The sequence below is a fragment of the Balaenoptera musculus genome, chromosome 1 (assembly GCF_009873245.2).
Source record: "Balaenoptera musculus isolate JJ_BM4_2016_0621 chromosome 1, mBalMus1.pri.v3, whole genome shotgun sequence".
Taxonomy (NCBI): domain Eukaryota; kingdom Metazoa; phylum Chordata; class Mammalia; order Artiodactyla; family Balaenopteridae; genus Balaenoptera; species Balaenoptera musculus.
In genome coordinates, this window is record NC_045785.1 from 144,758,408 (window position 1) to 144,902,586 (window position 144,179).

At 43.8% G+C, this 144,179-nt stretch overlaps 2 protein-coding genes across 4 annotated transcripts; both read right to left on the reverse strand.

Moving 5' to 3' along the window:
* Positions 1 to 11,785: 11,785 nt before the first annotated feature.
* On the reverse strand, positions 11,786 to 16,447 carry FAM71A (family with sequence similarity 71 member A). Its single transcript, XM_036855826.1, has one exon. The coding sequence runs from the start codon at positions 14,735 to 14,737 to the stop codon at positions 12,869 to 12,871; it is 1,869 nt and encodes a 622-aa protein (XP_036711721.1). The 5' UTR covers positions 14,738 to 16,447; the 3' UTR covers positions 11,786 to 12,868.
* A 1,195-nt stretch (positions 16,448 to 17,642) lies between these two features.
* On the reverse strand, positions 17,643 to 73,000 carry ATF3 (activating transcription factor 3). Of its 3 annotated transcripts, none has more exons than XM_036855840.1 (4): positions 31,333 to 31,429; positions 25,745 to 25,988; positions 21,784 to 21,891; positions 17,643 to 17,868 (listed from the first exon to the last, which is right to left on the reverse strand). In XM_036855840.1, exons 2-4 carry the CDS (start codon positions 25,982 to 25,984, stop codon positions 17,764 to 17,766), a joined length of 453 nt encoding a protein of 150 aa, XP_036711735.1. In that variant the 5' UTR covers positions 25,985 to 25,988; positions 31,333 to 31,429; the 3' UTR covers positions 17,643 to 17,763. The 3 variants fall into 3 exon arrangements, with proteins under 3 accessions (XP_036711735.1, XP_036711755.1, XP_036711745.1); XM_036855860.1 differs by lacking the exons at positions 17,643 to 17,868; positions 31,333 to 31,429 and adding exons at positions 19,114 to 20,574; positions 72,924 to 73,000; XM_036855850.1 differs by lacking the exons at positions 17,643 to 17,868; positions 31,333 to 31,429 and adding exons at positions 19,114 to 20,574; positions 31,934 to 32,121.
* Positions 73,001 to 144,179: the final 71,179 nt, after the last annotated feature.

The window sequence follows — 144,179 nt, forward strand, 5'->3', positions numbered from 1 at the left end:
TAGTTTCTGCTTTATAACAAAGTGAATCAGTTATACATATACATATGTTCCCATATCTCTTCCCTCTTGCATCTCCCTCCCTCCCACCCTCCCTATCCCACCCCTCTAGGTGGTCACAAAGCATAGAGCTGATCTCCCTGTGCTATGCGGCTGCTTCCCACTAGCTATCTATTTTACATTTGGTAGTGTATATATGTCCATGCCACTCTCTCACCCTGTCACATCTTACCCCTCCCCCTCCCCATATCCTCAAGTCCATTCTCTAGTAGGTCTGTGTCTTTATTCCCTTCTTGCCACTATGTTCTTCATGACCTTTTTTTTTTTTTTCTTAGATTCCATATATATGTGTTAGCATACTGTATTTGTTTTTCTCTTTCTGACTTACTTCACTCTGTATGACAGACTCTAACTCCATCCACCTCACTACAAATACCGCCATTTCATTTCTTTTTACGGTTGAGTAATATTCCATTGTATATATGTGCCACATCTTCTTTATCCATTCATCTGATGATGGACACTTAGGTTGCTTCCATGTCCTGGCTATTGTAAGTAGAGGTGCAATGAACATTGTGGTACATGACTCTTTTTGAATTATGGTTTTCTCAGGGTATATGCCCAGTAGTGGGATTGCTGGGTCGTATGGTAGTTCTATTTTTAGTTTTTTAAGGAACCTCCAGACTGTTCTCCATAGTGGTTGTATCAATTTACATTCCCACCAACAGTGCAAAAGTGTTCCCTTTTCTCCACACCCTCTCCAGCATTTATTGTTTCTAGATTTTTTGATGATGGCCATTCTGACCGGTGTGAGATGATATCTCATTGTAGTTTTGATTTGCATTTCTCTAATGATTAATGATGTTGAGCATTCTTTCATGTGTCTGTTGGCAATCTGTATATCTTCTTTGGAGAAATGTCTATTTAGGTCTTCTGCCCATTTTTGGATTGGGTTGTTCGTTTTTTTGTTATTGAGCTGCATGAGCTGCTTGTAAATCTTGGAGATTAATCTTTTGTCAGTTGCTTCATTTGCAAATGTATTTTAAATTTAAAAAGTGTTTTTCAGATCGAAAGTCTATTCTTCTTCTCAAACGTAAAGTCAGACACCCCCCAGGTAGCTCATTAACACACTGGGAGAACCAAGGAGAATCTCATTGCTGAAAAGAACAGGCATAGACTTACCTCCCACCTTGTCCTCTGCTCCCCTCCCATCCGGGAGAGCAAAGGGCAGAGTTCATGACCTCAAGGTGACAACAAAAGTAGATTTGTCTATGCTTGGCAGGTAGTGTGCAGTCAACAAATATTTGTCAATTGCTTGCTTGATTTTATGTTTTTGTTTACCCAACTTCCTCTGAAATCTTCAGGAATCTAATTCTTATTTGTGGGAGAGGCATGGTGGGAGAGAGGTGAACTGTGGGATTAGATAATATTTTATAGATGGGCTTTTATATTTCTGCTGTATTTGTGGCAGTATGTCTTAATGAGAGAGGATGGTCTTTAGAGTCTGGTGGATTTGGTTTCAGATCTTGCCTTCACCATGCTGTCAGGACAAACTAAACTCTTAGTGGATTAACACGGTGAAGGTTTGCCTCATCCAAGTCACAGTCCAGTGCAGGTAGCGGAGGACAAGGTGACGGGTGCTCTGTTCCATGTAGTCACTCAGGGAGCAAGCTCCTCCCATCTTTATGGCTTCCTGGTGCTCTGGGTCATCCAGATAGTGATGGGAAAGGGCACGATGGACCAAGGTTTTTATGGACTAGGGCCGGAAGTGGCAAAATCACTTCTGTCCCTGTTTCACTGGCAGAATTCAGTAATGCCGTCAGCCTAATAGCAAGAGGACCAGGAAATATAGTTTAAGACGTGCCTGGAAAGAAAAGGAGAAAATGGATACTAATGAGCAGTAGAAGGTTCTGCCAGAACCATTCATCAGCTCTGTGACCTTGGGCAAATGCCTTTAACTCTTAGCCTTAGTTTCCTATCTGTACAATGGGAATGATACACATCTATTGGGATAGTTGTAAGACTTAAAAGATATAATATATATAACATGCTTGATACACAGTGTGCCCTTCCCTTTTAAATATATGGAAGAGCATGTTTTCTTTCCTCTGAGTAGCCCCAAATACTGACTAGTTGAAAGTTTTGGCCTTCAATAAACTTTCTACCAAGTTAGGGGAACACAGATGAGAACACAGCTCCTGTTCCCTGGAGTGGAGGGTTCAGTGTGGATCATCTCCTTTCAGTGAAGCAGTGAGGCGGTCCCTGAATCTTGGGGGAGTTTGTCTTAAGGTCTTTTCATGACATGTGTTAAGGGTTTGCTGGAGTATTACCTTAAAAACCAGAAGCATCCGTACTCTAGTTACCTGGAGGAAAGAACCAGAAGAAAATGACTGCCATGGCAGCACCAAGCAATTATGTTAATATAAGTAAAAACATTCTGATGACGCTTAGTAGTCTGTTGGAAAGATTTTGGAAAAAATACTTCCTTCTGTTGAAATCTTTAAGAAAAGGTGAGTTCCTACCTTTTGGAGTTACTCAGCACCTCCCAGCCTAGGGGCAGAAGAGCGGAAGCTGTTGCTTCTGGGGCCACCTTCTTCTCTCCTGTCCTTTCCTGGAGTGGTCCTCCTGCAAATGAGGTGCCTAAGGCTTCGTGCCTGAGTTGACCTACCCCAGAGCTATCCTCTGAGGTCTTCTTTGTTGGAACATGCAGACTGCTGCCTAACCCCTCTGGCCAGGTTGCAGAACATTCTGTTCACTTGACCAGCCATACCCAATAAGGACAAGTAGAAGGGGGTCAATGTAGGAGATGCAAGAAGAGAGGAGAATAGCAGAGTGTTGTCATGGGGAGTGGGACCTAAATAATGCCTTGTTTCAGAGATGCAGTAATGCCTTGGGTGCTCTGCCGTCCACTGTGTACCCCGTTGGGAGGTTTTGGTAGGGCGTGGGGCTGAACCAGAGCTCAGAGCCGGGAGAGGAGAAGGGGGGAAGGCTTGGCAGCCAGATGCTTTCTCTTCCTCTGACTTTTGCTGGGTCACTTACTAATGACAGGGAACCCAGACTGTGCTTCTTTCTCCGAATGACTTCCAGCCACATCCCTCCCCAAACCCCAACTGGAGGCCACTCTATTTTTAAATTTCTCTTGGGAAGTAGATTCCAGAATTTCCCTAAGTCTTCCCGTCAGGGGAGCTGCTGATTTCCAGTAAATCCAGGGTCACATAGCTTTCTATACTCATTTGCCTTCAGTTTGCATAAATTAGCATGCCACTGAAAGCAACCCAGGGAATTTAAGCAAAAGGACTCAGCTTTTGTGCCCCAGGGAGGTGATGAGGGAGGCGGCGTCATCCCCAGAGAGAGTGCAGCAGCCCTGACTTGTAGGCAGGAGGTTCCGTCGTCCCCTTGGCCTGCAGGTCCTCAGCGTGGGCCGGTGGGAGGAGGCATCCTCAGATCTGAGTAAAGGTCAGGAGGGAGCGAAGCTGGGGGCAGGGGTGGGAGCAGATGTGGAAGGTCCCAGTGAGACAGAGCGTTTCAGTGGAGACAGAGACAGCCCATGGGGCGGGGACAAAGGGAAGAGGGAAGAAGGAGCAAGAGTGGGTGGGTAAGTAGAGGCAAGTTGGTGGCGAGCACTGCATGGCCAGTTAGGATGGCACACGGTGGACATCTGCTAGCTAGCAAGCTAACGGTCCTAGAGAGCGTGTGGCCAGGCGGGTTTCCCAGGAGCCATTTCCATCTTCTCTCGCCAGGTGGGTGTTAGACTGGGGTTTCTTGCTGGGGTCTGGAAAGTCATCCCTTGGGTCTCTGAGGTGTCACAGCCTGAAAGTGCAGATGACAGATGTTAAAGTGGTTCCAGGTGAGACAGATGACAGCAGGACAGGACTTTGGGTTGTTTTTCCAGAAGGAGCAAGCTACCCCGTCCACAAATACCACTCATTTCCCCAGTGGCCACGACACTCTTGAACCTGAGTGAAGGGTGCTGCCTGGCAGAGGAGCAGAGGGAGGTGGAGTGGCCCTCACAGCCGGGGAGGCTGGCACCTGGTGCAGTACCCACTGTCCTAAGTACCACACGTGTCTCTAAGCCACGGAGTTGATTGACTGCTGGCTGTAGGCTGGCTACTCTCCATAGTGTAGGGTCTGATACCTTCTAAGGCCATGCAGTCCGTGGAGTCAGCCCATGGTGGGGTCAGGAGTGTGGACTTCGGTGTCAGACCCCTTGGGATTTGATCCTGGCTCCACCACTGGGGATCTTGGGTAAGGTATGTGAACTCATCTGTGCCTCAGCTTCTTCATCTGTAAAATGGGAATAACATTGCCTACTTCATAGAGCTGTGGAGAAAGAACTAAACACAATAATCCCTATAGAGGTCTTAGAACAGCAGCTGTCTGAGAGGAAGGACTCAATCGATACAAACATTATCGTATGCGGCAGCCCCAAATAAGATGCAGTGAAAAAGATTGCAGAACTTGGAGAGAAACACGGGGTGGCCTGCTAATTTCTTGGCCCTGTGCCCAGTGTGGCAGCTGCTCATACAATTTCTACTCAAGCTGATGCAGCCACAGCAGCAGACCGTGTGGGCAAGGGCCAGGCATGGGCTCTGGCCAACCACAGGCTAGGAAATAACACTGTTAGCTGATGATGGTTCCCTTTTTTTCCCCCTCCCTCCAGCAGGGGAGTATGAAGGAAAAGAAATGGCTCCTGTGTTCGTTTGGGTGGAGAAAGGGACCCCAACAAGAAAGAAAGGCATGGGACCCTTCGTGACTTGTTTCTATCACTCCCAATAGAGGGCCCCTGGGGAGGGCCTGGCATCGCGGGCAAGAAGGGACTGAACATTATTAATGGTCTCTCCCCATGTCCTGGGCCTCCCGTCACTTAGAGCTGGCAGAGGGCTCTGGAAGGAGGGGAGCAGGGACTGTGGAAGGTCACCGTTGTGCCTGGATGCAGGAGAATGACGGTGGACTGGGGGCTGGGGGTCTTTATAACGAACGTTTATGGAGCCTCTAATATGTGTGCTGCACCTGGGGACTCAGAAACAGTAAGACATGGCCACTCCCCTAAAGGAGGTTACAGGCTGTACCAACTGAAAAGAATTACTTCAATCCCTTCTTCTCAACAGAGTCCTCCACAGATGCCACTTCTCCCTCTGTCCCGGGCACTCAGACAGCCTTGGGGACTCTCACTGTTGGCCTAAGGTGACTTCCCTGGCAGCACACCTGTGTCCCACTCTCAGCTTATCACCGACTTGCAGAACTGCTCTCTGGGGCCGAAAGCACTGGGCTGGTGGATTACAGAGAGTTCTGAGAGGCTTCTTAGCAGACTGTTCTCCACATCATCACCACTCAGATCCCAGAGCAACGTGCCAGCCGCCTGCTTTTTCTCCAGCCCTTGCTCTTCCCTCAAGATCAAGCTGCTGGGAACTCCCTGGCGGTCCAGTGGTTGGGACTCCGTGCTTCCACTGCAGGGGGCAAGGGTTCAGTCCCTGGTTGGGGAACTAGGATCCCACATGCCTCGAGGCACAGCCGAAAAAAAAAAAGATCCAGCTGCTGATGCTATGGGATGTCTGATAGCCCAGCCTGGGATCCCTGCTCTGGGCCCCATAGTCCGCTTGTTTGAAGTGAACGGAGGAAATAGACTTTAATGTAACAGAGTTGTTGTCTCTTGGACCTGGCCTTAAGAGTTGTGTCTTCTTGTTTTACATCCCCTCCAATTTATCCTCAGCCTGACTTCAGTCATCACCAGCCTAAGTTAAATCCTGGATGCCCAGAAAATTTCAAAACTGGCTGCTAGTTGATTCTTGAATTCAGGGAATTCTTGGACTTCGGGATCAAAAGAAGCTACTTGTGTCTGGGGTACAAGGAGGTGGTTGGAGGGGGGCTGGTTATATGGATCCCAACTTGCTGTATCTGTGTTCCCCCCTCCCTCCATCCATCTCTGAAGGCTGACACCCAGGCCAGGGCTGGGACAGGCCTCTCTGGGCACAGAAGCCTGCCAGCATTGATTTCACTCCTGAACCAAGAGGCCAAAAGGCCATTGTGATGGTGAGGCAATGAACATGAAACAGAAACGAGTAGCTTTAGTTTCAGGAAGTCCAAAGTGGAAAGCAAGTGTTGACATTCTTTAAGACCCATTGTAGGCTGTGTTTTGTGCTGGGCTAGCCAGAACTCTGCTACTTACTTGAAGCAGGACCTTGGGAAAGTCCCTTTCCTCTCGAGGCCTCGACTTCCTCATCTGTAAAGTGCCCGTGGGATTAGTCAAGATACTTCTGGGCCTGACCTCATATGGTTGTAGGTGTTCCAGTAATCTATCACTCAGAGGACAAAGAGCCTGAAGGTATGTGGGGAGAGATGGGGAGGAAGGGACTACGAAAGGTTCAGTGGGAGTCCTTGTGAGTTTAGCTAACTGATAGGGGAGAGGAAGGGAGGGGAGTAAAAAAATAAAGTGAAAATGAGGAAGAGGGAAGAGCATAAGAGTGGGGGCTAAGGGGGCCACCACAGCTACCTCAGGGCTCCTTGGGCACATCCGGGCCAGGTTTACTTTGTTAGGATGGGGGTAGGGGTGGGAAGTGGCAAACTGTATTTTCCACAGAGGGCCACAATGATATTGCCACCCCCCATGTTCTTTCACATTGTGATCTTGCCGTTTCCCTGTCAAGAGTCGGAGTCTAGTTCCTCTCCCTTCAAATCTGGCCTGGCCTTATGACTTGCTTGTAACCACAGAATGTGGTAGAAGTTACGCTGGGTGACTTCTGAGGCTCAGTCAGAAGCAGCTTCCACTTGGTTATCTTGGGTCACTCCATCTGAGGGAAGCCATCTGACTACCTGAGACCATCATGCTGGAGAGGCCACATGTAGGCATTCCCGTTGACAGTCACAGCTGAGGCCCACCTTCCTTCCAGCCGTTTCCCTCAAGGCACCAGATACATGGATGAAGCTACTTTTGACTCTCCAGGCCAGACTACTGACCAACCTCGCTTGATACCACGAAGAACAGAAGATTTGCCCCACTGAGTCCTACCCAGATCTCTCATGTAGAAGGATCTATAAAATGTAAGAAAATGACTGTTGTTTTAAGCCTCAAAGCTTTGGGGTAGTTTGTTATAAAGCAAAACGTACTGGCACAGGATGGTAGGAGATGTTTAAAAATATAAGCTCCCTTGCAATGAAAAATCCTTAAAAATGTATAAACAAGACTTTAAAGATTTCAGAGATGTGTGAAATTTCAAAATTAATTTGGAAACCAACTTTAAATTTTGCCTATTAAGGACATTACAACAAAACTACCATTTTCTGTAGGTCACCATATTATATATTTTTAAGTATATTTTTATCATGAAAAAGGGAGAAAAGTCACTCTACCCCACCTGAATGGCTAAAAGGAAAGAGGTAAACAGTATCAAATGTTGGCAAGGATGTGGAACAACCAGGACTTTCATACATTCCTGGTGGGAATTATTATTTCCACAGTCATTTTGGAAGGAAAATAGCTTGGCAGTATAATCAGAAGCTGAACATATGCATATATTCAATTCCATTCCTATGTATATGCCGAACAGAAGTTTATGTATATTTTTACCAACAGATCTGTATATAAATGTTCATAATAGCACTATTTTTAATAGCCCAAAACTGATAATAACTTAAATCAATAACAGAATAAGTTGTAGTATCATCACACAATGGAATACTGTATAGCAGTGAAAATAAATGGACGATCGCCAGGAAAGTCATGCACAAACCTCATAAATATGATGTTAAGGGAAAGAAACCAGAGTCAAAGAGTACATTCTCTGTGATTCCACTACATAAAGTTGAAAAGCAAACAACATTCATCTATGCTGTTGGAAGCTAGGGTAGTGGTTACCCTTGAGTGACTGCAAGGGGGCACTTCCAGAGTCGCAGTGATGTTCTGATTCTTCGCCAGGTGCTAGTTTTGTGGGGTTGCTTATCTTGTGAAATGTCATCGAGTGGTATGCTTACGATGTCACACTTTCCTGCATGAATGTTATAAATTGACCATTGAACAACATAGGGGTTAGGAACCTCCCCGCCCCCAGGTGAAAATCCGTATATAACTTTACAGTTGGCCCTCTGAATCCGCGGTTCCACATCTGCGGGTGCAACCAACCATGGATTGTGTAGTACTGTAGTATATATTTAGTAAAAAAAAATCCAAGTTTAAGTGGACCCGAGCAGTTCAAACTCGTGTTGTTTAAGGGTCAACTGCACTTCAGAATAAAATGTTAAGAAACAAGGAGGCAGGACATGATCTCAAAGCCAAGGATAGATCTTTAAAAAACTAATTTAGTTTTATGAAAAGCAATAGATTTGTTCTTGTTTTTCCCTTGAACCAGTGTATATTGCATTATGGCAGGGTCCCGGCAGGGACTGTGAAAGTGTCAGTGGGAAAAGAAAAGAGGGGTGACGTGGTGAGCGTCAGCGGAAGCTGTGGGGAGCAGGCTGGCTCTCCAGGGAAGGAACTTCTCAGCAGCTCCTTGCTGCTGCGCTCACAGTTCACCTGCAGACTGTACCACGTGCATGCATGTGCATATCTAGAAAGATGTTTCCCAACCTTTCACAGGCCGTGGCACATGCAGAAAATGACGACATTGGAATGGCACACACTGGGGTATCAGATGGGGCTCCTGGCAGCCAAAGCCAAGTGGCCTGGTCCTCCAGGTGCTCCCGGGATGAGGGGTATCAACCTCAGCACACCTGTGGGATAATGTCCTCTTAGAGAGAGTGTGGGAAGCCATGGGCCTCCACTCTCCATTTCACGTTCTCTGAGCTGGCAAAGGGGAAGAGTCTAGGCTTCCCTTGCCCTTCTGCTCTTGGAGAAACCAACTCTGCACACCCCTCACCCCTGGGTTACAGGTCCCATTTGCAGTAATGAAGATCATGGGGTTCAGGGGAATTGTGCAGCATTCTGGGTCTCTCCTCTATGCTGTGGCCTTACTTCTATTTCTAGCCTCATTTCCCACCGAACACCCCACTCTCTCTCCTGATCACATTACACCCTGGGCACACTGTACTTGTCTGTCATCTATGAACATCTCCCAAGCCCTTCTCTCTCTCCATCACACCATTCCCTCTGCCAGAGCGCTCAGCCTGCCATCCCTGTGCTAAGCCCTCCACTTCTCTGTGAAGCCTCTTTCTATACACTGAGGCCACTACCACACTGTGATTTGTGTTACAAGCGTGTGTGTGTGTGTGTGTGTGAACATCCTCATGGTCCCTGATTTCCTATCTTGCCCACAGTAGGTGCTCAACAGTTATTTCTCAGATGACTTCCATACTGCAGAGGGACCCTAGCACTAACTCCACCCCTGTTCTTGGTGGTCACTCATTGTCCCCTTGGGTCCGGATCCCCAGCCTCTCAGGGACCTTTCAGCCGTTTCAGACTCTGCCACTCCACTGCCAGGGGCCTGGAGCCATGCTGCCTGGATGAGACACGTCCTCATTGCCCAGATCCCCTCACCTCCCCTAGCTCACACCTGTGGGGTTGGCATTAGACTAATTGTGGTGTGACAAAGGGAAAGGGTCACAATGACTCAGCCTCAGTGCTGACTCCCCTCATTCAAGCGCCAACCTGCAGTACCAGCATGTGGCCACAAGGGGCTCTCTGGGGGCGACTCTTGGCCCAGGGGAGGAGGGCTCTGTGGGAAGAACTGCCCAGATAAACAAGGAACTGCTCAGGGGCTCTGCCCCTCTCCAAGTGCTGAAGCCCCACTGCCGCCTTGGCTGCCTTATCCTGATGTTTTACCCTTGGCTGTCTAGCAGCTGTTGTTTTCTATCTTAACACGTTACTCCTTGCTTTCCCGTGAGCCTCTCTTCTGGCCACCCACTCTACTGACCAATAGCCGCCACAGGGGCAAGTCACCTCCACTTTTGTCAGTTCCACTTCCTTTAGATGAGGGCCAGACTTACACCATGAGCTCCCCATCTTTCAGGATGTGGGCTGGAAAATTGTCCTGTTCCATCTCTTCAACACCTCTCGACTCTGACCCCTTCTGTCTCCCCAGTGCCACCCAGGTTCGGGGCTCCCCGCCTCTGCCAGGATTAATGCAGTGGCTTCCTGGAGGATCCCGTGTCTCCAGACAGCCCCCTGCCCATCAACTCTCCACCCTGGAGCCAGAGAGATCTTACTCCCATCAGACGCTGGCCTTCAGTGGTTCCCCAAGTCCCAGACACTCAAATAGTACCCCAGGCCCCAAGACCCAGCTGCCTGATTCTCCAGCCTCACATCCCTCCTCTCTTGCCCTCCAACCAGTAGTACTGAAATACTTGTAGTTGCTCAACACACCGTGATGTTTCAAGCCTTTGTACTTTGCGCACGCTCTTTCCTGTGGCCTGATCATCTCCCACCCCTCCCCCACCTTTTCCCTTGCTGCTCATACTTCCTTCACCTGGCTGAGCCCTATTCATCCTTAAAAGTGCCAATTCCCCTGTGAAGCCTTCACTAACGCACAACTCCTTCCCATGTCCCAGAACCCCTCCTCTGAATAGATCCTGTCCCCAAACACACGTCTCTCATTGTATTTGTCACTCAGAGTTGTGATAATTACTCGTGCTGTCCTGTCTCCTCCACCATCTGTGTACCTCTGTGCGGGACCGGGGTGGCACACTGTCTGAAAGTTGTTGCACTGAGGTAGCTCCCTCTCTGTACCATCACCTCCCACCTTGAGCAAGTCCTTTAAATGCTCTGAACTTCCGTTTGCTTATCTGCAAAATGGAAAGATGTGAGAATCGGAAGGGGGCACATACATTCAATAACTCTATAAACGGCTAAGGGCTATGCACGTGTTTTTAATGCATTTTCTTCCTTCAGACTAGTGTTTACCTGCACTTGCCTGTGTGGAAATCATAAGATCAAAGGAATGTGATGTGATCTTTTTGTAATTTCTCCACCTTGGGTCCAAGGAAAAGCTGGTGGAGAGTAAACCATTAATTGTGTCTCCCTGCAGCTCCTAGTCTTCTCGGAAGCTCTGGGTTAATCCTGGGGTCAGGAACCTTGTTTGGCCAGGGGAAACAGTGCATATGTGTAGGTCTCAGGCTGTCTCCCTTTCTCTTCAGTGCTCCCCACCAAGTGCCCACCTTTCCCTCCAACAGAAGAGACCTCTCCCCACCCTCCCGTGATGAGGTCTGTGGAAGTCACAAACTGAAGGTCCAATCAACAAGGATGCTCTGACCTAACAAATAATCTCCCTCATGTGAGGTTTAAGGATTTGGTTTTGGAGCCCCAAGAAGAAAAATGTTCCTGAAGATTTGGTATGGAGAAACCCTTCTGAGCAGGGCATTCAAAAGTTTAATTAATGGCTGGAGGAGGACTGGACGCTGGACGTTCCAGGAGTGAACGCTGCAATTCCAGCCTGTTTATGGCTGCAGCGCGGGTCATGCCAGAGGCTAGATGTAGAAGCCTGGGAGCCAGACACAGCGGAAGGGTGGTCTGGATGCTCTCGAGATAAGGCCAGCTAAGAGCTGTGAGCTCACTGAAGTTCGAAAACCGACTCCCAGCCCCCACCTCTCCCTCCCCTCAATCTAGTAAAATTGATGCTCATCTCTGTAGTTTTGGAACATGATGGTAAGAATGCTGGTGCCTCGGGTTCTTGTGCTGGTCCTATCTCAGGCTTGTTTGCTTGCCTCCTTCCCGTACTACAGACAGGGCTTTGTGTAAAGAAGTGGGCTGGTGGATCACTGTTCTGCAAAGATCCCATTGTGCGACTGGAGCAGGTTACCTTCTCTGAGCCTCAGTGTTCTCATCTGTAAAATAGGCATATCGTTCCTTCTTTTCCTAATAACCAAAAACAAGTGTTCTTGTACTTTACCTTAAATAAATGTAATTTAAAGATGCCGAGCCTTTCTGACATCACTTTTGTGCATACATAAAAGTGAAAAAAAAAAGTGAAAAAAAGAGAAAGGCATTGGCAATAACTTCATCACAACTGCCACGGCGATTGTAGGACCATCCTCATTTCAGAGTTAGTAAAATGTGAAAAATACAACACCTGTGTACCTACCATCTTGCTTAAGAGACAGAACAATTCCCAGCAGCACTAACAGCCTTGTGTCAACCTCCTTGACCTAGCCTTTCCACCCTAGAGAAAACTGTCCTGAATTTTGTGTTTACTCTTCCCTCATTTTTAGCTACAGTTTTTTTTAAACATATACCCTATGCAATACATTGTTTGAGCTTGTTTCAGAATGGTTCCGTGAGTGGAATTGTATCCCATTCTTTTGATGTTTTTAAAAGTCATGAGAAGTCGATCTATACTAATGTGTGTAGCTCATTTATCTTTCACTATTGAGTATTCCACTCTCTTCATATCCTGCTGTATTAATTCTGTTGATGGACATTTGGGCTGTTTCCAGCATTCTGCTGTTAAGTTATTTTTGCTATAAACATTCTCATAGTTGTTTCTTAGAACATGTGTGTTTCTCCAGGGTATATACCTGGGAAGGGGACGGCTAAGTCTAGATGAGAGCGCCTGCTGTTCTGATTGCTAGCCAGTACTGCTGCCCGTGTTTCTGTCCACTGAATAGCCCGAGGGGACAGGGTCCTGCTCTTGCTTTGTTTACAGACCTTCAGGGGGAATAAGCGTTTATAAAAAGAATAGGGGGATAGTGAAGGAGAGCTTCCTAGGCCATAGTCTGACTTCCAGCCATGGCCCCGGGGGGCAAAGCCAGAAAGGAGTGGAGGCCAGGTGGAGCACTGCTGTTGGCGCTGAGCATGTGTGTGAGGTGGGGCTGCCCTTGACTGGACACTGGGTCTCAGACTGTGGCACAGCTGACATCACAGAATCCACTGTGAGGCTACGGCTGGGCTTCAGGACCTAGAAATTCAGAGAGAACACTGCATGCATTCTCAGATTGTATGGTTCTTTATTTAAATTGCAGTAAGGAAGCTGAAATGGGCTCTCCAGGGGTATTTCGCTGAGCCCTGGTCCCCTTTGCAGCTTCCAGCTCTAGGTCCTGTTGATGGGTGGGCTTCAATGGTCACTGGCTCCATGGCCTCAGATGTCACACCACCAGTGATTTCCAGCCCCTGGCCACTCTCTGCTGTCTCTATGATGGCCTCCATTCGGGTCCCTTCCACTGCCTTCGCCAGGATGTTCACACCTTTATCGCGTGATGAGCCCGCTGTCTTTCTAGTAAGATTGGCTCTGATATTCCTGAAGAAGGAGCTGATCCTGCTGAATCTCTTGGTGGCGGAACCTGAACTCGCTGTAGATAAGCTCCTGCCCGGTTTGTGCGAGGTCCTGGGCTCGTTGGTGATGGGAGCACGGCTGACGCCTTTGTGACCAGTGCCCTGCTCGCTGCCCCCCGGGCTGCCGTGGCCTTTCTCCTTCTGGTCGTCTCTACTGGCTCTACGGCCGCCTGAGCACCGGCCAGCTGCTTTTTGGATTATCTTGTTCCCCGCTGCCTTGTGGTGGCTTTCCACTGAACTGCAGAGCGAGGGGCTCCTAAGAGCTCTCTCCTCTTCCCACTGCTCCCTGCTCTCCCTTCTTCCCTTGCGGGCCTGGGACACCCTCTGTGAGCTGCCATCCTGTTCACTCACTTGGCCTTCCTGTGGCAAGGTTGAGATGAGGGTCCCCTCGTCCTCCTTGTCGGCTCTTCCTCTGACAGTCTCGCTGGTAGGTTCTGCTCCGACCGCAGTCCTGCCGGCCTCTGGGGAGAGGCTGGTGGACGTGCTGGAAGCGTACTGTGAATTGTCCGCAGCACCTGCCAGGGCCGTTTTCCTGCTCCTCAGGGATGTTCCGGCAGTGCCCCCAGTGGCTATATTGGTTTTGCTTCCTCCTGGACCGTCGCTGGCTGTGGCCGCCGTGGCGGTGCTCTGCTCTTCATGGGCAGGAGACTTGATCACTGCCACGCTCAAAGCACCCGCTGCGGTGCCTCCTGCCACCCATGCTGTCTCCACCTTTGTCGTTGCCCCCAATGCTGACTCTTTGTCAAGCACCGTAGGCTTTGCTTTTGCAGTGGCCACATCGGGCACGGTACCGGGCTTGTGGGAGTCCAGTTGGATCCCCTCCCCCCCAGCAAACGCTGCAGACGTGGCCCCGGCCACCTCAGAGCGCATGTGGAGGCTCCTGATGCTGACCTGGTCCTGATCCCACTCTCCTTGGAAATCCTCCCCTGCCAGGCTCCGCCCGTCCTCCTCCTCGAACACAGGCATGCCGATCATGTCCCCGGCTGGAATGGCATAGGTGCTGCTGTGACTGTCCACTGGTGGTCGCAGGAGGTAAATCAGCTTTTCCCAGTAGGCAAAGAGGTCTTCCTGCGCGTCCAGAGGGGGACACAGCTGCAGGTAGCAGGAGCGGCCAGTGGCAAACTTCACGCGCAGCTGTTGTTTCTCACGATCGTGAGTGGAGATCCTCACGAACTTCAAGGGAAGGAGCCTGGTGAGCTCTAAGGTCTTTGCAGCCTTGTGGCTCTTCCCCTTGGTGGCCTGGGTGCGCTCAGCGTGCTCTTCACAGCCGGTGGCCCATCGGGCCAGCAGCATGATGTCTGGGAGCGGGAGGACGGGGCTGCTGGATGCGATGCCCACGGTCACCATGCAGACACAGTTGTGCACGTCGATCACGTCTCCCCTCTTCGTGATCTGGATAAAGTCGCTCTCGAATATCGGTGCGTACCTGAATATGTCGTATTCGCCCTTGTGCAGTTGCTGCTGCAGCTTCCCCATGGTGGTGTTGAACAGGCCCACCCCGGTGCTGCTCTGGGCCGTGTGATACGGGAGCAGAGAGTCCCCAGTCATGGCTGTCTTTGATCACGACAGGCAGCGCGGTTAAGGCAGGCCCCTGGCTCTTCCCTCCCTCGGCTTCGTTGGCAGAAGAGCGAGCTGCGGTGCTCCTGCGTCACACAAGCAGCCCTACGGCAGGTCTTCCAAGCCCACCCCACCGGCCCCCACCTTTGCCTCAGGGTCTCCCAGAGGCAGGGGTGTGGGGAGGGGCACAGATGACCACAGCGGGGACGCTGTAGGGCGCCTGGACCCCAGGCTAAATCTCTTCAAGTTGTAGAGAGGTATGGTAGGCTCCCCGTCTGCCTCACCTCACTTCTGCTTCTGGGTTTTTATCTCCCCAAGAGGCTGTGAACTTCAGTCCTAGTGAGAGAAGTAACCACTTTCTCAGCCTAACCCCCTGGCACAGCCTATTTATCCTCTGATGCCCATTGTGACCTATCACTGTCACACAGCCCTTTGCCTCATCCCCCAGCTGCCCCCTCAGGGCAGGGCCCCCATCCTCTCCCAAACACCCCATTGCCCCCGCGGAGGACAGGCCCATCCTGCCAGGGACTCAGGTGGGTACCAAAATAAAAATGTCTTCAACTGGGAAAATTTTCTGTGGGTCCTTTTTCTTTTCCTCCCCCAAATTCAGCTACTGGATGAAATCTATAGGAATGTAAGATGATGGGATAAATTTGAACCATTTAAGCTCATGGTTTAATTGTATCGAATAACGTAGAGTTGGCAGTTGCGACCCTTAGTCTGTCCTTTCATAAAATCCCAGTAAACGTTGACGATGGTGATTTTTAATAATAACATTAAAAATTGCTTCTCCTAGGCACCATGCTGCGTTCTTCACGTATGTTTGTAAGAATCCACTGAGTTTGGTACTGTTAACTACTGTTCCCAGTTTACAGGTGAAGAAATTGAGGTTGTATCTCCTGTTTAAATTCCCAGAGCTAATGGTAGCAGAGGCACTATTTGAATGTAGGTCTACCTGATTCTAAAGCCTTTGTTCTGAACCACTACAGTACTTAGCCTCACAAAGAAAGCTTGGCCCAGCCAAATGTTTTCAAACTGGACTGATTTAACTACCTTTAAGAAGACCTATTTGGTGCATTATTAAAAGTTGCATAATTAATTCTATGTGTGTATATATGTTATGGAGAGAACCCAAGACAGCAATTGGGCTGATGTGGGGATTAAATTATCCAGGGGATCACTCAGATCCTCCCTTCCTTTATGCTTGTGCAAACAGCCCGTGTGTGGAAACCTAGTTATTCTTATGACATGTCCTCCCCCAGTGAAACGGGGGGTGAGTAGCCTGAGATGTAAGCTTTGATTCCAAGAGCCTGCCAGATGCTGTCCTGTAGTAACCTCCCTACCAGGCAGAAGTGGTTTGGAAGCCTTGACACCTGTGGGGAGCATGTACCATTAGACATCCTGCCTCATTGCCACTCCCACAGAGCTAGTCACAGAATAAGTGATTTCTAAATTGTGACTTGAAACTTCTGAGAAAGGCCCTTGCTCCCAACTCTCTTATCTCCAGTTTGATGTTATGCTTGAAATCCCACCATAGAGATTCATTCCTTGAGGATAAAGGCTATCTTTCTGTTAAAATACACACACCTGTCCCTCAACAGATGACTGGGTAAGCAAAATATGGTCTCTCCATACAGTGGAATATTATTCAACCATAAAAAGGAATGAAGTACTGATATATGTTACAACATGGATGAACTTTGAAAACATTATACTCAGTGAAAGAAGCCACATATTGTATGATTCTATTTATAGGAAATACCCAGAAGAGGCAAATCCATAGAGACAGATATTAGATTAGTGGTTGCCTAGGGCTGGAGGGAGCAGAGAATGGGGAGTACAGGATTTCCTTTTGTGGTGATGAAAAATTCTGGAACTAGATAGTGGTGATGGTTACACAGTATTGTGAATGTACTGAATGCTACTGAATTGTACACTCTAAAATTACAGTGGTGAATTTTATCACAGTCATACACACACACACACACACACACACACACACACTCCTGCTCAGAACCTTTATAGTTAAAAAACATAGCTTTCAGCTTTAGAGAGGTCACCTGTGTGACCCTGGGCATGCTACCTAGCTCTCCACTTCGTCTGTAAAATGGGGATAATAACAGTTGCTGTTGAGGATTAAATGAGATAATGCATGTAAAGTATTGAGCATATTGTCTCACTCAATAAATGTCAGCTATTATTGGTATTAGTTTCAACTGGCCCTTTAAGCTTCAGTGTGAATTCCTTCCTGACAGCAGTTTTCTGTAAGACAAATAGAGAAGCTTCTGGGGTTAGAGCCACCATGAGAACTCAGAAGGATCCTCATTGGACAGACCTGGCCTCCTCTGAGGTTTTTTCTCAGGCAAATCCATGAAAACGCTTTACTCCACGGAGAAACTGCTTGAACACAACCAAAGAGTATGGGATGCGGAAGAGAGGAAAAGCTTGGTGTGGGTTTGGGTTTCAGGGTTTCTTCAAAGCCCGTGGGAGAAATTTGGATAAAGATGGAAAATAGCATTTTAGCTCCTGGCAGAAAGTGGAAGTTTCAACTCCAGAACCCCTGTCCTGGGCCAGAACCCTTTACAGCTCTTTATTCTGAAGTAGGTGTCAGGCCAGATCTCAGGGAAAGGCCAGGGGACAGGATGAGGGCAGGAGACAGGAGGGAGGGTGGGCTGTCCATACCCTGCCAGTGTGACATCACAACCCCAGCAGGTGGTGGCCCAAGGAAAGGACCTTGTCAAACCAGGTGTCTGACTCTGGCAGAGATCCCATCCAAGTTTATTCTTTCACAGCCCCCGGTTTCCCTCTCTGTCGAACGTGAAACTAGATGAACTAAGCAAATTGATGGTAAGTACTTATTAATCCTTTTTTTTAAAGTATGGAGACATAAACTTGGTTACAGAAAACAAAACTATTTTTAATGCATTTGTTAAGAGAACTTACAGTTCCACTGATGATTTACATGCGTTTCTCAGATCAATTTTTCTTGCCATTGCCACTTCCCCCTTCCTTCCTCTCTAATTCGTTGTTGTCCATGGCAGCTTTAAAACTGTCTTAAGTTTCATAACAGCTGATTGGTGGCTCATCCAGAAGGTAAATGCAAGGAAATTCATCCCCCTCCACTAAGACAAGGAAAATAGATTATCTCCTGAAAGAAGTGGTAAATGGTACTTCCCCCAGATGCTCTGTGCAGATTAGGAACTGCCCCTGATATGTAGTTAAAGCAGCAAAATTAGGATGCCTGTGTCACAGGTGATAGTTTAAAGGAACTATACATGAGTTCAAAGGAGCAGGCATGCTTCATGTGCATGAACATTCAAGGAAGCAAGGACCTCTCTGAAAAATGGCATTGGTGGCAGAGTAGCCAAATTTTATTCCCAGCCTGTGAGTGTTACATATGTGCACAGGGAAAGAGCAAGAGACCCTGGTTCTGTTCCAGACCTAAGGAATCATATGCTCTGGAGATTCCAGAAAATTAGGTGGACTATTTTCTTTGAATTATCACACCTATCCCGTCTAAAGTTATACTCTCTCTTCCTCCCCATCCTCACTGCCATTCTTTTCCAAATTTGAAATACCTATTTGCAACAATGAGACACAAACTTGGATGTTATAAGAGATGTAATTCAAGTGAACACGAGGAGTTCTGTGACAGATTGTAAGGTTCAAGTTGAGCAACAGGTGTACATTTTAGGCTTTTGTATATTCAGAGAAACTGGTAGTTGAGGTATTCAGATTTTATATCAAAATTCTATCTTTTTTTAATAAATTTATTTTATTTTTTTTTTGGCTGTGTTGGGTCTTTGTTGCTCTGCACAGGCTTTCTCTAGTTGCGGCGAGCGGGGGCTACTCTTCATTGTGGTGCGCGGGCTTCTCATTGCGGTGGCTTCTCTTGTTGTGGACCACGGGCTCTAGGCACATGGGCTTCAGTAGTTGTGGCTCTCAGGCTCTAGAGCGCAGGCTCAGTAGTTGTGGCGCACAGGCTTAGTTGTTCCGCGGCATGTGGGATCTTCCTGGACCAGGGATTGAACCCGTGTCCCCTGCGTTGGCAGGCGGATTCTTAACCACTGCGCCACCAGGGAAGCCCCCAAAATTCTATCTTAATACCAAACAATCTAAAAGATATGCTTGCTGCTGTGCCCTAGGGTTTGTCAATGAGAAATTGAGCGTCAGAAACCACAGACTGAGGAACAGGATTGAAAGTCAAAAATCCCACCTAGTGGCACCCCAGAGAACAAAGAACAACACCTGAAGAATATTTAAAGCTCGAGACCACCCCCTACACCACTGTCTCCAAAGGAGAGGGGAGGGGAATGGTTAGATCTCAACAAACAACCAATTTAAAAGAACACAAACCAGCACAGCACTTAAGTTCACCACGTCTTGGTTCCATTATTTATTATATTGACAGGTTAGGAATACTAGGATAAATAAGTAATATCTTCTTTTACAGAAAATTGTAATGATACTACTGAGTAGGATTAAACACTCTGAGGATTTCACAGAAACGTCAGAATTTAAACAGACAGTTGCCAGAGTCCTCATGGCCAGTGTGAGTGACTGTCTCACAGCTATAAATGCTCTGGGCCCGATTTCTACAAACATCTGCATGACAGAAACAATGCCGTTAACATCTAATAATGCTAAAGCCTAGGCATCACCTGGCTTCAAACGCATCTCCGCTGATTGTGGTTTTCAACCGCAAGAAAAGGAAAATGGAATATTCTTTGGCTCTTCCGGCCTAGAAAAAATTCCTGACCTAAGTCACTGAGCAGAGAATCCTAACCCTTTGGAAGCTGGACTCTGTTTCTGCTTTCTTCCTATGACATTATAACTGAGTTTGCAACAGAGGACCTGTGTTAATGCTTGGGTGCCAAGGGGGAGAGGCCTTCTCTGTTGGCACAAAACTGCACTCAGTCCAGGCTGGCACAATTCTGTTCTCCCGGGGCTGACAAGCTCCTCTGGCCACTTGAATACTTTGCAAGACACTGCACGTGCTGATAGCCCCCCCAAATTCTCAGAAACCAGATCTGAGGAAAGTCACGAGAAAGTCACAGTGGTGGTGTACTGCGCAAACATCAGAAGAGCACAACGCCTAGTTTTGAAACGAACGCCTTGCACACGGTAATTCCTGTACAGAACAGCATATTTGCTAGAAAGCACAACCCTGGCCATCGCACAACTTCACAAAATGCCATTCTCACTCCACGTCCCCTACAAGTGACAGTGGCAGCGGCAGCAGAGGAGGTGGCCCCACCCCACCCACCCGAGGTACAGATGCTTCTTCTGCATGAATCCTAATGGTGGGAGGCCTGGTTTTTGCAGAATCCAGATGAAAGGCAGGTAGGACCCTAACCAGGGGCCATCTGGAGAATCCAAGGATGGCCAAGATGTTAAGGCCTAAATTCTGGAGTTGAGGAAAAAGATGCCCTTGTTGCCCTGGTCCAAAGTCCACTTTGGGGTAGAGTGGAAAGGCCCGGCTGAGTCACCGAGGGCCCTCCCGCCTTGATGGTTCTTTGCTGCTGGGATTCAAGAGGTGCACAGGAAGTCAGATCTCCAATGGCTTCAGGGTTTCGGATGTAAAAGGAGGATTCGATGAGGACTCCGCAGTTGCCCCATACCACGGCTGCTTAGCTCTGCAGTGTTCCCTCTTTTATCTGTTGGATAAAAAGGTTTCTCTCATCTTCTGGAGTCCTCCCGTTCTGAGCCCGGACAATGCATGTGGGCCGGTGCAGGTTGAGCATGTATATCAAATGCTGCTTCTCATTCTTGAGCTCCTCAATTTGGGCCTTCAGTTCGGCATTCACGCTCTCCAGCTTCTCTGACTCCTGGGGGGCAAGCAGCAGAGGGATTAGGAAGGGAAGCCACGGGCCAGTGAGGAACGGGGTGGCCTGCTGGTGGCCCCTGGGTGGCGAGGGGTAACAGCTGGGATGCGTCGGGGCTCATCAAGCTGGGAATGGCCGCTGGCTCCCTGCTACAGTGCCCCACAAAGCCGGGACAGCAGCATTAGGTTTGGGAGAATCCAGAGCCTGGAGAAGCCTTTGAACTTGGAGGCTCCTTCAGAGATGCCTTGAGTTTCCACTCAAGGTTGAGGCAGGTTGTGACCCTGATAGTAACGAAACAGCAATAGAAGCAACGGCAAAGAGATCTCCTTTGCACAAGTACAACAGCCCATGGGCAGGTCTTCTGGACCCGAAAGGGACCTGGGGACTGGAAGGCAATCCAGACTCATGGTGCTTAGTCTTCTGTGAGTCACTGATTTCACTGAGAAGCTCATCTCCCCAGAAAGAATGTACATAGCGATAAACAAAATGTCTTAATTTTCACTGACCCCCTGAAGCAATTGACAGAACCCTTGGGGACCTGTGGAACCTGGGTGAAGACTCTGCCCAGGCCTTTCTACACTCGGGAGAGGGGACACAGCCACTGGAAAGACCGCATCACGGCCTGCTCCACCTGCCCACAGATGCCGTTGCCACTGGTGCTTCTCCCTTCTGGAAGGGGAGCCGGCTGAATGCAGCTGGGAGCACAGACTATTGGATGCACCAAGGAGAAGGGCTGCAGAGTTAAGACCGAGAGAGGAATGCAAAGAAAGTGTAACCTCTGCCTGTAGATTAAGGAAATAGCTTGTTTGAAGAGATTAATTAAAGGCTTTTCACAGTGAGCCAAATGAGAGGTGGCAGCTTCCTTTTCTGAGGAAAATGGGCAAGTGAAGCCTCTTTCACTGGACTGACATATCCTGTCGCCCGGAGGCTTCTGGACGTGTGTGGACCGGCCGAGGGGGAATATGGGCACCAGATGATCGTGTGGTCTTTAATTCACACACCTGTTTCTTACACATCCAGAGTCACATTCATTGTGCTAACAGCTTTGCTACTTCGTCGTTCTGCAACTGGCATTTCTGCTACCAGCTACAATGCCCTTCCTGGGAAAGCACTTCCGGGCGGGGGCTTTCAAACTCCCCTTCCTCACGTGACATGAGGTTGGCGGGGAACAGGCGTGAGCAAGAGGAAGGAGCAAGGCACACAGGCACTCACTTTCTGCAGGCACTCTGTCTTCTCCTTCTTCTTGTTTCGGCACTTGGCAGCTGCAATCTTATTTCTTTCCCGTCGCCTCTTTTTCCTTTCATCTTCTTCAGGGGCTACCTGTAAAATTCAAGAGGCACAAGCTTAATGGGAGGCTAGAAATTCAATCCACCTCAAATACACTGCCTTTTATTTCCAGCTAAAACTGGCAAACCAGGGCAGCCCTAAAGAATTCGGGAGAAGTAAAGCCCTAGACTTTTGCATGAAACCTCTACATACACACACACACACACACACACACTCAAGAATGAATAATGAAAAATCAAAGAACAGTTAAAATTATATTGGCAATATTAGTAAATTAAATTTATTTTACTTTTAAAAAGCATTTGGATTTTAAAATAGGAGTTTGATATTCAAAGTGATAACTATTGGTTATCAACTAGAGCAAGAAACAGATTTTGTTCAGTAAATATGTCCTTTCCCCTAGAACCAGGAATGACCTCAGGAATATCACCTTGCCACCCACTCCCCCTGCCTCTTCTTCGATTCATCTCTGTCTTCACCTGGAACATCATCATAGCACCTCCTTCCTAAATTCAGGAGAAGCCCGTGCAGCTCCTGGAGAAGAGGAACCCAAGCCTATTCCCCAACCAGAGTGGCGTTATCAGCCCATGGCTTGGTGCTACCTGTGGGTGGAGAACTAGAACCGTCCATTGATTCATCCAAGAAGTTGATATTGATCTCTTCCTCTGTGCCCCACCCTGAGCCAGCCCTGCGATCCTCAGAGAACAAAACCCTGTCCTGCCTTACCATCTGGTCCTCTGTGAAGTTCACTCTGATCCTGACTTTGCCTAAGGACTGGGGGGGAACCAGCAAAGTCTGGCTTCTGGACTTGGCTCAGAGACCAGAGTCCAGCGGGAGTGAAGCACTCACAGTGAGCAGAGTGGGTGATGGTTTAGGCCACTAATGTCAGAACTTTGTCATGTCACTTGTCACTGCTCCAGACAGCAGGAAAGGCCATGGGAGCCTCACTGCAAATCCAAGAGATCCTGGGACGCCACGATCACCTCACCTCTGACTTTGGATTAGATGACACTGACTTAAGGTTGTTGGGCTGAGATGGAGGCTTTACAACATAGGGAAACAAAGCCCAAGGGGGAAATACAATGAGAGGCATTTCTACCTTTTATGTCTTGGATCCCAGAACCACACAGGCAGACATTGGGTTTAGACTAAACTACCTTTGAATCTCAGCTTCACTGCCTATTAGCTGTGAGACCTCGTGCAAGTTACTGTGCTCTTTGGAGCCTCAGTTTCCTCATTTGTAAAATGGGATCAATAATCTTACCTACCCAATAGGGTTGTGATGAGGGTCAAATTAGTTAATCTATGTACAGCCCTCTGCACAGGGTTTAGGTGCTATGGAAACTTTAGTTATTATCATCATTAACCTCATCATCAATGTCTTCATTAAGAATTCCGCAAGTCTAGAATTTCCTTTGCAACTAACTCTACAGATATTTTTGGATGGGGGGAGGATTCAAAGTATTCTCATAAGAGGAAGTCCTTGAAAGTAGAGCAAATCTCAGAGTCACAAACTGTCAGACATGGAAAAGCCTTTCTAAAGGCCATTTAGATCAATCCCCTCACTTTACTGATGTGCAAATGAGGCACAGAGTGGCCAAAAGTAATGTGCCGAGGGAGGCCCAGGAATCACCAGCTCATGGTCAGCAGACCAGTAGGCTACAACACTGGATGTAAAACCCAGGCCTGTGGCTCCCAGTCCTGTGTCCTCTCTTGGCCACAGCTGCCTCATTCCACCATGCTGCATTCCCAGAGGTGCCTGGGATCTGGGGAGGGGGCTCACGCTGCCCAGACACACAGGATGCCCGTGGGTTTCACAGGCTCAGCGCCTTAAGTTGAGAATTACAGCCACCAAGGAGACCAGAACATTCAGCTAGGTCATTTGGTGCATTCTCTTCCCAGGAGAAAAATCTACTTGTTAAACTGACCTAAGATCAGAAGGTCACTTGATGAACAAAAAATCACAGTACATGAGTTGGATGACTTTAAGGAGTGCTTCCATGAAGCTGGCTGCCTGCTTCTTCCTCTGGAGAACCCTCCAAATATCCCTCCCAAATGCTTTCCTTCCTTCCACGGCACCCCACTACTTCCACTGCATCCTGTAATTTCAAGATTTAATTAGAAAAAATTAAAAAAAATTTTTTCCTTGAGTGTCCCATGTTCCACCCTGCACTTTCCAATGTTGGACTGGGCACCAGTGACTTGCCCTGAGGTTAACTGGGGTACAGCCAATGCCCCTAATGCTGTCTTAAGGATATAGCATCATATAGTAGTCCTGCCTACCATTCACTGAATGCTAACACTCAGCCAGGCCCTCTGCTAGACCTTTAACAAATACCATCTCATTTAACCCTTAGATCAGTTCTATACAGGAGTCATTATTTACCCACCCACCCACTCACTCCCTCCCTTTTATAGAATCATAAAGATTCCTAACCAACTTCCTTTAAAACTCAGTTCTCTTCTGGCCAGGTCCACTACCTCTTGCCTAAAGGCAGTGATCATGCCGGTTAAGTGAGCTTGAAACACTCCCATCTTTCATCCGTGAGGGGGAGGCGACAAAACAGCTGAGACCTCAGCTCTGAAGTCCTCGAACCACCACAGCATTGCCAGCAACCACCTCCCAGACTTCTCACCATGCCTGTTACTCTGGGTGTCTTACAAAAGGTTGCCGAGTAGAGAACAGCACAAGCGTCAGAGACAGAAGTGAACTTGGAGCAGAACCTGTACCGAGGCTGTGAGCACGGCCGACTGGTCCTTGCTCCACAGCCTGGCCACCTGGGTTCTCGTAGTGATGAAAACAATCACCACACTCTCTGCTTCTTCAGAACAACTGGACACAGAAGGTGATCTCATACAGACAGACTCATGGCTTTCAATACCATCCATATGCTGATGGCTTCCAACTCTGTATCTCTGGCCCCGACTCTCCTCTCAGCTGCAGACCCACGTATCCAACTGCCTCCTTCACACCTCCACTGGGGCATTGAACAGGATGGACGCCTGCTCTTGTCCCACCCAATGTCCTGCAGTCCCAACCTCAGCAGCAAATAGGCTCTCCATCCTTACTGCTGGTCAGGCCAGAAATTTTGGGGTCACCATTGACTCCTATTTGGAGTCATACCCGATGTATGACTCCGGGAAATCAGCTGTACCATCAAGACAGATCCAGAGGCTGACAACTTCTCAGCCCCTCACTGCCCTCATCCCGATGCAGACCCTCTGGTGTCAGTACCCTGCTTCTGCCCTCACTCCTACTGCCCATTCTCGACACGACAGCCAGGGTAATCATTTAAGAATATTAGGTTAGATCATGTTGCTCCTCTGCTCAGAAACCATCCCAGGGGCTCCCCACCTCACTCTGAGTACACGGCGTATCTTTACAATACCCTACAAGACCCAACATGATCTGGCCCCCACCCGTGAGCTCAGCGCCTGCCTCACTCCCCACCCCACACGCCACCCCAGCCCCTTGGCCCTCCTTGCTCCTGGCCCTGTGTACTCACCACACCCCTCCCTCAGTGCCCTTATTCTTGATCTTTTGCCAGATACCCATATGGCCCTTATCCGCTCCTCCTTCGAGGCTCTGCTCAAAGGCCATTCTATCAGCGAAGCCTCCCCTGAACTCCTGGTTTAAAACAGCAACTCCACTCCTACCCCACTCCCCTGTCCCCCTTTGCTGCTTTATTTTTCTCCTTTGCCTGTCTCTCTTTTATGTATTTACTTATCTTGTGTGTTGTCTGTCTCCTCCCAGTGGAAGGTAAGCTCCCTGTGAGGGCAGTGATTTTGTTCTATTCATGGCTGAAGCCCCCTGCCTAGAGCATGCCTGGCGCATGGTAGGTGTGCAATAAGTAAGTGCAGAAAGGGCGCCCCCGGGAGAACCTACCTCGGCTTTGGTGACCGACATCTCGAGGGGTCTGCCGCTGATGGTGACTGACTCCAGCGCTGAGGACATCCGGTGGCAGAGGTGCTTGCTCTGGATGGCGAACCTCAGCTCTTCCTTGACAAAGGGTGTCAGGTTAGCAAAATCCTCAAACACCAGTGACCCAGGAGGGGACAGGCAGGGGACGATGGCAGAGGCACTGACTTCCGAGGCAGAGACCTGGCCTGGGTGTTGAAGCATCATTTTGCTGAAAGACACATCAAAACCCAAACTACTTCAGGGATTTGGGGGCATGGGATCAAGGACCCCCCGCACCTGTGACCTCCAATACCTGAGCCCCACCCCCAGAAGAAGGTCCCATTAGCCCTCGGCCTTCTGCTTTGTTTTTATTTCACACCATCCTCATCTTGAGTAAAACAGGTTCTTAAAGTACACAGCTCAGTGATGTGGATAAAATGCCTAGTTGAAGTTTATAAGGGGTGGCGTTTCAGGCTATTCTGAATTCACAAGAGTTATTAGTATTGGCTGGTGTGCATATATGCAAATGTAGCCTCAAACAGTCCTGAAAGAGGAAGAGCGTTAAAAAAAAAATCAGTGAGACTATTATGTAACCCCATTTGCAGTCTCCTTTTCAAAAAAAAAAAAAAAAAAAACTTGGAAGGTATCTGAAATCAAGTTAAATCTATCAGTGAGTGGAAGTAAAAGCAAGGAGTGGGGGACCCTTGAATTTAGCAAATATATCTCTGAAGCTTCCCCCTCGGGATGTTGGATCCAAGTCATTGAGAATGAGGACAGTAACGTCGCCCCAGTTTGGCTGGGGTGTGGGAATTCAGGTCACGAGGGACTAGAGTAGCCCTTTCTTAAGGTAAAGGTTGGGGAAGCAAAAGACCTCAGAGTAAAGAAGAGTGAGGAGCTCAGAACTTGGACCTCTTCTGGGGAGTGTTGTTCAGCCCTGTGATGTTTGGAAGGGCCTGGGCTGGGCTCAGAGGGGGCCTGGGACTGGCTCTGGCACTAAGGAGTGGTGTGACCCGAGCTCTCGGAGTCTCAGCCTTTATGTGACAAATGTCTGGGAGCTTCCTACAGCACCGGGATGGAGTCTTCACTGTTGCTCTTTCCAGAGCCTGACCCAGCCCCTGGCACCGGCTTCTCCCAATGCCTGCTGACTGCTGGAGACTCTCCGACTGAATACATGAAATGAGGAAGGGGCGGTTAAATCAAATGGCCTCTGAGGTCCCATCTACCCCCTATCATTCTACAGCCCAGGGAAGACAAAGGGACAAAAAAAAAAAAAAAAAAGAAAAAGAAAAAGCAAGCAAGAAAGGGCAGAAATAGTAATGGTTCCATGGTTCCGGTTTGGAATAGCCCTCCATAAATCTCTTCCTGCTGTATACTCCCTCCAGCAGTGGCATCCCCCCTCATCCCTGCTTTCAGTTCTCCAGGGGCGATGAGTGTGGGGATTCTCAGGGCAGGCGATCCCCTTGGAGCATCCCTCTCAATCTGGGGACCTGAGGTCATTAGCTAAATCCAGACAGACAAGAAGCCCTTTGGCAAGTCGCTAACATTTCACAAGTGCCTCCTTCATTCCAGAAACCTTATGTGCCTTATCTCACTTAATCTTCATGAGAACCCAGTTAGGTCCTAGTCCCATTTTATGGATGAAGTAACTAAAATTTAGACAAGCTAAATAATTTGTCCAAAGTCATAGAGTTAGTATGAGGCAGCGTCAGGATTTGAAATTAAGTTTGACTCCAGAACTCATGCCCTTAATTTACAGAACATAGAATATTATTCTAAATTGTAAAAGCAAACAAAAAGCCAGAGCAAACTTTTCTTGAGGGTTGGGAGTAGGCATGGGGATGGGTGAGGGTCCTGGAACTGAAGTGATGGAGGTGAGACTAAGCAAAGAGCCATGGGGAAAATGTGAACTCTGTATTGAATTCCTGAGCTTTCTCTGCCTGGGTGCACACTCAGACTGCTGCCTGCATTCAGGGAGTATGTGTTACTGAATCTTTTATCCAGGAATTCCCAGTCTGGGGTCAGAACATCACGATTTGAGGCTCACTTCCTTATGCGTCATCATCTTACCTCCCAGAGCCTTCTCTTTCCTCTGTAAAAGAAGTCTAAAAACAACCACCCTATTTTCCCAGAGTTGTGCAAGGCATTGAAAAAATAACACCTGAATATGCCCTGGAAAATATAATGCAACTAGGAAATATGTTATTATTGGGCCTCCCAGGGATCTGTCCAGCCCAGGGCTGGCTCTCCAACAGATGCTCTGTGGGGTTCAGGTGGGTGGGTGGGTGGTCACTGTCTTTGATCCCAAACGCTTCTGAATACAACACCCTGACCTCTACATCCCCCTTAAGATCCAAGATACACTGATGGTGGCAAGAATTCCAGGCCAATGAACGCCACCATTGTTGACTATTCAGAGAAACCCAGGAAATGTATGTGATTCTCTTCCCAAAGCCCTATGTCATGAGTCAGAACTGATATTCTTCTATCAGTTGAATCCTATAATCTTAGGATGCAGGGAGAAGACTTTTCTGATAAACTCTGAGAAACCAGCTTTCCAAAGCCAGAGGCTTAAGATTCTCCCATGCAATTGTGTTTTCCCTCCCTTTCCAACATTATTAAAAACCCAGTAGTTCAGGGATGGAATTCAGAGCTACCACTGGGCTGGCCTTTGTCTGAAGGACTGCATGGCTCCCTTCTACACAGGCAGTTTGAATTCCACCACAGTTGAGCGTAGTTCCATTTCACCTCCCAAGTTTATTAATGAGCTTTCAGGGCTTGGGGTCTGCTGTGTGGGATTTTTTTCCCCCTTCTTAGTGTAAAGTCAGCAGTCCTGATGAAAGAAACTGAAGAATGCCAGTGGTATGGAATGTTTTTAAGAAAAGCATTGGGTGGGCTTACTTGAGGATGGAAACAGGTTGTAAAAATGTTTAAAAGCCCTTCAGAAAGTAAAGCAGTTGTAGCTGTAACGATTTGGGTTTTTCCTGCACTCAGCTAAAGTTCAGTTTCTTGAGATACTTTCTAGTTATTTGTTGCCTCATTTTCTTAAAATGTGATCAGCCTAGACTCAGGCTGTGCCCCTGCAAGAAAAATGAAGTTAAACTTTCAGTTTTTCAGAAAGTTGAGACCCTTGAACATCCCCCTTTGAAGAAAAAATTTTAGAGGATTTTCTGAGCTGACTTTCTATACTGACCTTAAAATTGTCCAGACTTATTACAAAGAACCTGCATTTTGCTTCTGCTTCATTATCTCTAATCAGAAATCGTGTCATATAATCGGTAGTTTCATCATTTTCAAGAAAGTGAAACTTTACTCATGTATTTCTTTAACTGGAAATTCAGCTCCCAGATTTTATTTCCTAGTAGCTGCTACTACCTTGAATTTTCACTTTTAATTTTCATTTCTTTCCACTAAGCACTGCTCATAAAACATCTTATAGTAAGTAGCCAGTTCTTTCACTAACTTCCTGTCTTGGTCTTTCTCCTAGCCCGCTGGAAGTGAGTATATAGACACTGCAGTTGTAGGTGTAAGGCTAGACATCAGGACAGAGATGACACTTGCAGGCCTATCACTACCACTCACACGCTGAGCACCCGCTGACATGCTTTCTGGACCTCAGTCACCTCATGTGTAAAATGAGACCAATACCGCCTGCCCCAGTTCCCTCCCAGGGCTGTCAGGAAGATCATATGAGATATGTGAAGGTGGATTTACACACATCCTGGGTAGCCATTATTACTGTGATTCCACTTTCCCCATTTCAGGGGGGACTCATAATGTTGCTGTCAATGAAGTTGAGCCCCATTAATCATGAATTAACCTGGAACCCTCAAGAAATTCAGGTCAGTTACAGCTTCTTTTGCACTTTGACCTCTGGGCTCTTGGTGCACCAAACCAATTCCACCCCACTATGTGCTGGCCCCAGCTTGTCTCCACTGGTCTTAAGTACTTGAGAAATGACCAGGTCTCACACATGAAACCATTTCCGGTTCCTGTCGTGTCCTGGCTGTGTACTTCCTCCTCCCCAGGCCGAGTAACACTTGGAACCACTGACCCTGTCCCATACCCAGCCCATTTGAAAAGGGAAGAAATCATGAGCTCTATCCAATGGGATAGAACACCCAATATTGGAGTCGTCTAGGTCAGATCTTCATTTTGTAATTGAGTAATATGGGGTCCAGGAAGGTAAAGTGACTTGCCCAAGGCCATAAAGCTGGTGAGTGGCCCAGCCCAGGCCAAGCTGTTGACCATCCACCTGCTGCTCATTTTGCTTCATCACCAACAGAGATTCAATGCCACGAGGATCAACCAACGAGGCAAATGGAGAACAGAGCCATTGGTCAGGTAGATGAAGGGTCAATAGTCCTAGGAACCTGTACCCACCACAGAGGAGGCTTTGATAGGACTAAGACAGGGAGGGAGTATAGAAGAAAGAGGACAATGGGGAAAAAAGACCAAGAGGGGGAGAGAGAATGGTGGGGTTAAGATAGGAAGGATCTGGAGGCTCCAACAGCTGCCACAGGTGCTGGGTACTGTATATTATTCACACTGTGTGCCTCGAGTGCTGCCTGTGGTGTTACCTCAGAAACCACCCAGACAATAATAACTGCAAAACCCACCCCCACCCCAGTCTTCATCCAGGATATCCTCAAAGCAGTAGCATTATTCTACAAATGCTACATGCAAAACAAGGGGACAGTCATACCAATTTCTCCTTCATTTAAAGTTAAGAGACAGAGGCCCCAAACATGTGACTGTCACCCACACTGAAACAGGTGCATTAAGAGAGCACCCAGATTTTCTAGCACCCAATTTTTTTTTTTTTTTTTTGGCTCCATCAAGGGATTAGCAACTCCTTTATTTGTAAGGAAGCATGTGCGATTTGGAAATGAAATTAGGGAAAACAAAATGGTTAGAAGGAAAGGAAGTGATTCGATCAGATGAAAAGAGGGTGGGGGGGAGCAGAGAAGGAGAACCATTCCAGTGGAAAGAACGTGGGGAAGGGAAGAGATGCCCCACAGACAAGTCCCTTTTCCCCCACTGCCTCGGAGGCCGGCCAGTGACGTCCAAGCCCCTTCATTCAAGTCACTCAAGTCCCCTCATCGGTCCCTTGTCTTTCAATTACACCCCCCTAGAATCTGAAAACCTTCGCCCAGACAGGACCGTAATGGTTGTCCAGTCCGACCACCACCTCGTGCCCGCAAACAGGCAGAGGGGCCAGGAGTGTCTATATGCCCACATTTCCCAGCTGGGGATATTGAGTGAGGCCCAGGACATCAAGTGCAGTATAAGCTCTCAGGGTCCTGGCCCCAAGACCACAGAGACAGTCTCTCAATTAAATGAACTGGCTTCGCACTCTCGCTTCCCCCCACGGTGGGTCTCCCCGGATGGAAAGCAGAGAAATCCGCGAAACGCCAGAGGAAGAGCCAGAGCTTGTCACAGGTACGAGAGAAAAGCGTGTGAGAAACTTGGGACAGGAAGTCTCCGGCCCAGAAACTCGGCATCTGTGCCGGGAGCCCTCTCCGCCTTCTGCCCTAGCGCAGCCACATGAGCGCGCGCCACCTCTATAAACTTACCCAACTAACTTTCGCTCCGGGCTACCGGCGCTGTCCTGCCGCCCGGCGCTCCGGGGCGGGCAGGGCGACCCCCAGCGGCGGCGCGCGCGACCCCGGCTCGCCCGTTCTTTCCCCATTCATTCCGTTCCGCCCCTGGGGCACCCCTTCCGCGAGCCCCGGCCTCCGCGCCTCTCAGGAAGGCTGGGCTCGCGAGTGGCAGTGCCCGCGCACCGAGCGAGGGATGGAGCCAGTCGGCGAGCCCGATAGGCTCGGACACCCTGAGCACCCACCACCCGTCGACCGCTCCCAGGGGGTAAGTAAACGCGAAGGCGGAGAGGAGCTGTGCTCCGACGCCAGTCGAGGAGCGGGAGCCCGACCTCTCGGTTGCCAGGAACATTTCGCGCCCCAGGTCAAAAGAGAAAGTTAGTTCTTTGCGATAAAGTTTCTAAAGCGCCGAGAAGCAGTGGTGGCTGGGAGAAGTTCAGCCAGAGTTCTTTCGAAGCCAGAGGCTGGGGGCAAGTGTCGGGGGTGCGCGCAGGGGTCGGCGACTGGTTACTAGAGGGGCGCAAAGAGAAGGAAAGCGAGCCACCCTTGCCGCGCTCACTCGGCTACCAACGCTCACCTCCTGGCTCCACTCGGGGCGCCCAGGGTCCGGAGGGCGGGCGGGCTGGGTCGGGGTGGGGTCGGGCTGTTTGTCTGCGGGGCCGACGGGCGAGCACAGAGGGCGCACAGCCGGCGCGCGGGCTGGCGGGTCCGCTGGAGCGGCGGCGCGGGAAGAGCGCTGGGCAGTGCGCGCCTCGCTGCGTGCGACTGTGGTTGGGAGCGCGTTGCATCACCCCTTTTATAGCCCTCGGGCTGGCGGCGCGCCCTTCTCCGGGTTACCAGTCCCAGGCTGACGTAATGCTATTAATAGCTTCCCCCGAGAACCAGCCGAACTAGGCTGGGCGAAAGCCGGGGTGGGGTGGGGGCCGGGGAGGAGGGGCCAAAGAGGAGGAGGGGAAAAGAGGGACCGGTGATGCAAGCTCGGGGAGGAGCCGGCCGGGGAGCGTTCTCCCGGCCTCGCACGCCGGGACACACGCACCCGCCCGCCCTCTCTCTCCATATCAGGACCGGAGCCGTCCGGGCTGGCCGCCAGATGTGCGTACTCGCCGCTGCGTGTTCCAGGCATGAGCCAATGGTGCCCAAGCCAGCGGCATGACTCCACCGCGCTGGCATCTCTCCCTCCGCTAAGTTGGGGAGGGGGGAGTTTGGAGAGGCGGGTCCTGGCCGCTGCCCAGACTAGGTGAGGCTGGAAGCGAGCAGCGACCTTTCTCTAAAATGCGTGGTCATTTTCTGGCGCTTCGGAAAAATACTCCCTTCACAGTCAAAAGCCTCCTTCTCAAGTAGGGGACGGGATAGGAACAGAAGGATTATTCCCCAGTGTGGGAGAAGTGCTCAAAGGCACCCCTGCGGTGAACCCACACCGTTACCCGCCGGGGGTGACCTCTGTGGCGGGGACCGTGAGAAGTCTGAGTTAACCCAAGCGCGGAGAGCTCCGCGGGCGCTGTGCGCCCACGCCCGTAGCCCCGGCACACCCCACACGGGCGCACATGCGGAACCGTCTCCCGGCAGGTTGGGAACCCGACTGTGAGGCCAGGCCTAGTGGTAGGACCCTAGGGGGTTAGGATTTTTTTTAACAACCCCAAAGCGTTTGAAATTGACAGCGAAACGAACAAGCCCGTGAAAAGATGAGCGACCTGGAAAAATCAGAGGCAACTCAGAGAGGGGCTAAGAGTAAGGCTGAAGCCTAGAGGCCAGAGAGAGGAGTAGAGAGAAGGTGCTTTAGTCTCCGCAGGCGGGGCGGGGCGGGGCGGGGGTCTTCTCTCTCTCTGGCAATGTTGAGGGAAAACCCATCTTCGGCTTTTCCTGTGTTTTTCTGCGCCCAGAGAGGATTGGGCTGGGACCGGACGGCCTGGACTGGGGACGCACTAACTGCAGCGGAAATAAGGCCCCGCAGCAGAAATCCTTTTCGCCCTAAAGCCGGTGGCGGGAAGGGCGGGGTCTCGTGGCCCAGATTCGAGCCGAGGCTTCAGCAGAACTGGATTTGAACCTTAAAATCGATTTCCCAGTTCCGATTCCCCGACCTCAGCTGTCTAGTCTTCGAGAGCGGCAGAACCAGAGACCTTGTCAACTGCTCATGGACTAATACAGGTGAACGCGAGTGTGGCCGCCTGGGAGGGAGACCCGTGCGCGCCCGTGGAGTGTAGGGGCACCTGCTTCCACCTGCCTTTAGGGAGGGAGACGGCCCAAGGCCATAGTTTGGTAATTTGGGAAAGGAACTAGAAGGCTCTCAGAGCCCAGATCTCTCCCGCAGCCCCACCCCACCTGCAGCCCTCGGCTGTACATAACAGTCGTGAAGGAGGGGGGTTGTCTGTCTCTGTCTCTGTCTCTTGTCTCTCTCTGCCTTACACACACACAGAGTCCCGCACCCTCGGGGAACCTGTCCCTCTCCCCAGCCTCTCCGATTGCCCAGCAGCCTGGCATTAGATACCCTCAGAGTTACAGGTAAAACTGAGTCCCCCGCACCCAGGTTCCTCTCACCCGAATCCGAGCCTCACCGGGACACCCCCCCCCCCAAGCTTCGGGGCCCAGGACAACGCGGAGAGCCGCCTTGAAAGTCCCCCCGCCCCCGGCCCGTCCGGGAGCGCAGAGGTTCCACGTAGGATCCCGGGATGTTGCCCGGGACCTCACCGGGTTTCCAGCGAAGTCACACGGCCAGAGTGGGGCCGTTGTTTTTGCTTTACTTTTCACCCTGGTAACGGACCTCCTGGCCTCAGCCCACGCTCCTACACTCCGCCCTCCTAACCACGCACCTGCAGGTAAACCCCGGGCTGGCACGTAAACCCCGGGGCGTGTCGGCACAACCCCTAGAACACCGCGAGAGCAGAAGGAAAGGCGTTTGTAAATTTACATGAAAGTTATTTGGGGTTATCTACATATCTTTCCTATCTACTTGTCCGCTGCCCTCGAAAAAATTGCACCATTACAAAGCGAAACATGGAGATGGGGGAGAACACTTGAAAGCTACCCCCGCCCCCCCCCCTTTTTTTCCTTTGTGAAATGCCTACAGGAATCTTTAACCAGTTTACATTTTAAACTAGGATTCCGTTAATAAACCCAAGCCAGATTTGTGGAGGTTTTGGTCCTGTAGTTAAGGGGAAATTCGGCTTCGGGCGTAGGTAAACAAACAGTCAGACCATCCTCCACAAAACAATGCACGAGAAGGGTAATTGAGACAGAGAAGTTCACAACCGCTGGTATTACCGTGGTACCTCCCGTTCCTCTTATTAAATCTGCTTCATTCTAATAATTCTTGGTTTTGAATCCCCAAGTCACACCTGGATAGAAATGCTGTCAGCTGTTCGCAGAAGTCTGAGCCTCGCTCTCCCACTGAAACTCTAAAAGCGATAAGAATCTTGACAGAGAAGTTAAGTCCACTCCCTTGTGAATGAGACTCTTATCCAAGGAAAACAAAAACGACCGCTGCCTGCCTCCCTGCCTGCAGCCCCCAGGAGAGCTGTGAAATCTGCCTAATCGAAGAGAGACTGGGAAAGAGCAGGGGAAGGGAACAGCCCCAAGGTGTGTGCCCCCGAGGCGTGATCAGTATGAGTTCTGTGCGTCCTCATTTTACCCTGACTTTGGACCCACCGTTGTCCAGCCTGCACACTCGGTATCATCTAGAGGAGGGGCAAGAAAAGCTTCCAAGACCAAACTGCTTCTCTACACAAAGGCAAAGAATGCCTCTCCCCTCCCTGAGAAGCAAGCCCTGGGTAGGGTTATTTCAGGGGTTAATCCTCAGTGAAAGAGGGTTAAGCAGAGACTTGAATATTGCTGAGGTTTTACTCTGGAGAACTGCCTGGGGAATCTACATTCAGACCAGCCCCAGTATGTTTTGCTGAGTGAGATAAGAATTGGAAACTGCATGTTGGGGCATGTGCAAAAGGAAGGGAAAAAAGTTAAAAGGGGAGGGGATGGAACTAGGCAGCTAAAAACAGCCCACTGTGGCAACCGAATCTCAACATCAAAACATTGCAGGGAGCCAAAAGAGAAAAAAAGAAGTTCAAGAGATATTTAAAGGTTTTAGCAGTTTCTTAGTCCAGGGAACAGTCCCTTCCCACTCCTTCCCCCACCCCCATTATTCTTCATCAAACCTCAAGATTGTATTTGCTCACAGATCTCTAGAGAGGCAAGTGAAACACAAGTTAAAATCAGTCAGGGTACTAGCAGCTCTATCCTCCTGGCTCAACCCACTTCACCCCAGAAAAGGTGTGGGGTAGATGTTTTTTCTTCTTTCTTCTGCTTTCCAAAGCGCACACTTTCTATAAAGTGAATTTGAATGTGGGGATTACTAATTTAAGAGTCTTCGTCCTCAGGAACATGGAGAAGCAATGTATAGTGGGCTCTGAAATGTGGAAGGTGGTGCTTTGATTCTGGATTCAGCACATAGTGGCTGTGTCATCTTGGATAAGTCATTTCACTCTCTGTGCCTAAGTTTCCTCAGCTGAAAAATGGCCCTTGTAAGAGCATCTAACACATAAGGATTCACTGAGGATAAGGCACACAGCCAGTCCTCAGTAGTGGTATCATGAATTATGAATCAAAGGAGGCATGCTAGGGATACCTGTGAAATCTCTCCCAGAGCCCATTCTGTCCCCGTAGTCAGTGGCAAAGAGTTGTGGATGAAGTTGAGCTACATTCAGGAATGACCATCTTCAGGGGAGTGGGGATAGGACTCCACGAAGAAAACAATGAGAGCAATCCCCATTTTCCTTCCACACAACTCTGGCACACATCTGGGGCTCTCCTCAGTGCAGGGCGGACCAGTGCTAAGTGCCCCCCGCTAGGATTGGGGAGTGCGGGGTGGGCTGGGAGTGCGGGGGGGATCTGGGTTCTGGTCTGGTTCTGCCTTTGGTATTCCTGAGCAAAGGATCTTCCCCTCTCTAAGGCCCCACCTTTTCTGAAGTGAGGAGCCCTGGGCTGAGCTCTAAGGGTCTTGAACGGAGACCTTCTGCAGAAGCCATCCTACAAGTCCCTGGCAACCCCTCCTAAGAGAGCTGGAGGGAGAGAAGGCGTCAGGGGGAAGGCATTGGAGAGCACGAGGAACAGACTCATTTCAATCATCTCTCTTCCCCTCCAAAAACTAGAGTCAAGAAAAGTTGTCCAACTTTATTCTCAAACACAGCCTGTGGTCCTGACAACCTTCCTTTCTCCTCCTCCTCCTCCGCCACCTTCTTCTCCCTCTTTTGCTTCTCCTCCTCCTCCTTCTCCTCCTTCTCCTCCCCTCCCCCTCCTCCTCCTCTTCCTTCTTTGCCTTCTTCTCTCTTAACATTTCTAGGGAATTTTACCCATGGACTTGGTGCCTTGCTAGGTAGGAGGGGCTGTGAGAGGAGCACCCCAGGCAGAGAATGCATCTTTGGGGACCTTCTGGTGTGTAGTCCATCTTCTATGCCATAGACACCCACTTTGGACCATAGGACAAAAGCCCAGGTAGCAGCTTTTCCCATTTAAGAGTGGAGATCCTAGAGCCCTGGGGCATCCAATTCCCCGCAGCCAGGGCATTAGCAGGACTCAGGAGACCTGGGACCCGCTCGAAGTTTCCCCTCCAGCCAACGGAGTGACTTGGTGCAAGTCATAAACCCTTCATCTGTGTTCCAGTCCATAAACTTTATTTCATATTTAATATCGACTCCCCCCAAAGTGTTGTTGTAAGAAGCAATGAGATAACAGGTGTGAGAGTCATTTGAAAATAATTAAAAGACTCATACTTTTAAAGATTCCTTTGGGGGATTTAGTATAATTTTTTTTTTATCATTATGAAAATTTGGGAAATGGGCAACAGAAAAAGATTACCTGTAATCTCAACACTGTTAGCATTCTGGTGTGTTTCCCTCTGGTCTTTTTTCTTATACATATGATTTTTGAAAACAGAGTTGTGATTGAGATTGCAAGCAGCTTTGAAATTTGCTCTTTTGCTTATTACTCTGAATTATATGTGGTCCTTATTACCATAATTTTTTCTTCTAAAAAATGTTCATTTTAGTGTGAAATGTAGCATACATACAGATGATTATAGAACATATGTATTCATTTTAATAGTAAAACAAACTTCAAGAACCTACCATTCAAGTGAAGAAGTAGACCACCACCTCAAGTACTTAGAAGCCCACATGCGACCGTTTTGGATCACACCTGCCTCTCTCTACCAACCAGAGGTCACCACTATCTTGACTTTTATTACCGTAAGTTTTATCAGTCTATGGTCGTGATATGATTTACTTAGTCATTCCCCTACTTTTAGCAGAGTGTTGCTAGCGTGCTGTACAAATTTAAATCTTTATTTTGGGTAGGGGCATCAAATTCCATCATTGCCCAGGTTGTTTACATGGAGTTAGAGAAAGGGTCTTGATATCTATCTTCAAGTGCTGCACGGGGCATAGTGGAAGATGGAAGGATCTCGAATGATCATGACTACCAGTGCATTTTCCTTGTTTCCTAACATCCAAACAAAAAACCCCTGCAGGCAGTTTTCTCATGAAGCATCTCCTTTAATCCTTCCTCTCTCTATTTTCCCATCCCCCTTTATTTTCTGTTTGTCCACCTTAGAACAGACAATCTAGTCTGTGGCAGGGGTGAGTAGTACAGAGGCAGAACAGCTGGAGCAACGCTTCTGCCTGTGCCCTCCGGGCAACTGCTCACTGTGGTTCAGGAGCAGCTCGGCTCTGGCATCTCTATGCCAACTCGGTGGCATGGACAGCACGGGTGGTATGGATGATGCCAGGTAGGTGGCCACTGGAGCAGGTTCCTGGCGTCTGGTGGTACTGATTCTCCGAACTACACAGCGCCAGAGCCAAAAGGACCCTGGAAATCATCTACTTCCATCAAAATGGGCATAAGCATGTACATGGGTACGCCGTTGTGCAGCAGAGCCAGGAGATAAATACAGGACATCTTGCTGGAGTGTCTGTCTTAATTAATACGTGCTTTAAATATTGTTTTATGTTAAACAAATATGGATATGTTGAATTGACATATGTTAAATATGTCACACAAGAATTTTTAAGGAAAGGAAGAAGACATCAAATACATTTTGGGCTTGAGATGGGCTACCAAAAGTTATACTCCTAGGACGCTGGGGGGATTAGTCCCCTCGCTTCTGCCTTTAAGTGTAAAATAACATGAGCAAATGCTGTGGTGTAGCTCTCACAGCGTTCCAGACTGTAGGCTAAGCCCTTTACATAGAGTTAATACCTGTAATCGTCATAACAATCCTACTAGGTAATTACTGTGGACATCTCCATTTTGTAGATGAGGAAACTGAGGCACAGAGAGGGTCAATAATTGCCAGAAGTTACACAGCTAGCGAGCGGCAGAGCAGGATTTGAGCTCAAGCAGTCTGGCTCCCAAGTCAGGGTGCTTGGCCACGACGCCTACTGTCTCTCAACAAATGCTCACAGGAAAACTTGGGGAGTTCTGACACAGTTCAGTGTGCTCACTGGATAGGTGGGGATGTTGAGCTCACAGAGGAAAAGTGGCTCTCCTACAATTCTCCAGAATCATAAATTCTTTTTATTTTATTGAAGTATAGTTGATTTACAATGTTGTGTTAATTTCTGCTGTACAGCAAAGTGATTTAGTTATACATTCTTTTTCATAGTCTTTTCCATTATGGTTTATCATGGGATTTTGAATATAGTTCCCTGCGCTATACAGTAGGACCTTGTTGTTTATCCATCCTATACATACTAGTTTGCATCTGCTAATCCCAAACTCCCAATCCTTCCCTCCCCCATTCCCCCCTCCTCCTTTGCAACCACAAGTCTGTTCCCTCTGTGAGTCTGTTTCTGTTTTGTAGATATGTTCATTTGTGTCGTATTTTAGATTCCACATGTAAGTGATATCATGTGGTATTTGTCTTTCTCTTTCTGAATTACTTCACTTAGTATGCAGAATCATAAATTCTTATACCAAGGGACTTCCCTGGTGGTCCAGTGGGTAAGACTCCATGCTCCCAGTGCAGGGGGCTTGGGTTCGATCCCTGGTGGGGGAACTAGATCCCGCATGCATGCCGCAAATAAGAAGCCTGAATGCTGCAACTAAAAGGTCCCTCATGCCACAACGAAGATCCTGCGTACCAAAACTAAGACCCAGCGCAGCCAAAATAAATAAATCTTTAAAAAAATAAATAAACAAAATAAATTCTTACACCAAAAGGAAGCTTAGCAGCAGACTTCTGAGCCCCCTGTTTGCCCTTTGCTCCAGAAGATGCTCCATTTGCTAAGATGGGGCCAAGGTGAAGAACAGGTGCTTGTGAGAGGGATGGACCACCTTTCAGGGGTGTCCTGTGCTCGTGGCTGACCACGTACAACACCCCTGGAGCTGAAAGGGTGAGTGGCAGAGGGGTGGGAGCCAGGGATGGCGGAAAGAACCTTGGATCTGCACTTTTTTCCTTCCTCATGCCTTACCCTTGAAGCTAACACATCATAAAGAACCCTGATACATCAGAAATGTCTAGAGACCAATGGAAAGCGCCATCTGTCAGGCCGACTTAATGACTGATTTTAAAACAAACAAAAAAATCAATGCGAGGCTAGGTCATATTTAGTAATTACTATTTACTGAGCACATGCTACATGCCAGGCACATGGTAAGCACTTTTAAAAATACCCAGTATCTTATTTCATCCTTGTAATAACCCGGTGAGGTAGGTATTATCATTTCAGTTTTACTGATGAGGAAACCAAAGCTCAGAAAGGTTAAGATAATTGCTCTTACGCACTTGATTCAAACACAGGTCTGATTTCCTTCAAAACCTCTGTTAAGCTCTACTATCCCCCAAATCTTAGAGAGCTTTACACATGCTTACTTTCCTTTAGCCTTGCCTTCTTCTTGAAAAGGGGCACCCCCCCTCCCTTTACCAAAATCTTGTTGAATGCATGGAACCTTCTAGTATGCACCTTACCATACTCCTAAAGTCTCGGAAGACTCCCACGTGACAAATTCCAGATTCCTGTGCCCTCGTGATACTATCCTGTCTGCCAAATTTGCAATTATTCCATACTTTGCTTTAACCACAAACATAAGCCCTGCTATTGACTGAGTAAACCGAGTAGGGCTTTTTGGACTTTTATTCTGCTTCCCAAAATATGATGAACTGAAATCATCTGATGATGAACTTGTACTTGAAACTGGAGTGGCTGAGGGTGGAGTGAGTCACTCCGGTGAGTTTATACCTACCAGTGAATCCTTCAAATTCCGTCCTGTTGCCAGATCCTGTGCTCAGCAGTATGTTTAGACATCTTGGGGTTACAAGGGCAACAAAAGAGCATCCTTTGCCCTTGAGGAGTTTAAAATCTTGTTTGGGTGGCAAACTAAGATGCATGAAACAGTATCCAGCACATAGCAGTCGCAATATATATACATATATATATATATATATATATAATTTCAGCAAGCATTTAATGGGCACCTACTCTGTGCTGGTATGTGCTGGGTGGTATGTTGGGAGTTGCAGATACACAGTGGTGCTTCCCTGCCTGGAAGATGCTCACAGGGAGATAGACTAGCTCATAGGGAGATAGACTTTTGACAACAGGTAGGCTGATGTAATAAGCACTAAAGTGGTGCAGGAAAGCTCTGCCCAGGAGAGCTGGCAAAGGCTGATAGACAAAGTGACTTTTGAGCTGGATGTTGAAGCTGAGCATTTTCTGGGCAGGGGAGGAGGGCAGGCATTCCAGGCATAGAGGGAAGCATATGCAGAGGCAATGGGTGCCAGAAAGTCAAGGACTGTGCCCTGCTCATCTCTACATTCATTCCCAGCTCCTTGCACTGTTGCAGACACATGCTTGGCCCACAGTAAATGTGCATGCAATGAGTGAAAATACAGAATTGTGAAAACCTGTAGCAGGTCTGGAGAGTGGTGAAGCAGCTGTTGAGCAGGTGTTATGTGTGGAGGGGAAGGGAATTGGGGAGCAAGTGGGCGAGGAGCAGGCTGTGATAGGCCTTGAAGGTTCTAATAGTCAGTTTGAATTGTGTCCCAGGACAAAGGGGAGAGGTGGGCCACAGGGTCTTTCGGCAGCGGATGGACACAGCAGATGTTGTTTAGGAAAATTGCTGGTGCAGGGTTGAGGGGGGACTGGATGGGAGAGGAGGATGTGGGAGGAGGCGTCAGGAGGCTGCAGCACTGGTCAGGGGCGGCGAGCAAAACCACATGAACTGAGGAGATGGTGGTACCCCACTCCCATGTGTTGTTTATTCAAAATAAAAATTATCCATGAAACATAATGCTCTTATGTGTGCTGAAAGTAAAGGAGCTGTTTGTCCCCTTTATCTTTTCATTGCAAAGTTCAAGATTCCTTTATTAAAGTCAAGCTTCTCCCATTTGAGGGGCTGTGCCTCACTTTACCTCATATATATATATATATATATATATATATATATATATATATATATGTATATGTATATATATGTGTGTGTGTGTGTGTGTGTGTGTGTGTGGTGGTATTATAAATTGTGAAATTTTTTCACAGTTCTTCAATTCTCTGATCTTAAGCTCTGTGTCTACAATCGCTGATGATGAAGATGATGATCATGATGGGGATATTACACTTTAAAAGCCCCTTTTCTCCTGTTGTCATTCCCTGTTGACCAAGGGTTCTACAGAAGAGACGTGTACCTGGTCGCATAAAAGTTAATCATGGAGGAAGCCCCATGTTATCTCCGTCAGCCTGGGACACACCTGCCTGGATAGACTATCTCTTTCCCTCAATTTCCAGCACATAGTCTTGGCCTCTGTTTCCTGATCTGAAAAGTTGCCATAGCCACATTGGATTACTGTGGGGAATAAATTCATTCACTTATTCATCAAATATTTATTGAGTGCCTGCTACATGCCAGGCATTGTTCAAGGTGCTAGGAAGACAGAAATGAGCATGGCAGACAAGGGCTCCACACTGGGCACTTAGCAGATACCTGAACATTTATTTATCCTCTTACATTTAATTTAAATTAAAGTTAAGTCTGGCGTGGAAACCCAAAAAGATTCTCAATTCAGAAGGACCAGTGTTGTCGCTTTCGCACTCTTTTAAAGAATTAGGGAAAAAATATTGACCTTTACCAGTTCATCGTCCATGTGTTGGATGCAAGCCAACATCTTCTTTTCCCTTTCATTCTGGCCTTGAAAGGGGAGAGCCTGGGAGAATGGGGACCATGTACTTTCATTCTTACATATAAAGCTTTAGTTTTAATTTTCACATTCCCCACAGCACACTCCTGCATTGGCTCCACTTCATGTACTGACATGTAGAACTAAAAGGAAACATAAAATGAAAATGAAACAATGTTCCACCTGAGTCACTGTGTTTCTCCTTTATCACCAAAGCAATGCACTCCCACACAATTGAGGCTTGTTCTATTTAGGTTTTAAAACGTCATCTTTGTAATTAAAGCACACTATTATTGCTATAAAGTAAACAACTGGAAAACACGTTCTTAGAAACATCTTTCTGATTCATAAATATTTGGATGGTGAAGTCACAGAGGTGGAATGCTAACCTTGCTAACATGCTGATGATAAGGATCAGTAGACGCTAATATTACACAGTGAAAAGTTAGCCTTAGTCTAGAGCAGAAAAATAAGGTGGAAAATTGGGCAGTTATTTTTTTTTTAAACTTTTAAATTTTATTTATTTATCTATTTATTTATTTATTTTTGGCTGAGTTGGGTCTTTTGTTGCTGCGCGCTGGCTTTCTCTAGTTGCGGCGAGCGGGGGCTACTCTTCGTTGTGTTGCGCGGGCTTCTCATTGCGGTGGCTTCTCTTGTTGTGGAGCAAGGGCTCTAGGCGCATGGGCTTCAGTAGTTGTGGCACGTGGGCTCAGTAGTTGTGGCTCACGGGCTCTACAGCACAGGCTCAGTAGTTGTGGCGCACGGGCTTAATTGCTCCGCGGCATGTGGGATCTTCCCAGAGCAGGGCTCGAACCCGTGTCCCCTGCATTAGCAGGTGGATTCTTAACCACTGCGCCACCAGGGAAGCCCTGGGCAGTTATTTTGTAATGCTCAGTTGGAATCATATAGGTTTTAAAAAATAAATACTTTTTTCTAATGTTGTAATTCGCTTGTATTTATTAATTCATTTAAGGAGTATTTACTGAGTGCCAGCCTCCTGGCTTGACACTCCAGGTCCTTCTCTGCCCCCCTTTCCAGCTCAGCTGGAGCCACTCCCCACCAGCACTACAAGCCCCAGCCACTTGAGGCGCTAATAGTTTCAGTTTCTCACTGAGCCTTTCACGTTGCTGCATTGTTGCCTGTGCTGATCCTTCTGCCTGGAATTTCCTCTTCCTCCCCACAACCCAGCCCTCTCCGCCTGGGAAATTGCAATTTTATTTTATCTTTCAAAATTCAGTTCCAAAGTCACTTTCTCATCTATGTAATTTTAGTCACAACCAGGATTAGCTATGTAATTTGTAATGTAAATGAAAACATGGATCCCCTTGTTCAAAAATGATTAAGAATTTCAAGCTGTTGACAGCAGCTCATTAAACCAAGTGTGGGGCCTTTAAAGAGTGGGACTGCAGATCACATGCTCATGGAGCCAGCCCTGGTCACGTCCAGGGTGTTCCCATAATTCTTAGTCGATATTGTTGTATCTTGGCCATTCAACATCTATCCACCCCAATTTAGGTACTGGTTTCCCAGTGTTCCTCTGGCAAAGCCATTCCCCTCACACTCCTGGCCGATGTGCTTTGAGCGACCAGTTGGAAAACCATGCCAGGAGCCAGGGTGATTGGTCCAGGAATGGGCTTGGTATCCAGTCGAAGCCAAGGAGCTGCTGGAAGCATTTGGCTGGGGCTGCTGGAGACTCACTCCCTTTCCTGCTGGACTTGAATGTGTGAATGGGGGACGGGGGCAGGGAGCTGTGAGCCAGAGGTTGCTGGGGGAGTCACATGGAGCAGGAAATAAAGGGCAGAGCCAAGACATGAGAGGCTCTGCCGCAGGGGGGCCTGCAACCACTTTTCAGTTATCTGAGCTAGTAGATCACCCCTTTTCGCTTAAGCCATTTGGAAATGGGTTTTCTGACACTTGCAAACAAGAATCCTAGGGAATACACATCTATCTGGTCCTTATACATTTTTGTATGTGTTCCCTCACTGTTCTATGAGTTCCTTGGGAGCGAGAAGCTTGTTTTTTTCATCTTACCATCCCTGGGTCTTTGGGATAGTATTAAAATATCCTTTCAGTTTTAAAATAAATAGAATGATTGTGGTAGTGGATGGAAAAACAACAGTTGGTAACTTCATCTCCATTACCCCAATTTTTGTTGTGCAATAACTGGTCTTTAACATCAAGACATCTGTGGGCCCCTGTCACATTTTCATTCAGTTCAGTACATGCCAGGTCCAGGTGAGCAGGTGATAGGTTGGTAGGTAAATTCTGCTCACAGGAGCTGGCCACACTCTCTTCTTTCTCCTGAGGTGGGAGCCTGTGAGGGGCCTACAAAGCACATTCACACTCATTAGCTCCAGTGTATCCCATACAACCCTGAGAAGGGATCAGGACAGGGAGAGTTATCTCTGCTTTAGAGAATGGACGTTGAGAGAAGGGTCTGAGCAGTTTTGTCCAGACCATCGCTGTCCAATACGGTAGCTACCTGCCGCATATGGTCATCGAGCACTTGAATGTGGTTAATCCAAACAGAGACGTGCTGGAAGTGTAAAATACAGCTGGGTTTCGAAGCCTCAGGACAAAAAAAAAAGAAAGAATGTAAAATAGCACATTAATAATTTTTACATTAATTACGTGTCAAAATGATATTTTGAATATATTGAGCTAAATAAAATATATTGTTAAAATGAATGTCACTGATTTAATTTTACTTTTATTAATGTGGCTACTAGAAATTTAAAAATTATATATGCGGCTCACATTTGTGGCTTGTATTTTATTTCCTCTGGATAGATGATCTAGAGCTGGCATCCTGGCTCATGCTCTGTTTCTATCTATAGACTCAAGCTCCCCTCTTCCCTCTGGCCACCCTCATCTGAGGTTCTTCTGCCCCACTGTTTCTGCTCTGTCTTTTCCCTCCATCCTTCCTCCCTAATAGGACAGAGTGTGTAAGAGGTAGACTGACGTTTTAAGCCTGATGCTTGTTGCTTTCTGCTAATTTATAAGGGCACAAAATAAGCACAACATCAACTTTGAACTTTGGAAAGTTTTCAAGGTTTTTTTAGTTCATATTCTCTGAATATTTACTTTGAAAAAATAACTTATCTGTATTTAATTTTAAAAGAAAAATAACAAATCCTAGCTGGGAAGTTGCAATAAAACATATTCCAATCCTTGCCAATCTTTCGTTAAATTAATGAAGCACGTAGGCTACCTGGAATGGGTCTTAGCCTCGTGCATCATTTCCCCAGCCCCCATCTGCAAGGTCTGCTGGCCACCTGCTCTTCAGCCCCACTGAAACCTAAACTAGAGGAAATAATAGAATTCAACTGCGGGAAGAGGGCTAGATTAGACAGAAGGAAGACTTACTCTCGTGAGAGCTCAGCCATTAGAACAGGCTATCAAGGCTGTGTGGCTCTGAGTGGGTACCCATTTGTAGACTAACTGGAAATAGAGAGCTGTCTTGGGTAAAATCTGAGAGCTCAAGAATTCCTGGAGTGGCTATTCAGTGTCACAGATTGAGCAGGGACAATGGGGAGTTTAGAGAATCTACAGAACAAATAGACGACAGATCTAGGCTGAGGCTGGTGACTAATATAAATACATACACAGAGACATAGATATGTATGCTTAAGATCACTTGCAAGACTTGAGAACACTAATTTTAAAATGCCATATTATCAACGAGTGGATCAGGCTGGCAGCACCCGAACCCACTGATCTGTCTTAATATCCCCAGAAGTGGGACCACCAGACACCACGGACCTCTTGCTGTGATGTAATAGGAAGCACATAGCCCATCAAGGGAAGTGAACTTGAATCTACTAATGCCCAAATCTGACCATTGGTTTTCAGTATAAGGGATAGAGGAAATGTTCAAACAATGCTATGAGGATGCAACCAGCGAAATCCAGAATGGGGGGATTCTGTGGGTCAAATTACCTTGTTGCTTCAACAAATAAATAGCATGAAAAAACAAAAAAGGAAGAATTATAATAGATTAAAAGAGACTGAAGACACATATCAACCAAATGGAACACATCGACCTTGTTCGGCTCCTGATTCAGTCAAACTGAAAATGACAGAGATAATTTTGGAAATGTGAACATAGGCTAGCTAATTAGATGATTGTTAAAATTATTGTTAATTTTGTTAGGTATGTTGTGATTATCATTTTAAAAGTCCTCATCAGTCTGAAAAAGGAATGAAATTCTGATACATGTTACAGCATGGATGAACCCTGAAAACATTATGCTAAGTGAAATAAGCCAGACACAAAAGGACAAATCTTGTATGATTTCAATTATATGAGCTATGTAGAATAGGTAAATTCACAGGGACGAAAAGTAGAATAGAAGTTACCAGGGGCTACGGTTAAGGGAGAATGGGGAGTTATTGTTTAATGAATATGGAGTTTCAGTTTAGGATGGCAATGTTCTGGAGATGGATGGTGGTGATGGTTGCACAACAATGTGAATGCCACTGAATTGTACACTTAAAATGGATAAAATGGAAAATTTTATGTTTTGTACACTTTACCACAATTTTTTAAAGTACTTACCCATTAAAGATATACCCTGAGATACCTGTAATTTACTTTAAAATGCTCCTACCCTCCCCTCCCCCATTAAAAAATATGTGGAAAGATAGATAAAATAAGACTGACAAAATATCTATCATTGTTAAAGCTGGGTAATGGGTATGAGGATTTATATGTGCATGTTTGAAAAATTCCACAGTTAAAAAATTTTTTAGGGCTTCCCTGGTGGCGCAGTGGTTGAGAGTCTGCCTGCCAATGCAGGGGACACGGGTTCGAGCCCTGGTCTGGGAAGATCCTACATGCCGCGGAGCGACTAGGCCCGTGAGCCACAACTACTGAGCCTGCGCGTCTGGAGCTTGTGCTCCGCAACAAGAGAGGCCGTGACAGTGAGAGGCCCGCGCACCGCGAGGAAGAGTGGCCCCCACTTGCTGCAACTAGAGAAAGCCCTTGCACAGAAACGAAGACCCAACACAGCCAAAAATAAATAAATAAATTCAAAATGCATTAAAAAAAAAATTTTTTTTAAATGCCTGGCTCTCAAGAGTAAATGAATACAGTGCAAATCTGTTGGCACATGTAACTGGGCCCAGCTGATTGGAAAGGCACTTGCAATGGACCGGGAGCAGGGCTGTGGAGAGCCTCTTCTGCTGCATTCCCTGTGACTAATCCATAGGCCATCAGTGTCCAAGGAGTGCTTGCTTTTTTTTCAAAGCTGCATCCCTCAGTGACAATCTTTTCCTGACCTCTGCCGTTGGGGGAACACCTAATACCTTTCTCAGCCAGATTGATGATTTTCTGGATTGTATTTTTTCCACAAGCATAAGCCAAGATATCACTTTAGATTTTTCCTTGCAATAGTGGCCTGGTGATAATTGCTGGGTGTAGTTAAAGAACCTCCATTGAGCAACAGGATGGTACCAGCTGGTAGGAACACTTGGGAGGGGCCCTCATTGCCTAAGGACCCTGAGGAGATTTCACTGGGGGAAGCTTCTTTAAAGAAAGTAAGTCTTAAAGACATACCCTTAAGACAATGGGGAAAGGCATTCCAGGTAGAGGAATCAAGATATTCAAAGGCATGGGAGCAGGGACCCAGAAGGGAAAAAGAGGCTGGAAAAACTAGCTGGCATCAGATTGTGGATGCTCTTATATGTCTTGCCATGAATTTCAATCTTTCAATAAATTGAGAGCCTACTAAGGGGCACATTCTTTGCAAAGATGAGCATTTCCCCTTTCCCTCCTGACTAAGAAGTTTGATGGAGAAGAGGGATGATGAAGGGAAATGATCACCCACTGCACAACCTGAGACACCTGGCTGTGGAGTCCAAAGTGATTTGTTACACCTTGAGTCTCCAATCCTCCTTTAAACCCAGCTTTGCAGACGTGGGTGGGACCAGGGCAAGTAAGAGATACCTGCTTAGGTAATAAAAGAAGATTCCAGACTATAAATAGGGCTTGGTACAGGGAACCAGGTCCATCATAAAGAAATGTTTCTCACTTTGTGCAGTCTCTCCTCTTTATCTAAGCAGTCAGCTCTCTCACCTTGTAGCCCTCAGTAAGAGCAATGAAAATACACGATCGTGTTTCCAGAATGTTGCCCAGATCCAATGCTAACATCCTAAGTCTCTCAACAAGAGACCCATTGAGCTTATATTACCATTTAAAGAAGTGCCTGGAAAGTGTGCAATTTTTGAAGGAATAATAACACGTTATTATTTGCAACATAGTAAATGTTGCAAAATGAACATTTGTAGTTTGGGCTCCTGTGTTCACACTGAATTCAACTTTTAAAAATGTGTGCACAAGATTAAAAATTTTCCAGTAGTTTGGGAGTCTATTTAAAGAAAACCAACATTGTTCACCCCACACTCATGCCATTTTTCAGACACCACTACTTTCACCTGCCTGTTTTAAAAATTATTTTAAAAAATTATTTAGATTAAAAAAAACCAATTTCTTGGTCAGTTTAAGACATTGTCTATTGACTCATCTCCATAAAATATGAGGATATTAGCTTCCTACTTCCCTGCCCCCAGCTTTCTGATTTATAATTTAGTTCTATTGGTTCCCTCTGTACACTTATATGATATATCCTGTTTCTCTTCCATCTATGCACTACCTTTTAACTCCCCACTATGTGAGCTGAGGATATTAGCACAGTTCCCTTCTCTTCATCTCTCCCTTCTACTTCCCATTATCTGCCATTTGTGCCTGTGCCTTTACATCAGGAAGGAAAGCATCTACAATCAGCTCTGTCACCATCATTGTCATCCTTGCTTTGTGGGTAGTTTGATTTCGAGAGTGAAAAGCTAATAGACAGGGTTTGCATTATTATGACTATGTAAATTGGGGTTACAGATCTTCCTCAACTTACGATGGGGTTACATCTCAATAAACCCATCATAAGTTGAGAATATCGTTAAGTCAAAAATGCATTTAATACACCTAACCTACCAAACATCACAGCTTAGCCTCACCTCCCTGAAATGTGCTCAGAATACTTACATTAGCCTACAGTTGGGCAAAATCATCTAACACAAAGCTCATTTTATAATAAAGTATTGAATATCTCATGTAATTTGTTGAACACTGTACTGAAAGTGAAAAGCAGAATGGCTGTAAATGTGTCAGTTGTTTACCCTTGTGATCACGTGGCTGACTAGGAGCCGTGGCTCACTGCCAGGGCCCAGCATCTGGAGAGAGTATCATGCTGTGTATCACTAGCCTGAGAAAAGATCACAATTCAAAATTTGAAGTACGGTTTCTATGGAATGCGTATCACTTTCAAATCATCATAAAATTGAAAAGTTGTCAAGTGGAACCAACGAAAGTCGGGACTGTCTGTACTGCGATGCCCAGGGGCAGGCTAGGATTGTATTTCCTTCTCTGCCAGGTCAAAATCACCACCTCTCTGCCACTAAAAGTAGAACATGCGTAGCAAAACAAGTCACCTGGATTTTCTCTTTCGCTCAAAATGATGCTATGTTTTAGTTGGCTTCAAATTGGGACAATGATTTTCTTTTTAAAAATGTAACTATGTCTACATATTTTTGAAAAGGAAGCTTTGACCACCTATGAAGACTACTAAAATGTGGCATTGTATTGAGCATTTGAAGAAGAGATTATGCAGATGGTGGAAGAAGAGAACTAAATCCAAAATGTCCAGAGTTGGAATCAATATCTAAAAAATAGAAAAATCCAAAAATAGAAAAATCAGGAAGTTAGCAGAATAAGCGTAGTATTTATAAATACAGAGAAGAAATGGCTAAAAGAATGGAAAACAATTGCCTTCAAGGAGTGGAAATCAGGGGTGGAGCTACCTGGTCTGGGAGACTGCTGTGTTTTTCATTTTGGAGCCTTGTAGTGTTGTTGGACTTTTAAAACTTCGTACATGTATTACTTTGATAAGAATTACAATTAAATTTAAAAAGAGAGTAACTATCCCTTTCATCCCACTCTCAAGATAATCACTGCTGACCCAACCTAACAGCTGAGACTGAGGCGTTAAAAAGAGGATGGGGGCTCTTTGTGTGTGGGTGAGCCTCATGGTCCGGTGGTAATGCCCCAGGGTGATGCGATGGGATTCTTCATTGGAAGACCTCAATGTTATATACCCTATCTTTTCTCTAACTTCCCTCTGATGGGGACTGATGGAAACCTGCCTGGTTGGGGGCTGTGAGCAGGGTAGGAAGTGTGCCGAGTGTCCCAAAGTTCAGAATGTGCAGAGTCTCATTTAAACCCCTCATTTTCATCCAAGTCCACACCCTGCCTGGAATCTTCATGTCCTGAGCCTCTCCAGTTTCAGTTTTCCTTCAAGAGAAGCTTCTCAGGGTGGGAGTGTAGTCATCTGGCTGCAGAGGGTAGTGTAAGCTACTTAGGGGGTCACCCTCTTGATTCAGATTTTTTTTTTAACATCTTTATTGGAGTATAATTGCTTTACAGTGGTGTGTTAGTTTCTGCTTTATAACAAAGTGAATCAGTTATACATATACATATATCCCCATATCTCCTCCCTCTTGCGTCTCTCTCCCACCCTCCCTGTCCCACCCCTTGATTCAGATCTATAAGTAGTCCCCCTGGTTTCAGCCTCACCCCTCACCTCCTGCAGTTACTGGTGCCCCCAGATCCTGAGCCCCACAGGGCTCTGTAGAGAGAGCTCCATCCCCGGCCAACAGGCACCTCAGCTGGGCTCCTTCTGCTTTGCTAAATTAATTACATGTGCCCCAACCCATGCCTGCTTTCCATCTTCTACAATTCTGCTGATATCTCTCGTCTGTTGTTATCTATCCTCCTGTCCTTTCTGTCCTTATAAGTTAATACAATTTTTTTTTTTATCCCTTTGGTGTTATTTTCAAGGGGCTTGTGGAGAGATACATGGAGATACCCATGGGTTTTTTTTTTGGCTTCTAACAACAATCAGTTATTATCTCTTGCAAGTTTTCAGGGTTGGTGGAACTAGATAAGACAAGGAAGGGAAGTTCTAGACCAACTCATATATATGCAGACAGTTGAAGATTGGCTGTCTGGGTTGGGTTGGAGTCCCTGAGTGGGGCTCGCTTTCAAGTGTCTTTTTTTTTTAATGAGTGTGTGAATGAACGAATGGTTAATGCTCCATTTTAACTGAAGTTGCAATTGGTTTTAAAACAGCGAGGCTGGATTTTATTTACCATTTTTTGCTCTCTGTTGTGAGTTCACATTCTGGGGTATTACCCTGTTAGCAATACTTTGTCCCTCGGCCAATGGCTACTTCCCTGAGCCGAGCCTGTGGGCTTCTAAACATGTGGGTTGGTCACAAGAGGCCAGGCTAGAGACTGTGGTTTGTGTCATGTAACCCACCCTTATGGCAGTAACACTAACTTCTGCAAAAGTCCAGTTGAAGTCAGTTGTTTGGAATGCAAAACGTATTTTTCTATAGAAACAATATAATAAAGGAATATTTTAGCTCCCAGGCCAGCTTTCAAGAGTCTTTTTTAAGCTCATAGTTATGAATATTCTTTATTTATTAATGTACTCATGTCTTAAATTTATTGAACACCAGTTATGTGTGATTTGAGCTTTATATTATTATAAGAGCCTATCAAACACAATCGTTTAAATACATCACTTTGCTCAATTATTAACCTCCACTGTTTTTAACTTCCAAATGGTCATATCTTTTCTAAACGTAACGCTCTTCATCTCTCCTTCCCCTGACTCACCCACCCCACCTTCAGAGAAAAAAGCGAAGCCTGTGTCAGAGTCAGTGCAAGTGTTCATTTGTCAGAGATGGAAAATCCCCAGTGATTCTCGCTGCACCCAGAGGGCTCCTCTACCCAGGGAAGGGGCCTCCTAGAAAGTAATCATAATGCTTTCTCCAGGGCACTGCAGTGACTTGGGCGAAACTGGGAATTAGCTCTCCATCAACTGCCTTTGGGATTTCTAAGTCTGTAGCACTGACATGAACAAAAAGTCACTTTTTAAGGCTTATCACCGATAACTGTTGGTTACTTTTTGCTTTCCCATAAAATTCAAAGGTGATTGGAGTATGTTGCCAGTGCAGCACTTCATATGTTTATTTTCTTGTGCTCCGATTCACCCCTGGCTTGCAGAGAGCAACGCTCTCGCTCAAGAGGAGAGCGGACAAACTATTCCGTGGGGGACATTTGAAACTCTCACCAAACTAAGTTCTTTGGCACTTTCTCCAAGGTTATTCTGGGCAGGTGTATCATCCAAGATAGAAAACATACAGATACAGTCGTTTGTTCATGTGTTCTTTCACTCACCAAATACTCACTGAAGGCTTACTATGTGCCAGGCACCGTGCTCAGGGCTGCAGATGCCCTCCTGGATCTACTTCTGCACCATCGACTCTGTACCATGTCCCAAGAATAGTATTCCTTCCCACTGACCTCCCTCCCACCCCAGATAAAGCTCTACCAGCTTGGGAGAGAAGGGAGAATCAGGAGAGGAAGAAATGGTGGGAGCTGCCTGTGTGGGTCTCCCTCCATCTCCAGTCTGGCTCCGGGCTCAGAAGATCATAGAAACCCCACGAAAGTTTGAGTAACCTCAGAACAGAGGACACTTGTATCCCCTACCACAAGTAACTTCCCAGAGAAGCCTGTGTGTGAGGGTAAAGAGGCATGGCTGAGTGACGCATCCAGGTGGATGGACCCAGAGCAGCCTCATGGCATGGTGCACAAAGAGTAGCCAAGACCCCTGCTGCCCACAGGTGGGACCCAGGAGAGTCGAGAGAGGCTGGAGAAACCAACAAGTTTGGGGAAAAGGAAGATGCAGAGGGCATGGGAAGCCACAACAAGACCTGGGTCATTTAGGAGGAAGTCAAGGGGACGAATGCCAATGATCAAAGGCTAAGGGGACCCTACACCTTAGCAAAACCATTATTTTGAGAAAGAGACCCAAGGCAGAATGCTGAATTTGACTGAATGGATAACCTGAAATGATTCCATAATCATTAATCTGGCCGAGTCCATCCCAAGAAGACTAGATTATGATTCCTGTGACAGAGAGATTAATAATTATACAATATAATTGATTACATTTTATGCATAAGAGTGTGTAGCCTATGAAATTTGCTCCTGCTTCACAAACAAGTAAATTGAAAAATCACACATCTTCATAACTTCTCTGGGGGAAACAAACAGGTGGTAAAATAGAGGCTGAGAGGGAGGATCTATGTTGGATGGGTGGTGTGAGGAGGGCCCTTTAAAGAGGGCTCTCGGTAAGCTGAAGCCTGAAGGATGAGAAGGAGCCAGCCACGCAAAGAGGTATAAGAGGCAGAAGGAACAGCATGAGCCAAGGTCCTGAGGCAGGAAAGAGCTCTTCTGTTTGAGGAACTACAGGAAGTTCAGTGTGACAAGCATAATGAGCAAGGGAGAGAGCAAAGATGAGTTTGGAGTGGTGGATAGGCAGGTGGATCCAGCAGGGCCTTTGGGTCCTTCTGTACTTAGCAGCCCCAAAGCCACCACAAACAGAAAAAGTCCTTCTTCAACCCCTGGTTTCATTTATAAGCCTCCCTCTTTCCCCACTATGCTTGTGGTCCTGCCTCACTACGGAGGCCCATCTCCCCTGTGCCTTTGGAGGCCTCCCTGGACCTCAGAACACACCTTCCCTTGTAGAGTTTTCTTCACCTCCTCCTGTTGGTTTCCAGCAGGTTGGAGAGGGGCCACCATTTGATGGTCAAAGGGCTTAAAAATGGGCAGATTCCTCAGTCTCCCTCCCAGGCACTCTCATGTAGGAGGCCTGGCTGGGGCCCTGCAATCTGCACAATTAACAGGCTCCCACAAGAGTTTGATGCAGGTGGCCTGGGAGTCACACCTGGAGAAACTCCAGGTGAAAGAGAGGAGTCAGATTTAGGCAGGAAGGAGACAGAGAGGGGCAACTTAAAGAATTTTTGACTCTAGGGCAATGTGATGGTTAATTTTGTTTGTCAACTTGACTGGGCCACAGGGTGCCCAGATATTTTGTCAAACATTACTCTGGATGTTTTTGGATTAGTTTAACATTTTATTCAATAGATTAATTGCCCTATTAATGTGGGTGGGCCTTATCCAATCAGTTGAAGGCCTTTGAGCTAAGACTTGAACTGACACATCAGCTCTTCCTGGGTTTCAAGCCTGCTGGCCTTCAGACTGGAACTATACCACCAGCTCTCCTGGGTCTCCAGCTTGCTGACTACTGATCTGAGGACTTGCCAGCCTCCATAATTGTGTGACCCAATTCCTTACAATAAATCTATCTATCTATCTATCTATCTATCTATCTATCTATCTATCTATCTATCATCTATCTATATTATCTATTTATCTGTCTATCTATCATCTATCTACCTATCCATCTATCTATCTATCATCTGTCTATCTATCTATCTCCTGTTGGTTCTGTTTCTCTTGAGAACCCCAACTAATACAGGTAGTAACAGCTGTTTTCTCTTTTCAGGATGCTCAGAACTTTGTAGTACAGTGGGGAAAACAATGCCTGATGGTAAAGGTTGTTAATAAATATTGTTATGAGAAATTGAGAAGTGCTATGTGAGATGGGTTCTTTGGGAGACTTGAAAAAACAATTGTAGCTACTGTTTATGAGTACCCTCTCGTGGTGTTTTATCTCCTCCCCCTTGTAAATACTTACGTAACGTCTGGCTTTCTTTTAAGTATAATCTCCATGAGGGCAGAGATCCTGTCTGTTTCGGTCAACACTGAACCTGTGGGAGAGAGCCTGGCACACAGTAGGTGCTTGGTAAATACTTTCTGAGTGTGCCAGTCGATTTATTTCTCATCTTCACAACAACGCCACATGCTCGGTGCTGTGATTTCCATTTTTAAAAAAGCAAACTGACGCTCAGCTTGAGCGCTGTTGCTCTCTGATTACAGTGCCCCAGCCCCGCCCCTTCCATCCATGTCCGCCCTGCTCTGGGCCCTGGGAGGCTGACCTCTACAGACAGACAACCTGGGCTCCTGGCCAGGGAAGGAGAGGCCAAGGTTAGGACCTCTGTTCCAGGTATGGCTCCGACAGTGGCTGCGTCCTCCAGGTCCACAGCTCCTTTTAGGCGGGCCCTGTTTTATGGTTCCAGCTTTCAACAGTAAAATATTCCCTCCTCTTCCCCTTCAGGCCTGGGGTGGTAATGGCTTCCTGCTATAACGGTCTCTCTGTATTTCATCCTCCCCTGTTGGTTGCCTTAATGCTGCCAAAGCCTCAGTTAAAATTCCCTCTATTAAACTCTCCTCAGTTAAACCCCTTTGTCTCTGCCATCATTTTCCTGCTGGGATCCTGACTGATGAAGAGAAACTAGATAACAAAATCACACAGCTAAAAGGTGGTAGAGGCAGGATTTGAACCCAGGTGTGTCCAGCTTTGAAGCCCGTTTTCATTTTGTTATACTTCACGACCTTTCCTCTTCTCTCAGAAGTTGGTTAGAAATAAACCTGCTCCATGACATCCTATGATCTCTTCTAGAACAGTCCACAAGCTTGGCATTCTTTAGCCATCCCTCCTCCCAAGGAGGAAAACTGGTGGCATGGAAATAGGGCTTGGCCTTCTGCGGCCCCAGAGACCCGAATTTGAATCCAAGCTCTGCTAGGAGCTATGTGACTCTGAGCAAGGGGCTGAACTTCTCTGAGCCTCTGTTTCCTGGTTTGCAAAGTGGGGCCATACCACGGCACGCAGGAATGAGGAGTAAATAAATCAGTGTATTTATATCACGAGCTTGGTAAAGTTGGTGTCTCCTGTCCCTCCTCAGTTTGGGTCTTGTGGCAGCGCCTGAATACCTCCCTGAAATCACTCAGTCTCTTTTTTGGGTTAAAAAAAATTGCTGCTCAATCTCTGTGCAGGGAGAGCTGTCAGGGGTTCTGACTGCTAAAAAAATGTGGGCATGTTTCAGAAGGATGCTTCCAGAGTCCTCGGCTCAGGAGACAGATCTTTCCTCCCAAGCTTTCTTTCAGCATTTAGTTTAGTTTTGTTTTGTTCATAAAGTTTTTCTTTTTTTAATTTATTTTATTTTTGGCTGTGTTGGGTCTTCATTGCTGTGTGCGGGCTTTCTCTAGTTGCGGCAAGCGGGGGCTACTCTTCGCTGCGGTGCACGGGCTTCTCACTGCGGTGGCTTCTCTTGTTGCAGAGCTCGGGCTCTAGGCGCGTGGGCTCAGTAGTTGTGGCACGCGGGCTCAGTAGTTGTGGCTTGCAGGCTCTAGAGCACAGGCTCAATAGTTGTGGCACACGGGCTTAGTTGCTCCGTGGCATGTGGGATCTTCCCAGACCAGGGCTCAAACCCGTGTCCCCTGCATTGGCAGGCGGATTCTTAACCACTGAGCCACTAGGGAAGCCCCAGGCATTTAGTTTTGACTCTCTCGTGACATGGTCCAAGGTGAATCTCATGACCAGTGTGTCTTTTCTCCAGCGCTGACTGTGACTAAAATAGGGCCTTATGGGGCCAGCCCACAGAGCCCTCCCCTTGGAGAATTTCTAGAGGTCGCACTGCTTTACAAGGGTGCAGTGGGTTTGAGATCCATTGGTTGGTGATCCTCGTCTCTTAATAAGCCTCACAACGTGTAATTGAAAACGCATTATTGCAAGCTCGCTAATACAGAATTTGTGGAGTTTAGGGCAGAAGCCAGCCAGCTTCTTTCCCAGAGATGGTGCAAAATGAGGGTTAAAAAAAAGTGAGGTGAGGTGGGTAAGGGCTGCCAGATAAAGTACAAGATGCCCAGGTTAATTTTATTTCAGACAAACAACAAATAGATTTTAGTATAAGTATGTCCCATGCAATATGTGGGATATACTTATACTAAAAATTCTTCATTTTTATCTCAAATTCTCATTTACTTGGGCATCATGTATTTTTATTTGCTAAATCGGGAAGCCCTATAGGTGGGGGGAAGAGAGATGTTTCACCAGCCTAGGAAAACATTGTTTTCTGGCTCCTCACACACGTTTTAGAAGCTCTCTTTTACTCAGAAATCACTGTGCTTTTTATAAATTGCTCCATTAAAAGATGACTCTATATAACATTCTATTAGCTGAGTTCTAATGTCTATGTTCTTGAAAATAATAAAACTGTATTGCCTTAGGAATATGTAACCACAATATATTCCTTATCTAGAGGCCATGCATCTAGCAACTTCAAATATTAAAACACTGCCAAGCTTTCATTGTATATATGTGTAAGAGAGTCCACATCCATGTATTAAGTATTCCTCAGGATACTAATTGTTTTATGCTTTAATTCTTATGGTTTGTATTTTCATAGCATAGGTCATATTTTGTTTACGCTGTTTATTTCCCTTAAGTCATTAATAATTATACCATAAAGTTTAATATTTATAGCAGGACACACATCTATGGAATCACAGTATTTTTTGCCTTTTAAAAGTAATGAACCAAAAAACAGCAACAATAACAACAGCAACAAAACAAACCTCCACGATGCCCAGAAGAGATGCCATGGCCTTTATGCACTTTTTCTCAGGGCACTGCTGAACTTTTTGTAGATATCTACTCAAAACTGAATTTTGTAGTCATTGTCTTTCTGCGTTCTTGTTTTTCATGTTTTCCACCTCGAGGGAACAGTGGGAAGCAAACTAGGAAGGTGGCTGGGCTTTCCACTCGAGGCCGCACGCCACCAGCATCATGAGTAAGAGCAGAAGCCCCACGGAAACCCGAGACCAAGAACTCAAAGAGTATCACAGTCAGAGGGCATTTCCTGTCGGGGCCAGTAGACCCACACATTGTGTCGGCCCCTGCTGCCATCACTGAGTCACTGAGGCTTACGATAATGTTGCATGTCATTATGCAAAAATTAAATTATGTTCAGGTCAAAACTTTTGTCTTCCCATCTCCAGAAAGAGCACCATGACACTTCTAAAAATAGTATTATAGTTCTGAGGATTCTAGACAAATGTCACAGTTTTCTCAGAAAAGTGGAAGACTGCAAATGTGGGATAATTACTGGCTTTTAATGTATTTGTCCTTAGTAGTGAAAATAAAATACAATTATCATATTTACATACTAAACTGGAAATTGGGAAACAGTAGTGCAAAGAAGAGGATCCTCCCCTCAACAGATCTCAAAATCTGTGGAGAGGAGGGATACAGGTAAGTAATTGTATCATCAGGATAGCCAAGGTTACTTAGGTAACAAGCAACTCTAAAAATCTCAATGCCTTAAAAACAATGACTTTGTTTCTCATTCACACTACATATCCATAGGCTGGGGATTTGCTCTGTTATTCTCACTCTGGAATCTAGGCTGGTATAGCAAGACACCATCTGGGTAGAGCGTTGCCATCCAACCATGGATGTTTATTTTATAGAAGCGGAACTCTGGGTTTAAGATGATTGGGTAATTTAGCTAGGCAAGGAGCAGAGCCAAACTGAAACCAAGATCTTTTAACTCTTACACCAGTGGTCCTTCTCTTCTATAGATACAAGTTATCCTCTGAATTAGATGACCATGCTCCAGCGGGAGTGGGAGTAAACAAAGCTCCAGATTCAACTCCAAAGGTTTAATCATGTTTGCGACATATTAGTCACCATTCATTCATACAGCTTACTATATGTTGGCATTATCTTACACACTCGGTATATAGTGGTGATCAAAATACATACAGTCCCTCTCCTAATGGAGCTTATGATTTTATGATGGGGAGGTACATGGAATTGAGTTTCCCAGGCTTGGGAAGAGAGGCTGAGGTTGCAGAGAGTTGCCTGGACTTTAATTGCTAGAAGTTGCAGGCCTAGGGGTATAGGAGGATGCAGACACAGCCTGCTGATAGGGAGTGAGTCAGTGATTGTATCTGCTGTGTCCCTATCATCACCATGTGGCAGCAACCCTGAAATGCCACCAGAAACTCTGGTTTGGGGTTGGGGAGCTGGAGGGCTAGGTGGGACAACTACAATACACTAGTGGAAGAAAAGGGAGGTATGAGTGAGGAAGAGAGAGAAAGAAAACAACAACAAAACAAACATGATTTCCATCTGAAATGAGCCTGCAAACCAAATTCCAAAATACACGGAGAAATCTAATGCTTAGAAAGACGGCCAGCAAAGTTGATAATCAGGACAAGATTTTACTCCACGGTGAAACTAATTTTATAGATCAGCCTAACAAAGACTTTAGAATAAGTACATCTAAGGTGTCAAGAGAGAGGGATAAAAAAATATTAGAAATTATAAAACAAACTAGGTGAAAACAATACCAGGTTTATTATTTTTTTAAATATTTATTTATTTGGCTGCGTTGGGTCTTAGTTGCGGCACACAGGATCTTCATTGCAATATGCAGGCTCTTTAGTTGCAGCATGCAGGATCTTTTAGTTGTGCCATGTGAGATCTAGTTCCCTGACCAGGGATCGAACCTGGGCCCCCTGCATTGGGAGCATGGAGTCTTAGCCACTGGACCACCAGGGAAGTCCCTGTTATTTTTTCTTAAAGAGTCAACTAGAAATCTCAGAAATGAATAATACAATCACTGAAATTTAAGATGCCCTGAATGAGAAAATTTCGGGTGTGAATAAAGCTGAAGAGCACAGTAGTGAGGTGGAAAGGGGTGCTAGGAACATGCCCAGAGTCCAGGCAGAGAAGAGAAAGTATTCAGAGATGTGGAGGATTGATTTAGAGGCACCGACTGACCATTATCTAAGGGGAATTCTGAAGGAAGAGAAAGGAGGGAAGGACAGTCAAGCAATATTTAAAGAGATCATTGCTAAGACGTTTTCAGAATTGAAGACTTCAAATCAAAGGTACATTTGGGTACCAAGCATGGAAATAAGAATAAATCCATACCTAAACAGATGGTAGCAAAATTGCAGAACATTAAGGAGAAAGATAATCCAAAGTTAACAGAGATAAAAGATGGATTCCCTACAAAGGAATGAAAATTAGTTTGATGGCAGCCTTCTCATGACAACAGTAGATTCTAGAAGACAGTGAGGATAATATGTTCAAAGTGCAGAGGGAAAGTAACTGTCAGTCCAGAATTCAATACCCTGACAAAGACATTTCAGACATGCCAAGACCAAGAATTTACCAGTCATAGACTATCACTAAAAGAACTACTAAATTATATTTTAGCAAATATAGCTAACTATTGATTGTAAAAACAAAAACAAAAACAAAAACATAAAAAAAAATATTTAAAAAGAGTGAAAGTACAACTCTGAAACAAAAATAACCTGATAGGAAGCAGGGTTCAACAGGTAACCAAAAAGTGCTGAAGCCTTTGTTGTGGTCAAGAGAACAATGGATACTAAATACCTTAAAAATATATTCAATAAATAAATAAGGATACTAAATACCTTAAAAATATATTCAATAAATAAATAAAGCGATTGACTTAAGAAACTAGCAACAGTAGAAAAATATAAACTAGAAATAAGAAAATAATAAACATAAGAGAAAAAAATTAAAGATATAGTATTTAGGGAAGATGAATAAAACCCAAAGTTGATTTTTTGAAACAACTTACAGAAATAGAGAAACCCTGAGCAAAATTTATCAAGAAAACAGAAACAGCAACAACAACAAAACCCCACAAACAGAAAATTGGAATAAAAAGTGGTTAGAAATAGATTCAATGGAGATGTAAATATAAATAAAAGAATGCTATTAAAAACTTCATGGCAATAAATATGGAAATGTGGAAGAAATGGATAATTTATTTTTTAAGAAAAAATAAAATTTTGGTAATTTATTCAGATGAAATCAGAATAAAGCCTTAACCATTAAAGAAATTAAACTGTTAATCAAAAGGTTTCCTTCTTCCAAAGACACAAGGCCCAAATGGTTTTACCAGATCTTCAAAAAATAGATAAACACTGTTTAGAAACAAAAAAATAAACTGTTCCACAGAATGAGGGAAAAAAAGAAGAGGATTATCTAACTTATTTTTTGAGATACTGAAGTCAGACAAATACAAGTAAAGAAAATTATAATTTAATCTCACTTTTCATGTAAATACAAAATCTTAAGGAAAACATCATGACCAAATAGGACTTAATCTCAAATTGAAAGTATAATTCGAAATTAGAAAACCTACTAAAGACTAAAAGAGAAAAAAAGTTTCTCCTTTTAAAAAAAAAATTTTAGTGTCGTTTTGATAAATGCAGAAAAGACCATCCATGGAATGCAGAATTTATTCATGGTTAAAGAAAAATCTTTGCAAACTAGGTATAGAGGGCAACTTTCTTTACCTGACAAAGGCCATATACCAAAATTCTACAAACAAATATTATACCAACTGGTTATATTTTAGAGGCATTTCCATTAAAGTCAGGAATAACATAAGGATACCAGTTATAAGTCTGTATTTAGCATAGTGCTGAGGGTCTTGACCGATCTTCTTTGCAATAGCAAAGAAAGGAGAGAGACAGGGACTGGAAAGAGAAAGAAAACTGTTCTTGTTTGCAGAAAATGTGACTGTCTACATAAAGAATTCAAAAAAATTCACAGAGAAACTCTTAGCATTAAAAAGCGTTCAGCTAGGATGCTAGATTAAAAAATCACACAAAAATCAATAGCACTCCTAGTAGTAGCCACTAATTCGAAAATATAATAGGAAAAAAAAAGAATTCTATTCACCGTAGTAGAAATTATGTGGCACCTAGCATTAAATTTATTAAAATGAGTATAAGACCTCTATGAAGAAAACTATAAAACTATTATTGAACAATATAAAGAAAGACCAAAATAAATTTAGAGAAATATCATGTCCACTGTTTAGAGTATTCAATAACATGAAAATGTCAATTTTCTCCATATAGATCTATGGGCTTACTGCAATTTTAATTTTAAAAATCCTCAAAATGTGTGTTTATTTGTGTGTGATTCTTAATAATTCTGAAATTCATGTGAAAGGGACAAAAAGAGTCAAGATAATTTTGAAGAAGAAGAGGGTAGGGAGACTTGTCTTCTTAGATATTTACATATTTTTAAAGACCATGCTGGTATTGACCTAGGGGACAGATATATAGATGAATGGAACAGAACAAAATCCCAGAAATAGCCTATACACATGAAGAAACTCTGTACAACGAAGGTAGCATCACAATGCAATGGGGGGAAGTGGTAGGACTTAGACAACTGGTTATCCATGTGGGAAGAAAGAGAAATCAGACTCCTACTCACCCAGCCATAAAGACTAAAGACCTACATGTGAAAGCAAGCTTGCAACTTTGAGAAGAAAATATAGGAAAGTACATTTATCATCACCAAGTAGGGAAAGATTTCTTATTTAATATACAAACATACAAACAACCAAATAAGGGGTATATATTTAATTACATTAAGACAAAAGCTTATGCACAAGTAAAAAGACATGTAAACAAAATGGAAAGATATTACACAACAGGAGAAGGTATTTGCAATGCATATAACCATAAATAGGAGATAATTTAAGACGCAGTAATTACACAAGCTTAATTCTTTCATCACAGGGCAATAACACTATTAATAAACAGAAATTAAAACAAAATAACAATTAAAGTATAAGAACATGGCAGTTAGAAGATTACTAATATGAGAACATCCCATATTAAAAGTTATGAAATGTTATTAAAGTATACTGAAAGGGGAAATTACAGTCTTCATGTTTTCATTATTTTCAAGGAAAGGAAAAATGAAAGTCTTCAACCCAAGGATTTATAACAACAATAAAATCCCTTAAAAATCAAGAGAAAGAAAAAGAATAAAGGCAAAACCAAAACTAAATGAATTAGAATATAGGAAAGTTTATAAAATTAATTCAAGAGCTTATTTAAAAAAACAATAAAATAGACAAACTTTAGAGAAAGTAAAGAAGAAAAAAAACCTGTGAATAATAAAATTAGAAATATAAAAAAGGGATTCAACATCAGATGAGGAGGATATAGTTTAAAATAAGAGAACACTTAGCAAAATCGTAAGTTATAAGTTTGAAAACATAGATGAAATGATCTTCTGGAAATACACACATTACAAAAATTAGAAGTATTAAACCTAAATACAGTAATCACAGCTGAAGAAACTAAGGGAAGAAAAGAGCAAAAGAAATCCCTCCAGAGAAAAAATGCCTAGGCCTAGAAAACTCTATAGGGAAAATCTTTCAACTCTTAATGAATACATAATTACTATGCTTCAATAATTACTTCAAAACATTGAAAAACTTTGAAAGTCTATCTAATTTACTTCACAGAGATAACCCTGATGTCAAAACCTGAAAAAGACAGCTCAAAAAAAGAAAATAATAAACCTATCTAAATTATGAACATAGAGAAGAAATCCAAACAGACAACAGAGTATCAAAAGAATATCCCCAAAAGGATTTAACTTAGAATGAAAAGGTTTTACATCTTAATATTTGAAAAAATCCAATAGTATAATAATATCACATCCACCAGTTTAAAAAGAAAATCCAAATGAGATTCTCTCTCAATCCAAATGAGATCCAATGAGCTAGTCCTTATTAAAAAATGATCATAAATTTAAGAACTCCTTCTTAACATTAACAAAATATTTATTTCAACCAGTCAAAACCACCTGTGAGAATGAAATACTAAGGCAATATTATTAAAATCAGGAACAAAGCAGGGATACAGTTTATTGCCAATTTTATTCGATTTTTAACTGAAAGTTCTGACCAATTAAACAGTATACATACTGGCAGAAAACTGCTAAATATACAAAAGAGACACAAAAGTCAGTAGCTTTTCTGTATTGAAATGCTATCTAGTTAGAAAGTATAATAAAAAAAATCAAACTACAATAGTAAAAATTAACAGTGATGACACGGAAAACCTCTATTAAATGCCTTGGAATAGCTTTAATGAGAATGTGAAGGATCCATGTAACAAAAACTACAGAATGTTACTGACAAATACAGAAGAAAATTTGAATATTGTTCTGTGGCAACAGTGTCAGTATTTTTCAAATTAGTTTGTATCTCAATATACTTTCAACAAAAATCTCAATAAGATTCTTTTAGAATTTGACATTATCATTCTAATGTTTACTGAAAGAATAATTAGGTATAAACAGCAAAGAAAATGTTGAACATGAAAAGGAATGATGGGACAGTGGCCCTGCCAGGTATTAAACAATTTTAAGAAGCAAGTATCAATAAAACTGTGTGGAACTGACACAAGAACATATGTATAAATGTTCAAATCAATTGCACAGAATAGATATTCTGAAACAATATTATACACAAGAACTTAGTCTATGATAAGGAAAGCATCACAAATCAGTAGGGAAAAAAATTATTACTTAATAAACTATACTGGGTTAATTGGTTATTTAGAAAAAATAAATTTAGAGACTTACCTCAAATTATAATAAAAATAACTTTAGATGGATTAATAGGTGTAATTAGATATAAATACAAAACTATTAAAAAGACTAGAAGCACATGAAAAAATGTTCAGTAATTTTAGTCATCAAGGAAATGTAAATTAAAACTATAATAAGCTACCACTGCACACCCAACAGACAGACTAAAATAAAAAAGATTGACATCAAAAGTTGACGAGAACACAGGGACTTCCCTGGTGGCGCAGTGGTTAAGAATGCACCTGCCGGGCTTCCCTGGTGGCGCAGTGGTTGAGAGTCTGCCTGCCAATGCAGGGGACATGGGTTCGAGCTCTGGTCTGGGAAGATCCCACATGCCGCGGAACAACTAGACCCGTGAGCCACAATTACTGAGTCTGCGCGTCTGGAGCCTGTGCTCCGCAGCAAGAGAGGCCGCGATAATGAGAGGCCCGCGCACTGTGATGAAGAGTGGCCCCCACTTGCCACAACTAGAGAAAGCCCTCTCACAGAAACGAAGACCTAACACAGCCAAAAATAAAGAAAGAAAGAAAGAAAGAAAGAAAGAATGCACCTGCCAATCCAGGGGACACAGGTTCGAGCCCTGCTCTGGGAAGATCCCACATGCCGCGGAGCAACTCACCACAGCTAGAGAAAGCCCGCGCGCAGCAATGAAGACCCAGTGCAGCCAAAAATAAATAAATAAATAAATGTATTTTAAAAAAAAAGTTGGTGAGAATACAGAGCAACTTAAACTCTCTTGCATTGTTGGTGGGAGTAAAAAATGATACAACCACTTTGGAAAAAAGTCTGTCAGTTTCTTATAAAACTAAATATATGTGTATTCTATGACTCAGCAATTCCACTCCTAGGTATTTCCCCCAAAGAAATGAAAGCATATGTCCACACTATGACTCAGCAATTCCACCTCTAGGTATTTGCCGGAAGGAACGGAAAGCGTATGTCCATAAAAGTACATGTACAAGAATGCTCATAATGGCCCCAAACTGGAAATAGTCCAGATGTCCATAAATAGAGGATTGATAAACAAACTGTAATATAGGCACATAATGAAATATTACTCTTGACAACCAAAAGAAACTTGAAACACACCAACACAGATGAATTTTTTAAATATTATGTTGAGTGAAAGAAACTTTACACCAAAGAGTTCATGCTGTATGATTCCATTTATATAAACTTCTAAAACAGGCAAAACTAATTGACGATGAAGAAACTAAACACTGTGGTTGCCTCTGGTGTAGAGTGGGAGTGAGGATTTATTGGGAAAGGACCCTGGGGAACTTTCTGGCATGATGCTAATTTCTCTCTCTATATATACTTTAATAGCTTTATTTAGATATAATTCGCATGCCATACTATTCACCCACTTAAAGTGTACAGTCCATGATTAATATTATGTTAATATGTTAATATTAATGATTAATATATATTCATCAATATATGCAACCATCAGCTCAAAAAAACCCCGTACCCTTTGAATTTCTAAATCTTGGTAGGTTTATGCCTCTGTCATTTGTCAAGACTCACTGAACCATCCACTTAAGATTTGTGCATTTCACTGTAAATATGTAATATACGTAAACTTTACCTTTGAAAAAGGAAATACGAAACAATTTTCAAAGTTCTATGTGGAAAGGGTCATTCTTCAGAAAAGAAAATATTGATAGATTTGATTACTTTAAAACTAAAAACCTTTGTGTGTCAAAAAATATATAAATATAGCCAACATTAAAATACAAATATCAAGCCAGAGGATGATTTTTTTTTTTAATATTAGAAAAGGAGGGTTTTGTCTATATATTTGTTACATGCATAAAACATTCTAAATCATTGCAAATATTAAGATACCAACAAATATGTGGGCAAAGGCTCTTAACAGAAAGTTTATAAATAGGAAATAAAACCTAACAAACAGGTGGAAATTTCATGTTTACAGAAATTAAGATTAAAATTAAAATTATATCAAGAGCAATATATATATATCAAAGGCCCTAGAAGTTGTATACTCTTTGATTTATTTTCCTTTGAGAAATATATTTCTTCTCCTTTGAAAAGAGATATTTAAAGTGAATAAGAATGGTTATGCACAAAGATTTAGCTACAAGAATATTTATTTAATAAATTTAATTTATTACAGCACCATTTGTAATATTGACAAACCTGATATTACCCAAATGTTTAATATAGAGTACTAATTAAATAAATTACAGTACAAAGATAATAAATTAACTCAGCACTCCTGTACAACTATTTAAAATGATGTTGTAAAATACTTAATGATGTGGAAATATGTTTAAACATATTGTAAACATCTTGAGTTTAAAAAAAAAGAAAAGAGGCCCAAACTTCCTTGATCCTGTTAGGCTAACCCATTCCCTTAATATCTGTGCTGTGGACACACAGGCATTTAGCTCCTGTCAACCTCCTCCCTTCTCTTCTTCCCCATTTCCCTTTGGAAGCTGTTCTGGGAAGAAGAAATAGGCTGGTATCAGAATTGAGGGAAAAAAACATTTTAAAAAATGAAAAGAGAAAGAGTATAAAACACTGTTTTGGTTGACCATTTTTTTTAAATTGGGAAAAAGTATATGTGTATATGTTAGAAACTGAAACAGTCAAAAAATGCATATGATGAAAAGTCCCTATCCAGTCCTAGGTGCCTTAGTTAGTTTTTCTTATCTTCTTCTAGATATATTTTTTAAGAAAGATATCTATGAAAAGGAACAAACAAAACACAAGAAAGAGGAAAGAAGGAAGGGAGGGAAGGAAAAATGGAGAGAGAGAAAAATAGAGGGAAGGAAGGGGAAAAGATATAAAGGGGGAATATGGGGAAAAATTAGAATGAGTTTATTCTATGAGGGGTCTAAACAGCTGAAGTTTATTTTAGAATATACATTAAACATTTGGATCTCAAATGTTCAGCAACCTGCTACTAACTTAATAACACTATTACATGAATATTAAATTATTTACAAATATTTATAAAATAAATCAAGATCAAAAGTGAAGAGCCTTGGGCTTCCCTGGTGGTGCAGTGGTTGAGAGTCTGCCTGCCAATGCAGGGGACACGGGTTCGAGCCCTGGTCTGGGAAGATCCCACATGCTGTGGACCAACTAGGCCCATGACCCACAATTACTGAGCCTGCGCGTCTGGAGCCTGTGCTCCGCAACAAGAGAGGCCGCGATAGTGAGAGGCCCGCACACCGTGATGAAGAGTGGCCCCCACTTGCCGCAACTAGAGAAAGCCCTCGCACAGAAACGAAGACCCAGCACAGCCATAAATAAATAAATAAATAAATAAATAAATAATTAATTAATTAAAAAAAAAAAAGTGAAGAGCCTTTTTACTTGAGATGCCTTAACGAACAGTGACTGTGTCATCCAAACCCAAATTAGGGTTCCTAGCCTGGCAAGCATTAGTGTACAGGAAAAGTGGAGTAGAGCATGTGAAATCAAGACTGTCCTGGACTTGCAGCTCTGATAGAAAGAGCAATGGAAGTTCAGAACCTTAGAAGCGCTCCCAGCCTGGATTTACCCCACTGGAGAGCATGTCTAGGGCAGAAGCACCAAATGACAGCCACTGGGAGCCCACATGTTTTTTTTCCTGGCATCATCTTCATATGTTAGGTATAGGACCACATATCCTGACTCTCTTTTACAACCATTTTGGATTGATTAGACATGAATGTATTGGTTTATATTTACTGTTTGAAGTAAGCCTAACAATATTATTTCAATGGGTGGGGAGAGGAGAGATCAGTCAATCCAGATAGTCCACCAAAAACATATCTGGGCTTCTCAGTTGAGGGCAGGTTAGGATTCTTAGCGTGTGTCTCTCCCTGGGGGCCACCCCCTTTTTTTCCATGATGCAAATGTAGAACATTCAAAGGTAGTGTAGTCAAGGGATGAGATTTGATAAAATTAATTTTTACTGCTTCATCAAAGACATTCCTAAGTGAACAGAAATATTTCTGTGTGTGATCAAGCTTGGTAGCTTAAAAATAATTAACAATTTATTTGCAAACAATTTATTTATAATTAGTTTAATACATGTTCTTTTTACATTAGAAAAAAAAAAAAACCCTTACAGTATTGACCATTCACCATGAGAATGACAGTTGTTTAGAAACCGTTAGACAGTTTATGAGATGAGAAGGAATGCCTGGGGGGGGGGGAAGCAACCTGGGAACCAGAACAGAAGGAAGGAGTTAACTTAGGGATGGAGGGAAGAGGGAAAAGAAGGAGACAAACGATCTAGAATCTGAAGCAGGAACGGAAAGAACAAGAGAACAGAGCTATCTTCAAGTCCTTATCAGAATTTGGAAATCTGTTCTCGCATGTAAAATCAAGTGAGTGTTTTTCCCATTAAAAAAAAATAGCAGGGGGCTTCCCTGGTGGCGCAGTGGTTGAGAGTCTGCCTGCCAGTGCAGGGGACACGGGTTCGAGCTCTGGTCTGGGAAGATCCCACATGCCGCGGAACAACTAGACCCGTGAGCCACAACTACTGAGCCTGCACGTCTGGAGCCTGTGCTCCGCAACAAGAGAGGCCGCGATAGTGAGAGGCCCGCGCACCGCGATGAAGAGCGGCCCCCGCTCGCCACAACTAGAGAAAAGCCCTAGCACAGAAACGAAGACCCAACACAGCCATAAATTAACTAATTAGTTAATTAAAAAAAAAAAAAAAGCAGGATTAACCTTTCCTGATTTCTCCTTTTCTTTTGTAGCTTTCAGCATGTATCTGAGTGGAACTTTTATCTTTCAAGGGTTTATCCAGTCCAACTACTTATCTTTAACCTGCCATCACAATGTCCCAAACTAGGTTGACTTTATTGTTATTACACCTGCAGTGATGATTTCAGTTCAAGGTTCAGCAGGTGAAATTAAGCCTGACAGTTCTCCTGATGTACCTCCAACATATAAACAAGTTAAATTTACTGCCATGTTTTTGAGTGAGCCTTTTTTAAAGGAGTTTCTGACTTGAGCGTTCTACTTCCATCTGATTTTAGCAGTTAGTCCCAAGGATGTGAGCAGTTATTTTTCCTTATTCGTGCTGGTGCCTCAGTAGATGAGTCTCTAAGCATGGCCCCACTTGCTGAGCCCCCCAGCCCTGGGCAGAAGGAACTAAAGGCAAGAAGATAAAGCCAAGAAGACCAAATAAACAGAAGAACAGAGTTCTGATGTCCAAAGCTTTTGTCTCATTTATTAATTCTGCAGATAGTTACTGAGCACTTACTATACACAAGCTCCAGGTTAGACACTGGGGGTACAGGGGTGGGCAGATACTGTTCCTACCCTCCCAGAGCTCAAGGCTCATCCTCTCAGGCAGGCAAAACAAGTGTTATTAATATTCCCATTATGAGACCAGGAAACAGAGGCAAGGGACAGACACAGCTTTGGAACAGGAATGGAGCTCAGCTTTTCTCTCCTGAGGTCTAAAAGTTGGCTAACGGTATTCAATGGCTCTCAAACTTTTCTCTTACTAATTAGACAACGGAGCTTTAAGAAGGTATTCACCACCCACCATGGGCTTTTGCTCCCCATCTTTAAAATTCAGGAAATGATTTGTATCCCCATGCCTGTCTTAGAAGAAGTAGCCCATTTCTTCACACAACTTTAGACGATTATTATTATGATGATTAATACTGGCAATAAATCGGCTTTAAGAAATAAATTTGCTGAAATCTTTAAATCCATCTTTCTCTAGAGTTGGGTGTATAAAAACTAAGACTATGAAAAAGTTTGCTTTCATATAAAATGATCAGACATCCGGGTATTCAGATAAAAAAATGCTAGCTCTGGATCCTTTCTCAGGGAACTCTGAGTTCACCTGCCTTTCAAGAAATCTGAATCCTTTCCAAGGAAGAGGAACCCAGAAAGAAAGGTTCTTTTCCTGAGAGCATTTTCTTATTCCTTCACTCCTTTCAGCTGTTAGCAGCAGCTGGTTCCCTCAGTGTGCTGAAATGCCCGCTGCCTTGTAAACATTCTCTCTAATACCGCGCATTACTCATAGTTTGAAAATCACTTTGACTCCTGAAACATAATTATGTTAATGTCAGATGAGTCAGCAGGGGGACAGCACGCTGCTCCTACGGCAGCCGCGCCTCCTCCCAGCCTCTCAGCGCCTGAGGCTTCAAAAACAAAAATTTCAAAAAGAGAGAAACGCCCTTTTGGTGGGAGAGAAGAGAAATTATGAATATGGCTCAAAGAACGGCTTCAAAGGAGTCGTCGATTTCATTTTCGCTGCAACATGAAAGGGAGAGTCGAAGTAAAATCGCCAACCCTAGGTTAATCCGTTTACGTGAAGAATAAACAGGAATTTGGAGAGTTTCTCTAGAAGAGCTGTGATTTTCCCGCAGGGATGAGTTGAGACAGGTCACTCTGGTGAATATACAGCCGTGATGTTATTTCCAGGGCTCCCCTTGGAGCTGTTTTCACACCCATAGGACGTGATGCCGGGCAGCCCAGGAGGTGCGCGGCGCAGGACTATGACCCTGGGGCATCCATAGGAAATGGGAGGGGGCTCATTCTTACGCGGATTCCAGACCCTGGCCCGGGTCCCCTCGGCCTCTTTGCTTTGGCGCTGTGCCCATCCCAGCAGGGCGACCCCTCAGAGAAGAGTTTGCAGCCACTCTCTTGGGCTGTTCTCAGCATCGCTTACGACCTCTCAATTGTTTTCCGTCCCCGAGCTGCTGGGACGCGAAGAGGAACCGAGTAGGACAGGGTTGGAGGTTTCAGGGCCTGGATTACCACACCGCCACCTCCCCCTTCTCCCAGACCCGGTCACAGTGCAACCTGCCAGTAACCCCAACCGACCCCTTCTCAGCCTGCCTTCCCCCTGGGAACTCAGGAAATCATTTAAATACATTTACATGGTGCCTCCCGAAGAGGCTTCCAGGTTCATTATCTCACCCATATCTCATAAAAACCCCTATTTTTATTTTTTAACATCTTTATTGGAGTATAATTGCTTTACAATGGTGTGTTTGTTTCTGCTTTACAACAAAGTGAATCAGTTATACATATACATATGTTCCCATATCTCTTCCCTCTTGCATCTCCCTCCCTCCCACCCTCCCTATCCCACCCCTCTAGGTGGTCACAAAGCACAGAGCTGATCTCCCTGTGCTACGCGGTTGCTTCCCACTAAAAACCCCTATTTTATAAGTGGGGAAACTGAGGTTCAGAGAAGGGGTGTCCTTGTGCAAGGTCGCACAGCGCGTGGCAGAGCTACACACTCAGACAGTGGGGCCCTTTCTACTCCACCAACAACAGAACAGGGAATCCACACCTAGAGGACTGGAGAATGCCAGCTAGGGTTAAAGGACCCCCCCCCCCCCAGAGTACATACCTTTACAGACAAGAGGAGTAACCAAAATCTACAGGGAGGCAGTGACTTACCCAAGGTCACAGGCTCAGAAAGTGACAGAAGCCGCTGCCAAACAGGGTCTCCTGACCCCTGGTCCAGGGCTTTTTCTCTCCAGCCCCATTATTTCCTCACTCTGGACTTATTCCAGTTTAGACACAGGAAGAGTCCGCTCTCCGCAGTTAACCTAGGCATCTACGCTGCTGATACAAAGCATTCTGTCCCCAAAGAACAAGGCCGCGCAAGAGGCAGAGACGTCAAGGAGGAGAATTCACTGGAAGGAAGGGGTTAACCACATCCAGTGGCTTTCCATTATGGCATGACTGATCAGTACCCCCGATTAACTACGGCACCGATCAGTGGTACCCTCAAACCATGGCTTCATCCAGGCCCATTTCAAAGGCTGAGACATCACTGCCTCAGTGGGCTGCCGATGTGGCCCCAGTGTAGTTATGTAACCTGGGAGGGTAAAATGCCTAATCCAACCTAGAGACTCTGCAGCACCCTAATTCCAGGGCTTTTAATCCCCTACCCTCGGACCACTTCTTTGGGTGGCATATAGATATCATGGGATGGTGCGCGGAACTCACTTTCCCACTCCTCTCCAGGGTGGGGCTGACCCTGGCTGTGTTGGGTATCCCTCCAGCTAGAGGCTTCCTGACCAAATACCTTTTTCCCATGGCATTTCCCCTGCTTAGCCCCCAAAACAAAGAAAAGTCAAGACTCACATTTTGAGGTGGGTGCCGAAAATCCTTAGGAAGCTGTGGAACACCCTATTCAGGGGAGGATTTCTCCACTTGTCATGTCTCCCTGTCTGGTCCCATCCAATTTATCCTTGAGGCATGGTTGGTCAAGAAAAGCTGACCCTGCCCCCCGCCCCCCAAAGCAACCAACAGCTGTTACTATATTGAGTGGCAATATGATGTCATATCATAGGTGACTAACCCATCGAGGCTTCCCTACGAGCCATCATCTAAATATGACAGCCTTCCATCATCCTGACCTTTTCACGGGACAAAGCTGAGTGAGGGGCTTGATGCTGCGTCCCTGGGCTCAAGGCCACGTCTGGCATTCTGTGGCCAGCATCTGTGACTGAGCATGTGAGAACACACATGCCCACTCCCACACACAGATCCCCTTCCTAGTAGAAGGTCACTTTCACTCAAGACAGCTTTCCTCCACTGGCCTGACTTTGAAATTAGTAACCATCAGAATGTTTAATAATCATAATCATTAAGGGAGGAATTGGGGAGGGGTTGCATATATTTACTTGTATATCCCAAGTACTGGGTTAGACACTTTACACATAGTTTTTCATTTAATTTTCAAAATGCTCCGAGGAAGGCAGTACAATCCTGTGGAGTTAGAGAAACTGAGGTCAGAGGGGTTAAGAAACTTTCCCATAGTTACAGAGCTGGTCATGGTGGTGCTCAGATGCCAGCCCAAGTCTCTGTGACTCCAGTGTGGACTGAACTCTACATACAGAAGGGTGTTATCACCTCACCTGTATTAAAAAAAAAAAAAAAGACTTTATTTTGTAGAGCAGTTATAGATTTATAGCAAAATTGAGCAGAAGTACAGAGAGTTCCCATGTGCCCCTTATCTGCCCTTACCCACACTCTCCCCAACTAGATGTACCAGAGTGGTACATTTGTTACAACTTACGAACCTACACTGACACATCATAATCCCCCAAATCCATAGTTTACACTACAATTCATTCTTGGGAATGTACATGCTGTGGGTTTGGACAAATGTATAAAGACACATTTCCATCGTTGGATATCATACGGAGTAGTTTCACTGCCCTAAAAATCCCCCGTGTTCCCCCTATTCATGCCTCCCTCCTCTCTAACCCTTTGCAAGCACTCACATTTTTACTGTCTTCAAAGCTTTGCCTTTTCCAGAATGTCATGTAGCTGGAATCATACAGTACATAGCCTCTTCAGGTTGGCTCCTTTGACTTAGTGATGTGCATTTAATGTTCCTCCATGTCTTTTCATGGCTCTATTTATTTATTTTTGGTACTGAATAATATTCCATTGTCTGATGTACCACAGTTTATTTGTCCATTCACCTGCTGGATCACCTGCGGTTAAAACTTCTACGGTGGTTCATATTAAAAATAGAGATAGCCGCAGGGCCTGGTCTTTCTCTTCTGGACCTCATACCTGCTTCCTCACTACTGCCACCCACACAGCGCCTGTCAGGGGGTGCCACTTTGGCATTCCTTGTCTATGCATCATTTCGGCAGCCTGGGAACCAACTATTCCTCCAGGACTAGCTCTAGGGCAATCTGAGGAGAGCTCACACGTGCACATCTGCCAAAAAAATCACACATTTCCTTTTCCCTCCATGCCAGTCATACTCTCGTGTTTGCCCTAGAGCCCCCAATACAGTCATTCCTAATATGTCTCACCAGTTACCACATGAGTTTTCTTTTCTTTTTTTAATTCCAGCCATCCAACCACCCAAAAGTATTTATTGAGCACCTACTATATGTTGGTCCTAGATGGTAAGTCTTTAGAGGACATTGAATGTGATTATGTGAGTTTGTATGCAGAATTACACCCATCACAGCACCCCACTCCATTAATAAAGATTTTTGATGGGGTGTGTTTGTGTGTGTGAGTGTGGAGGTAAAAACAAAGACAAACATAGTGAGCAACTAAAAATAAACCTGTGAGACCATCTGAATTAGCATCATCAAATTCTAATATATTTATTACATATAACATTATATTTATAAAATTATTATTATTATAAAAACCCTTATATAGCCCTTTCTGTGTTTTGGTGCTTTTACATAGATGGTAAACCTACTTGTTGCCTGAAAAGGCTGTACAGGCTGAAATAAAAATAGATTAAAGAAAGTTTCAAATAAATTCTTGGAGGGCAGATCTATAACAAGTTATTAAAGTGGAGTTAGGAATAACCAGGGTGCATTCCTAACCAATGAGGATGATATCACGAAGGGTAAGTGCCATAATCTGGCCCAGCCATCTTAGTGGCTCCTCTGGAGGCTGGTGCTCCAGTGGGACAGAGCTCAGGGCTAACCCCACAGCCATTGCTAAGCAGTCACTATGGACTTGGGTCTACCCAGGGACCCCTGAACTTCCACTACCCTGGGAGCCTGCCCAATGGCTCCCTACCACGCCTCCTCCACCTCTGTCAGGCAAGAAGATGTGTTCCCTGTTTCTCCCCCCACAAAAGAAGCACTTTACTTTGTGTCATCCAGTGAGTCACTTGCACGGTTGGGAACAGACCCAGGATTCCTGCTCCTTTCTTTGCTAGGGCTGTTTGCTGGAGATCACAATCCTTCCACATTAGTGGCCAATTACATTTACGGCTCTTAACAACATTTAATGGGGCTTTGGGGATAGGAAAATGATGGGAAGTAAAGGCTGGGAGATAAAAAATCAAAACCTGAAATGACACACAAGATCTTGATTACGGAAGGTTTAAAAATGGCAGTCCATCTCATCATGTCATTCCATTGGGAAATGTTCCTAGGTTTGAGGAGGAATAACCCCCTCACCTATCTTGAGGCTGGATGGGAAGGAGAGGAAAGGAGAAGAGGAAGTAGTCAGAGGTCCTCAGAAATTGTATTCTCCAATTCTGCCCTACAATTTTATCTCTATTTATTTCAAGTCACTATTTGTCTTCCCTCCCATCATGTATATGACGTATTAGTTTCTCACGCACATTTGTGCTCACTGTTCCACCTGAGGCTCATAACAGAGGTGTGATCCATGAAAAGACCAGTGAGCTGGAAGTCAAGTGATTAGGACTCTACATAACAGGCAATGTGACCGCGGGCACGTCACCTCACCTGGACCTTAGTCCTCTAGTTGTAAAACAAGGGCTGGCCTGGTTGGCCTGAAGGTCCCATACTGCTCTAAGCTTCCTTATCTGTGCGTCCAGCCCCAATACAGAGGGAGAAGCCACTGCCCACAACTGAGGCTGCCTGTGGTTTTTTCCATCTCCTGCCAAGGCTGCGATGGGAGCACACACAAGGTGTTTGGTCACAGGCGCCAGAAAACCTGGAGAACAGGAAGAGCAGTGGGCAGTGACTTCAGCAGCATGATCAAGGGGAAAGGAGCAGGGGACACAAAGAGAAGAGAGCTTGGTGTTGGCTGGAGTCCTGGGATGAGGGGAGAGGGGTCAGTTCTAAATGTCACTGAGGGGTGAGCTGGGGGGAGGAAGGTACTCCTGGTAGATCTGGCAGGTGTGGCCTGAGGATGGGCTTGTGACACTCAGCCAAGGACCAATAATGATTGTCAGAAGGTAACAGTGGCTTTATTTCCAGTACACAGGCAGCATTATTTTGCTCAAAACTTTAAGAAGCTGTTGTCATCTCATTTGTTCTTGGCATGACTATACTGTTCCAATAGGAAATTTTCTGTTGCTTTATAGAGAGGGGATTATGATGCAGGAGAAACAAGGTGTTTCTTCTGCACTTGGGTAGAACTGGCCACTAGTGTGCCAGGCCAGGTTGCAGTAAGCAGGATGTCCTCTCTAGTTTCAAGAGAGAAAAAACAGTCAAGGGTAGGTGTGGCAGGGCTGGGACTAGGGTGCGGTGAGTGAGATGCCTAGGGCGAAAACCTCAAGGAGGCACTTGCTCTCAGGGTCCTGCAAGTACAGGACAGGCACCTGAGAGGGAGCGCCTTCTCACCAACCTTACTGTCTGCCAGGCCTTGAGGCCCAGCCCTCCTGCTCTGGGCATCTTCAGGAGGGGGTTACTTCTGAGTTACTTGTTCAGAAGCACTGGGATGCATTAAAGGGTGAAAGCTGTTCTATGGGACTCAATACACCCAGAACAAAACATACATTTCACAGCTCACCTTTATCACCAGAAACATTGACTTGGAGTCCAGCTGACTTGGAAGTGACTTTCAGTTTGCTAGTCTTTAGCTGTGTAACCTAGGGAAGCATACTTAACCCTGCTGTGCCTTGATTTCCTTCCTCATCCGTAAAATGGGAACAATAACATCCACCTCAGAGAGGAGACAGGGAGGGAGGATAATGAACATATCTGTCACATAGTAAACCTCAGTGAATTGTTAGCTCCCTGTGAGGATGTGACAGTACTGAATGATGAAGCACTGGACAGGGTTCCTACCTCTGGGAGCTTCCACAGGCAACATAAGCATAAAAGGAGGATTGGATACCAGTTCACAAATTTCACATCTAGAGTTTCTTGTTTCAGGTCACACAACTAATGAGAGAGTTTGGATACAGTCAAAAACAGTGACAAAAGGGCCAAGCTGGCCCAAGTTGATGAATTACATCAATAAACATTCAGACCACAGTCTTTCTCATCAGTAGAGGTGTTAAGCGTATGGGCAGAGGCTATAAGCGAAGGGGTAGGAAGTCAAGGGCCACGGAAAACTTTCTGACTTTTGGGTCAAGATCAGATTCTGGTTAATCAAGGAGGGCTTCCAGGAGGAGGTTCTGGGGCTTCTGGGAGCCTCCGGTGAGGCTCAGTTGCTCTCGTTTTTTCATCCCTATCTCAACAATCAACTTTTCTCAGTACAAAGGGATATAAAAAGGGCTCCGACTCTACGGATGGGTGATTGGGGTCATCTCCCCACGTCTTTCACGATCTGAGGACTGGTCCCTTTAAGGCATCGAAACTCAGTGAACGTTCTACGGCTCGCCTAGCGGCCTTCCCAAGGCGCGCTTACGTCACCTTTCGGGGAAGCGGCTGACGTCAGCGCGTCCTCGGCGGGTGGGGGCGGAGCCGTGACTCACCGGGCAGCGGCCCTGGCCCCGCTGCGGAGAGTGCACGTGAGCGCGCGTCGCGCTCGTTTCTAATTTTAGCTCCGGCTGCCCTGGTGGGGTCCGGCGAGGTAAAGGCGGGCAGAAGGGACATGGGGGCTGGGGGCGCGGCTCTCCCGGTCCCTTGCTGCCCCGTTGTTGGTCCTCCTGGAGGACGGGTCCCGGCCCGAGCCGCTGGAACGCCGGCGCTTCCTTAGGCCAGGGCGAAGGGTCTTCTCCGCGTGCCAGCCCAGCCCTGAGCTCAGCGTAGGCGTTCAATAAACGAATTGGGGTTCCCTCCTGGATGCGACTCGGGACTTCCCAGAGAGGGCCAGGGTTCTGAAAAGTTACCTGGTGGATGGGGTGCGGTGTGGACTGAAGTCAGAAGAGGGCTCGGCGAGGGCTCGGGCAGGCGGTGTGGACCGAGCCCATCGGGGCGTCGGTCCTAGGTGACCTCGGTGGGGCGGTCGCTCAGCCTTTCTGAGCGGGGCCCCGGGCTTGGCCAGCGTCGCCAACAGTGGTTTGGGGGGGCGGCCGGGCCCCCGCTGAGCCGCCGTGTCTCAATCAGTGGCAGTGGTAGGGATGGTGCCTTCGGTGGTGTGAAGGCCGTTCAGGGGTCGGGCTAAGCACAGAGGCCTGAAGGTCACCGGTTGAGGAGCCAACGCCCATGGTCAAAAACCCAGGCGCTGCATCCTGAGCCCTGGGAGTACCGAGGTGACCTTCCAGGAATCAGATAAACGCTTCGTTTTAAAGAAAGCAGTGCCAGACGTCTTATAAAATCGACACTTTCCCGTTCTTTGGGGGCGGGGGGAGGCCGGGGGCGGGGAGGGAGTTCTGGAAAGAAGCTGTCAGCGTAAAGTGAACTACAATTTTGACTTTGCGGAGCGGTCTGCCGTATCACAGTGACCTGCTTTCTGTTGGTGTGGCATCCTCAGGTTTCACAGGGATTGTCTCTGTAGGCAGCTTATAAAACAGTGTTCAAGGAACCTTTGACCTTGTTAGGTGAAGGGTGTTAGATGTTACAAAAGAATATTAAATAGAATGATAAACTGGGAATGTCAGATGGTAGTAGGGGAACATTTTCTAATTGTTGGATCATTCAAATTTATATTTCAAGTTTTTAAAGGCTATAACCTTAAAAATAAAAACCTTTTCGTATGCCCTTTTCTTAGAAAGAAATGGTGGAAAGTTGTGGAATAAAGGTAGCTTTTAGGATTATGACATGAATGAATGACAGAAATCCATAAATCAAATGTGTAGTTTTCATTTTTTTTTCCAGAAATACCACATTGGCCTTGGTAAATTGGAGATTTTTCAGATATAAATACGGAAACTGCAAGAGTTTAGGGCATTATTCCTTACTCGGTATCCATCTTAACAGAGTTTAAAAAGGACTAACAGTTTACAATCCAACAACTGAATACATCCAGAGGTATGCGTAATGTTTTATATTCTATAGCAACAAAAGTCTCTCTGTCCTAATTTTGGGGAGTTGCTACCACATATTCCTCAGTGTAATGCGTATTTGGGGAGGGACTTAAATTGAGCAGGTGTGAATGATGATGAATCATGTTCTCAAACTGAGCTAATTTCCCTTTGTGTGGGTCATTGTTGTGTGTGTATATAATAGATTATAAGAACCTGAACGTAAAGTTTTCACGTTCAGAAATTAAGGTTTTTAGTCTGGAAATTGAGTTCTTGCTTTAAAAATACTTAACCTTGGAATGGACCACCTGCATCCTGAAGACAGCCTGTTAGCATTTCTGTGAAGTCTTCCCTTTCCCCAAGTTGTCCCTGCTTTCTTTGAGTCACATCTGTTATTCGGTTGTTCACTGTGCTGTGATTGTTCACTTACATGTTTCTCCCACTAGACTAAACTCTTGGGGCTATGAACTAGTATCTATCTTTGTATCTCTAGCATCTAGAATAGGGCTAGCATGTAGTAAGAGCTACAGTTTTTGTAGTTTTGTTTCATTGAGTAAATGTGAGTTTTCCAAACCAGATTGCCCATTTTGGGAAGGGAGAGTTTTTTTTATAGTTGAGAGGACTGGGCAGTGGACCTATATTGCTGCTGTAGGGGACACAGTTCCCTTCTTTTCCAGGCCCACCTTAACCTCTCCCCCAGTCCCACCACCACCACCCATGAGGAAGGAGCCAAGGAAAATAAAACCAATGACCATACTCTTAAGTTATTTTGGGATCTCAGTAGTGTGCTGTAGTTTTAGATTCAAGATGATAGAACTTTGTCTGCTCTCCAGGCCAGAAACTAATCCACACACCGCCATTAGTCAGGTTCTTTTCACAGAGGAGTTGGCCAGTCTTTACTCTTTTAAAAAATGGGAATTTCAGAACCTCAGCTGCATCTGTGGATAGTTAAGACTGGTTGCTAAATGAAATGTTTACATTTGAAATGGAAGCAGTTTCTGCACAATGATATTTCATGCTTATCCTGAGAAAAGATTTAAGAATATAAAATGAAGATATTCTCTTCCTTAAAATTGTCAAAGGGAGGGGATTTTTACAGTAAAGCGTTACTAGCCAAAACTCTTAGTAAACTGCAATTGATGCCACACTTAATTTTATGAAAGGCTGACAGCAAAATAAATTGCTATGAGAGATTTAGTTTTGAAAATACATCGTGCATTACAGTAATATTTTCTGTAAAAACTCAGTACCACTGCAACATCCTAAATCAGAAGGGCCACATTTTTACATCCACTGTGTTTAAGTCAAGAAAAAGTGATGTATATTTGGAAGATTTTTTAACAAGATTTTAATTAGGGTTTTAGAAAGTGGTTCAGCTGAATTTTCCCATACAAAGAGTTACATGAGAGAGATGAAACAGAGAAGTAGCTTTCGTGAAAATAGGGGAGAACACTGGAAGGAAAGAACAAGGGACTCTTTGCTGTTGACTAGGTAAAGCTTTGACAATTCCTACACACGTTCCTACCACCCTCACCAAAAATATATCTTTAGGTCCTGTTTTACCTGCATTTTTTCCTCAAAAGAGAGCCTTCTATAATAATAATAAAAATAATGTCGACAACAACTTCCATTTATTGATCACTATGTGTCAGATACTGTGCTCAATGCTTTGTGAAATTATTTCAGTTAATCCTTGTTACAATCCTGTGCTAAACGGATTTTTAATTATTTCCATTTTATAGGCTCAGGGAGGTTAAAGGGCTTGCTTAAGGTCACACAGTTATTAAGAAGCAGCCATGATTTGAACCCAGGTTGCATTAGGGTTCTACAAAGAAACAGAACCAATAGGATGTGGATATATGTGTGTGTATATATAATATATACATATATAGAGAGATTTATTATGAGGATATAAGGAATTGGCTTATTTGCTTATGGAGGTTGGCAAGTCCCAAAATCTGCAGGGTGAGTTACAATCTGGAGACCCAGGAGAGCCAAAGGTATCCTTCCATTCTGGGTCCAAAAGGCGGGAAAAAGCCAATGTTCCAGTTTGAAGGCCATGAGGCAGGAAGAATTCCCTCTTAGGAGAAGAGTCAGCCTTTTTGTCTCTTCAGGCCTTCAACTGACTGAGGGCCACCTACGTTATACAGGGCAATCTACTTTAGTCGTTTACCAATTTGTGTTAATCTCATTGAAAACCCACCTCACAGAAACGCCCAAAATAATATTTGACCAAATATCTGGTTAATAAATAAATTATCATTCAGATCCATTTGATTTCCAAAGCTCATGCTTTTAATGTTATTTCACAATGTCTTCCTCCCACTCTAGGTTTCGCATAGTAGCTTTAACCCTGGATCTTTTCCCCCCTCACCTGGAATGTCTATCAAAGTTCACCCCACTCATACCAGATGAACATACCTAATTAGTGCAGGTGTTTGAATATCAGTAACCAACTCAGAATCCCTTTCCCAATAGCACACACAACACAGCCATTTTCTTCCTTAGAATAACTTACCAGCCTCCTAATTATACTCCAAGCATTCTGATTTTCTATGCGTGTAACTCTTTGAACTAATTCCCACCACACTAGCAAGTCTTACCTGACTCCTTGTTCATCCTCTTCCTTGACATCTTTGAAGACACCAAGCCCTGATGGTACAGCCCAGCGAGCCCATAAGCTTCCCTTCTCTCAGCTCCCTCCTTAGGACCAACCTTTCTTATCGTTTACTCTTGACTCCTGCCATCATTGTCACTGTCATTTTAGAACTCTAACCTCTCTACTCCTCCCCCCAAAAGAAGGAACTCACTGCAGGGATTTCGCTTTGTTGAGTCTTGTGAACCCACATCCCAGAGATTGCTTATTTAAAAGTACTTCCATGATCTATGTACTTTTAATAAATACTGTTTATTAAATTTATTTACTTGGTTACCATTTTGGAAAGAATAAAAATTCTTAGAGTAATTTTTGCCTAATTGGCACTGTTCTCCTGCATCCTAGGACACCTTATACAGTTATCATGGATATCATTATGCCAATCCTTCAGCATTTTTTCATGAACAGTTTCAGAGCATTTGTTTTTAGCAAGTTAATTGTCCTTTAATATCCAGAACATAGTCATTCCTAACAAAGTAATGCTTTGCATACTTTCTGTCTCAGAGATACTTATGCTGTTTTTCATTGTTACATATTATTAAAGATAAAAACATTAGAAAACATTCAGAAAAACACATGGACAAAATCAGATTTTTATTGACATTCAAGAGATATAGTCAAGCCTGACAAGCTTTTAAACTGAAAATTTTAAGATAGATTTTGGAAGATGAGCTTCTTTGAGAGAGAGCAATTGTTACAGAGAGTTGTCACATATTATCACTTAAGGGATAGTTCATTCTTCCAAAAGTTAATTTACCAAGCACAACACACTTAAAAGGGTATTTTTATCAAAGCCACAAACAAAAACACATTCCTCTCCCATATTAGAAAAAAATCAGGTATGTATTTTTTGATTGACAAATGACATCTGCAACAGATATATTACTTTAATCAAGGCAAGAGAACTCTTCCTGTTAAACAGTATATTTCTTCTAGGGTTTCCAGAGCTTGCAATTACATTACCTCTCCTAATTTAAATTGACTTGGTGGCCTTTGGTATGTCTGGGAGAATAAAAACAGAGGGTATTAAAGTAGGAATCATAAAAATCTGAGAAGTTTGATGTGTAATTTGGTACTATTTTTACAAGCCAAATTCCAGTGGCAGGGAAGTGACTTTGGTCTCTAAAACAATTCTGAGGCTGGGTCCTTTGTAAATAGTTTCTTGGGTGTATTTGCTTCTATTGAAGCCTTAATGATGAAGAGACATCACTTAATTACCCTTTCCTGTGTTCTTAATAGTGTTTTTTTTAAACCCAGTTTTGTTGAAAACAATCATTTCTTTTTCTTTGCCTTTTTTGGAAGCTGAGCTACAATTATGTTTTAGAACGCAGTTGAATCTATCAAGTAATGAAGCTAGCTGGTAATTTTTTGTCCTTAAGTATTAAATGAGGAGTTTTCAGCATACTATGTAAGCAGGATTTATGGTAGTATTCTGGAAGTTTAAATCTTTGAAATTTTTAACAGACTTAGATTGTTATTTTCTGAGATTTTAAAAAAAATAACATTGCTTTAACAACATTTTGGTTATAATAAGTGTTTTGCAATCCAAATCCTCATTTTTAAAAAATATAACATTTTAATATCCTATTTTAAAATATTGATATATTTATTGAATTATATAATATTGGATTATTAACATTATAAATAAATACAAAAAATTACTAGACCTCCTTCACTTATAAAAATAAAATTGGCCTTGTACCTAAATTGTAAATTGTGTTTTAAATTTTGTTTTATTTTTAGCTGGGTAGTTAAGAGTTCAGGCTTTTTTTTTTTTTAAGTCGGGTGTGTACTGAGGTAATTTACATGTAGTAAAATTCATCATTTTAGGTATAAAATCTATGAATTTTGACAAACACAGTCATATAATCATTTCCGCAATAAAGGCAGAACATTTCCACCACCCCAGAAAGCTGACTTGTGCCTCGTTGTAGTCAATCCTTTTCCTGAAAATAGAATTTTAAATTAAATTAATGAAATAAGACTTTAAAAAACATAGCTGGTACACTGGTTTTGGGGCCATTATTGTAAGCTGGATGATAACTTTAGTGGGAAGGAAAATGTAATGGAAACAAACCTAAGATTTTGAATATATTACTCTAAAATGATTGGGTAGAAGTGTTACAAACAAAACATAAAGGCTTGATTTTATTGTTTTAGTCCATCTCCCTGATGTATGTTTACTTTTCTTCACCCTATGTCCATCTCCCCAAATATCCTGATGTGCCTAAATCCTTAAGACATTTTCTCTTGCTAGCTTGTATTTTAGTCTTTTCAGTGAATATTAAAAGTGGAATATTGTTTCTGCCAACCTGAAATAAGCAACGGCAAGGACCATGTCATCTTCATTTGTTTATTACCATCTCTTCCATAGAAAAGAAGCTGAAATATTTGTTAAATGGATGAAATTTTACTTTCACTTGGATGGTTTCAAGCTGAGCAGAGAGTGATCTGAGAATGACTTGGATTTTCTCAAGTAAATTTTGAGAGTATTGTTAATACTAGATTAAAACTTAAAACTCATTTAAAAACCTAGGTTTTAGAGTTGGATCTAAATTTGAATACTGCCTTTGTCATTTAGCTATGAAACTTCAGGCAAATTCATTTCTCTTAACATTGATTTTCCTATCTATAAAAATCAGAATAAAAAAATGAAACAAAATGCGTGTCTCATTAAAACTCTATGAGGGAGAATTTGAGATTAAAGCACTTGGCACAGTGTCTTGCTCATAGCCCAATTCTATTTATTTATTTATTTATTTATCTATCTACCTATCTATCTATGGCTGTGTTGGGTCTTCGTTTCTGTGCGAGGGCTTTCTCTCGTTGCGGCAAGCGGGGGCCACTCTTCCTCGCGGTGCGTGGGCCTCTCACTATCGCGGTCTCTCTTGTTGTGGAGCACAGGCTCCAGACGCGCAGGCTCAGTAGTTGTGGTGCACGGGCCCAGTTGCTCCGTGGCATGTGGGATCCTCCCAGACCAAGGCTCAAACCCGTGTCCCCTGCATTGGCAGGCAGACTCTCAACCACCGCGCCACCAGGGAAGCCCTAGCCCAATTCTTTTAAAAAATTTTTTAATTGAGGTATAGTTGACTATAGTTGTGTTAGTTTCAGGTGTACAGTGAAGTGATTTAGCCACATGTACATTCTTTTTCGGATTCTTTTCCACTATAGGTTATTGCAAGATATTGAATATAGTTCCCTGTGCTATACAGTAGGTCCTTGTTTATTTATTTTAAATATCTTTTAAAAATATTTATTTGGCTGCACTGGTCTTTGTTGTGGCATGCGGGATCTAGTTCTCTGACCAGGGATCAAACCAGGGCCCCCTGTGCTGGGAGCATGGAGTCTTAGCCACTGGACCACCAGGAAAGTCCCTATCTATTTTATATATAATAGTGTGTGTCTGTTAATCCCAAAGTCCAATTATTATTCCCAAAGGGAATAATTACTCTCCTAATTTGTCTTTTGGTTAATTATGGGTCTTCATTTTTTGGATTTTTCTCAGAGAGAGGAAAGAAAGGAGAGTGGCAATGGAGAAGAGAAAGGAAACAAGATGGGGAAATTGAGAAAGGGAGAGATGTTTATTGTATGATGAATGAATGAGTCAACGGAGCAAAATACCAAAAAAGTTAGTAATATTGTCCTGTATATGCCATCTTGTCACATGACATCTATAATAAAAAAGAGAAAAGAGTAAGGAAGTTAAACAACATAGAAAAATAGGTATCCAAATGTTTTGGAAAAATAAAGCCAGAACTCTAAAGTTTCTTTTCATACAGTGTTAATTTTTATATATTACATAGTATTAAGGTTCAGATAAGTGGTTCAGAGTTATTTCTCTGTTCTGATAATTTAATCAGTATGATAGTATTAGAGTAGCTAAATTATGAACATAATGAAACAAACAAAAAAGCCACGTTTCCTTGCCCAGTTAGCACACAAAAAAGAATTTTCTGTGACCAGCTAAACTATCAAGTGTGAAGGTAGAATAAGATAATTTCAAATAAGCAAGACCTCAAAAAATTACTTCTCATTTCCCTTTGTCTCAGGAAGCTACTGGAGGGGGTGCTCTATCAAAATGAGGGAATAAACCAAGAGGAAGTGAAGAAGTGCTGGAACCAGAAACTCCAACTAGTGTTATAAAGGAATAGAGGTAATTTTCAAATATTTTCATAATATGGAAGATTGAAATAAAAAATTGAAGGAGTACAAGTGAAAGAAAAAAATAGCCAAGAAAACAGAAGCTAGAAATAAGAAAAAGAGAAGTATATACTCTGAGCTTGTGCAATTTCAAGACTGGGATGGCAAATCTGGCCCTTAAATTTCCCAGCATCCAAAGCAAAAGGGAAAACATGGTCAGTTGCAAGTTGCATAATGTCCTTAAGATAAAAACAAAGCAGTTGTTTCCCAAATGACTTATTGTGGATCTTATGAAAAGCATCCTTTGCTCTTAATTTTGCAATAGAATATTGTGTTTCACGTGACTGTTTCTTATAGTATACCTATGACTTCAAACATTATTAAGTAAAGGCAGTTCTGTAAGGAATAAATAATGCTTTCTGAGGTGAACCAAGGGCCTGTGAATGGCTAGTCAGGTTACTATTAATTGGTTCCCCATTAAACTTCCTGGGATGCTAGAAGGAAGTTGGCAAGTTAGTCTCTCTTTTATCCTGAACAACTGAGCTCTTGCCCCACACTGCCTCCTCGAAGCAAAGCATGCTCTTTTAACTGCACTTGCCCTGGTTTGGAGGCAGTTTAGCAACTGGTTACTGGAGCACATTCATTTGGGGTCTCATGCCCCACCCCAAATGGCTCTTCAGAGTATGCCTTCCTACCTTAATTTCTGAGAGAAGTTTTGGTGAATACAATTTTCTCTAATGCATTACATTTCCAATAATGTCTTAGTACCTTTAGACTGGATCTTCTGGCCCATCCATTAATCTAACTCTAAATACAATCTACATAGAGAACTTTCTGATGGCCCTGTTCCTGCAACAGGTAATATTCAGGTTATCAAGTCTCTCAAGCAGTCTTCCATAAGCATTTATTTCCTGCAGTCACGCTTATATTAATAATTAAGATTGCATTTAGTTAGAAGCTATAAATTTTGGACAACTAACTAGAATTTTCGGTTATCTGTCACATACCATTCCCTAACCACTGATGAGAATTTACTGTACCACTTGTATAGTTCTCAATTTTGAAAAATTCAACCCTTTATCTTTTCATTTGATATACTTTCCATTAATTATAATTCTTAATGAAAAATCAAGTATAATTTTTATAATTCATTGAGTGTTTGCCATTATTTAACATGTAGATCACTGGTTGTTGACCAAGCGTTGGGAAGAAATATATTTTTTATTTTTTATTGAAGTATAGTTAATTTTCAATGTGTGTTAGTTTCAGGTGTACAGCAAAGTGATTCAGTTATATATATATGTATATATATTCTTTTTCATATTCTTTTCCCTTATATTTTATTACAAGATATTGAATATAGTTCCCTGTGCTATACAGTAGGACCTTGTTGTTTATCTATTTCATACATAGTAGCTCACATCTGCCAATTCCAAACTCCTAATTTATCCCACCCCTTTCCCCTTTGGTAACCATAAGTTTGTTTTCTATGTCTGTGAGTCTATTTTTGCTCTGTAAATAAGTTCATTTGTATCATATTTTAGATTCCACATATAAGTAATATCATATGATATTTGCCTTTGTCTGACTTACTTCACTTAATATGATAATACATAGGCCATCCATGTTGCTGCAAATCGCATTATTTCATTCTTTTTTCTGGCTGAGTATTATATATATCTATATATCTATATATGTATATCTCACATCTTCTTTATCCACTCATCTGTCAATGGACATTTAGGTTGCTTCCATGTCTTGACTATTGTAAATAGTGCTGCTATGAACATTGGGGTGCATGTATCTTTTTAATTAGAGTTTTTTTCCAGATATATGCCCAGGAGTGGTAATGCTGGATCATAGGGTAACTCTATTTTTGGTTTTTAAGGAAGCTCCTTACTGGTTTCTAGTGTGGCTGCACCAATTTACATTCCTGCCAATAGTGTAGGAGGGTTCCCTTTTCTCCACACCCTCTCCAGCATTAATTATTTGTAGACTTTTTGATGGCCATTCTGACTGGTGTGAGGTGATACTGCATTGTAGTTTTGATTTGCATTTCTCTAATAGCGATATTGAGCATCTTTTCAAGTGTCTGTTGGCCATCTGTATGTCTTCTTTGGAGAAATGTCTATTTAGGTATTCTGCCCATTTTTTTTTTCTTTTTTTTTTCTTTTTTTTTAATCAGTCATCAATTTTATACACATCAGTGTATACATGTCAATCCCAATCGCCCAATTCAGCACACCACCATCCCCACCCCCCCGTGGCTTTCCCCCCTTGGTGTTCATACTGTAGTTCTCTACATCTGTGTCTCAACTTCTGCCCTGCAAACCGGTTCATCTGTACCATTTTTCTAGGTTCCACATACATGCGTTAATATACGATATTTGTTTTTCTCTTTCTGACTTACTTCACTGTGTATGACAGTCTCTAGATCCGTCCACGTCTCAACAAATGACTCAATTTCGTTCCTTTTTATGGCTGAGTAATATTCCATTGTATATATGTACCACAACTTCTTTATCCATTTGCTGCCCAGTTTTTGATTGGGTTGTTTGTTTTATTGATATTAAGCAGTATGAATTGTTTGCATATTTTGGAAATTAATCCCTTGTTCACATCATTTGCAAATATTTTCTCCCAGTCTATAGGTTATCTTTTCATTTTGTCTATGATTTCCTTTGCTGAGCAAAAGCTTTTAAGTTGAATTAGGTTCCATTTGTTTATTTTTGTTTTTATTTCCATTACTTTAGGAGATGGATCCAAAAAAATATTTCTGTGATTTATGTCAAAGAGTGTTCTGCCTATGTTTTCCTCTAGGAGTCTTATATTATCTGGTATTACATTTATGTCTTTTTAAAAAAATTTTATTTATTTTATTTATTTATTTTTGGCAGCATTGGGCCTCGTTGCTGCACTGGGTCTTTGTTGCTGTGTGTGAGCTTTCTCTAGTTGCGGCGAGCAGGGGCTGCTCTTCATTGTGGTGTGCGGGCTACTCTTCGTTGTGGTGTGCAGGCTTCTCATTGCAGTGGCTTCTCTTTTTGCGTAGCGTGGGCTCTAAGTACACGGGCTTCAGTAGTTGTGGCATGTGGGCTCAGTAGTTGTGGCTCGTGGGCTCTAGAGCGCAGGCTCAGTAGTTGTGGTGCACGGGCTTAGTTGCTCCGCGGCATGTGGGATCTTCCCGGACCAGGGATCAAACCCATGTACCCTGCACTGGCAGGCGGATTCTTAACCACTGCACAACCAGGGAAGTCCACGTTTAGGTCTTTAATCCATTTGAGTTTATTTTTGTATATGATGTTAGAGAATGTTCTAATTTCATTCTTTTACATATAGATGTTTAGTTTTCTATTTCTAGACTTTTTAATGATGGCCATTCTGACCTGTGTGAGGTGATAATTCATTGTAGTTTTGATTTGCATAAGAAATATATTTTTAAAATAGATTTTGAACTAACCTTTAGAAAGATAAATTTTTGTGCTATTATCTCTTTTGTGTCCAGTAGAATATGTTTATTGACACATAAATAGCTAAGTCACTGACATTCTAAAATTCAAAACCTTAAAAGTAGATTTCTGTTTGTATAGTATTATTAACTGTTCTTTTCCAGGAAACTTATTAATAAGATTATTTTTCAAAGTAATAAACTGCCTGCCTGCCACTTCCAGGCCCGTTATTACTATGCTAGCATTTCTATTGTCTTTAGGAGAGTCTAGAAATATTTGAAATTGAAGCCTGGAAAATGCCACGGTAGTCCGATAGAGTCCTTGGTAACATTTTTATTCTCACCTGAAGTAAATTACTATATATTAAATGAAGATTCAATGAAATAATATTTCTTCACAGTTATGTCTACATTTAGCATTGCTATAAAAACATATCTAACCAGTTTTTTTATTTTTCATGACTACTATTAATTTTTGGCTCTCTTTAAAAATAGAAAAATGTTTTTCTCAAATTTAATATGACTTATAAACAATGGTCTCTGAAGTACTGATTGACATATTCCTGTAAATATAACTCATAAATTTAGAAATAATCTTTGTAAGTGAGAAAATGTCACAGATTTTAAAGCGTTTTTTCCTTTGTAAAGTTTTCCCCAAATTTAGCAAACTATTTTGACTTCAGAAAAATCTATACATTAAAAATTTTCAGGAGTGATATCAGCAAGATGGCAAAGTAGGAAGCCCTCGACCCTTCTTCCCCTGCAAACAAACACACCAATTCAGCAACAGTTCATGAACAAATTCACTTTGTGAGAAATCCAGAAATTAAATGAAAGGCTCTTGTACCTGGGTGAGTGCAAAACCAGGCTCACCTAAGCCAATAGGGAGATTCAGGACACCCTCTCACCATCGTCCCTGCCCCCAGCATAGTGCCATATAATCAGGAAGAGACCCCATAGCTCCCAGCTTCTCCCAGGAAAGGGAAGGCATTGGTTTGTGTATCCAGCACCCCAGCTTTTCAAAGGGGGCTCCCCAGAGGACTGGCTTCTGTTTTGCAAGTCTTGGAACGCTACGGGGTCTGGTACAGTCTAGCCACCCGAGGGAGAATGGAGACAGAGGCTTGGGCTCTAGATGTCATAGATCCTTTTTCCTGCTCAGCATAGAGTGAACAGATGAAAAATTCTAGCTCTCATCTACCCCTTGGGGAGGGAAAGAGTAGATCCATGTGTCCAGAGCACCAACTTCTCTGGGGTTGACCAAAGAACTAGAATCTGTCTTGCCAGTCTTGGAACTCTGATAGATCTGATGCAGTCTAGCTGCTTAGGGGAGAATGGAGATAGGCTGTGGTTTGGGCTAATAGATACAATTGCTACCCCTGGCACAGCACAGAGCAAGTGGACAAAGCTGTAACTTCCTGCTTCTTCTTGGAGAGGGAAAGCGGTGGTACAGGTCCCCAGAATCTCTGGAAGGGCTGACTGATGGGAGTCTTCTCTTGTACAGGGCCAGTCCATGAGGACTGGGAGAGGTGCCTGCTTTGTCTATGCACATACACCAATATAGAGAGACAAGGAAAATGAAGAATTAGGCAAAGGTTTTCCAAACAAAGGAACAAGATAAGTCTCCAGAAACCAACCCTAATTAAATGGAGTTATATATTTACCTGACAGAGAATCCAAAATAACTTTCATAAAGATGCTTACTGAGGTCAAGAGAAAAGTGCATGAACAACGTGAGAGTTTCAACAAAGACACAGAAAATATTTGAAAGTACCAAACAGAAATCATGGAACAGAAGACACAATGATTGAACTAAAAAATTCACTAGAGGGGTTCAGGAGCAGAAGAAAGGATCAACAAACTCAAAGACAAGTCATTACTGGAAATAATTCAGCCATAGGAGAAAAAAAGGAAGAATGAAAGAGAGTGAAGAAAGCTTAAGGGGCTTAGGGGACTTAAAGGATAATCAAATAGATTAATATACACATTATGAGAGTCCCAGAAAGAGAAGAGATGGGGAGAGAAAGGACCAGAAAGCTTATTAAAAGAAATAATATCTGAAAACTTCCCAAATTTGGGGAAGGAAATGGATGTCCAGATCCAAGAAGCACCCCGCCCCCAAAAAAAGATTAAGATAAACCCAAAGAAATCCACACTGAGACACATTGTAATCAAATTGTCAAAAGTCAGAGACAAAGAGAATTTTGAAAGCAATAAGAAAAAAGTAACTCGTCGCATATGAGACTATCAGTGGATTTTTCAGCAGAAACCTTTCAGGCCAGAAGAGAGTAGAATGATATATTCAAAATGCTGAAAGAAAAAAAAAAAAAGCCAACCAAGAATACTCTGTTCAGCAAAACTGTTCTTTAGAAATGAAGGAGAGATAAAGATTTTCCCAAATAAAAGCTGAGGGAACTCATGACTTCTAGACCTACCTTACAAGAAATGCTAAAGGGAATTCTTCAAGTTGAAATGAAAGTGTGCTAAATAGCAACATAATAGCATAAGAAAGTATGAAACTTTGGTAAAGATAAATGTAAATGTAATAAATGTAAAAAATAATAAATAAAGATGAATAGATATAAATTGTGACAACAATAACATAAAGTGTGTGGGGGGGAGATGTTAAAGTATGCAGTTTTTGTATGTGATTGAACTTAAGTTGTTATCACCTTTATTTTTTTATTTTTTAACTTTTTTGTTCTGACAGAAATATTTTCCTCATAAAGTGTGAACAGTAGTATGCTACTGTGATTTAAAAAAATTTTTTTATTAGATCTTTATTGGAGTATAATTGCTTCACAATACTGTGTTAGTTTCTGTTGCACAACAGAGTGAATCAGCCATATGCATACACATGTCCCCATATCCCCTCCCTCTTGAGCCTCCCTCCCATCCCCCCATCCCACCCCTCTAGGTCATGGCAAAGCACTGAGCCGATCTCACTGTGCTATGCTGCTGCTTCCCACCAGCCAACTATTTTACATTCAGTAGTGTATATATGTCGATGCTACTCTCACTTTGCCCCAGCTTCCCCCTCCCACGCCATGTCCTCAAGTCCATTCTCTATGTCTACCTCTTTATTTCTGCCCTGCAACTAGGTTCATCAGTACCATTTTTTTTTTTAGATTCCATATATATGCATTGGCATATGGTATTTGTTTTTCTCTTTCTGACTTACTTCACTCTGTATGACAGACTCTACGTCCATCTACCTCACTACAAATAACTCAATTTCGTTACTTTTTATGGCTGAGTAGTATTCCATTGTATATATGTGCCACATCTTCTTTATCCATTCATCTGTCGATGGACATTTAGGTTGCTTCCATGTCCTGGCTATTGTAAATAGAGCTGCAATGAACATTGTGGTACATGACTCTTTTTGAATTATGGTTTTTTCTGGGTATATGCCCAGTAGTGGGATTGCTGGGTCGTATGGTAGTTCTATTTTTAGTTTTTTAAGGAACCTCCATACTGTTTTCCATAGTGGTTGTATCAATTTACATTCCTACCAACAGTGCAAGAGGGTTCCCTTTTCACCACACCCTTTCCAGCATTTATTGTTTCTAGATTTTTTGATAATGGCCATTCTAACTGGTGTGAGGTGATAACTCATTGTAGTTTTGATTTGCATTTCTCTAATAAGTAGTGATGTTGAGCATCTTTTCATGTCCCTCATGGCCATCTGTATGTCTTCCTTGGTGAAATGTCTATTTAGGTCTTCTGCCCATTTTTTAACTGGATTGTTTGTTTTATTGATATTGAGCTCAATGAGCTGTTTGTATATTTTGGAGATTAATCCTTTGTCTGTTGTTTCATTTGCAAATATTTTCTCCCATTCTGAGGGTTGTCTTTTTCTCTTGTTTATGGTTTCCTTTGCTGTGCAAAAGCTTTTAAGTTTAATTAAGTCCCATTTGTTTATTTTTGTTTTTATTTCCATTACTCTAGGAGGTGGGTCAAAAAAGATCTTGCTGTGGTTTATGTCAAAGAGGGTTTTTCCTATGTTTTCCTCTAAGAGTTTTATAGTGTCTGGTCTTACATTTGTCTTTAATCCATTTGGAGTTTATTTTTGTGTATGGTGTTAGGTAGTGTCCTAATTTCATTCTTTTACATGTAGCCGTCCAGTTTTCCCAGCACCACTTATTGAAGAGGCTGTCTTTTCTCCATTGTATGTTGTTGCCTCCTTTGTCGTAAATTAGGTGCCCATTTGTGCACGGGTTTATCTCTGGGCATTCTATGCCTTACCATTGATCCATATTTCTGTTTTTGTGCCAGTACCATACTGTCTTGATTACTGTAGCTTTGTGGTATAGTATGAAGTCAGGGAGCCTGATTCCTCTAACTCCGTTTTTCTTTCTCAAGATTGCTTTGGCTATTCGGTGTCTTTTGTGTTTCCATACGAATTGTAAATTTTTTTGTTCTAATTCTGTGAAGAATGCCATTGGTAATTTTTTTAAAAATAAATTTATTTATTTATTTATTTATTTTTGGCTGTGTTGGGTCGTCGTTTCTGTGCGAGGGCTTTCTCTAGTTGCGGCGAGCGAGGGCCACTCTTCATCGCAGTGCGTGGGCCTCTCACTATCACGGCCTCTCTTGTTGCGGAGCACAGGCTCCAGACGCGCAGGCTCAGTAGTTGTGGCTCACGGGCCCAGTTGCTCCGCGGCATGTGGGATCTTCCCAGACCAGGGCTCGAACCTGTGTCCCCTGCGTTGGCAGGCAGATTCTCAACCACGGCACCACCTGGGAAGCCCGCCATTGGTAATTTGATAGGGATTGCACTGAATCTGTAGAGTGCATTAGGTAGTATAGTCATTTTCACAGTATTGATTCTTCCAATCCAAGAACATGGTATATTTCTCCATCTCTTTATGTCATCTTTGATTTCTTTCATCAGTGTTTTATAGTTTTCTGAGTACAAGTCTTTCACCCTCTTAGGCAGGTTTATTCCTAGGTATTTTATTCTTTTTGTTGCAATGGTAAATGGGAATGTTTCCTTACTTTCTGATTTTTCCTTGTTGGTGTATAGGAATGCCAAAGATGTATGTGCATTATTTTTGTATTCTGCAACCTTACCAAATTCATTGATTAGTTCTAGTAGTTTTCTGGTGGCATCTTTAGGATTTTCTATGTATACTATCATGTCACCAGCAAACAGTGACAGTTTTACTTCTTCTTTTCCAATTTGTATTCCTTTTATTTCTTTTTCTTCTCTGATTGCTGTGGCTAGGACTTCCAAAACTATGTTGAATAAGAGTGGCAGAGTGGACATCCTTGTCTTGTTCCTGATCTTAGTAGAAATGCTTGCAGTTTTTCATCATTCAGTATGATGCTTGCTATGGGTTTGTCATATATGGCCTTTATTATGTTGAGGTAGGTTCCCTCTATGCCCATTTTCTGGAGAGTTTTTATCATAAATGAGTGTGGAATTTTGTCAAAAGCTTTTCTGCATCTATTGAGATGATCATATGGTTTTTATTCCTTAATTTGTTAATGTGGTGTATCACATTGATTGATTTGCGTATATTGAAGAATCCTTGCATCCCTGGGATAAATCCCACTTGATCATGGTGTATGATCCTTTTAATGTGCTGTTGGATTCTGTTTGCTAGTATTTTGTTCAGGATTTTTGCATCTGTGTTCATCAGTGATATTGGTCTATAATTTTCTTTTTTTGTGATATCTTTGTCTGGTTTTGGTATCAGGGTGATGGTGGCTTTGTAGAATGAATTTTGGAGTGTTCCTCCTCTGAAATTTTTTGGAAGAGTTTGGGAAGGATTGGTGTTAGCTCTTCTCTAAATGTTTGATAGAATTCGGCTGTGAAGCCATCTGGTCCTGGACTTTTGTTTGTTGGAAGATTTTAAATTACAGTTTCGATTTCATTACTTGTGATAGGTCTGTTTATATTTTCTAATTCTTCCTGGTTCAGTCTTGGAAAACTGTACCTTTCCAAGAATTTGTCCATTTTTTCATGGTTGTCCATTTTATTGGCATATAGTTGTTTGTAGTAGTCTCTTAGAATCCTTTGTATTTCTGCAGTGTCAGTTGTGATTTCTCCTTTTTCATTTCTAATTTTATTGATTTGCATCCTCTCCATTTTCTTCTTGATGAGTCTGGTGAAGGGTTTATCAATTTTGTTTATCTTCTCAAAGAGCCAGCTTTTACTTTATTGAACTTTGCTCTTGTTTTCTTTGTGTCTATTTCATTTATTTCTGCTCTGATCTTTATGATTTCTTTCCTTCTACTGACTTTGGGTTTTCCTTGTTCTTCTTTCTCTAGTTGTTCTAAGTGTAAGCTTAGATTGTTTATTTGAGATTTTTCTTGTTTCTTGAGGTGAGATTGAATTGCTATAAACTTCCCTCTTAGAACTGCTTTTGCTGCGTCCCATAGGTTTTGGGTCATTATGTTCTCGTTTTCATTTATTTCTATGCATTTTTTATTTCTTCTTTGATTTCTTTAGTGATCTCTTGGTTATTTAGTAGTACACTGTTTAGCCTCCATGTATTTGTGTTTTTTACAGTTTTTTTCCTGTAATTGATTTCCAATCTCATAGCGTTGTGGTCAGAAAAGATGCTTGATACGATTTCATTTTTCTTCAATTTTCCGAGGCTTGATTTGTGACCCAAGATGTGATCTATCCTGGAGAATGTTCCGTGTGCACTTCAGAAGAAAGTATATTCTGCCGCTTTTGGGTGGAATATTCTATAAATATCAATTAAATCTATTGGGTCTAGTGTGTCATTTAAATCTTGTGTTTCCTTATTTATTTTCTGTTTGGATGATCTGTCCATTGGTGTAAGTGGGGTGTTAAAGTCCCCTACTATTATTGTGGTACTGTTGATTTCTCCTTTCATGGTTGTTAGCATTTGCCTTATGTATTGAGGTGCTCCTATGTTGGGTGCATAAACATTTATAACTGTTATATATATATAAATATAAAAAAATATATAATATATTAATATATATATATTATATATATAATATAAACATATATTTCTACTTAGCTTGATCCCTTGATCACTATGTAGTGTCCCTCCTTATCTCTTGTAACAGTCTTTATTTTAAAGTCTATTTTATCTAATACGAGTATTGCTACTCCAGCTTTCTTTTGATTTCCATTTGCATGGAATATCTTTTTCCATCCCTTCACTTTCAGTCTGTATGTGTCCCTAGGTCTGAAGTGGGTCTCTTGTAGACAGCACTTATATGGGCCTTGTTTTTGTATCCATTCAGCCAGTCTCTGTCTTTTGGTTGAGGCATTTAATCCGTTTACATTCAAGGTTATTATTGGTATGTATGTTCCTATTACCATTTTCTTAATTGTTTTGGATTTGTTTTTGTGGATCTTTTTCTTCTCTTGTGTTTCCCACCTAGAGAAGTTTCTCTAGCATTTATTGTAAAGCTGGTTTGGTGGTGCTGAATTCTCTTAGCTTTTGCTTGTCTGAAAAGCTTTTGACTTCTCCATCGAATCTGAATGAGATCCTTGCTGGGTAGGGTAATCTTGGTTGTAGGTTTTTCTCTTTCACCACTTTAAGTATATCCTGCCACTCCCTTCTGGCCTGCAGAGTTTCCACTGAAAAATCAGCTGATAACCTTATGGGGATTCCCTTTTATGTTATGTGTTGTTTTTCCCTTGCTGCTTTTAATATTTTTTCTTTGTGTTTAATTTTTGTTAGTTTGATTAATATGTGTCTTGGTGTGTTTTTCCTAGGGTTTCTCCTGTATGGGACTCCTTGTGCTTCCTGGACTTGGGTGACTATTTCCTTTCCCATGTTAGGGAAGTTTTCCACTATAATCTCTTCAAATATTTTCTCAGGCCCTTTCTTTTTCTCTTCTTCTTCTGGGACCCCTATAATTTGAATGTTGGTGCATTAAGTATTTTCCCAGAGGTCTCTGAGATTGTCTTCAATTCTTTTCATTCTTTTTTCTTTATTCTGCTCCTTGGCAGTTATTTCCACCATTTTGTCTTCCAGCTCACTTATTCATTCTTCTGCCTCAGTTATTCTGTTACTGATTTCTTCTAGTGTATTTTTCATTTCAGTTATTATGTTGTTCATCTCTGTTTTTCTTTAGTTCTTCTAGATCTTTGTTAAACATTTCTTGTATTTTCTTAATCCAGGTCTCCATTCTATTTCCGAGATTCTGGATCATCTTTGCTATCATTACTCTGAATTCTTTTTTCACGTAGATTGCCTATTTCCTCTTCATTTATTTGGTTTTGTAGGTTTTTACCTTGCTCCTTCATCTGTGACTTTTTTTTTTTTTATGAGTGGGATTATGTTCCTGTCTTACTGATTGTTTGGCCTGAGGCTTCCAACACTGGAGTTTGTAGGCTGTTGGATAGAGGTGGGTCTTGGTGCTGAGATGAGGAACTCTGCGAGACCTCACTCTGATGAATATTCCCTGGGGTCTGAGGTTCTCTGTTAGTCCAGTGGTTTGGACTCGGAGTTTCCACTGCAGGAGCTTTGGCCTGACCCCTGGCTCGTGAGCCAAGGTCCTGCAAACTGTGTGGGGTGGCCAAAAAATAAATAAATAAAAAATAAAAGAGAGCAATAACAAAGTAAAAAATAAAATTAGGCTAGGAAACTAACAGATATGTTAGAAAGAATATAAAAATAAAAATATAGATGAATCAACAACTGGAAGGTACATCAGTACCACAATAGTAAGAAAGAGGAGGGAAAAGAAAAAATAATTGGGGGGGGGAAGGTCTTGGCTGTGGAGGGTGGGGCCTAAGCAAGGGCAAGTTTTGGGCAGTGGGAGGGGCCTATGCTTAGGACCCACAGGGCTGGAAAAGGCCCTGGGGGCTGTGGAGGGTGGGGCTTAGGCTCAAGGAACAGAAGGGGCCCAGGCGTGCCCCCCACCCCTGGTCTCAGAGGGCAGGGGACCTCACCTGGGAGCCCAGCAGGCTTCCTGGGCTCGAGTGGGCAGGGCAAACGCCCTCCTCTCCTCTCCTGCTCCTCCGGTCTGTGAGGGCCCCTCCTGCCTGCCTCTCCTGATCTCCCCGGCCTCCCTTCTATACCCTCAGGACCAGTGTGGCCAGAGGGGAAGGCCTTGGAGGTCAGGGGACTGGCCTGGTAGCTCAGCAGGCTCCCCAGGCCCCAGTGGGTGGTGCAGATGCCCTCTGCTCCTCTCTCACTTCTCCCAGATGGCTCCTCGCACCTGCCTCTCCTGATCTCCCTGGCCTTCCTATTATGCCCCCAAGGATCCACTGTAAGATATTTTATGTAAGCGCCAAGGTAACTACACACAGATAAAAAATTCCTATAGAAGTTACAGAAAAAAAGAGAAAAGATCATGGCATAGCAATACAAAAAATCCAAATACAAAGGAATACAAAAAGAGAGGAAAAAACAGACAAAAGAATTACAGGACTAACAGCTAACAAATGGCAATAGTATATTTTCCCCTGTTAATAATTATTTTAAATGTAAATGGCACAGAGTAGCTAAATGCATTAAAAAAAAGAAAGACTCAGCTATGTCTGTGTACAAGAAACTCACTTTAAGGCTGAAAATGAAGGGAAGGAAAGAGTATTCCATGCAAATGGTAACCAAAAGAGGGTGGTGGTGGTGGTGGAGGGGTGCTATACATATATCAGAAAAAATAGACTTTAAGTCAACTGTCACAAGAGACAAAGGACATTATATAATGATTAAAGGGTCAATCCACTAGGAAGATATAACAATTATAAATATATATGCATCCAACATCAGAGCACCTTACTATATAAAGAAAACATTGGCAGAAATGAAGGGAGAAATAAACAGCAATACAGTAATCACAGGAGACTTCAATATCCCATTTTCAATAATGGATAGAACATCCAGATAGAAAATCAGTAAGGAAACAGAAGAGTTGAACAACACTATGACAAATGAAACTAATAGACATATACAGAACATTCGACCCAAAGCAGCAGAATACACATTCTTAAGTGCACAGAGATCTTTCTCCAGGATAGATCACATGTTAGGTCACAAAACAAGTCTTAGCAAATTTAAGAAAATTGAAATTGTATCAGGTTTCCTTTCTGACCACAATCGAATGAAACCAGCAATCAATAGTGGAAGGAAAACTGGAAAATTCACAAATACAAGTTTCCCTCCCTATCTGACACTATAGTGTTCCTATGAAACCTTTTGTAAGCCAAAATGGTGTAAAGTGAAGAAGCAGTTACCTTAGGACAAATCTTGCTAATGGATGCACAAAATAAATTAAGATAAAGCACAGATGCTCACAGGCACAGTTCAAAGCTGTGGTGGCTTGATGTCAAGATGCTGAGTAAAGTTTCCAGGGAAGAAGCTTTGTGGTGCCTCTCTCACTGCTTGGGATGTGCACTGCCTCTGTAATGGCTCACTGAAAAACAAATGCTGAATGCTATTTTCACTTTTTACGTTTTTTTGTTTTTGTAAAATTGAAAACCCCCTTCAGATTTCTTTAGGTTAGTGAAAACAAGTACTAATGTAAGTCTTTCTTAAAAGTGAAGTGGTGTAAAGCGAACTTTCAAAAAGTTGGGGATACCTGTATGTGGAAATTAAACAGCACATTCTTGGACAGCCATTTGTCCAAAAAAGAAACCAAAAAAGGAAATTAGAAATACCTCAAGATAAACAAAAATGAAAATAATATACCAAAACTTATGGGATGCAGCAAAAGAAATACTAAGAGGGAAGTTCATAGTGACAAATACTTACATTAAAAAAGAAGAAAGATCTCAAATAAAAACCTAACTACACTTCAAGGAGCTAGAAAAAGAATAACAGACTAAGCCCAAAGTCAGCATAAAGAAAGAAATAAAATTTTTAGCAGAAATAAACAAAAGAGAAAATAGATAAACAAGAGAAAAGTCAGTGAAACTAAGAGTTGGTTTTGTTTAAAAGATAAAATTGATGAATCCTCAGACTAAGAAGAAAAAAGAGAAGAGTCAAATAGATAAAATCAGAAATGAAAGGAGAGACATTACAATTAATGCTACAGAAATAAAAAGGACTATAAGAAACTACTATGAACAATTATATGCCAACAAACTGGATTACCCAGAAGACATGGATAAATTCCTGGCAACATACAATATACCAAGACTACGTAATGAAGAAATAAAAAGTCTGAACAAACTTGTGACTGGTATGGAGATTGAATCAGTAATCAAAAACTTTCCAACAAGTTTGGTTTCACTGGTGAATTCTACCAAACTTTTTTTTTTTTGTACAGCATAAATTCCTTTTATTTATTTATTTTTATATCTTTATTGGAGTATAATTGCTTCACAACGTTGTGTTAGTTTCTGTTGTACAACAAAGTGAATCAGCTATAAGTATACATATATCCCCATATCCCCTCCCTCTTGTGTCTCCCTCCCATCCTCCTTATCCCACCCCTCTAGATGGTCACAAAGCACCGAGCTGATCTCCCTGTGCTATGCAGCTGCTTCCCACTAGCTATCTATTTTACATTTGGTAGTGTATATATGTCCATGCTACTCTCTCACTTCGTCCCAGCTTCCCCTTCCCCCACCGTGTCCTCAAGTCCGTTCTCTGCGTCTGCATCTTTATTCCTGCCCTGCCTCTAGGTTCATCAGTACCGTTTTTTTTAGATTCCATATATATGTGTTAGCATACTGTATTTGTTTTTCTCTTTCTGACTTACTTCACTCTGTATGACAGACTCTAGGTCCATCCACCTCACTACAAAAAACTCAGTTTCATTTCTTTTTATGGCTGAGTAATATTCCATTGTGTATATGTGCCACATCTTCTTTATCCATTCATCTGTCGATGGACATTTAGGTTGCTGCCATGTCCTGGCTATTGTAAATAGTGCTGCAATGAACACTGTGGTACATGACTCTTTTTGAATTATGGTTTTCTCAGGGTATATGCCCAGTAGTGGGATTGCTGGGTCGTATGGTAGTTCTACTTTTAGTTTGTTAAGGAACCTCCAGACTGTTCTCCATAGTGGTTGTATCAATTTACATTCCCACCAACAGTGCAGGAAGGTTCTCTTTTCTCCACTCCCTCTCCAGCATTTACTGTTTGTAGATTTTTTGATGATGGCTATTCTGACCTGCGTGAGGTGATAACTCATTGTAGTTTTGATTTGCATTTCTCTAATGATTAGTGATGTTGAGTATCTTTTCATGTGTTTGTTGGCAGTCTGTATGTCTTCTTTGGAGAAATGTCTATTTAGGTCTTTTGCCCATTTTTGGATTGGGTTGTTTGTTTTATTGATATTGAGCTGCATGAGCTGCTTGTATATTTTGGAGATTAATCCTTTGTCGGTTGCTTCATTTGCAAATATTTTCTCCCGTTCTGAGGGTTGTCTTTTTGTCTTGTTTATGGTTTCCTTTGCTGTGGAAAAGCTTTTAAGTTTCATTAGGTCCCATTTGTTTACTTTTGATCTTATTTCTATTACTGTAGGAGGTGGGTCAAAAAAGATCTTGCTGTGATTTATGTCAAAGAGTGTTCTGCCTAGGTTTTCCTCTAAGAGTTTGATAGTGTCTGGCCCTACATTTAGGTCCCTAATCCATTTTGAGTTTATTTTTGTGTATGGTGTTAGGAAGTGTTCTAATTTCATTCTTTTACATATAGCTGTCCAGTTTTCCCAGCTCCACTTATTGAAGAGGCTGTCTTTTCTCCCTTTTATATTCTTGCCTCCTTTGTCAAAGATAAGGCGACCATATGTGCATGGGTTTATCTCTGGGCTTTCTATCCTGTTCCACTGATCTATATTTCTGTTTTTGTGCCAGTACCATAGTGTCTTAATTGCTGTAGCTTTGTAGTATAGTCTGAAGTCAGGGAGCCTGATTCCTCCAGCTCCGTTTTTCTTTCTCAAGATTGCTTTGGCTATTCAAGGTCTTTTGTGTTTCTGTAGAAAATGTAAAATTTTTTGTTTTAGTTCTGTGAAAAATGCCATTCGTAGTTTGATAGGGATTGCATTGAATCTGTAGATTGCTTTGGGTAGTGTAGTCATTTCCACAGTGTTGATTCTTCCAATCCAAGAACATGGTATATCTTTCCATTTGTTTGTATCATCTTTGATTTCTTTCATCAGGGTCTTATAGTTTTCTGCATACAGGTCTTCTGCCTCCTTAGGTAGGTTTATTCCTGGGTATTCTTTTTGTTGCAGTGGTAAATGGGAGTGTTTCCTTGATTTCTCTTTCTGATTTTTCATTGTTAGTGTATAGGAATGCAAGAGATATCTGTGCATTAATTTTGTATCCTGTTACTTTACCAGATTCATTGATTAGCTCTAGTAGTTTTCTGGGTACCAAACATTTAAAGAGGAATTAATACCAGTCCTTCACAAACTCTCCCCAAAATTGAAGATTAGGGAACACTTCCAAATTCATTTTGTGAGGCCAACATCACCCTGATGCCAAAGGCAGATGAAGATACCACAAGAAAAAAAAAAAAAAAACTAAATGAAATATCCCTAATGAATATAGATGCAAAAAATCCTCAATAAAATACTAGCAAATCAATCCAGCAGCACAGAAATAAATCTATGCATATACAGTGAACTGAATTTGACAAGGATACCAAGAATATACCATGGCGAAAGGATAGTCTTTTCAACAAATGGTGCTGGTAAAACTGCCTATCCACATGCAAAAGAGTGAAATTGGACCCGTCTCTTACACCATACACAAAAATCAACTCAAAATGAATTAAATACTTAAATGTAGGACCCCAAACTGTAAAACATCTAGAAGAAAACAGAGGCGGAAATCTTCACGACACTGGTCTTAGCAGTGATTTCATAGATATGACACTAAAAGCACAGTCAGCAAAAACATACATACATGCATACATACAACTACATCAAACTAAAAACTTATGCACAGCAAAGGAAACAATCAACAGAGTAAAAAGGCAGCCTACAGAATGGGAGAAAATATTTGCAAACCATATAGCTGATAAGAGGTTAATCTGCAAAATATATGTGATAGTTAATTGTGTCAACTTGACTGGGACAAGAGATGCCCAGATAGCTGGTAAAGCATCATTTCTGAGTGTGTCTGTGTGGGTGTTTCCGGAGGAAATTAGTATTAGAATCAGTAGAGTGAGTAAAGAAAATCTACCCTCACCAATGTGGGCAGGCATCACCCAATCCATGGAGGGCCTGAATAGAGCAAAATGTGGAGGAAGGGTGAATTCTCTTTCTTCTTGAGCTGGGACATCCATTTTCTCCTGCCCTTGGACATCAGAGCTCCTGGTTCTTAGACCTTTGGACTCATACTGAATTATACACCAGCTTTACTGGTTCTCCAACTTGCAGGGGGCAGATTGTGGGACTTCTTGGCTTCCATAATCATGTGAGCCAATTCCTATAATAAATCTCCTCATATGTATCTATCTGTATTTGTATCTATATCTATATCTATATCTGTATCTATATACTATTGGTGCTGTTTCCCTGGAGAATCCTGACTAATACAATATATAAGGAACTCCTACAACTCAATAGTAAAAAACTAATAACCTGATTAAAAAATAGGCTGAGGATTCGAATAAACATTTTTCCAAAGAAGCCATAAAAATAGCCAACAGACATGAAAAAATGCTTGATGTCACTAATCATTAGGGAAATACAAATCGAAACTACAATGAGCTATCACTTCACACCTTTCAGAATGGTTATCATTTAAAAAAACAAAAGACAAATGTTGGTGAGGATGTGAAGAAATTGGAACCTTTGCATACTGTTTGTGGGAGTGCCAAATGGTGCAGCTGCTGTGGAAAACAGTATGGAGGTTCCTCAAAAAATTCCCAATAGAACTACCATATGATCCAGCAATCCCACTTCTGGGTATCCAAAAGAATTGAAATCAAGATATCAAAGAGCTATAAGCACTCCAATGTTCATTGTAGCACTATTCACAGTAGCCAAGATGTGGAAACGACCTAAACTTGTTCATCGACAGATAGATGTGATACATACATACACATGTAATGGAATACTATTCAGCCTTGAAAGAAATTCTGCAATCTGCAGCAACATGGATGAACCTTGAGAACATTATGCTAAGTGAAATGTCTGTCACAGAAACACAAATATTGCGTGATTTCACTAATATGAGTTATCTAAAATAGACTTACAGAATCAAAGAGTGGAGTGGTGGTTGTCAGGGGTTGGGAAAAAGGGGAAATGAGGAGTTATTTATCAACAGGCATAAAGTTTGTTAAGCAAGATGAATAGGTTCTAGAGATCCTCTGTACAATAGTGTACCTATAGTCATCAATAACGTACACTTAAAATTTTGTTAAGAGCACAGGTCTCATGTTGTGTTCTTACCACAATAAAAATTTTAAACGACTTTTTAAATGTAATTTTCAGTTGTTGGAATCTTGTATTTTCTCCATCAAAAAGTTCTGAAGCTCTCTGCTATATAAAAATTAGCACTTAAATCAGTAGAGAAACTAGTTAACTTGGATGTAAGGAGAAAATCTATAGCCATAGGTGCTTATAGCTAATAACTGACTCATTGCTCTCCACAATCCCATCAAATTCATAAGTATATAATAACACTTCAGTTAAACTAGCTAAAGGCTCTCTTGTATGTCATCTACTTATGGGCAGAACCAATAATATTCTTTGTTCAACTGACTTAAGTTTCTCAGTGTTAAATTCATTTTGTGAATGGAATAGAAATAAAATATTCTTAAACATTTTAGAAACTGGTAAATTGAAAAACTGTTCAAGTACAATGCTTTTTCAGATCTTTGCTTTCTAAAAATCAACTGACCAGCTACCTGAAATGTTAGCATGTGGTACCAAATCTGCCTGCTGCCTCTACTTCTCTTCTCTCCTAGATGGTGAGCTCCTTAAGTGAGAAGTTGTGTTTTTTCACATTTGAAACCTTAGAGCTTAGTAAACAGAGATAGCACCCAGTAAATTCTTGAGTGAATTTGGTTGACCAACAAATAGCTACAAAAGGTGAATTATTATCACCAGTATTTTGGAATGAATCAAATAAGGCTCTCTACTCTTATCCTTGCTCCTACAATCTCTATTTCATATCCTTGAATAAGCATGGTTTGATTTTGCCTGGATGCTTGGTGTGTGTGTGTGTGTGTGTGTGTGTGTGTGCGTGCATGTGTGTGTGTAACATGAATGTTTCAATGAGGTACCCACTTTTACACACCCACCCTCTCTTCCATCTCTAGTTTAGGATCTTTCTGATACATAGTTTATATGTCCATTGAATGTTTTCCCCAAGTAAAGATATATGACTCCTTTATATTGAATTTACAATTTCATACAATTAATTAGTAGAGGGAAAAGATAATCATAAACTACTTATTTATTTATTTATTTGGCTGCACTGGGTCTTAGTTGTGGCACGTGGGATCTTGCTTGCAGCATGCGGGTTCTTTAGTTGTGGCATGCAAACTCTTAGTTGCGACATGTGGGATCTAGTTCCCTGACCAGGGATTGAACCCAGGCCCCCTGCATTGGGAGTGTGGAGCCTTAGCCACTGGACCACCAGGGAAGTCCCTAAAACTACTTTTAAAAGGGGACATTGGCATAGGATGGAGCATATATCAGACCGCCAGCAATAAACATTCTAAGGGAGTAGGGGAAGGAGTACAACCTGGGCATGGACTTGGGAGACCTGGATTCTGGTACTGGTGCCCCTCTGACTAGATCTGAGATCTATACTGGTCCCTGGGTCCCTGTTTGTGTCCTCATCTGGAAAATGAGGGGGCTCAGTGACCTTTAAGATTCCTTCCAATTCTGTGGTTCTATGCTTCAAATGACTTTTAAATAACAGAGTACTTGATTTGCCAAAACTTAAGCCTTAAGCCTTTTTTGCTTGGCTCTATTGTGCCTTTACCACATCATTGTGATGTAAACATGAGTTTTCAGAGTTTCCATTTTTCAGTTGGGAGTCTGAGCCGGGTGACTTTGGGTCATATGATAGATTGCCTAACCTCATTTTAGGCGGTTTCCTTAGATCATCATATGTTTAGGAGGAAAACAAGCTAGTCTCATCAAGACAAGAGAGCTTATTCTACCCACTGTTATGTTGGTCTCATCAGTTATTCCCTAACTTTTTCAGCCAGATTAAATTGAGTAATCCCGCTTTTCACATTTCCCCCCAGCCTCTCTTGTTTGCAGTGTCCTTTAGAACAACTGCAAAGTAAAAATCCCTGTCCATGCTTCATGGTATAAGGTCCTATCATTACTCCCTTTTTCCTCTGCAAGGAACTCCCAAGTTTTGTTCCCTTTCCAATAATAGAGCACTCTTCTGGATTCTTGATGTTTACCCACCTCTTCTCCACCCTGAACACTGGATGACTACTCCTTCCATCAGCATTTTAAAAGCTTTGAGGGACAGATCACTAGGTAAAACACAAGGACACCAAACATTGCCCAACTACCTACATATGTTAATCCTGGTTTTTCAAATAGAAGAATGAATGCATGTGCAAACAAATTCAGACAGTGGAAGAAGTCTTCTTTTCACTCCAGACCCTGAGTACTTCTTTCCAGAAGTAAGGCTTTTGAGTTTTTTGCCATAATTTCTATTTTTCAAATAAAACACACATTATTTTTGTTTTGAGCTACTTTCTCTAAGTGAAAATTACTAGCCTGTTTCTTTTGAGCAGTAAACACACACCTGATATATTACCATTGTTTAACACTTTTACATGCTCTACTTTAATTTTTAAGATGAATAATAGATAAAAATCAAAATTATATTAGAAATGAAAAAGGATGAGAGGACACCAAACTGAAAGCAAAGCTTGGTTTTGGTACAGGCTTTACGCCTTGAACCAAATAGTTTATAGGAGCTGTCCACTCAGAAATCATATAATTCTGTGACTTTCTACTCTGACACCAACATTTAAATAATAGAATCCTTCAGAATCACAGTGATCCATGTGAGTCTTCTCTTAATGAAAGGGAGGTATGAAGCTTTTTTTTGGAGAGTCTAACATACCCCAGATCTAGTGCTAATAATGAGACATAATTACCTCATTTAGCTTTTTTTTTTCATTTAATAATGCAATTCAGTCACTCTAAGTTTCAGGTTTTAAAAGGGCTCAGACTTTCTATACCTCATTTAGTTTTTAAAGAACTTTAGGAGATAAGCTTGTTCTATGTGTGATGAAATATCTTCAAGATAAATTATGTTTAAAAAAAAAAGATAAAATACAGATGAGTGTGAATGACATGTTCCCATTAATCTTTTGTGTGTGTGTGTGTTTTTTTTTTTAAAGTAGGTCCTTGTATATGCCTAAAAAAATTCTGGAAAGCTACACAAGAAAATGTTAACAATAGTTAATTCTGATAAATTTACTGGGGGTTAGGAATAAAGAAAAAGATTTTTACTTGTCATTTTATATTCTTTTGTACTTTTTTTGAAAACCAAGGGCAGGTATTAATCTAGTTCTTATATCCCCTTTAGGAGAAAAGAAATAAGAGGAAAATTTGAAGAGCTAAGGGAATCAGTATTTGTAGTACAACTCATTTTATTGTTTTCTTCATGTGAAGAAAATATTAAAGTAGAAGAAAAGATGGTTGCCTAAGTACAGATAAACCCATAAGGTTTTCTTATAGAGGGGTGAGAGGGGAGAGCCTAGGTTGTCTGCTCTGCCTTTGGAATCTAACTTCCAGTTTTTGGCAGATGCAGCCCAGAGGTAATTGGAAGTGGGTGAAACAAAGGCTTGCATGTGCAAGTATGATGCAGTCACAGTGATTCAGTTCTTGTTGCACAATGTAAGATTCATTCATTTCTTTATTATTCTTTGCTTTGATGTGTAAAATGTGTTTTGCATTTGAATAAAATGCCCTCAAGTATAAGAAAAAATTCTGAACCCCTACATGGTATTCATAATCTAAGCCAACTCTAAAACACAAAGATAATAATCCAGATAATAGAGTTGTCTGAGAGACGTAGTATGTGATGTTTACTTTAAATAAAATGGCAGTCCCCTCTTTAGTCCCAGGCAAGAGAGGTCTCTGCCCTGGATCCTGGGCTTCAGAGGGCCTTGCAAACACACACACACACACTGTACTATAGGATACATGGGTACCTCTATCTCAGGATCTGGTGCTCAGCACAACATGGACTAGCCTATAACCCTAAATATCTACTCTAGTAACTAACACAACTCAGGTCCCAGGGAAACACCTCATCACATCTCCTGCTAGAAGTTTTGTAAACTACACTGCCACCAACATCAGAGTCAGACATTCTGCTGGGTATGAGGAGGATTTGAGTGGAAGCAGTAAGTTCATTAGGTAATAGAAAAGAAAAAATTCACTTGTCAAATCCTTCTCAGATACCACGAATACAATAGATTCTTCCATGAAGAAGCACCCTTTCTTCCCCTTCCAGATCCTGAGTCCTTCTTTCCAGAGGTAATGCTTTTGAGTTTTTTGCCACAATTTCTATTTTTCAGGTAAGCCATATACAACTATTTACATAGCATTTATATTATATTTGGTATTATAAGTAATCTAGAGATGATTTAAAGTACATGGGAGGATTTACATAGATTATGTGCAAATACTACACCAATTTATATTAAGGGACTTGAGCATCTGTGAACTTTGGTATCTGTGGGCAGTCCTGGCCCATGGATACTGAGGGACGACTATATGTATTTTATTACTCATCCAACATTGTCAGCTCATCAACAGAATACCTAGGCATATCCAATAATAAGGAAATGCTGTTGTCTTTCATATTTTGCCCATATGAAAACCACAGATTTCACCTACTTTTTCAACTTGGGTGTTGGATTAGTCAGCTTGGGTTGTCATAAGATACCACAGACTAGATGGCTTAGACCAGGGGGTCCCCAACCCCCGGGCCAGGACCAGTACCTATTAGGAACTGGGCCTCACGGCAGGAGGTGAGCAGCGGGCAAGTGAGTGAAGCTTCATCTGTATTTACAGCCGCTGCCCATCGCTCACATCACCGCCTGAGCTCCGCCTCCTGTCAGATCAGCGACAGCATTAGATTCTCATAGGAGCGTGAATCCTACTGTGAACTGCGCATGCGAGGGATCTAGGTTCCTTATGAGAATCTAATGCCTGACGATCTGAGGTGGAGCTGAGGCGGTGATGCTAACGCGGGGGAGTGGCTGCAAGTACAGATTATCATTAGCAGAGAGGTCTGACTGCACAGAGACCATAGTAAATCAATTGCTTGCAGACTCATATCAAAACCCTATCAGTGGGGCTTCCCTGGTGGCGCAGTGGTTGAGAGTCTGCCTGCCAATGAAGGGGACACGGGTTCGAGCCCTGGTCTGGGAAGATCCCACATGCCGCGGAGCGACTAGGCCCGTGAGCCACAACTACTGAGCCTGCGCATCTGGAGCCTGTGCTCCGCAACGAGAGAGGTCACGATAGTGAGAGGCCCGCGCACCGCGATGAAGAGTGGCCCCCGCTCGCCGCAACTGGAGAAAGCCCTCGCACAGAAACGAAGACCCAACACAGCCATAAATAAATAAATAACTAAAATAAAATTAAAAAAAAAAAAAAAAACCCTATCAGTGAGTAGCAAGTGACAAGCTGCATCTTACGGAGTAGACTGGACATAAGCAACACTTCGGGTGTCACTGTCTCCCATCACTCCCAGATGGGACCATCTAGTTGCAGGAAAACAAGCTCAGGGCTCCCACTGATTTTGCATTATTGTGAGTTGTGTAATTATTTCATTATATATTACAATATAATAATAATAGAAATAAATGCGCTTAAATCATCCTGAAACCATCCACCCCCCGCCCCAAGTCTGTGGAAAAATTGTCTTCCACGAAACTGGTCCCTGGTGCCAAAAAGGTTGGGGACCGCTGGCTTATACAACAGACATTTACTTTTTCATGGTTTTGGAGGCTGGAAGTCCAAGATCAAGGTGCCACAGGGTTGGTTTCTGGTGAGGCTTCTCTTCTTGGCTTGCATATAGCTGCCTCCTTGCTGTGTCCTCACATGGCCTTTCCTCTGTGTACTTGCAGAAAGAGATTTCTGGTGTCTCTTCCTCTTATAAGGACACCAGTCTTACCGGATTAGGACCTTTTTGAGCTATTTAACTTTAATTACCTCCTTAAAGGTCCTGTCTCCAAATGCAGTCTTATTGAGGGTTAGGGCTTCAACATATGAATTTAGTGGGGGACACAATTCAGTCCATAAATAGGTGTTATGAAGGTGTATTTGTCAAGGTAAAAATTTGGAACATGCTTTAGTTAACAGTTTTTTAATTTATATACCTTTTACATAGTTAGATATATGGCATGTGGTCCTCCATTTGTACTTTTGGACCCTGCAAATGTAAGGGGCAGGCCTACAACAAAGAATATGCTACAATTTGTGCCTAAAAATGGCTTCCATCAAACCTAGCCCAAGGGGTATTTCCAGAAGAATTTGTCAATGAATAAAGCTGTCTTTCAAGGGATGAGCTATATTATGATGTAGTAAGAGGGCTCCAAGGGAAATCCCTTTAAGATAAATACATGCATATCAAAAAATATAGGAAAACTACAAAACTTTCAGTGGAAAAACGAGTTGGAAACCATAAAAGGTAACTTCATTTGCTAAACACAGACTGTGTAAGGAACTGAAACACGAAGGAAAAGGCACCAAAAGTGGAACTTAGGTCAAATCCACCAAGAAGAGGAATGAGGCAGAGCAGTGCTGAAGGCTCAGAGTGATAAAAGCAGAAACCCCCAAACAGGAAATGAAAGTCAAATGACAAAAGATAAAGGGAAATTAAGAATTCTTTATATAAGGAACTAGAGGAATAAAAAGGAAAATATCGCCTTATTTGGTGCTGGAGGGGGAAATGCACACTTACTAGCCTAGTCAACACAGAGATGCCGAGGGAGTCAGTACTGCTCCATGGAAACAGGCAGGCCGCCTGGCTCCCAAGAGGCCTCCCAGCCTGGCATTTGTTACGGGGAATTATCTCCAAAAGCCCCGGTTTCCGGAATTGTAAGTTGAAGGTAGTAACAGTGGTTCCTGAAAGATCAAATCAGACAGTGTTCATAAGGTACTAAGCATAATACTGGTTCCTAATAAATGCTGGCTATGTGGTAGCTGTTATTAATGTCATTACAAACTTATTACTCCAATTTTTTATTCTTTCCTCATGCTATTCTTTATTACAGATAATAGTATGGTAGTTATATGACCTTGAAATACACAGGTACCTACCGTCCCACTAGATAAGGCCATCATTTGTAATAATCTGTTTTCATCAACACCCTTGACAATGAGCCATTAGTGACAAATTTTACTAACTCAAATTTATAAAAATGGAACAGAGCAGCTTAAGCAATATTACCAATGTGATACAGTACATCAGTGACTTAGCTGAATACAAGACTTGCATCTCAGGGTCCTGTACTCTAGCTAGGATGGCCTGCTAGGATAAAAACAGCTACTTAGTTATTTTACATTCTTATTTATAAGCAATATCATGAAGCATAATCTCAACAATGATTTAGACTGATTTAATTATAGAAAAATCTATATTTGCCTGGTGGTATTAAATATTTCTTAAAAGGAATGCCTAAAGCACCATTTATATTTGCAAACTAAGGACAGCCAACATTGAAGGCACAGAAGCATTTAATAACTAATTATTAAATATTATAACAAAAAGTATTATTACAAATTTTTCACAAGTTGATACACTTATTAAAAAAACCTCCTGATCTTCCATACCTATCACACTAGAAATGTATATGTTTTATATATTTGGCCTTATTTTCTGCCCCTCCATAATACTAATATAAATACTAGTGATATTAATAGCTAATTTTATTCCTTTTTCCTTACACCTTCCCTCCCTTGAAGATCTCCAGCTTTCACTTATAAGACATTACATAGAAGAAGGATATAAATTGGTGAAGAGTCTACAGAGTGAACATTTATCCATCCCAAATACCATAGTAGGGACCAGAAAGGCCAGACAACTAGAGGCAGTAAACATCCAGACTAGGGGTTCCCAGATTTAGGGTTCAGGGCTCAGTAAATTTTCAAAAAATTGGGGGGATGGGCATCGAGATGCCACCATCTAATTTGCCAAGTAAGGACATTTAAAACAGCAACTACTACCATATACTAATATTCTTTACTAATAGAAAAAATGTGAACTTTAAGAAAAACCAGGTAGGTCGGACAAAAACATCAGAGTAAAGGCAATTAACAAGAAATGATAAGTGATAACCCTAAATCTTTTTCTCATTTTGTTGGAGACCAATGAAAATGAACTGGCCTAATTCTGTGGACTGGTCTCTGAGAGCTGCTCCAGAGACTTCTAAAGAATCATTTGGGGGCCAAATAAGTGTAAAATACAAACATAACCAGAGGACATTTATTGAGGGGTCACGCTGTTCCAAACCCTGTGCTAAGGAGAGATGACCTCCTGCGGTGTTTGCGTAGAGGGGCCTGCCCCTGCTGCTTTCTGATTCAAATCACCATGAAACCATTACGACCCAAAAGATCTCACTGCTCAGCTGGTGTTTCCAAAAACATGATCTCTATATGAAATTTTTTTTTTCTTTTTTTTTTTAAACATCTTTATTGGAGTATAATTGCTTTACATTGTGTTAGTTTCTGCTGTATTCTATATGAAATTTTAAAACTCCAGTATAACAAAGACTTGAGCAGCTCTTTGGAGGCCATTGCAGCAGGATCTAGCCACAACTAGGATTCAGAGTTCTTTCACAAAGGGACAGAAGGTTACCAGACTTTTTACCACAAGCTTCTGTGCTGTGACAAAGCACTGCTTTGACCAGTGTACTGGCCCTGGTCTGAGACCACAAGAGCCAGCCAGTTATGACAAATCAAAAATAGCCCCATAATCTAAATCAAGACACATGGAGAATGATCCCCCTGAGTCACCCAGACCCATTTGTTACATACTTTATTTTTGGATAACTTTAGTGGGTATAGAAAGTGTTTCATTTGCTGGTTTTTCCTCTTCAAATAAGAGTACAAAGAAAGGAACTAAGTCGTGTGGTTTTGTTTAACTTACGATGAAGGTTGCATCTAGTATGGATGATGTGATTCCTCAGCTTTGGAGAGCCCATGGCTAATTGGTTGGGATGATGTGTCTCTCTGGACTCCCTAAACTGCCAAAAAGATTTTGGCTCATAATCTGTTGCATAAGAAAATTTTGTTCCCAGGAATACGTGTTTATCATTCCAAGATCTTTGTTGCCTTTCAGAGTGAGAAAACACAAGTAAATGAGAATGTTGATGTGGAACAGAATGTAGTAGAGAGCTTGTTTGCCTTATTTAGGCTTATTTCCTATTTGAGATTTGAGTTAGTTGTATAAGTGTTTATAATTTGCATTGTAAATCTTTTTTTTTAAATAAATTTATTTATTTTTATTTATTTATTTTTGGCTGTATTGGGTCTTCATTGCTGTGCGCGGGCTTCTCTAGCTGGCGGCAAGCAGGGGCTACTCTTCATTGCAGTGTGTGGGCTTCTCACTGTGGTGGCTTCTCTTGTTGTGGAGCACGGGCTCTAGGCGTGCAGGCTTCAGTAGTTGTGGCTCACGGGCTCAGTAGTTGTGGCATGTGGGCTCAGTAGTTGTGGCGCATGGGCTTAGTTGCTCCATGGCATGTGGGATCTTCCTGGAGCAGGGCTCGAACCCATGTCTCCTGCATTGGCAGGTGGATTCTTAACCACTGCGCCACCAGGGAATTCCCTGTAAATCTTCTAAATGTTTCATTTTAGCAAATGTGTTATTATCCTTGTCCTTAAAAATGATTTCCGTGTTTCTTCACCATCATCTGGTCTTCCTCCCACTCCAACACATATCCTATAGTTTTTCTTCCATTCACTGCTGGTCAGCCTTCTCTTTGTTCTTGTAAAATGCCAAGATCCTTCTCACCTTAGAGCCTTTGCATTCGCTGTTTCCTCTGCCTGCAGTGCTCTCCCTATCATCTCTACATAGCTGGTTCCTTAAATCTCCGTTCAAAATACTTCCTTGGAAAAGCCTTCCCTGACCACCTTGGCTGAAATAACCCATCCCTATCAGTCACTCTCTAGTGCATTGCCTTATGTTATTATCTTTACAGCTCTTATGAATGTCTGAAAAGATCTTGCTCACTTATTTGTTAGCTTACAGTTTACCTTCTCTAGAATGAAAGCCTGTGAGAATAGGGAGATTGTCTTGTTCATTCCTCTAGCTCAGCCCTGGAATAGTGTCTGGCACATAGCAGCACTCAATAAATATTTGTTGAATGAATGAACGAAAGGATAGAAGAATTCACCAGCTTTTTCATATTTTGTGACCTTTATCCCGGAGAGTTCATGACTCAATGGTACAAAGGCTAAAGTACGTTCCTCGGTTCTCTTGATAATTGTATCAGTAAATATAGGCCAAATGACTGATGATGTCAGTTGTCTGGCATGGCTGTCTGTGATTGGTCATATCACTAAACAATTGTCACATCTTCACTTCACTGAAATTATATGCTCAGTCTGAGAGAGCAATCAGATAAGAACACAAATAAAACTTTAATATAAAAAGGAAAGATTAGATACTGTGATTTAGGATAGCTAAAGACTTCTTTTTTTGGTCGCAGCTTGCGGGATCTTAGTTCCCTGACTAGGGATGGAACCCATGCCTCCTGCAGTGGAAGCATGGAGTCCTAACCACTGGACTACCAGGAAAGTCCCAAGACTTCTTAAAATAAAAATATCTAATTTAAATCAACAGGTAACCTGAATATTATTTGTAGAAAAAAACCCACTGAAAGCAAAAGGCCCATTCTTTTTCATTTGTAAAATATTGATATGGAAGTTCCAATCAGTTAGAAAGGTAAGAAAAGGAAATAAATGATATAACTATTTTAAAGTAGAGACAAAATTATCTTTATAGATAACAATTATCTACCAGGAAAACTTAAGATAATTTTTTAAAAGGACTAATAATGGAGTTCAGTGAGGTACAGTTAAGAAATTATAAGCAGAAATAGTTATTTAGGAAACATGAAGGAAAAAAATAGCTAAAGAATGTTATAGATATTACTAGACTAGCTACAGTTTTTTTCTTTTCCTAGTGTCCAAACATGGCATTAATCTTAGACTGCAGAATATGACTGTGGATTTTAATATAATATTGTGTTTCCTATGAAAAAGCATAACTTATCACTTGTCATTCTGCTAACATTTATACTTCTACTCTATTTATAGTTCTGTACCAAGAACTATGTAGAAAATAAAGGTAAAGGAAGAAAACATGGTCCCTATTCTTGAAGACTTTATAATCATGTTAGAAAGAAATAATGTACACATGTGAAACTACTAGAAAATTTCTTCTGGTAACATTTATTTAGTAAATACTTATTCAGCATCTGTAATGAGAAGGTCCCTTTGCAAGTTGTATGTGGAACAGTGGGTGGACTTACCATAATTATGATTAGAACTCAATCATTGCCATCTGTGCAAGCCATTAGGGGGAATAAGGCACAAACCTTTATAATGATAAAGCAATTAAGCTGAATCTTGAAAGAGGAAGGAAGGCTTTCAGTGAATAGAGATAGACCAGATGGCATTCCAAGTGGAGGGCATGACTTTGGGTAAGAAGAGAAAGTATAGGACGTGTTTGTGAACACTGAGCACTCCTGTTTGGCTGGAGCACAGGCCGACAGGAAAGGCAACTGGCAGGTAAGACCAGAAGGAGAGATTGGAGTTCAGGTCTCAGGATGGGGGTCTTGCATTCCTAATTGCAGAGTTTAGATTATAATTTTTGAGCCTTCAAACATTTCCAAATAAGGAAGCAACCTTACAGCTCTGTTATAGGAATATTTGTCTGATGGCAGCATATGGGTTGAATCGAAGCATAAAGAGACAGAGGATGGAGGGTCTGTTAGGAAGCTTTGGAAAGATAAAAGAACAAATAAAATTTTAACGTATAAAGGAAAAGTTAGACATGATTTAGGATAGACAAATACTTCTTTAAAGTATCTACTTTAAACTAACAGCTAACATGATAATTACCAGTAGAAAAAAATATAATACTAAAGGCAAGAAGCCCATTTTTCCCATTTAAAAAATATTGATCTGGAAGTTCTAACCAGACCTGAATTAGCCTGGAGTAGACCTGAGAGACACTGCAGAGGTGATACTGAAGGACTTTGGCACCCAGAACAGTGCCTGGCTTTTAATAGGTATTCACTAAAAATTCATCAAATGAATGCTTTTCTGTCCTCCCTTTGTAAGTTCTCAGGGGTAAGACCAATTGCCTCTCTCTCTCTCTCTCTTTCTCTCTCTTCTTTATTTTTTCCACACTACACCCCCCAGAGTCTGGCATTCAATGAATGCCACCTCCTTAGAGATGTTGCCTCATTAGAGGTGTGTCCTTAATGAATGTCACTTCATTAGGTATGGGATTGAGAGAGATGGAGGAGTGCAGAAGTATTCAGTTTTGAACTTATTTCAATGTTAGTGGCATGTTTTCTTTCACAAATATTAATAGGGAATTTAGGAGAAGGGGCTGGTTTGGGGGAGATGATTTGTAAACTTTTAAACTGATGCATTTGAAAGGCTAGGAGAATTATCTAGATGATGCGATCCAGTAGATGGTTGAAAATATGAAGATAGAACTCTGTAAATAAGTTGGACTAGGGGTAAAGATCTGGGACTATCTGCATAGAGATGGTAATTGAAACAGTAGGAGTATTTGAGACCACCAGAAAGGAGGTATACAAAAGGAAGAGAAACTGAGTTGAGGACAAATCTTGGGACATAACTGTGTTTCAAATGAGGCAAAAGAGGAGCCAACTGAGGAGATAAAAGTAAGTTAGAGTTGGGAGGCAAACTGTATTCCAATTGCTCCACAAAGGAAGAAAATTTTCAAGAGAGTAGTTCACAGCTGCATCAAATTCATTAGGAAGATTAGTGAGGATAGAATTCAAGAAAAGCTGTTACATCTGGCAGTTAGAGTGAGCATTTCAGCATCTGCATATGTGTGGAGGGAGTGTAGGAAACAAAATCAGATTTGAATGGACAAGGTATGAGATAAAGGGAGTAAAGATTACTCTCTCAAGAAATTTGGTGGGAAAGGGAGGGAGGAGAGAGAAAAGATAGAGGTGTTTGACTAGTTTCTTTGTAGATGCCCCACCATTAAGTGAATAACTTGCCCAAATTTTCAAACTACACACCAGTGCTGTTTAGCGTCTATCTGTCTATAAAGTCCCGTGATATAGTCTGTCGCCAGCAAATAGTTGCTGCTGACCTCCTGGAGCAGCAGCATGGCCTGGGCTCCGTGGAAGAAGACGCAGAAGTGTAAATATAAGGACGGCAAGAGATAGCAGGTTGAGAGAAACTACATATGAAGCAGCAAAGAACCATACAAAGAGCAGAGCCAGAAGTAATCAGCTTGGTTCCTTAACGTCACTGACCCCGTGTTCTGTGCCAGGCACTGGGATCTGGTTAAGGGATGAGTCTGGAGGGCGAGTACGGTCTCTGCTTCATGGTGGGATGAGTCTACTAATAGCTTCTAACCTGGAATAGTGAAGGGCTGGAATAGGGAGAGGTGTCCCTAAACTGCATTTGAAGGTTGTCTTTAATGAGTCAGAGGGGGGAAGAGAAGGCAACTTTCAACCTGTGGGACCCACTTGAAGACAACACAAGCACAAGGACTGCCTTCCTGTGGGCCAGTGAAATCCCCTCCTGACTGCAGTGGATGTGGAGGGTTTAAAGGCGCATGAGATTACAAAGGTGATCCTGAAAGGTATTCATTGACTGTGAATAGCTACCCCTCCTTAAAGCCTGAAGAAAATGTTTCTTTTCTGCTTGTTTTTGTCTCTCCCCCACTATTTCTCTGAGTTGAAAGCAGAACTGTTCTTCTTTGTCATGGTCACACCACTGGTTACGAAAAACATTTTCTGCCAAAATAAAAAATAAATACATGTTCACAATCTATGATTTTCACGTGAAAGTCCCTCCCAAGATGAGGCAGTGCTTGGCCATTCACCTTTTTGGAATAGGAAGAAGGAAGAGCTCACCATAGTCATCAGAATCCACCCACTCTTTTACCCACAAACTGCAAGGAGGGTACAACAGCCTGCCCAGATGCCCTGTTATCTTTTGTCATCTTTGTCATGAGACCAAGACAGTGCTCCTTGAAGACCCACGTGATTCAAGAAGTTGGTTGAACTTTATCCTTCTTAATACCACTTGATATCAGACCCTTTTCTTAAGAGCCATTTCATTTTTAATATTAGGGTTAAGCAAAGTGACTTCTAAGATCCCTTCCAAGTTTAAAAGACATTAAAGGCTGGGTGTTAACTAGTGAACTCTCTCGAGGGGCACTACTAGCTTGTTTACTCCACTAAGATAAGTCTAAAATACAGGGACACGAGGCTTCCAAAATTCAGGAGAGCATGGTTGTAAGGAAGTGACTGTATAATGTTCTACCACAGGCCCTATTTCCTCAGGATAAACGAGGAGCAGAGATGTCCACTGAGACTGAGGACTGTGGGTCTAGGCAGTAATTTAGAGGACTCACGGGAGTTCTTTGACCTGTGATATTCCAGAATGACATCCTTGAGCTTAATGCAATACTTTGCACATCTTGTTTGATTAAAAGTTTACCAATGAACACAAATTTTCAGGAAAGTTCTGAAGGCTTGGAAACTGTGTAATTAGTATGAGATATTCAGTGAAGAGTGGCAAAGAATCCTGTCATCCAATCAGTCTTTAATATCTGTGAAATGGATGTGCTAACAGCTGCTGTCTAGAAAATCACAACCATTCCAATGAAGGTGCCAGGTTAATGAGTTTTGAAGAATCCACAGCATGACATTTCTATTCAGTATGGATCAGGTAACTAACTTTTGGGATTTCTCTGGGGTCATATGGGATTTTTAGTGTATAAACTCAAGGGGTGGATCTAGGAAAAGGCCTAATGTCCAGGAGCAAAAACAACATAGTCTTCTTAGGCATCTCAGCATAATCATCTCAGCTCTGGAGAAGGGACTAGCTAGGCGGATGTGTGTTTCTGGTCTTCAGTTTTACCCAAAAATTTGTATCACATAAGACTGTAGAGCCCATCTGGCTGGAGTCTCTCCCTTGCTGGCTGGAATGGCACGTTGCAGGAATGGTGGGTGAACCCTCAGGAGGAGCTGAGGGTCCTCCTGAGCCAACAGCTCGCAAAAAAACTAAAGCTCTCAGTTCTATAACTGCAAGGAATGGCTGTCTGCAACCACATGAGTGGTCGGAGAAGCAGATCCCTCTCCAGTCAAACCTTCAGATGAGAGCCCAGCCCTGGCTGACACCTTGGCTGTAGCCTGTGATACCATAAGCAGAGAACCAAGTCAAGCCAGGCCCTGACTCCTGACTCACAGAAGCTGTGAGATACATGCGTGGTTGGGTGCTGCCAAGTCTGCAGTTATGTTGTTGCACAGCCATAGAAAACTAATACAGATTCCCCCGATGTCTGCTGAACCTCCTCCCTCAGGCCTACATTGACACTAGAGCCCCCCAGGGTATGCCCAAGGGGATTATGGAGAGAGAAATAACGGGGGAGGGGAGGGGGCAGGTGAGAGAAGGGAAGCAATAAAGGTTAGTCACCCACTCAGCTTTTCTAAAATGGAATGGGTTAGAGCATACTTTGCTGAGGCTGTGAGAACAGCCTTGTTTCACCTCAGGATTACACTGAGCTCCAGGCCATGACTAACTGCTCCTCTGACCCCAGTCTACAGAGGCTTATCTCCATCTACTCCCCAACAGAGAATTAGGAACCTAAGATCACCCAGTTCAGGAAAGGCTAATATGTAACACTTATATCACCACTTTCTAATGCAGCACCCGTGGCAGACATAACTAATCAATCACGGTCCTTCCAACTGAGCCCCTTCACAGAGGACCACAGAGAAGATGGGATTTACTCAAGGTCACCCAGCAAGTCACTGAATGATCTAAGGCAAGAACTCAAAATAATAAAACAAACAAAAAAAAGAAAAAGAAAAACAAAATAAAATAAAATGATTTTTTGAAATTGAAAGATAAGACAAGAAAAAAATTTTTGTATCCAAGACTCAGAAGCAAATGGTGCAGTTGTGCTCTGGTGATGCACACCCTGGAGACAGAGAAAGATTTCTTTTGGCATCATTGCTTCTGGCAGCTATGGGCTCATGGCTCAGGTAGGCAGGTTGCTGTCAATGAGATGAACCAAAACCATACATTTTGTGAAAAGTGGTGTCTGTTCCTGAGTATCATCTAGATTCCCTTAGCAGAGGCTAAAGCCAGGAAGAATTCTCACTTTCATTTACAATGGGGCATTTTCTGATTCCTCTACTTTTTTTCTTCCTCCTTTTAAGTTAAGTGTACCACAAAATATTTGGCAAGAGTCAGCTGTAGTGTAGGGACCCAGAGCTCTCACTCACTGTGTGTTACAGGTTTCTCACAGGCTCTCTCTCCATGCCTTACAGAGAAAACAGGACCAGGGAGAGGGCCTTCCACCCTCCACCCTACCCAGTCGCCACTGGAGACCTTACCCCTCCCCGTTCCAGACTACCTGCTGACCTTGTGTTGTTTATTTTCTCCTCCCAATTGGTGCTTGAAGCTTACTTTAATTCAGTTTCACCTGGATACAAATGTTAATGGGACTACAGCCCTATTTCTAGACATGAGAACTTGAATCTTTCACTCTGTCCAGATCTCGAACATAAGAACCAATGGAGATGTGGCAGGGGAACAGTTTGCTCTGAGTGAAGCTTTCCTTGTTCTCTTAGAAGAAGGTGACTCTTGGGTTTGCTCTGGCCACCTGATCAAGTCTGGAGTTCCAGGGTTTCACCTTGCCACCTATTTCAGTGTGAGCTTGATAAATCCACGTGAATTCTGAGAGATTACCGTATTTCTAAGATACTCAGTTACTACCAGTATAAAAGGGGGAATAATGTTCCTCCTCTTCTGGGGTTGTTATGAGAATCATGAGCTAAGGTATTGGAAAGTGCCTGACACAGTGCTTCTCAAGAGTTTGGCTTTTGTCAGCTTTTCTTTGAGCTTCTGAAAGCACTCTTTCTCCTGAAAAATGCTCGAGGATGCCAGTTCAGAGTGACACATTCTCTTAGTATCATGAGGAGTACAGTTAATGGGAAATGACTTCAGTTTACTGCGTCTGCTAGTAATCCTGTGATGCCATCGCAAAACAAAAAGCACATGACTACTTGTAAGCCTGTGGTACCTGAAAAAGAAATTGGATTTGACTCAGAAAATCAGGCTGTACAGCTAATCGCTCTGATCCAATAATGCGGCCCTGCAGAATGGCATCATCAGCCCTGGGACACAGAGAGGAGGAGGGAGGGCGAGCAGGGAGAGTAAGCACTCAGGGAAGGGAAGCAGCTGCCCGGTTCTCCAGACACACAAGCCAATGAAAAATTCATAAGGAGATGTTTTATATCCAATGTCTGATACCACTGCTGGGTCACAAGCTGATCTGAGCCAATCAATAGTATTCATCATCCTGAAAGGAACTAGTGATTGCATGTTTATGAGAACTGGGATGTTTTCCAAGCCAAGGCCAGTTTCTGGTTACTTGGAATGTGTCACCCTTAGAAATATAGAACTTAGTTTGAAAATGGAACCCAAGACCTTTTAAAAAATTATTCAGAGAAGAGGAGGAGAGGTACTTTTCAAATCTAGGGGGAAAATGTTTAAATTCATTTTTAAGTCAACTGAAGGACTAGTTTTTAAATTGAAGCTACTTTTTTGTTTCAATCTTTGGTGGACAATCTTTATAGATGATTCCTTTTTACTTAGATCTAGAATTTTTTCTTTTTCTTTTTCTTTTTTGGCTGCGCCATGCATGGCATGCAAGATCTTAGTTCCCCGACCGGGATTGAACCCGTGCCCCCTGCAGTAGAAGCATGGAGTCTTAACCACTAGACCGCCAGGGAAGTCCCTAGAACTAGAATTTTTAAAATAACACTTTAGTGTACGTGTTAAACTCCTCCAAATACAAGTGGAAATGTATGAGAGTGAAATCATAAAAAGAAAAATAAATGGAGTCAACTTTATCATTATACATCACTAAGTTCCAGGCTGGTTTGATTTTAAAAAGCTTTTAAAGATCATAGAACTTCAACTTGAGTTTCAGGGTTTGCTTTTTACACAGGCAATGATTTAAAGGCAGAGGGAGGTAGAGACAGCAAGATGAGTCTTAAAGGTTATGTGCTCAGAAGTCTGCTGAGGATTTCAGGGGAAACCACACCACAGTCTGGTTAGATGGGAAAAGCACTGAGAAAACCAGGGCTTCCAGGTGTGGCTAAATCAGAGCCCTCCCTGAGGTCTTCAAAGTAGATCCTATTAAATACCATCCCCCCACACTCACTCACAGGTGCATTAAACATCAGGAGCTCACAAATGGAAAGCCTTGGAAAATCAACTTGTGAAGGAGGAAGGTAGGAAAGGAAGAAGGTCAGAATGGGATAAGGCTTTCATCCTCTCCCTGGTGATGGTGTCAGGAAAGAAGCTGTGCCCTTGCATCTGTGTAAACAAATAAGATTTCTTTTAATGGCTGTGAAAATAACAGAAAACCACTGTAAAACAAAGAAAAAAAAAGTAAAAAATAAGAAAAGAAAAATCATCCATAATCCTACTGTCCTGAAAAGTCTATTTAACAAGATGGAGTATTTTCTTCCAGGCTGTCATATCTCTCTAGATATAGATATAGATAAAAAGATATAGTACATTGGAATTTTACTGTAAATAGTTTTATATCCTGAGTTTTCAATGCATATTTATTTTGTAATCATTTTCACATGTCAGAATTTTCAGATGTGGTATCTTATTGTTCAGTTAGGAATCTGTTAAAAGGATGTGCCATGCGTTTGCAAGCCCCAAGAGTCAGTTTATGCAGGCATTTATAGCCTGCCCATCTCTGTGCATTGAACCCTTACTTGACTGTTTAGTTCTGATGCCACCTACACTGAAGCCTGCCCCTTTCCCCACTTACCAATTATGTGACCTTGGGAAGCTTCTTAACTAAGTTTCAGTCTCCTCACCTATAAATGGGGATAATTTTATAGAGTATTAATATAATGATCTAGTAAAAGAATATATGTGTTAGTTTCCTCTCCTCTGCCCTTTCTTGGTTTTCAGGCTTCTCCCAGAAGCAGCTATAGAGTAGTGTTTAAGAGCTTGAGCAAGTAACCTAGGCTCTCTGTGCCTCAATTTCTTCACATGTATTTTGGGAATAATGGTACCCATCTCTGCATTCATAGGTTTTTAGGGAGGATTAAATTAGATGATCAACATAAGGCACTTTGTGCCTGCACAAGTAGGAGCACAATAAATGTTGCTTCTTCCTTTATAATCTTACAGGATCTTTCACGAACGTCACTTCATTGTTTTCACCAGAGCCTGAGCTTCTCTATGGCGTCACAGTGGACGGTAAGTTCCCCCTGTGGGCTGCCTCTTGGTGTCACTGTCCAGTGAGCCTCCAAGCAACCCAGAACCCAGGGCTGGGCCCCTCCTCACTGTAGCCACACCTTGCAGACTTCCCTAGCAACCCCTGCTTGTCCGGTACCGGTACCGGAACAGAGGAGCCCTTTGGAGGGAGTGGCTTGAGAGGGAGAGACCACCTTAACCGCAGATCAGCATCCAGGTATTAGCCGGAGGGAAGAAAGTCTGGCTATGAGAGAACTTCCTGAGAATTGACTGAGTCAATTTTCAGAAAAGGCCCTGAGGGAGAGATAACCTCAGGGAAAGGCCCTAGCGACTTTCTCTTCTTCTTGGGCCTTTCTTGGGGGAGGTCTCTTTCTGACAGGAGGTGGTAACAACCTTGCTTTGGTGCCACCAGGCAGGATCACAGTGAGAGGATAGAATTCACCCAGAAACCAGGGTGTGGTAGCAGTCTTGGAGGGTGTCTGCCCTGCCCCCAGCCTGCATGTTGTACTCTAGCAGAGGTTCTCAAAGCGTGGTCCCCAGCACCAGCATCACCTGGGAACACGTGAGAAATGCAGGTTCTCCGTCCTGCCCCAGACCTGCTCAGTCAGAAACTGGGGGATGGGCTTCCTAGCAATGAGTGTTTTCATGAGCCCCACAGGTGATTCTGATACACTCTCAGGTTCAAGACCCACTGCCCCACGGGGACTGATGGGGAGAGGAGAGGAAGTCTGGACGGATTCCTCTTTCCCAGGCCCTCTCTGAGGACTGGCTAAGTTCCTGCCCGACATTCTTATCTCCACTTCTTTTGTTTGCTTGAGCTGATTTCAGCAGATTTCTGAACTAAAGAGTTTTGAGTAATAAAGCAGGGGTCATTCAAAGAAAAACCGTAAGAGAAGCAAAGCTTTGAGGTGCCTACGCCCCCTGCTTCAGCATCCCCCCTTTTGGGTGCCCCAAAGCCGCTGATCAGGAAGCCTGGTCATGACTAGTGCCCGCTGTCCCTTCTTTCTGGGCAGAGAGACAGACCATGCCAAAGTGCTTTGTCCCTCAGAATTCTGCCCAACGGAAAAATCAGGTATGGGCACAAATACTTATGTACAAAGATGTTCATCACAGTATTATTTATACAGGACAAAATGGAAGGGTGGAACAACCCAAATAGCCAGGAGTGGAGGTCGAACCAATTATGGCATGTCCGTATAACGGAATATTATGCAGCCACAGAAAATGACGTTTTTATAAAACACTTGGTGTCAAGGGGGAAATGGTATCAAATAATGTTAAGTGATAAAAGATGAATACAAAACAGTATGTACGGACTAAACACACATACGTGCATAGAAAAAAATCTAGAGGTAAACACAGAATGTTAACAGTGGTTATCATCTCTGGGTAATAGTAGCGTAGAGTCTTTTTATTTTTTTCTTTATACTATTTGGTATTTTCCAATTTTCCACAGTGAACATGTATTACTTTTACAAATAGGAAAAAACGCAATGACAGTGTGTGAACTTGGTTGGTCATTTTACCCCTGCAAGTCTCCGTTTCTTATACCTCCGTGGCACCTGCCTAGGAACCCTCACCCCGCCCCCCGCACCCAGGGGAGAGAGTGTGATTATTGGCAGCTCCTCCCCGACAAAATATATTCTTCTTTAATCTCCACTTTCACCATATTGTTTATCAAGAATCAGATGGATCTAAGAGCTGTGTCATTTCTTTCCCATCCTCTGACCACCTTACTTTGGTGACAGCAGTAACTAGCTACGTCGTCATAACTGGAACAGGCTCAGATGTGACCATGCCAGGCCCAGACTGCAAACAGATCTGGCAGAAAAGGAAAAGAAGCAAGGCACGAGTGGGCCATTAGTGCACAGGGGAAATGGAAAGAGGTTCAGCTGCGCCACTGGGGCTGGTCTGAGTCGGCCACAGGCAGCTCTGCCATGGTGCCCTGAGGACAGAGCAAGCTCTGGCAGCCAGTGATCCTTGGAGGTCAGCTGGCCCAGCCGTAGGCAGATTCAGGCAACCAGAAAATAATACAACAGCCCAGTACAACACCTTGCACATAGGGGATACTCAATAAATATCTGCTGAGTGGAGGAATAAATGAAACTTCCTCACAGACTCTGGTGATCAAGACCCTCCATCAGAGGATGCCCTTAGGGCCAGGGGTCTGGGCATAGACAAGCTTGCAGGGAAAGGGGGCTGGGGAGAGAGCTCGGCTATGCATAGAGAAATGGTGCCGGTGGGGAAAACAGGAGCCTTAGAATCCAACCCAGATTTGAATCCCACCTCTATCACTAAGCGAATGGGTAATCCAGGGCAGTTTACCTTCCTGGCCTCACTTCTTCGCTGGCTGCCTGGGGATAACTCTCCCCACCCTGAAGGACTGTTTTTGGATGTTTCCATGAGATAATGGAAGGCATGTGAAGGACTGTTACAGGTGTGCTCCCGGGGCTCATCCTGAGAGCAGACTAAGGCAGGAGCTCTCCTGTGCTCCAGGAGCCACGGGCTCTCCAGGAACATGGGCAGGTCGCTGGCACCAGGCACCGGCTCTAACTGGCCACAGAGGCCACAGCGTCTGCACTGCCTGGTTCAGAGGCTGGCCAGGTCCAGGCCTGGAGAAGGATCCAGGAATGCACTGGGGAAGAGGGACGCTGGGACGCCGGGAAACGAAGAGGGGGCTGGCTTCTGAGGCCAAAAGAGTAGGAAACAGAGTAAGGTGAGGGCGTGGGCACCCAGCAGGATCCTCAGGCAGAGGATATAAATTTGGTTTTCTCTTTCTCAAGGGCAGATTTAGAATCTTGTTTACTTGAGGTGACTTGTCTCCATGAGGAATTTGTACAGCTCTTTGTTGGGTGTGCTCAAAGGCCACTCAGACCTCCTCCTAGGCACACGCTGTTTTCGGAATGGCTTCCTAATGTCATAGCAAAGACCTGAGGCGGGTTGTCTTCAGAGATGAGAGATACTTACCCCCCCATATGCAGTCCTTCTTCTCACACCCACTGGCTCTTCTTCCCAGAGCTTTCTTGTTGCCAAGTCCTGCCCTCACATCTCTGGGTTTATCCTTGGAAAGCATACTGTATTCATTGTTACCTGGCTAATCCACCAACCCTGTCATTCCCGCCTGCATCTTGGGCAAGATATTCCGGCACAGCACTTCCCACTCTCTCGTGGCTGCCTTCTGACATAGCCTGTACCAGACCGTGAGCTTCCTCAGCGTGGGGGTCGTGTCTTATCATCTGTCTGCCCTTTGCAGATCTTAGCGCAGTGCCTGTTGCACAGCAGGCGCTCGACATCGGCTGGGTGAAATAAAGAGGGAAGGGGTGTAGCAGATACTGTGGATTGGCTGCCCAAAAGCCTTTCTCGACCTTCTCCCCTTGGTTTCTTCTACTGAGGGGTTGGAAACAAAATGCATACTCAATTTTCCCAGCTACCCTTACAGCAAGGGGTGGCCATGTGAAACAGTTCTGGCCAATGAGATGTAAGTGCATGTCTTCAAGGAAATCTTTCTCTCCAGAGTAAGAGGCAAACCTCTCTAAGAGAAAGCCTTTGATCCTTTTGCCCTTCCCTTTTCTTCCTACCTGGAATGCAGACATGACACCTGGAGGCTCAGTAGCTATCTTGCAACCATGAGGCAACAAGCAACAGTCAGAAGGGCCAAGTGAAAAAGAATGAAGTATTATGATTCTTGATGGCATCACTGATGACCATTATTGTTAGGCTGACCAACCTCATGGTTTGTTTGGGACTGAGTGGTATCAGGAGATGCAGGACTTTTGATGCTAAAACAGGAATGGTCCTGGACAAATCTGGACTTTGGTCACCTATCCTATTCTACCCTAGCCCTGGGCTGCTTATTTACAGAGACTTTTTATTATATAGTGAGAAAAATAAGCCCTGTTTACCTCAGACATTGTAGTCAAGTTTTTCTGTTATTTGTAGTCAAAAGCGTTCCAGTGGGTGCACGTGAAAGTTGGTATTTCTAAGATTCAACAAACAGACATGCACAGAGTTGCAGGTCATTAAGTGCTAGCTGCCTTCACAGAGGTTATCTCAGTTGAGTTTCATTATGATTCTTCATGGTAGGTTTTGTTATACCCATTTACAGATGAAAAAACTGAGGCACCCAGAAGTTTAGCCCACCTGGAATCCAAGTCCTGTACATTAATGCCACGCCCTTTTCCCCCATAGCCACTCTGGCTCATTTTCTTTTAACTCAATATGTGATTACTTAATGTTATTCTAGGAGTGGGCATCCTTCTTTCTGAATGAATGAAGTCACTGTGAGATGCAGTATTGCCTTCTCTTTATGGTTTATTTCTGGATAAGTCAAAAAATCCTGGTGATTCGACTTGTTTCTCCATCATTACTGTTAATGAATAAGAGAGAATTGGTTTGCATAGATTTAAAGAAGTTTTTAAAATTATTCTTGAATGATTCAAAAGGTACAAAGGGGAATGTAGTAAAAAGTCTCCTTTCCACCCCTGTTGCTTTATAGATGAATATTAGCAAAACTTCCATCATTTTTAAATTGATGGTTTTGAATGTGGACCATAATGAATAGTCCCTTAAATTTGTATTCAGCTTTTGAGATTACAAAATACTTTCAAAGGCACAGTCTCGTTTTCTCTTTCCAGCTGAGTGGGGAAGTTTTCTTTAGACTCCATTCACAGTCACAGCTCTTAGCAGATCTTCGTCCCCACCCCACCCCCTGCCCTTCCCTATTCCCAGAGGCCAAGACTTCCCTCTGGGTCCCTTGCCCCTTTTGTAGGCTATCTGCCTATGACCGAGGCCACACCCTGGCTGGTGCTGAGTCTGCTGGGGCCTCCTGGGTACAACCATAGGCTCTTGATGTGTTCTTTGTATCACTCACTGCACCTGGAAGAGGCCTCTCCCAGAAGATGCTCTGAAAATGCTGTTGATGGGCCCGCCGACTGGCCAACCTGCTCTTGCACGTGTGTAGCCTATGAACCCCTCGCCTCCAGGTCCCGCACGGCTGCTCTGTACGCTGTGCACCCTCCCCTGGGCTGACTCCTGCTGATGCCTCAGGTCTCAGCCTCACCAACTTTCTAGAAATAAGGTTAAGACAGAAAAAGTCAACCAAGTTAGCTGAATAATGATCCTGGGTTTTCCTCATTATGTATATAATGACCCAGTCAATCCATCAACCATTCATTCATCGAAGAATCATTAATTCCGCTCAGATTTATTAGACGTAATACATCTAATGTGGCCCAGGGCACCACTGGTTCTAGGTGTCAGCCCATATGTCTCTTTCTGCAGGTTTGTTCATTCAGTCAATCTGCATTTCCATCTTTCATTTGTATTTACTCAACAGATGGCCATGCAAAAATGAACAGAAGGATCCTCAAGGGTCATGATGGGGTGGAGAACACAGGCTTACAAACACATCATCATGCAGCATGGTCAGTGCCATGAAGAGGAAGGCAAAGCACTGCGGAAGAGCAGAGACAGTCTCACAGCAGAAGTAAGGCTAAGTTGACAGGTGTTAACAGGAAGATAGGGCATGAGAGATCAGGGGACAAGGAATCAAGAGAGGGAGGTTCTTTCCAGAAGAGGAAATAGCAGGTACAAGGCTTAGAGATTCATTGAAACCTGGCTGTACCAGGACCCAGGTAATGTGTGCAGAATGACTAGGGTGCTGGGAAACATGCATGCCCTACATCCTGCCTGCTGCTGGCACCTCATCCTCCATCAGAATGGAGGCACTTTCTCCTTCCTCCTTCTCCAAGTCCTATCCATTCGCAACCCACTCAAGACCTACTTCCTTCATGAAGAAGCCTTGTTGGACTGTGAACCAAAAAGATAGGCATTTGATTCCATTCTGTTTTGTACATTGCCATTTAAAGATTTCATAACAAATCTCAGCTTCCTACCAAATTGTAAAGTCCTTGAAGAGAGGGACTATGATTTATACTTATTCTTAAATGCCTCTGGGCATGCAGGCAAGAAACCTAGAGCTTCTCTGTGAAAGCTCATTGAAGCAACCCTCCAGGCCTGGAAAGGCAGCCCTAACCTCAAGCAGTTACTGGTGAGTCTCTTAATACATACCTTCCGTCTTCATTCATCATCTGCTGTGATACCGATTATAGGCTTGTGCTGAGGGCTGATTAGATGCCATTAGCGTGCTTTTATGATTCTTGGAGAAGAGGTAAGTAACGATGCTACCAGGAATTTAGGGGGATTCCCATTAGAAGTCCCTAGTTCTAATCAACCTTTGAATTTACTGTTAATTAACTTCTCACCCATGGGAAATAAAAAGTGTCATCTGTGAAGCCCTGAACTTGTAGATAGAAGAACCAGGTCTTTTTGTTCCATCTCTACCATGAATCAGCCTTGTGACCTTTGACAAATCACCTATGCAATTTTTAACCTCAGTTTCCCCCATCTTTAAAATGGGAATAATAATGCCTCACAGGGTTATAACTGCTCTCACAGGGCTATTGTAAAGATTAATTGTGGTAATGGATGTGAACTTGATTGGTAATATGTCATTTAAAAATCAGAGAGCACTTTTATCTTTATTATAAGTGAAAGTTCTCTTCCCTCTGTTTCATTCTCAGCGTTCACAATCCAGACATAATCTCTCCACAGGGAAGTAAGTGAACTGTACTGATTTTTAAAAATATTTATTCATTTATTTATTTGTTTGGCTGCGCTGAGTCTTAGTTGTGTCGCACGGGTCTTAGAGTGCACGAGCTCAGTAGTTGCAGCGCACGGGCTCTCATAGTAGTCATAGCGTGCAGGCTCCAGAGTGTGCGGGCTCAGTACTTGTGGCACGCAGGCTCTCTAGTTGTGGTGCACGGGCTCTAGAGCGTGCGAACTCAGTAGTTGCAGTGTGCAGTCTTAGTTGCCCCACGGTATGTGGGATCTTAGTTCCCTGACCAGGGATCAAACTTGCGTCCCTTGCATTGGAAGGCAGATTCTTAACCACTGGACCACGAGGGAATTCCCTGAACTGTACTGATTTTAAGGAGAGCGTGTGTCTTTCATCTCGTATCTAGGAGATCTACTGTAACCACCTTCTCAGGCCACCATAGATGTTGGGATAGTTGTGTCTGCCTTACTTGGGATTGTAGGTCCTCAGGGCAGGCGTGCTGCACACCATGTGAGCTGCCCTATCACGCTCAGACCACAGTGGAATGGCACCCACTAAGGAAGCTGCCCAGGCTGAGCTCTTGGAACATTAGTTTTTCCCAGGGAGAGTTCTCTATTCCAGGCTGTCCTCTTCCAAAAGACAGTTCTGCTTAGATTTGTCAGGGAAGGTGGTTAAGAAATACAAACAACAAAAGTGGGCCCCAAACCTAAGACCCTAAATGAGAAGGGGAGGAGGGGACTCTGGAGGGAGAGACAGTCACGTCTACACAGCCGGCACTAATCTAACCAGTAATCAGAGGCCTGGACTCAAAGCCTGTCTCTGATACAAACTGACTGTGTGACTTTGGGAAACTCACCCAACCTCTCTGAGTCTCTAAAATTATACCCTGTAAAATGAGCATAGTAATGCCTATCTTTTGGTGTTATTTAAGGATTAAATTTGTATGAGTTTTACCAAATGGAAAGTGCCATGTGACTATGAGCTGACTATAAATTTATCTGCCTAAAGGAATCATTCACAATAACCCAAATGAATTGTGTGTCTCTAGGCCTCCATGAGGTTGTCCATTAAGGGGCTTTAAATGCGATTCTAAGAACCACCTCAAGGTCTGAAAAGGCATCTGTTGCAGATGAGGGGTGTGCCATGAAAGCCAGTTGGTTTCCACAAGAAGCCGAAGGCCACCCCCGGCTGCCTTTGTTCCCTGTACACAGCCCCTCCCTGGAAGAGCACAGTTGCATCCCCTCATGCCTACCTGCACTCCATGCTTTATGGTTCCTAAGGCCCTTCCACTCTTTTATTCTTCCAATAAACCTGTTAGGTTAGCAGAGCAGATACACCCTCTCTTCGCCCACATGCACTTTTTATGGATCACTTGCCTGAGGCCACAAAGCTCAAAAGGATAGTTCCTCTGCAGCCTGGAACCCCCAGCTTGGGGGGTCAGCTGGGATTTGAACCCAGGTTTCTGCCAGCCTTGCCGCCCATAGCCCAAGCCATGAGCCCAAGTTTAACAAAAGCCCTATGGGCCACAGTCTTGAGGGTAAACAGACCCCCTCCATTAACATAGAGTTCCTTGGCAACCCTGGTTAGACCTGGGCACCTGCTTCCACCCACGAGTTTTCATTTTCTTGCATTTGTTTCCCAGGGAACCAGCAGGCGCTTGCTCTCCCCGCTTTGGTCCTTTCTCCCCCGAGTGTAATTGGGAGCGCCCTGCTGGCCTTGCGCTACATGAATGGGCTTCCTCAGGCAAGCGGACAGTGCCTGAAGCCCTGCCAGCATGTGGGCCCTCCTCTGCAGCACCGCACTCAGATGCGATTAGCCCCGAGCGTCACAATGCTTGGCAACAGTTCCGGGAGGCAGCAAGGCCTTTGTTCAGGCCACTGTCCTGTCAACTGGCTACAGTTCATTTGGCTGCCAGCCTGCTTGGCCTTTTGCATCATCCTGGCCTGCTCCCTCCTCCCTCAGCTAGTGGTTAGTCCATCATCCCAGATTTTTCAGGGAAGATTTGGGGTGTGCCTGCGAAGTTCCTGTTCCTTCCCCTAAAGCAGCTTTGGAATTATCTAGACCATGAGCAAATGCTGCATGGTTTAGGAGGGAGGCTCCTGGGATTTCTCCTGTTTGCCAGTGCAGAGGAGGAAGGACCAAGTGTGGCAGAATTTGGCCGAGCACCAGGCACTTGGATCTGTACAGCCAATGTTGGTGGGCGTGGGGGGTGCTCGGCGTTTGTTGCTTCAACATGTTTTAATGGAGCACGTACTATGCGCCTGGCACGTTCTAGACCCTGGGGAGAAAGCAATGAGCAATCCAGATGAAAATCCCTGCCTAATGGGACCTGAGGTGGGAAGGGGAGTGAGGAGAAGAGACAGACAAATAAACTTAAAAATAGCTATGTGAGGGACTTCCCTGGTGGTCCAGTGGTTAAGAGTCAGCGCTCCCAATGCAGGGGACGTGGGTTCGATCCTTGGTGGGGGAGCGAAGATCCCACATGCCAGGCCACACAGCCAAGTTAAAGAAATGAATGAATGAATGAATGCCTCTGTTAAAGGTTGCTATGGAGAAAATTAAAACAGGCAAGAACCTGGCCGTAGGGGACCCTCTTCCCAGCACCCACACAGTGCACAGCATAGAGTGGGTCCCTGACTCTGACCTGTCCAGCTCGTCAGGGCTGGGTCTGAGTCCCACACCTTCCAGCTGCAGCCGATGGGGGCTGCTAGGATGGGAAGCGCTCCTAGAATGACCCGCCAGTCCTGCCGGCAGGAGTTATGCCCCAGGAGGCAGACGCCACCCAGTGCAACTCCCTCCACCCAACCCTGCCAGGACGTCCTCTTCTGCTATATTTTCTCCTCCTCCCTCCCCCAAGTACTGACTATCTGAACCCAGCCATTCGGACCTGCATAGTCCAGTGCAGGGACTAGTGGGGAGACCAACTAGCAAACAGACCACGATAGTACAGAATGCTGAGAGATCCGGCGGGGCCTGGGTAGGGTCTCTGGGAGCCCTGGGGCAGGGCTGGGGCAGAGTTTTCTGTAGGGGGCTGTCCTGTGTATTGTAGCACAGTCGACAGCATCCCAGGCCTCGACCTGCCACATGCCAGTAGCACCCTACCCCCAAATCAGGACAACAAAAATATCTCCAGACATTGCCAAATGTTCCCTTTTGCAAATTGCCCTTCACTTGAGAACCACTAGTTTAACTCAACGTCACTCAACTTATTTGACCAAGAAGCACCTTTTATTTGGGGGGAACATCTGTTAACACTGCACGTGACTGTGTTACTCCGAACACTCCGGGAAGTGCTGCATCCAGATAAAGCCCACGTTCCCTACCGCAGGGTCAGGGACTTGGGATCTGGGCCCTGGGTGGCCCTCTGGCCATACCCCACACCACATCGGTCTCTACTTTTTACTTCAGTAAAGCCCAACAGTTAGCAGCTGCCTGTACGCACTCTGCATTTTATGTCCTGGGCCTTTGCTCGGGCTGCTCCCACTGCCTAGAATGCCCTCCCGACCTGTCCTCGCCTGGCTCACTGAGTCATTCTTCAAGGTTACACTTGGGCGTCACCTCCTGCAGGAAGCCTCCCCTGATGCCCAGACAGGACTGAGGACCCACTTTGCTCATGAACTCCCATCACACCTGACCCATGGTCTTTCCCTCCTCTGAGACCTGAGACAGGACCTGTGGTCCTCTAGTCTTCCAGTCCTATAGTGTTGGTAGTTTGGGGTTATGGGCCCACTTCTCCCACTTGACCTTCAAGGCAGAGACTCTGTTTTCATCTCCAGAACCTGGCAAAGAGTCTGGCACAGAGTAGATGCTCCATAAATGGCAAAATGAATTGACAAGTAAACAGAGCACAGAGATGGATGAGATACAGAGAGTGAGGACAAGAGAACACAGGCTTGGAGGAGGGTCAGAGCCAAGGGGCAATCATCTTTCTACAGCAGAAGGACAAATGATGAAGTGGCCTGCCCCTCATTCCTCTTTCCTTCAGGCTAAACACTTCAATTGCCTTAACCTTTCATCCCACATCCACCTCACTTCCCAGCCCTCTAATCATCTTTGTCGTTCACATCCCTCCGTGCCTTCTCTGCACTTTCCGAAGGCCGCTTTTGTGTTTAATGTGACGCGTTCAGAGCAGCAGGAACGCGAGCCTGTTTCCCCGAGAGCATCACTTCCACTTAACTGGCTTGGGATTCCACAGTTCCCGAAGCCTCACCGCCACCAGCCTGGTGGCTGTGGGAGCAGCCCTGCCTCTGGGCACCAGCAAATTGTTCCCACAGAGAAGTGAGTGGAGAGAACTGAACTGGTGATTATGCTAATGATTTCCTTTTCTGTGTCAGGACTGCTCCACAGGGAGGCCGGGCTTCCGGGTCTGGAGGGCAGAGGTGCAGGATGTGGAGGGGGTACCAGGCCTGGAAAGACTTGGTGCTCTGAGCTGGGGTGTGGAAAGTCCACACTAGAGGAGACATCTGAGGGATGTGGCATCTTGGCGGAGTTAGTGCCTTCAGCTGTGACGGGTGCAGAATAGGGGTCCAGGGCCTTCACAGATTCAAGGCTCTCGAATCCACAGCAGTCCTGCGAAGCCGTGATGGACAGATGGAGGGACAGTCCCTAGGTACCGGCTAGGAGCTAGAACACAGGAGCAGTGAGGAGGTCATTCCAACCCAGATCTTGTAACTCCCAGTCCGGAGGACTTCCATTACCCCACAGCCCTTTCTCCTGGTGGACTCAGTGTCAGAGACAGAGGAGGTAGTGCTGGGGGCAGAAGCCCTTTAGCAGCCCTGATAGCACATGCCAGAGGCCCAGCGCGTGGCCAGCCAGCCTTAGGCTCCCAGGCTGCGGCCCCCTGGCCAGCCTGTCAGCCTCTCTCGTTGGCAGTGGCCTCAACCAGTTGGAACCTGTGCTTTCTGGAGTCCTCCTCACGTTCCTTCTGTCCAGCCTGCCTGTGCCGCCCGCCTCGGCTCTCCACACAGCAGCTGCCTCGGGAGCCGTGTGGACCCCTCACCCGTTAATAGCCCAGCAAATTCCTGCCACGTTGGCTGCTGTTTATCACTGGGGCTGGCTGGTGTTCGTCAGTCAGACCATCATCGGTCAGTCAGTCCGTCAGTCAACAAATGTCTGTTGAGGGCCAGGCACTGTTCTGGGTGATGGAGAGACAGAGGAGAATGAGGCAGAGCTCCTGCTCTCAGGGAGCTTGTTCCCGTCCTCAAGGGGTGGGGTGGGGACAGTTTAGTGCAGGAAGAGGCAGGGGACCCTGTGCGCTCCAGGACCTGCCTCGCTCTTTAATGAAGTCCAGCTCCACTGCAGACACTCAGAGGTGGCTTTTAGGTGGGCGATCCTGAGGAGGCTGCTGCCTGGGCTGATGCCCCCTGGTTCCCCAGGATGCGTGGAAGCAGCAGGAGATGCCCCTCACTCACACACACACACACACGCTCACACACAAGCTCAAGGATGCTTAGTAAGAGGCCTGGGGGCTCCTGAAGGGACACAGGGTCCACCAGTTCTGCCCCTGCTGGTGGGTTGAGGTCATTTAGCCTGGAAGTGGTTTCCAAAATTGACTGCTCTGGCCAAACTTCATGCCACGTTGATGGGAGGCACCAGGTGGAGAGATGAACAACACAACTGGACACCCAGATGCAGGCTGGGGTGAGTGACCTGAGCCCTCTGTGAAGTAGGGACTGTCCTAAGCCTGGCTCACAGGAGTGTGTGTGTGGATTAAAGGTGCACAAAGTTAGCACGGAGGGCACATGGCAAGGGCTCAGTAAATGGCAGCTCAGTTGCCTCCCTGCCCCCTCCAAAGGAAGCCTTCTCTCTGCCTTCTCGTTCACACCTCCTTGGCAACTGTCCAGGGTCCCAAGAGTGAGCTGCCTGGGAAGAATTCAGTGACAGAAATACTAGGTCACATCCGGAACTTCCCTGCTGGCAGCTGGTCCTGGATCCTGGGCCTCCCCTGGGAGCGCTGTGCTGCGTGTTGCTGGCTCTGTCACGCCCCTGGTGGTGGCCTCGGGGAAGTCACCCAAACTCGCCCAGCCTCAGTTTCCGCCCCATCAGCTAGGGATGAGTATCTCCCTCAAATGCTAGTTGAGAGTGTGAAGTAATACAGTGTAGGAGTGGCCACCTTTCTTTATTCTGAAGAAAGCATGAGAGGACAGAGCACCAAAGGAGAGGACAGCAGGAAGCCAAGTGGAGGAGCCAGGAGCTGAGGGGGGCGCATGGGGCCCGACCAGAGTCAGCACAGAATCCTAGCAGCCGCACGCGGGAACTCTTACTGCCTGCTGGCGCTGTGCTCAAAGCTCTGTACCCACCGTGCCTCACTGAGTCTTTACAAAAGCCTCATGGGTTAAGTATTATCCCATTTCACAGATGGAGAAACGAGAGGCTAGAGAGGTTAAGGAAGCTGCCTAAGGTTGCCCAGCTTGGAACAGGCAGAGCCAGGATTCAACCCCAGCTGTCTACCACCACGGTCCCTCCACAGTGCTGCCAGCTCGGGCGAGGGGCAGGGTCTGTCCCAGCTGGGCCTGGAGGCCCTGAGTCACTGCATCCCTCATCTGTGAAGTGGGTGTGAGCATTCCAGCTCTAAATGGAATGTATGACATTGACTTGAGGGTCCTTGCCCCTCTCCAGCCCTGAGAGGGAAACACTCTATAAACAGGGGATTACCTATTGGCCCTGCTGCCTTGAGCCAGATCTCTTGTCCTGCCAAATTGTTGGAATGGTTCAGTGACAAGTGTGTTCTTAGGAAGAAATTTATGATGCCTTTTTCAGAGTGAGTCACCGAATCCCTGTGGTGAGAGGCAGGAAGGCGGAAGGGCCTTCTGCAGAGATAGGCTAACTTGCCCTGGGCCTGGCTGCCTCCTCAGGCCCACCTGAGGGTGAGTGCCGTCCAGTGAGGGTGAGGGCAGGGGGGAAAGGGAGACAGCCTCCAGCTGGGGAAAGTGAATGCCTCGCAGTGGATTTGTATAGACCTCAAAGGGCTCCAGAACTCACTTTCTGCCTGCCACCAAATTTCCTAGGGTGCTTCTGAGTCAGGCTCCAGGTCACTCCCCGAGTCCTTTCCAAGGCTTTTGCATAACCCTCCCAGAACCGGGTCAGCCAAAGAATATTTCACAGTTTGGGTGACTCCTCTTCTCTCTGCCTTTGAATCACAAAAGAGGAAGGAGATAAAAACTTAAACTTAAGAGAGAGGAAGATTTAGCTTAGGTGTTGCAGTTCTGTTGGGATTGTTTTTTTCCCCTTAAAAACTATACACTGCCATGTTCATGAGGAAAGCTCCAGCCTTAAAAGTTGACTCTTTTGGTCATAAATGTGACTATGTTAGAAGGACTAGTATGAGAAAATGTCTGTCGAAGAATAGCAGGTGATCTCCTTAGACAGATGCCACTGAAGGTCACCAGACAAGGCCGACACTCCCCCGTCTGCTCCTGGGTGCAGCGTGGGGATTGCTTTGATGGACCCAAACCCACAGGTTAGGATGGAGCACACACACACAGGGCTCAGGATGCGTGGTCTGCAGACACTGAAATGCCCGTAGCGTGGACACTGTGAAAACCAGCTCACTTCACTGGTGGCCACTTGTCTAGTCATCCACATTTTGCAAACAGCTAAAAGTCAGGATGCAAAAGCAGACCGCTGGGCAGCAAAACTTGGAGTCCATAGTGTCGTTCACTGTGAAGCTCACCCCCTCTCCAACAGGAGAGCCCATCTGGCTTTTTCAGGTACTGTTGACTCCTACTTTAATCGTACTTCTAACATGATAAACACTTCTATTTCTCAACCCAAACCACATCAGAAGGATATAAGTTGGAAGGACAGAAGAGCCTCTAGAGCTGAGATGTTCGGTATTTTGAGGGTTAATGACCTCTCTGAGAATCTAAACTGTGAACTCTAGCCCCAGAAAGATGCTTTCACACCCAGTGTGTTCTGTGCAGTACCAGGTGGTTCTTAGCCCCTGAGGCTCAACCATAAAACCCAGATTAAGAACCCCAGCTGTAGAGACTGGCACACCTGTGAGCTGACCGCTCGGCCCTTGGAGAGCGGACACAATGACTCTGACCCTGCTGCCTGTCCCCCGCCTGATGGAGCAAACGCCGCCATCCCTGACAGGTGGTGGTGTTCCTCACAGTGGCCCTGTCAGAGCCCAGGTGCGCTTGACGCACCCACCTAAGCAAGCAGGGCTGCACGTAAAACACTTGCCGAACGTGTCTGATGTCTCAGGCACTCTTCTAGGTGCTTTATCTGTTTTAATTCATTGAACCCTTGCAACAGCCCTGGAAGTTATTTCTGTAAAACCCTGGACTTAAACTCTTTTTCTCAAATTCCATCTCCAGTGGTTAAATCATTAGAAATGTAATATTTTCCCAGAAAAATCACTTACTGATACTATTGGACACTTGCTTTGTGTCAAACACTGTGCTAGGTATGGATTTTACATGTGTTAATTCATTTATTTTACATTTTTACAGATAAGGAAATTGAGGCTCAGAGAGACTAAGTAATGTGCCTAAGGTAATAGGGCTGTAAGTAGTGGAACTGGGATTTGATCCAAGTTTCTCCATTTCTAAACCCTTCGATAGGAGTTATTGTGCTCTACTCCTCTCTCCAGTGTGGGGTTATGGTCTGTATACTCACAACTACCTAGAACGATGGAGGTTTGGTTAGCAAAGTTCTGTAAAGAATGTCCAGGGCAGTTCCTTCAATGGATCCGTCGGGGCCCAGCAATAATTTGCCCACTGCTCACCCATGCTCTATGATCTGCCACTCCAGGACACAGACCCTGGTGGTGTGGGGTGATACAAAGAGCAAGGAAGACTTCCAGTTCAACATGGAGGCTTGATCTCCTGCATTTATTTTCTCTCCCTCTATCATAGAATTTTTTTGGTAAAGATGGCTGCAACAACTTTTCTTATTCTTGCATACATACCCCTTTACAGTGCAACTTTGCCGCTCTTCCCATCAAGAGAAAAGGCCTTGAATCTGGGTTGACTTGCTTTGACCGATAGAATTCAGTGGAAGTGGTACGGCATGACTTCTAAGGCTCGGCCTCAGGAGACCTTGCAGCTTCTGCCTTGAATCTTTTGGAACATTGCCCTGAGATCATGTCTTAAGGAAGCTAGTCTACTTTATTGGAAGGTGAGGGGCCAATGGAGGAGAACCGAGGCATCCCTGTCAACAGGCAGCAGCAGCCACCAGGCTTATGAACAGGCCAGCTTGTGTTTTCCAGCCCAACCAACTGCTAACTGAATGCAGCTGCATGAGCGAGCCCAGGTGAAACCATCAGAGGAACCACCCAATTAACCCACAGCATAATGAAAAGTAGTAAATTATTGTTGTTATAAGCCACTAAGTTTTGGGGTGATTTGTTATAACGATCATGGATAACTGATACAGCCCTCCTAAATTCTACTTCATTTACCTCTTTCCCCAGATAGCCACTAATAGTGGAATTCCAAAAGCCAAAAGGGTGAAGAGGAGAGAGAAGACCATTGCAGAGGAAAGACTTCCAAACCCTTTTCAGATGGGCATGTGGGTAGAGGAGCAGTCTCTGAGTGGAGCTGGGAAAGGCACAGTCCACATGTGTACGAGAGAGGAAAATGATGAGAAGTGGACCAAGGAGCCCCACAGAGTCTGCGAGGGTTGGGTGCTAAGAGGTACCAGGTACCACAGAAGACAGGAGTGAGGCCCAGGGCTCAGAAATGCAAGCACCACCCCCTCCAGGTCTCTTTTTCCATGCGAGAGACCAGAAGCCATTATCTGGAGAAGATGACTTGGAGATGCTCTGGACTCCAGGACTAGTCACAGCAGAGGGTGACAGTGAGGTAGGAGCTGGAAAACTGGGAGAGTAAAATCAAAAACTAAGTAAATTATGGCCGCTCAGACTCTCTGCCTGCTCCCAGGACACCAGCAGCTAAGTGTCACTTCCCTTCCAGGCAGACAATGGAAGATTCTTCTCCGGATAGATTGAATTCTTCATCACCCCCATCCTCTGTTCCTAGGAAAGGATCTCCACAAAATGTTATTTGAGGTTTCCCAGTAAAACAGCCTTCTAGCCATCTGGTCACCCTACTGTGACGTCTACTAGACTATGGGCTTGCCTTGCTCTTGAATATGGAGGGTCATCAGACATTTGAAACGAAAGAGAGGTCAAAACAAACAGAAAAGAAGGAAACAACATATAGCAAGCAGAAAAACCTTAAAATAACTTTTTAGAAGAACCTATAAAGTAGTAACCTCAGGAAAATATGACATAAAAATAGAACTCCATGAGAAAGGAACAGAAAAGAAAGAGTTCTTGAAAAATTTAAATATGATAACTAAAGTAAAAAAAAAAAACTCAACAGAAGGTGCCCAACACAGTAAGCAAAAAACCAGTTCACCCCAGAAGCACATCAGTATCAAATTTTAGAACACAAAGGATAAAGAGAACATCACGAAAGCCCCAGAAAGAAAAAAAAAACCCTAACAGACAAAGGAAGGGGAATTAGAAGGGCATGAAACTTCTCTCCAGATACACTGGATAGAACGTAATGGGAAAATGCCCTCAAAATTCTGAAGGAAAATTATTTCAACCAGGATTTTATATTCAGCCAAATGATCAATCAAATGTGACGGGAAAGTAAAGACACTTTCAGACATGCAGGACTCAAAACCTGGGCTCATCATGAAAGAGGAAGCCATGGCATCCAGGAACGGGGGCTCCAGCAAAGGAAAGGGCAGAGGGAAGTCTCAGGACCAAGAGCAAGGGGCCAGCCCAGCCTGAGCAGTGGGACCAGCACGGGGAAGGGAAGTTTCCGGGCCAAGGGACCCAGGGCAAGGACCGGCAGATCGTACAGCACGGGTGAGCAGTGGGCAAATTATTGCTGGGCCCCGATGGATCCATTGAAGGAACTGGGGGAAATTGTTATATGTAGAAGAAACTAAGAAGTGGGAAAAGGGTGGGGGATTATTTTTGAAAAAATGCATGAGAAAAGGTATTTAGGTGGCTATTTTGAAATCTAGAGTAAAAAGCAGAAAAAAAGAAGCTACTGAGTTGGAAGTGGTTGCTTCTGGGGAGCAGGGCAGAGGAGTAGAGAGGGTTGAACTATGGGCCACTGGCTTTCACCATGCCTTTTAGCCCTGTTTGATGTTTAACTATGGGAATAGGTCACTTTAATCAAATAAACATACATTTTTATGCAAAAATAAAGAGCATGGGCTCTAGAGTCCAATTACCTGGGTTCAGATCTCTCTTACTCTCTTACTGATGGCAGGGCCTGGGTTGAACCACTGGCCTTCCTCAGTTTCCTTATCTACCTTGTAAAACTGAGGTGAGGGTTAAACATAATTTCTGTAAAGGGCCTGGCACAGAATATATGAACAATAAATCATAGCCATTATGATTTTTAAGACTTCTGAGAAATTCCACGGTAGACTGAAAGCAAACTCCACTGCCCCATGTTTGGGAGGAGCTGAGAAAACCTGGATAAATGTCACCTTTGCATTTGCCAGTAAGTTCTCCAGCTGTTGTAAAGCTGCAGCCATTCTGCGGGCTCCCACCCCATCCCCTCACTCTCTTGGTCATTAGGGACGTCACAGTCACCTTCCAGAGTGGCTTAGGAGAAGCTGGGCATGCGGCAGAGAGTGGTTTTTCACATAAAGGCCCAATTCACTCCCAGGGGCTGCTTGCAGGTTTTCCTTCTGAAGCAGTCGTCCCACACAGCAAGTTGCCTCCGTGGGAGGGATCAAAAAGCAGCTCCAGGTAGGGTCGTTCGTGCAGGGCAGGCAGAAGGCAGCTCCAGGCTCTCAGTTAGGGGCGGGGAGCACGTGGGCATCAGGCAGAAAAGTCCAGTCTCTGAACTGCCAGGGTCCTGGGCTCAGAGCCACCACAGTGATCTGGTGCCCCACCCAACTCAGGGGGCCTCCAAGGAGGGCCTGGGGCTGCGTTTGCTGACCCCCTGGCCTAAATATATACACATACATATTTAAACAAACATATTGAATGGGGAGAAGTCTGGAGAGAGAGAGGTACCCTAAGATGTTAACCAGCATTCTCTCTAAATGGTGGCATTTGAAGTGATTTTCATTTCTTCTTACTCATCTGTATGTTTCAATTTTGGTAAAATGACCATACATTCCCTTTGTAGTTTTAATTAATAATAATGACAGTAAAGAACAAGGTGATGAATCCCTGAAAAGGGAGTGGGTACATGAGGAGGGAAAGTTCTGTGGCCCCTAAAACACACGAATGACCTTCAGCCTGAGAGACTTGGTAACAGCAGGGAAAACGCCAGTCCCCTGCCAGCCAGTGTTCCAAGAATTCAGAGACCCCCGCTTTGGGAGGGGTGCAAATGGGTGGTGGCGGGGCAGAAGGACAGAAAACAGCTAAAGCCTCAATAACCCTTAATGCCCGCAAGGTGCTGCTCTGCGCTCGAACTCACTTAATCCTCCCAGTGACCTCTTGAGGTAGGGTCACTTGTCATCCAGCCTTAGTTTTTCCTTTTCTCCTTCACAGGTCCAGCCAGATAAGAGTGACTTGCTGTCTCCATACGTGACCCTTAGTTTCCACTTCCTTGGAATTTTGTCTCCATGCCTTTGTTCAAGCTCTTTCCTCTTCCTAAACACTTCCTCTTCTGTTTTCATGTGCATAATCTCTCTCTGAGAGGGAGAGCAGAGCAGGATACTAACTCTTTCCTCAAGTAACCTCCGTCCCCTCTGAATTCTTAGAATTCTCACTTGGTAACACCATTCTGCCGGCTTCATAATTAGTGCTGCAAGTTATGTTATAGAACGTCAGCCCGGGTGCTCGGAAGAGGCATACAGGGTGGGGCAAGACGTGGTCCCGGCCCTGAGGGGCTTTCTGCCAGCCTAGGGAGAAGACACAAACACAGCCAAGTACCTGCGATAGAGAAAGGCCTTTAGACTAAGTGCTAGGGAGAGGAAGAGGGTCTGGGTTCTGCAGGGAGGCCTCCCAGAGGAGGTCAAGTGAACCAAAGGGGCCTTGAAAGGTGCCTGGGATTCCAGCAGGTGGAGCGGGAGAGGGAGGGCCCCCAGCGGGGGAGGCAGGAGGGGTGATGCTTGCTGTAGTTTAGGGCGCGTGAACTGGTAAACCCCGAAGGGCAGGATTCCCGCCGGCTCATCTTTGCCTCCCCAGAACGGTTCCTGGCCACAGGACACGTCTCTCCTGGCCCATGCTGAGTGTCACAGGGCCAACCACGGTGAGCATCAGAGACACCAGGCTGATGCTCTGCCCTGGGAAGAGCCTCCCCAGCAGCTCACCAGGTAGTGCCCGTAGTGTGTAGGCAGCGAATATCTATAAATGAGCGGTGGGCAGCCCATGAAAGGACTCCTGGGCCTGCTCTCAACTGTCAGGGCCCTCTGTGAGCTGCAGCAAGGCACGTCTCCTCTCCGGTCCTTGGTTTCCCCAGCCATCAGGTGAGATGACCTTGAAGGTACAGGGACTCCTACGGCAAGGGGATGAAGCCCATCGGCCATGGAGCCAGCATGCCTGGGCACAAATCTCCAGCTTCCTGAGTGACATCAGTAAGTAAATCTCTCTAAGCCTCAGTTTCCTCCTTTGTAAAAGGGAACAATAATACTGCAAAACC

What these genes read in the sequence shown, in the direction of transcription:
- ATF3 (XM_036855860.1), bottom strand. Translation starts at nt 25,984, where the DNA reads ATGATGCTTCAACACCCAGGCCAGGTCTCTGCCTCGGAAGTCAGTGCC. An exon ending in TGTCGGTCACCAAAGCCGAG is followed by an intron (nt 21,892 to 25,744) that starts GTAGGTTCTCCC and finishes TGAATTTTACAG; the next exon opens with GTAGCCCCTGAAGAAGATGA. An exon ending in AGACAGAGTGCCTGCAGAAA is followed by an intron (nt 20,575 to 21,783) that starts GTGAGTGCCTGT and finishes CTTGCCCCCCAG; the next exon opens with GAGTCAGAGAAGCTGGAGAG.
- FAM71A (XM_036855826.1), bottom strand. Translation starts at nt 14,737, where the DNA reads ATGACTGGGGACTCTCTGCTCCCGTATCACACGGCCCAGAGCAGCACC.